This window comes from Cololabis saira, chromosome 6, assembly GCF_033807715.1.
Source record: "Cololabis saira isolate AMF1-May2022 chromosome 6, fColSai1.1, whole genome shotgun sequence".
In the NCBI taxonomy this organism is placed as follows: domain Eukaryota; kingdom Metazoa; phylum Chordata; class Actinopteri; order Beloniformes; family Belonidae; genus Cololabis; species Cololabis saira.
This window is the reverse complement of record NC_084592.1, coordinates 15,994,713-16,097,500: the sequence shown is the minus strand read 5'-3', so window position 1 is coordinate 16,097,500 and position 102,788 is coordinate 15,994,713. Positions and strand designations below refer to the sequence as shown.

General features: G+C 42.3%; 3 protein-coding genes across 3 annotated transcripts; 1 reads left to right on the top strand and 2 right to left on the bottom strand.

Moving 5' to 3' along the window:
- The first annotated feature begins 13,058 nt into the window (after positions 1 to 13,058).
- bcl9 (BCL9 transcription coactivator) lies at positions 13,059 to 58,520 on the top strand. Its single transcript, XM_061723376.1, has 10 exons — positions 13,059 to 13,759; positions 16,231 to 16,399; positions 43,167 to 43,663; positions 47,656 to 47,969; positions 48,277 to 48,384; positions 48,522 to 48,708; positions 50,018 to 50,114; positions 50,204 to 52,376; positions 53,380 to 53,649; positions 56,311 to 58,520. Exons 3-10 carry the CDS (start codon positions 43,377 to 43,379, stop codon positions 57,348 to 57,350), a joined length of 4,476 nt encoding a protein of 1,491 aa, XP_061579360.1. The 5' UTR covers positions 13,059 to 13,759; positions 16,231 to 16,399; positions 43,167 to 43,376; the 3' UTR covers positions 57,351 to 58,520.
- A 1,101-nt stretch (positions 58,521 to 59,621) lies between these two features.
- acp6 (acid phosphatase 6, lysophosphatidic) lies at positions 59,622 to 69,038 on the bottom strand. The gene is made up of 11 exons (XM_061723375.1): positions 68,870 to 69,038; positions 65,336 to 65,528; positions 65,118 to 65,246; positions 62,868 to 62,998; positions 62,163 to 62,242; positions 61,662 to 61,749; positions 61,401 to 61,533; positions 61,190 to 61,290; positions 60,976 to 61,068; positions 60,727 to 60,892; positions 59,622 to 60,645 (listed from the first exon to the last, which is right to left on the bottom strand). Exons 2-11 carry the CDS (start codon positions 65,519 to 65,521, stop codon positions 60,511 to 60,513), a joined length of 1,242 nt encoding a protein of 413 aa, XP_061579359.1. The 5' UTR covers positions 65,522 to 65,528; positions 68,870 to 69,038; the 3' UTR covers positions 59,622 to 60,510.
- A 1,948-nt stretch (positions 69,039 to 70,986) lies between these two features.
- gja5a (gap junction protein, alpha 5a) lies at positions 70,987 to 81,314 on the bottom strand. The gene is made up of 2 exons (XM_061723374.1): positions 81,257 to 81,314; positions 70,987 to 73,097 (listed from the first exon to the last, which is right to left on the bottom strand). Exon 2 carries the CDS (start codon positions 73,087 to 73,089, stop codon positions 71,914 to 71,916), a length of 1,176 nt encoding a protein of 391 aa, XP_061579358.1. The 5' UTR covers positions 73,090 to 73,097; positions 81,257 to 81,314; the 3' UTR covers positions 70,987 to 71,913.
- Positions 81,315 to 102,788: the final 21,474 nt, after the last annotated feature.

Sequence of the window (102,788 nt, the reverse complement as noted above, 5' to 3'; positions counted from 1 at the left end):
TAATGACAATAAAGGCTTTCTATTCTATTCTATTCTACGCTTGAACTATTACTGACCATTAATAATAAGACTTGACCTCAACAAGAACCCTAAAAAGCATTTTAGAGCAGCACCTCTTTGGAAAACAAACAAAACAACTGTCGTCTCCCCTGTCACAACTCCAGACCATTAGCTTTTTATTGCTAAATTGTCTCCCTAATTACATAACTACGTTTTTCCTGACAAACCTAATTGCTGTCAGGATCAAGCGCCACATTTATTTATCTGTAGTTAAAATCTGCGGTCAGGTTGAGGCAACAAAGGTTGGACAGATCTTTTGAAGAGCCACGGCGAGTCTCGTGACTCCAATCAGCCAGGACTTCTGCTGCTGAACCAAAACCTGCAACGTTTAACGCTGGGCCTCAGCTAAAGGGATCATAGTTTCACAAAAGGGAATATTTATTTATGTATTTGACTCCGCATCCATGTCGGCTTCTCTTTCTCTGGTAACAGAAACAACTCCGAGCCTGCTCTGGGAGGTGTCGGGAAGAAGACGGAGAATTCAAGCACCGAATGTGTGTTTAGATTGTCTTGACAATCTTTTATTAGGGATTTAACTTCCAAACTCGGTGTGTGTATTGATGGAGACACGAGTTGTTTGGATGAGTGCTCTTCAGATGTCTCTTTCTTTCTCCTTTTTGCACATCGACTGCATGCGAGCTGTTGGGGGAATGTCAGGAAATTTGAAATACCAGTGGGAAATGCTGCAGTGAAATGAAAGACTGCAACTCTGACTACACATGACTCAGTTAATATGTAAAAAAATAAAAAAAGTGACTAACACAAGGTTTCTATTTGATTATTCAGCAAGCGCTTGGTTTAGCATGGTCTCTGGCTAACGTCAGGCCTCTCGCATCTATTAGCAGTGACACACACGTGGACGTGCGTTCAGTGAGTGCATCCTTCTACCTTTCCTTCCTTCATGACGGGAGGCTTGTTTGCATGCGTGCATTATGTGTTAGCAGCAGCTGAGGTGCCTCGGGAGCGTCTGTACATTGTAGCGTCTGCATCAGGTCTGCAGGGTGTGTATGCATATGTGGCGGGGAGTAATTGTAAATTGCAGGTCCAGAAAATATCCTGAGTCACTTTATTCCCGAAACATTGCTGCAGTAGTTTGCCCGGCCTGCCGTCCACAGGGTCGTGTGTGCATTGGCTGAACTGTTGCATGGATGTGTGGGTACTTGCACCACTGAAGCAGGGGCGTCAATTGGGTATGGCAAGGTATGGCAGCTGCCACACCTTGGCTTCAAGGGAAAATGTAAATTTTTGTTTTTTTAAATACATTTATGGAATTACTCTGTGTCTATTTGTATTGATTATTCTATTACTTAATACATATTAGAATGCAAATCAGAACAACATGATCGATTTCACTAGTTATTATACACTGCAAAAACTCAAAATCTTAACTAGAATATTTGTCTTATTTCTAGTTCAAATGTCTAATTTTTAGTAAAAAAAAATCTCATTACATTTAAGACAAGACTCAAAAACAACCATTTTCACCTGTTTCAAATAAATTTCACTTAAAATAAGTGGAAAAATCTGCCAGTGGAACAAGATTTTTTTGCTTGTAATGAGAAGATAAAGAGATTTTTCTACTTATTTCAAGTGAAAATTTACTTGAAACAGGTGAAAATTGTCAAATAACAAGTTATTTTTCTGGTGATGACTCTTGTTTTAAGTGTAATGAGATATTTTGACTAAAAATGAGACATTTTAACTAGAAATAAGACAAATATTCCTGGTAGGATTTTGAGTTTTTGCAGTGAGCGAGACTGCATTTGAAAAAGTTCCAATTTTCTTGACCACACAGATAAGCTACTGTACATAGCAGACTTCTGTGATGAGTATTTGCTGGACGTGTTGATTGATACTCTAGTTAAGTTCTGTGACTCGTAACCTTGCCATACCTTAGCTTCCACTGAATTGACGCCACTGCACTGAAGCGGAGCTACTATCCGCACCATCTTTTCACACAGCAATGGCTCTGATTATAGCCATAAACATACGTTTTGTGTAATCCATCCTGGATGTGATCTGAAAAGTGAAGACACGGAGCTGCTCTGCTGCTGGTCTGAGATCCAATGACCAAGAAATGTTGTAAATGTTTGTTCTAGTCCTCGTTACCCTGTACAGGATTAAATGGGTGTAGAAAATGGATGGATGGGTGTTTGTCCTCGTTTTGGCGGCCCGTTGCAGCAGCTTTGGTCAAGTTCTTTCTCTTCTCTCGTTGTTTTTTCTAGTGTGGTCTTTGCCATTAAGATGATGGTGTTTGAACTATTTTCTATGATGGTTCAGATGCTGCGGTTGCTTAAAGGAGTTTTGATCATAATCCTGGCACTTTTCCGCATCTTTTATGAGAAGCAACCGAGACAAAGTTGTTTACAGACGGGATAAACAAGAGCTTTCCGAAGTGAAAGTGACGCACTGCTCCGGATAGGCCGAGGAGGGCGATGTCGAGAGGGAACGACGTTGTCATGGAGACGGTGAGAACGCTGTCACACAGAACGGAAGAGTCCGGAGCGCTGATGACGATAGACCAGGACCGTTGGGAATTAAGTGCTGGGCGTCGACCAAGCTGAGGTTGCAGGAACATATTCAGGACTCGGAAGCCCCTTTCACACAGCCAGTTCGAGGCGGGAACGTTGCGCCTTTAAGCCGCCTCGCTGTTCTGTGTGAAAGTCACGGAGGCGGAATGGGGGGGCCAAGTGGCCCCACCAATAAGCCGGCAGCGGAGGTAGTCACAGAGCCGAAACGGGGTCTGTGTGAATGACACAGCCGGCATGCCGGGGCCAGCCGGGGCCAGCGCTGACGCTCGTCACGCCTCTGATTGCGGAACGCCGGCATGCTGTGTGAATTTACAGACGGGAGCGGCGTTATGCCGGCGTTGTATGGTTCTGTGTGAACCAACAAAGGCGGCGTATTGGCAGGACTTCTTTACACCAATATTGCGGAATCTCTGTGTGAAAGGGGCTAGAGACTGCAGAGTAAAGAAGGAGCAGCTGCAGACGTTAACAGACCTGGACGTGTTGCTGTGAAGGAGCGTCTGTGCACCCTAGAGAGTTCACCTGTGTGACAGCGTGGAGGCTCCAACCCGGGATCCAGGATGAAAGGGAAGACGTTCCACATTTACAACCCCAAACCCAGAGGTGTCAAAAGTATTCACATTCATTACTCAGGTAAAAGTATAGATACTAGAGTTTAAAAATACTCCTGTAGAAGTTGAAGTATCAACTCAAGTTTTTTACTCAAGTAAAAGTATAAAAGTACTGGTTTCAAAACTACTTAAAGTATAAAAGTAAAAGTAATGTAAGGGGAGAAAAAAGCCATTAAGGACAAAAGCCATTGAAATAATGCATCTTAGTATAATGCAAATATATTAAAGAACCATATATGTGTACTATTGAGCATTAACATGTGTTTCAGAGAGCAGGAGATATGATGACTAGTTGCCTATAAGTATTGTAATGGTGCAAAAAGTCAAACTTCAGAGGCATGTTATCATTTATCCTAACCTTTATTGGAATGTACATCCAAGTTTAGTTGCAGGAATCTGAGGGAACGGATGTAAGAACAAAACTGGACAAGAACATCTGAAACAACCACAACCAAATTCACTCTATCCGGATGGAGCAATTTAACTGGATAGTTTTTTTTAAAGGCCGAAATGAAATAGAGTAACGAGGCTGTTTTTAAAATGTAAGGAGTAAAAAGTACAGATAATTGCATGAAAATGTAAGGAAAGTCGTCTGAAAAATAATTACTCCAGTGAAGTATGGATAACCAAAATTTCTACTTAAGTGTAAGGTAACAAAGTATTTGTACTTCGTTACTTGACACCTCTGCCCAAACCCCAATGCCGCTGAGCCACCTACAGTACGATCAATGTACTTGTCAAATGTTTAAACTTCAAGTTAGATTTTAGATTTATGTTGTTTGAATCATTTTATGACTTTAATCCAGTGTTTACTTGCAGATTTTCTAAAGAAAAGCATATTTTTATATAATAAAAATACCCTTTTTCTTAAAGTTCTCCAAACAAGCTGCAACTTTTGAGTAATTTTAAGACCAGACTCGCACTTGAAAGTGTATTTATATATTATACCGATGGCACTTTCTTCCACCGCCGGATGTGAGAGCAGCTCCCGTTCAGCCGTTGAACACAATAGAGCACGATCATAAATCCTACTCGTTAGGAGGCGATGTAATCGCTCCCGCCTCTGATTAGTCATTAACAGTCCAGTTAGTGGAATGGTGAGACGCAGGTGGGTGGGCAACTGCTCGCATCTCCTGGGCCTGCCTCCATTTGTTAATGATCGGTTAATTAACATTGTTTCGGTCCTCCGGCTTGTTTACACACACACCTGCCACGGGGAAGAGTCAGAAAACAGCGATGCAAGGGGACAGCAAACACAGCCAGGAGGGGAAATGGAAGAAGGCACACTGACTCTTACAAATGCATTAAAATAACAACATCAGAAGAGTTCAGCCTCGGCGAGAAAAAGTGCAAACAAACAAGTGCAAAGGTGTCTGCAGGAGATGGAGAGAATAGACCAAGCATCTGAGCCGTGATTATGGGTTTGTGTGGCAGCGCTCGTCCCTGTTACTCATAGCAACACTGCATACCATGATAATAGGCTGACTGATGATTGGCCAAACTGCCACACTCCGGTAAGTGACCTCACTGCTGAGTGAGTGAGCTCACTGTCTCAGTATTTTGATAACCCGGCCAGTCCTGCCCTCACCACTGAACCTGTTGATGAATAGACCCTAAAACGACCCATTTCTGCAGCTGTGGTCGAAACACACGAGCGCACGTGACACACAAACCCACTCCCCATCAACAAAGACTTCTCACGTCTTGAGTTTTTTTTCCTTCTTTTCTCTCCCCCCACCACCAGCAGCATAAGATTATTTATCAAGGCTTTAAATAATGCAGATGGTAATACGATAGGCGAACAGTCAATGTTGGTGTCCTGCTTCGGCACGCACACACGGCTCAGTTTTTCTCCTGTTGTTTTAACACAGCGCAGGACGGAATCTGGATTTTATTCTCCTGCTCCCAAACTATCGTGAGTCATGCCAGAGAGCTGCAGCGCCGGAGAGCCAGAACATCGACCTGAGGAGCTTTTGCTAGTGTGCATGTCTAATGCAACCCAGTCTGGGAATACTGCCAGTCTACTGGTTCTCCACCAGTGGGGTTTATCATACACACATGCACACACACACACACACACAAAGAGAGGGTGTGTTGGGGAAAGAGAGAGAGAGAGAGAGAGCTTCGTGGCGTGTCACTGATCTGTACGAGCATGCACAAACATGTCCAGTGCAGCCATGGCCTGCTTGTCAAAAGTCACAAATATGCACCTCTCGCTCAAAGGTTTTCATGTTCTATACGCACCAGACTGTCGCTGCGCAGAGTTCACGGTCGTGAAGAGCTTCAATCTGGTTGGTCTCTGCAGCCGTATCTGCAGGAGACTCCAGAAAGACAAAGTGAAAACAGAGTTGAAACCAAGTAACTACAGTAGTTCACGGTTTAAAAAACAACAACAAAATTACTAAAACCCATAGGTCTGATGTTTCAAAATGTTAGTATTTATTGCTTTTCTTCTGTCTATTGTTACAATAATCCAAATATCTCTCGCCATAGCCTGAGGAGCTGCAGTCCCACCCTCCGACCGTCCCACGTGTATAGATGTCTCTGTTGGATACCTGCTGACACCCTGACCTGCAGTCCCGCCCTCTGACCACCTCAGTGGCTGTTGTCTACATGTTTATATAGTCGTCCCTGCAGTGCACCCGCTAACCACTGTGTCTGTGTCCCTCCTCTCTCTGGTCTCTCTTTTCCTGCTCTGCCCAGCTGACCTCCGGCAGGAGGTTCCCCCCTTATGATCCAGGTCCTGATCAAGGTGTCTTCCCTCCTAAAGGGGAGTTTCTAACCAGGCCAGCTGACAGTCTTGCCGGGGCCCCGGACAAAATAATCTAAGATGGGCCCCCCTGCGCCCGGATCTCTCCTCTTCCTCTCCTCTCCCTCTGCTCTTCAGGTTTTTATACAAGCTAATGGACGTTAACATTAGAGCTAGCCAGTTAGGTTAAGTTACAAGGTTGGTAAACATTGGCTGCGCTGTTTCTTACCTTGCTCTACGCTGACTTTATTAATTCCAGCTTCACCGTCACCACCTTTTTTTTAAATATTTGTTGTAGAGAATCTCTGAGGCCTCTATTTTCTTCTTCTCTTCTTCTCTTTTCTGAGCACCGGACTTGTGCTGACCGGACATTTTGACCATTCTAATGGTTGAATTAAATGATAACATCAAATTTTGATCAGCGGCCAAACCATTTTTGTGTTGGGGTTCTTGACCACAAGGACAATTAGGAAGAAAACAAATAACAAGCTTTTATGTAACTCAAATACTACATATTTTTTCCACAAATAGGCATATTTTGAAACATTTTGAAAAATGATTCCATAATTTACTGAGAATAAAACAAAAAAAATTCAAAAACATTCCATCCATCCATTATCTATACCCGCTTTATTCTTTGCAGGGTCACAGGGTCTGCTGGAGTCTATCCCAGCTCATTTCAGGCGAGAGGCAGGGGTTACATCCTGAGCAGGTCACCAGTCCATCGCAGGGCCACATATATACAAACAACCAGACACACTCACGCTCACACCTACGGGCAATTTAGAATGATCAATTAACCTAGCGTGCATGTTTTTGGACTGTGGGAGGAAACCGGAGTAACCGGAGAAAACCCACGCAAGCACGGGGAGAACATGCAAACTCCACACAGGAAGACCCTGCTGGGCCTGGGAGTCGAACCGGGGACCTTCTTGCTCTGAGGCAACAGTGCTAACTACTAAGCCACCGTGCTGCCCTATAAAAAACTTTTTTTTTTTTTTCAGTTCTGGGCCCCCCCCTACCCTAGGCCCGGGACAACAGACCCGTTTGTCCCCCCCTATCGGCGGGCGTGTTTCTACCTGCCATTGTTCATAATTGCTCGGAGGTCGTGTTCTGGGTGCCTTGAATGCGCTTAGAGACAACTTCTGTTGTAATAGACGCTATATAAATACAATTGAATTGAATTGAAAGGTCATTAGAACAATGGTGAAACGGTACTTGAGCTTTGGGAAACGATAACAGGCATTTTACATAATTTTCTATAAAAAAACGTATGGATGAAGGGACTAAGAGAAATCCCCACAATTATCCATCAGTTTTATATTTACACAGTAGATTGAAACAGCTGGAAATGAACAAACATCTCACACTCAAACATCTGTTATAGAAAAAAAGCTTTCAGTCTGCAAAAATAAAAGAACCATTCATCTTCACTTTTAGAGTCAAAATCAGTTCTTAGAGGAGAAGCAGAATCAGGACACACACACACACACACACACACACATGCGCTCACACACAAAATCAGGCCAGCTAATATTATGTGCACTTAAACACCAATTCATTCAATCCCCAACCGTCTTGATTATACATTTGGGTTGGACTTGAAATGTATCTTGATTAAATATTGAGAAGGACCACTCTCACATTGCATGTCCTTAATGTTTCACTCTTCCTCTGAGGCTTCTGATAGTCACTCTGTAGTGTGTGTGTGTGTGTGTGTGTGTGTGTGTGTGTGTGTGTGTGTGTGTGTGTGTGTGTGTGTGTGTGTGTGTGTGTGTGTGTGTGTGTGTGTGTGTGTGTGTCTGCCCTGTAGCTGAACATGATTTTATTTATCAAGTGTCATGTCATTAGCTACTTGGCTCATCAGGAGCTATTAATTCCTAACAACCTCAGGTTATGACAACAGATTAAGAGAAATCAGAGGAAAACTAATTTTAATCTTTCTTTTAAAACCTTGAATCATTTAATTCTGCGCATCATCAGTGATGACAAACTGATAAATTTGGTAGAACCGCTTTTAGTGTGGCATAATACTTTTGTGCAGTTTTGCAACTAAGTCCAACAAGAAAAATCTCTTTTAATGTGTTTTGTTTTTTAAATTAAAGACAGATTTGTCTTCTTTTATCCACGTTTTGTTTGTTTTTGATATTTTATTTCTCTTTCGTCCACATGAAGGTCGAACATGATGAACGTTCATGCTTTCATCTCGGAGAGATGGGGGGGGGGCACCTGACAAACTCTCCTGACAAAAATGCCGTGTTTTACAAACATGCAGAGAGGAGAAAAGCAACCGTTGAAGGGATATAAAGGTGTTACAGGAGGAAGGGTCATGTCTCTTCCTCTGCCTTGTCAAAACTCACCAGTCAGCATTAAAGCAGTGTTTCCTCTCGGGTGGCAGCTGTTGAAAAAAAACAGAGAGAAGTTATAGAAACGGCTGCAGACCCAAGCACGGCGAGTGTAATTAAAGCAAGACTATATCATGGAAAGTATATCACCATTAAAAGAGCATTTGATCTGTAGTTTAAAAGCAAAGTTCCTTTTGATTTGTGCATGAAGGAAATTTGATAACTTGAGTCGGGGAAAAAAAATGTATTCATTTGGGTGCTACCAATTAAATGAATAGAGCAACACTTTGAGAGCTACCTGTTAATCTACATCAAGCGACAAAATAAACGTCTTAATAACTCCAAAATATTTGATCTACATCCACGATGTGTCGAAACGTCTATTTAAAATATGACACAACGATCTCACCAACAGATACTGTACATATAAGAATATCTTTTGATGAAGCTCTGTTACCTGCGGTGATTACCTGCAGCAGCGCTGTTGCCAGGTAACCTACAATCAGGGAGTTTGATATATAATAGATTCGAAACTATTCTGTGAATGATGTATTCTGATGATTATTACAATAATTTACTCGGTGGACGACTCTTTATCAGGTCCACTAGTCGTGGGGTGTATTAAACCAAAAACTGAGAACTCTTTCGTGGCTGTGACACAGAGACGTCAAACCTTACAGCTCCTGTTAGTTTACTAGCTCCACGTTCACACTGCCACGGTAAAAATGTCCAAAATCTCAACATTTCCCCTTTAAAGCAATCAATTTGACTTGGTTAATTTTAGTTTATTTATTTTTTATTCATTGCATACAAGCGTTGCATGTTTTTTGCACCAGTGTTGTGATTTATAAACATTTGGATATGTGTGGGTGTTTTCCCTCCCTACAGTCCAAAAACATGCATGTTAGTTTAATTGATGTTTCTTATTTGTCCATAGGAGTGAATTCTTAGTGTATGTATCAGCTTGTGATGGACTAGTGACCCGTCCAGGGTGTATCGGAGCCCCTATATCTGAGGAGAGCTGCTATATACTCCAGCAGATCCCTGTGACCCCAAATAGGAATAAATGGATAAAGATGAAGGAGGAATGGATGGATAAATGCTTGTTTTCACAGAAGCTACTAATGACAACAATGGAAAAGACCATCACATTTACAAAAAGGATTCTAATAAAATGATTGTCAGTGAGGATAAAAATAATAAAACTATAGAAACTGTTCAAAAAATGATGTACAGAGGGTGAAACAGGAAGTACAGGTGACAAAAGTAACCCACGTTTTTCATTTTTTTCTATTTAAAAGTAAAACAAATAGTCTAAGACATTAGTTAGTTAAATATGTACTTATTGATTTTATAGTAGATTCTTCAGACATTAGTTTACATCATCCCAGTGGAAATCCCTATAACTGTTATGGCCCTAACTTCTCCTGCCCTCTTCCAAACGAGGAAACTGGAGGTACAAAAATACACGTTCTCCCTCCCTGCGCCAATTTATCTCGTCTAAATGTGCATGTGTGTGTGTGTGTGTGTGTGTGTGTGTGTGTGTGTGTGTGTGTGTGTGTGTGTGTGTGTGTGTGTGTGTGTGTGTGTGTGTGTGTGTGTGTGTGTGTGTGTGTGTGTGTGTGTGTTTTCCATGGGGCACCAGTGTTGTGGATTATAAACATCTGGATATGTGTGGCAGTTTTCTCCCCACAGTCCGAAAACATGCATGTTAGTTTAATTGGTGTTGTCCATAGGAGTGAATGCATTCTTGGTGTATGTATCACCTAGTGGTGGATTAGTGACCCGTCCAGGGTGTATCGGGGTCCTATATCTGAGGAGAGCTGCTATATACTCCAGCAGATCCCTGTGACCCCAAATAAGAATAAATGGATAAAGATAATGGACGGATGGATGGATAAATTCTTGTTTTCACAGCAGCTACTAACGACAACAATGGAAAAGACCATCATATTTACAAAAAGGACTTTTATAAAATGATTGTCAGTGGGAATAAAATCAATAAAACTATAGAAACTGTTCAAAACTGTTCAAAAACTGATGTACAGAGCGTGAAACAGGAAGTACAGTGGACCAAAGTAAATCAAATTAAGGTTTTCTATTACAAAGTAAAACAACAAATCTAAGACAAAAAGTAATTATTATTAGTTAAATATGAACTTATTGATTTCATTGTAGATTCTTCAGACATTAGTTTACATCATCCCTGTGGAAATCCCTACAACTTTTATGTCCCTAACTTCCCCTGCCCTCTTCCAAACGAGGAAGCTGGAGGTACAAAAATACACGTTCTCCCTCCCTGCGCCAATTTATCTCGTCTAAAAGTACATGTGTGTGTGTTTGTGTGTGTGTGTGTGTGTGTGTGTGTGTTTTCCATGGGCCACCAGTGTTGTGGATTATAAACATCTGGATATGTGTGGCAGTTTTCTCCCCACAGTCCAAAAACATGCATGTTAGTTTAATTGGTGTTGTCCATAGGAGTGAATGCATTCTTGGTGTATGTATCAGCTTGTGATGGACTAGTGACCCGTCCAGGGTGTATCGGAGCCCCATGTCTGAGGAGAGCTGCTATATACTCCAGCAGATCCCTGTGACCCCAAATAAGAATACATAGATAAAGATAATGGACGGATGGATGGATAAATTCTTGTTTTCACAGCAGCCACTAACGACAACAATGGAAAAGACCATCATATTTACAAAAAGGACTTTTATAAAATGATTGTCAGTGGGAATAAAATCAATAAAACTATAGAAACTGTTCAAAACTGTTCAAAAACTGATGTACAGAGAGTGAAACAGGAAGTACAGTGGACCAAAGTAAATCAAATATTAAGGTTTTCTATTACAAAGTAAAACAACAAATCTAAGACAAGCCGCTTTCTGCTATTATGCCACATATAGCTGGAATAAGCTCCCGGAAGACCTTAGATCTGCCCCAACTTTGCCTATTTTTAAAACTAAGCTAAAGACCCTTATGTTTACTTCTGCTTTTAACTGCTGCTAAACCGCAGCACTTTTTATCGACTTTTAGCTTTTATTTCTTATTTCTATTTTAATTTTTAACTTGATTTTTTAATCTTACTGTTAATGTTTTTATTGTGTTCTGTATGATGTTGATTGTAATTCATTGTTGATTGTATTGGAACATTTTTATGTAAAGCACTTTGAGTTGCTTTGTGCACGAATTGTGCTATACAAATAAATCTGACTTTGACTTTAAGACAAAAAGTAATTATCATTAGTTAAATATGAACTTATTGATTTCATTGTAGATTCTTCAGACATTAGTTTACGTCATCCCTGTGGAAATCCCTACAACTTTTATGTCCCTAACTTCTCCTGCTCTCTTCCAAACAAGGATTGTGGAGGTACAAAAATAGACGTTCTCCCTCCCTGCTTTAATTTATCTCGTCTAAAAGTACATGTGTGTGTGTTTGTGTGTGCATGTGTGTGTTTTCCACGGGGGCCGGACTGTTGCGTGTCTCCTGTGTCCGACAGTAACTCTCAAGTCCTGACCAGACCTGACCTAGAATTGCTACTTAGAAATGTGGACGCAAAAACATGAATGTTAGTTGAATTGGTGTTTCTTAATTGTCCATAGGTCTGAATGCATACGGCCGTTGGTCCATGTATCACCTTGTGATGGATTTGGTGACCTGTCCAGTGTGTATTATATATTAAATGTGTATTATATTCCAGCAGTGTATTATATTCCAGCAGATCCCTGTGATCCCAAATAAGAATAAATGGATAAAGATGATGGACGGAGGGATGGATAAATGCTTGTTTTCACATCAGCCACTAATGACAACAATGGAAAAGACCATCATATTTACAAAAAGGACTTTTATAAAATTATATTCAGTTGGAATAAAAATAATAAAATTATAGAAACTGTTCAAAAAATGATGTAGCCTACAGAAGATTTAACAGGAAGTAGAGTGGACCAAAGTAACCCAAGTTTTTCATTGGTTTCTATTACAAAGTAAAACAACTACTCTTGGACAAAAAGTAATTATCATTAGTTAAATATATACTTATTGTAGATTCTTCAGACATTAGTTTACATCATCCCTGTGTGGAAATCCCTACAACTTTTATGTCCCTAACTTCTCCTGCCCTCTTCCAAATGAGGAAGCTGGAGGTACAAAAATGTGATGGATGGATGGACAAATGCTTGTTTTCAAGGCAGCTACTAATGACAACAATGGAAAAGACCATCAAATTTACAAAAAGGACTCCAATAAAATGATTGTCAGTGGGGATAAAAATAATAAAACTATAGAAACTGCTCCAAAAATGAAGTACAGAGGGTGAAACAGGAAGTAGAGTGGACCAAAGTCACCCAAGTTTTTCATTTGTTTCTATTACAAAGTAAAACAACTAATCTTGGACAAAAAGTAATTATCATCAGTTAAATATATACTTATTGTAGATTCTTCAGACATCTGTATATCTGTACTTACATCCTCCTGTGGAAAACCCTACAACTTTTATGTCCCTAACTTCTCCTGCCCTCTCCCAAACGAGGAAGCTGGAGGTACAAAAATACACGTTCTCCCTCCCTGCGCCAATTTATCTTGTCTAAAAGTACATGTGTGTGTTTGTGTGTGTTTTCCACGGGGGCCGGACTGTTGCGTGTCTCCCGTGTCCGACAGTAACTCTCACTAACACACAGACCTGACCTAGAATTGCTACTTAGAAATGTGGACGCGACCATCTCTGGGAGCGGCGGGGGGGGAGTGTGCGCTCAGAGAGGCGACAGGAAAAACCTCGACCGGGATGTAATGGAGTCGGACCACTGGAAGGCTCAGGCGGACAGGGGGGTGGGAAGACATATTCCTGCCTTTTTCTAACGCTCCCGGGTTATAATGTGCTGATTCCATCCGTTAATCCCCCAACAACTCGGAGAGGGGAGCCGAACCCGGGTCCGTGCGCTTTTTTTTTATTCCCAAAGCTCCGGGGCTGGAATGTGACGCTGAAACCGAGACTCGCCTCCTGGCAACGGGCACACGCGGGTCCTCCTCCCGGGGACATCTCACCTTCTCCTGCTGCTCCTGCTCCTGCCTAGGAAGAAGAAGGAAGGAAGGAAAGGAAAGGAAAAAAAAAGAAGGAGAGAAGGGGGAAAAAAAGGGAAAAACGGGGAGAGAAGGAGGAGAAAGAAAAGCCCTAGTGCGCGCCGCGTCTGGCCCTTTGGCGGAGACGCAAGCCCGAATGAACGCCGACGCTCCGGCGCAACAAAAGCGGATTATTCATGATGTTTTCGGCACGGACGTAAAACCCGCGGAGATATATTGCCTTTCAGCCCATTCTGCTGCCGGAGGACCGCCCGTGCCCGTGCGTGCTGAAAACCGACCCCAGAAAAAAAAGAGAAAAGGAGAAAGAGAGAGAGGGGGAGAAAGAGGGAGAGAGGATACAATGCAGCATGCATGTTGTGCATTCTCCCGGAGCTCCACGCCGTCGGTATTGTATTTCCTTCATCATGATCATATGTGTTTTGATGTGATTCACGGACGCGCACAGGCCTCGGCGTGTGTCGGCTTCTCCCTCTCATCTGCCGTGTGTGATTGTTACATTGTTGCAACTTGGACATGAAAGGCGCGCCGCCGTCGACTCGTGAACCCGCACGATTCTGCACATTAATCCCCGTTAAGACGGGTTTTTTCTGTTTTTTTCCCCTCCTTCTCCCGTGTATGTGTCTGTCTATGTCTAAATGTGTGTGTGCATGAGTGTGTGTGTGTGTGTGTGTGTGCATGAGTGTGTGTGTGTGTGTGTGTGTGTGTGTGTGTGTGTGTCGGGGCCCGACGTCGTTGTTCTCCGCCGCCCGACCGCTGCCTCCCTCTTCGGGGAAAGACTTTGTTTGCGCTGGACGAGGCTCCATGAATGCTGAAAGTCCTCCCTTCCCTTCCCTTCTCTTCCCTTCCCTTCCCCCCCACACACACACACCAACACCACTAGTTCTTCTCTGGTGAAACAGGAACAACTTCTTTTAGGAAAAAAAAAAAAAAGAAAAAGTTCCTGGAGTTTCAAGCGGCCATGGAATCACTTTGTCCGCCAAGAGTTGTCCAGTGAGGCGCTGAGATTTGTACTACACTGCAAAAACTCCAAATCTTAACAAGAATATTGGTCTTATTTCTAGTTAAAATGTCTCATTTTTAGTAAAAAAACATAAAACAAGACTCATCACTGGAAAAAAAACAACAATTTTCACCTGTTTCAAGTAGATTTTCACTTAAAATAAGTAGAAAAAATCTGCCAGTGGAACAAATTTTTTTTGCTTGTAATGAGAAGATAAATCTTGTCACACTGGCAGATTTTTCTACTTATTTCAAGTGAAAATTTACTTGAAAAAGGTGAAAATTGTCAAATAAAAAGTTATTTTTCTGGTGATGACTCTTGTTTTAAGTGTAATGAGATTTTTTTTAACTTAAAATGAGACATTTTAACTAGAAATAAGATGAATATTCCTGGTAATATTTTGAGTTTTTGCAGTGTTAAGGAAACAGGAACAACTTCTTTTAGGAAAAAAAAAAAAGAAAAAGTTCCTGGAGTTTCAAGCGGCCATGGAATCACTTTGTCCGCCAAGAGTTGTCCAGTGAGGCGCTGAGATTTGTACTACACTGCAAAAACTCCAAATCTTAACAAGAATATTTGTCTTATTTCTAGTTAAAATGTCTCATTTTTAGTAAAAAACTTAAAACAAGACTCATCACTGGAAAAAAAACAATTTTTACCTGTTTCAAGTAGATTTTCACTTAAAATAAGTGGAAAAATCTGCCAGTGGAACAAAATTTGTTTGCTTGTAATGAGAAGATAAATCTTGTCACACTGGCAGATTTTCTACTTATTTCAAGTGAAAATTTACTTGAAAAAGGTGAAAATTGTCAAATAAAAAGTTATTATTCTGGTGATGACTCTTGTTTTAAGTGTAATGAGATTTTTTTTCCTTAGAATGAGACATTTTAACGAGAAATAAGATAAATATTCCTGGTAAGATTTTGAGTTTTTGCAGGTGGCGGGTTGCTGCTTCTGATTTTGGGGGGGTATAAAGAGAGGGAGAAAGCCTGGTCCCTGCAGTTGCTGCATGCTTTTCAGGTTTATTTGTTGTTTAGGGTTTGTAGAACGTGTTGTAGGATGACTTCTTGGAGGGGATGCCCGTTTGGGAGTAACTTGTGGCATTGTGCTGTGTTGCCTTGGGGAGCCCAGGGGGCTAAAAGGACAAAACATATATATTTATACATCCACAGGTCCCTTTTTTCCCTTAAATGTAAGATTTTGAACTACAAACCCCCGCCAGATTCAGTTAAGGTTTACAAAGTGTTATATTTTCCACTTTCGTGCATTTTTTCAAAGTGAAATAAATAAATTCCCATCTAAATTGGACTGATTATTCTCCATTTTCAAGAGAAACCGGAGCATCTTGTGCAGCTCTGGCGATAGCAGCCGCAGCTCCGGCGTCTCGTCCAAAGACAGTTTTTGGAGTACACATACCAGTTGCTGAGACTAAACTGCAGAGCTTCCTGTTACAAGACTCTGGTCTCTTCAATTGCTAGGCAACACTGCTGTCTGCCATTAGCGTGTGTCTGTTGCATTGTCTTTAAGCTGTTTCATATGTATCTTTTTTGCTTTTTTCGTTGCGACGGTCGAGCTCCTGACAAATCAGAAATGTTCTGACACCGTGGATATTTGTAGAAGACCTAACGAAGAGCGTGATTGAGGATCAACATGCTGTCTTGTAATCCCTTATGTGTACACTGGTCGATGGCTGAAGTATAAATGAGTGTCTGAGTTACTGTAGTCCCTAACGACCTGGGCTGTGTGTTTACTACATGTCGGGCTTGTCAACATGAACGACAGAGTGCTTTTCCTTGCTTTATATTTTTGTGGCTGTTTGTGATTCACCCGTTGAGCAAAGTTGTCTCCCTGTTTTCCAGGTGTGAATGACTTGTGGCTGGATAGGTTGTCGAGAGTGGGCCAGGTTCCTGCACGGCCTCCGTGGCTGACTGGGGAGGAGTCGAGCGGAGAGCAGACATCAGTGCCCAGGGGACCTGAGGCCTGGTTCTCCATATGAGGCCCAGCTGAAAGGGCAGGGGGGCTTCTGAGGTAACCCAGCTCCATCTTTTTCTGTTTCTCTCTTCATGCCACGGCTTCCTACACACAAACACACACATCCCCCCCTCAGAACTGAGTCTCCGTGACAGACTGAGTGTAAATGGGTCCTCTCATCTTCTTCACTTTCATTGCTAAGAAGAAAGTACTACAAGATGTGGCACGATCTTGCGAGTTGTGAAGGAAATCCTTCTGTTTATGATGTAAATCAACTGTAGTTACAGTAAAACGCTTGTTTGAAGCCCCTGACGTCGGTTTTAACTTCACTTTTTTTGTATTGTATCCTTAAAAATACGTCAAAATACCAGTTTTCACTTTCTTGTTAAGAATAAAGTACTACAAGATGTGGGACGATTTTGCGAGTTGTGAAGGAAATCCCTCTGTTTATGATGTAAATCAACTGTAGTTACAGTAAAACAGTTAGTTGAAGCTCCTGACGTCGGTTTAAACTTCACTTTTTTTGTATTGTATCCTTAAAAACGTGTCAAAATACTGGTTTTCACTTTCATTGCTAAAAAGAAAGTACTACTAGATGTGGCACGATCTCCTGAGTTGTGAAGAAAATCCTTCTGTTTACAATGTAAATCAACTGTAGTTACAGCAAAATATTTGTTTGAAGCTCCTGACGTCGATTTAAAACTTTACTTTTTAGGGCCCGAGCACTTACAGTACGAAGGCCCTATTTTTGGTATTGTATACTTAAAAACGCGTCAAAATACCAGTTTTCACTCTCTTGTTAAGAAGAAAGTACTACTAGATGTGGCAAGATCTTGCGAGTTGTGAAGGAAATCCTTCTGTTTATGATGTAAATCAACTGTACTTGCAGCAAAACATTTGTTTGAAGCCCCTGACGTTTGTTTAAACTTCACTTTTTTTGTATTGTATCCTTATGCGTCAAAATACCAGTTTTCACTCTCTTGTTAAGAAGAAAGTACTAGTAGATGTGGCACGATGTTGCGAGTTATGAAGAAAATCCTTCTGTCTACGATGTACGAAGGCCCTATTTTTGGTATTGTATCCTTAAAAACGCGTCAAAATACCGGTTTTCACTTTCATTGCTAAGAAGAAAGTACTACAAGATGTGGCACGATCTCCTGAATTGTGAAGGAAATCCTTCTGTTTATGATGTAAATCAACTGTAGTTACAGTTAAACACTTGTTTGAAGCCCCTGACATCGGTTTAAACTTAACTTTTTTTGTATTCTTAAAAACTCGTCAAAATACATCAAAATACCGGTTTTCACTTTCATTGCTAAGAAGAAAGTACTGCAAGATGTGGCACGATCCTGCGAGTTGTGAAGGAAATCCTTTCGTTTTATGATGTAAATCAACTGTAGTTACAGTAAAACGCTTGTTTGAAGCCCCTGACGTCAGTTTAAACTTCACTTTGTTTGTATTGTATCCTTAGAAATTCGTCAAAATACGTCAAAATACCAGTTTTCACTTTCATTGCTACGAAGAATGTACTACTATATGTGGCACGACCTTGTGAGTTGCGAAGGAAATCCTTCTGTTTATGATGTAAATCAACTGTACTTACAGCAAAATATTTGTTTGAATCTCCTGACGTCTGTTTAAACTTCACTTTTTTTGTATTGTATCCTTAAAAACGCGTCAAAATACCAGTTTTCACTTTCTTGCTAAGAAGAAAGTACTACTAGATGTGGCACGATCTCCTGAGTTGTGAAGGAAATCCTTCTGTTTACAATGTAAATCAACTGTAGTTACAGTAAAACAGATTGATGATGTAAATCAACTGTACTTACAGCAAAACATTTGTTTGAAGCCCCTGACGTCTGTTTAAACTTCACTTTTTCTATTGTATCTTTAAAAATACGTCAAAATACCGGTTCTCACTTTCATTGCTAAGAATAAAGTACTGCAAGATGTGGCACGATCTTGCAAGTTGTAAAGGAAATCCTTCTGTTTATGATGTAAATCAATAGTAGTTAGAGTAAAACACTTAGTTGAAGCTCCTGACGTCGGTTTAAACTTCACTGTTTTTGTATGGTATCCTTAAAAACGCGTCTTGGTTTTAATTTAAAAGACAGAACGACATCCACATGTTTTTTTTTCCACATTAGCGCCATCACAACATCAGGCTCGGAAACAAACGGCGCCTTGAAAACACCGAAGCTGATTGATGGCTCCCTGCTGTTGTGATGCGACGGCAGCGAGGCGGGCCGTACTTCTCCTCCGACGCCGGCCGCCATCACTTTGACATTTATCTTGGGCGGTTTCTGCGTGTTTGATGAGAGGAGCCTTGGCGTGGTGTGTAACCACCGGCGATTGGTCGGGACGGCGGTTTGAGGAGGAGGATCCCGGGAGTCGCAGATCCTCGGCTCGGGGTTGGGACCAAACGCGGCCAGGCGGCTCTCCCTGAGAACCCGGGGCCTGCTGTTTGTTTATCTGCTATCTCATCCGGAGTGTGTTAACCAAAAACCACAGCGAGGGAGGTGAAGGACAGAGGGAAATGGATATTGATGTTAAAGCGGCGAAGGATTTATTTTTGCCTCTGTGTATCGGCGTCTCGTGTTTCTGTGCATTTGTTTGCTTCGTGGGTTTTTCTAATTAACCCTCCCGAAGCTTGCGTTGCGCTATGACACGGAGGGGTACGTTGGGGAGGCGGCTCGTCTTCCTGCCTGGGCTGAGAGAGCAGGCCGGGGGGGCGGCCTCCTCCTGAGTCACACAGCACATTAGACACCAGGCTGTCTGGTTCTCTGTTGGTTGAAATGTTAACTTTTGCATTTTTGTCTGATTATTTCTTTTAATTGCTCCATTATAAATTTGGAAGTGCTTCCCAGAATGCAACACAGCAACTTTTACTTAGTCGTTAAACCTCCATGCTGCGATTAACTACGTCCGCTCTCCCTGGGACAAGTAAAACTGCAATTTTGGCATTACATGTATGTTGTCTTTACATTAAAATATACACTAGTAGAACTGCAAGTTTCCTCTTCACCTAATTAGAAGTGGTGGTAAATTGTTGCTGTAGTGTCGTAAAACTTACTCCAAGTACTCAACAGCATCCCGAAGTTCCTGTGAGTGAGTTTACGCCGCCTCACGGGGGACGTGGCAGAAATAATCGTTGACTAGTAAACCAACGCATCAGTCGTTAATTTTGGTCCTGATCGTAACTTTTGTTGTTGTTTTTTATAAAAAAGTGCTGCAGAACTGTTACAGCTGTCGGCTCAGAGCGTCGTCCCCATAAACTCGGAGGTTAAGCCACTTTTAAGACACGTGCAGTCTTTCGGCTGCTCGCTGTCTCGCTCGGGTTTTTTTTATTCCATCATTGCGTCCTCAGGTCTTTTAGTCGCCTCTGCCTCGATGTCCAGCGAGCGCTTGTTCTAGTTTCGTCATCGTTGATGGGGACGGCGGTGCAAAGTTTCCTTCGGTGGGGTTTTTTTCTGACAGTAGTGACGGGAGACCACCGGAGCATCAGCAACACTTCACGAAAGCTTCTTTTAATTAAATTGAAACTGTTATTATGAAAAATAGCCTCCTTTGTGGAGCTTTACAGGTTGATCTCCAAGTGCTACTGATGATTATCGCAGTTAGGACATTTTTGTTATAGCTTGTAAGTTTAGACAGACGTTATGTTTGGTTTAGCGTTGTTTATGCCCTTATGCCGGCTGTTTTGGGTAATCCAACGTCGTAACTAGGGATGTCCCGATCAGGTTTTGCGCGAAACAGACTGTGGCTTTTTTCTGAATGCTCAGCTGACGCTTCGTTCGGGTTTCAGACACCGCTATGCACATGTGCAGATCACCACAAACAAACAACTTTATTATCTCACTTTACCTGACACGGCCCACACACCTCCCACATAGGGACATTCATATTAGCAGCGTTGTCGTGCAACATCATGTGGACCTGTTGCTTGTTGATACCAGTTGTTTAGCATTTTTTCCATGTGTTTGATGCGCTGATCAAAATTATTGTGCAATAATGTGGACATTGGTGCAATAGGTTCCGTCGGGCTCTGCAATAATGTTTAGGTCTCTCTTGTGTAGGTAATTTGTGCAATAATGTGGGCTCTGTGCAATATTTTTTTTCTTCTACTCAGGGGTAGTGTAATAGGTTTTCTGGGAACTGGGAGTGGGAATTGATGTGTGTTAACTATAGTATTGTTTGATGGTATATGTGGGTTATGTTTTTATGTTTATTGGAGTGTGATTGTCGCCTGTGCCTCTTGTGTCCAAGACAAATTTCTCCTAAGGGAGACCATAAAGATTAATCTTATCTTATCTTAATAAAATATGAATCCGATCCCTGATCGGGATGCAACGTCCAATTTCGATCAAGTCTGAAAAAAACGTGATCGGGCCCGATTTCCGATCACGTGATCAGATCAGGACATCCCTATGCGTAACCTTCCAAGAAGTGGAAGTCGGCGTGAACTGCAGCAGCTATGATTGGTCCGGGGGGGGGTATTGCATCTCCTTTGGTCTTTCCTGCCGCTACCACGTCTTTAATGCGTTCAAGCTGGCTAGAAAAGAGAGATTTTCTGCACTTTTACTGCAACTTTTAGCCGCTCCAACTCGCTCACGACGTGCTTTATTTGCTCCGATACTTTGAGCTACATGGAGGAAGTAAGCAGAAGGACGCCCGGCACCGCCAGCTGCCGTCCTGCAGAAGAGGACCCACGCTGGCGCCGAGCCTTTGGTGGCGTAACTGCAGAACGGGGAAAACGGTGACTGGACCAGTGTAAACACCAGCATGCCGTATAGGTCACGTGTCGTCGCTGCGTAGAACCATAAATCGGGCTTTAGAACCCACTTACGGCTGCATCTTAGGGGATGGAATTGTTTTAATTAATTTCACAGTTTGGTTTAAGGTATTTTTTTTAGGTTTAAGAGAATTAAGATAATGTAAGGTAAATAAATCAAGTCAGGCGGAGGGGCAGGTTGTTTCCCCATAAGTTATGATCTGCAGTCATTTTGCATCTTCATCAGTCATTGGGCACCTTTGATTGGTTTGGTTTTTTTCCCGCCCAACAAAGATTTGATGTCCATCTTTTGTCTTCTTTAGTTTTTTTTAAATTATGGTTGGAACAGGAATGTAGACTATATCCACACAACTGTTCATTTTAAAACATAAGACCTACGCGGCTGAAGTCTGGACTACTCTGATGGATTCTTCCCCTCAAAATGAAACGCTGTAAAACTCTACACTTTCTACATGCTTCTGGTTTGCTCCGTGACTCGGTCTTGTGGGTCACACTGTATCGTTCCCTGATGTCACAAAGCTTGTGTCATGTGACCACCACTGGGGGAGGATGCACAGATGCAGCTTAACGGGGGTGTTAAAGACAACGTTGAGACGGACGTTCAGGCCCTCTCTTGTTACTATACATTGATGTGTGTGTGTGTGATGAAAGTCTGGACTTTGAAAGAGGCGACGTATCTGTGGCAGCGGTCGTGTCCAGCACAGGTTTAATCAGAGGGCGCGTTGTGTCGTACATGTTTACGGCAACGCGTCCAACACGGGTGGTTCTGGGTCGGTTTAGTTAAAAAACCTCAACCTGGGCCACTGGACGGCACAGGGATTAAAGCAAGTATATACTATATACTATATACTGAGGCTACAATCCTCCTGCAGCGCCGGCAGGTTCGACATTCCCGGCCTGCAGAATCCAAAGTTTCATCTTTGGATTCAATTCAATTCAATTCAGTTTATTTGGGAAGGGACAGTGTACATTCATATACATTTAGAATTAAAAATGCAAATGCACCCAATTTTAGCTACAGAGCTAGTTTCCATTGGCAGTCCCCCGGCTAAAAATATAAAAGAAATACAAGTTAAACAACAAGTTTGAACAAATACAAATATAGCGTGCAAAAAGTTTCTGTTCTTGTTATTTTGCTTCTATTTAAGATAGAAGGAACAGGAAAACAACCTGACACATAAATCTTACTAACACGGTCTTAGACATTTACATATATTGCAATAGTGAATACATTACACACATTTCACATTTAGCAGTTAAAAGTTAAAATTCTGCCTTTCTTTCTTTTTTTGAATAATAAAGACACCGTTAAAGTTTACATGTATATGTTGTTATAAGTCTTGTTTATTTTCTTTTTACACAAAAAGGTCATAAAAGACACAAACACGCTGTGCAGTTGGGTTGTAGTGAAATAAACACACTTACACATTTTTTGTCAACTATTTAGGAAAATAAAAGCTTTTATCATCAGAATGTTAAAAGCTGTTGAAACATGATGAAACATCGAGCTAGATGTACGTTAATGTCAAAGAACAACCTTAATATAGAATAAAACTATGAATGTCATTGTTTTCGTTTTTTGGTTAGATCCTAGAAAACAATATTTGACCATGAATTGTTAAAAAAAACAAGGTGAGAAGACGAGTAGGAGCTGGTAAAGCGTGGTGGTGTGGTGGTGTAACGCTCGCGTGAACAACAGACTTATGATATTTGAAGGAAGAACGAGTATCAAATGATTTCGGTCGGTGAAGTGACAGAAATGTTTGCTCCATTTAAAGTTGTTCATTTCAGAGTAGATGCAAAATTCATTTAGCATCAGATTGAATTTCATTATGCGTCTCAGTTTTTTATGTGGCGAGTGTTGTGGATTAGTCAGGAAAGGTGCACTTTAGCAGTTACACCGGGTCGTAGTAAGACCTGACAGCATCCCGCTACACCCGTTTATTAATGTGCTCGTTTGTGTGGATGCGTGGGGACATTTCTACCTGTACGAGATCCTCGGAGGTGTCTCCGACTGTATCAGGTGGTGAAAATCCATCAGCTTTCACGGTTCCCCCCTCTGATTGACGGTAATGACGCGGACAGGCGGCGGGTGGAGGGCTTTCCTCACACGGCCAGGTTCAGGTGGGTGTGCTGGGTTCAGTTGCAAAAAGCAGAATGGGGATACTGAGGTCGACTTTATTAGCAGGCCTCTGAAAAAAGACTAGAAGGCAACATTTGATGGCGACATGTCCACGTTAATCATGCTGGTCCAGTAAACTACTGTTCTCATCTTTTATTTATCTTTTTGGTCCAGGTTTTGTTTCATCTTCCAAAAGGAAAATGAGATTCATCGTAACCTCCACGTTCTAATTCTGGCCTAAGACTTGGCTCGCGTGACACAGTTCAGGGAGCTCGGTTTTAATTTAGGAGCCTTTATTTTGGTATTTGGCAGCGATATCCTCGGTGTCCTTTTGAGTCCTCGTTGATCGATTTGAGGGCTTTGAAGAAATCTGTTGATTTTCAAATGAGTTTATGAGAAATAAGAAAAGCTTTCCAGAGGTTCAGGTTCAGGTTTTTTTTCTTATCAAGCTGTTTCCAGAAAAGTGTTTTAATGTTTTAAATTACATTAAAAGTTTTATGTAGCCTCAAATCAGAGAAATGGGAACATTGACGTGAAAAAATCAACCACAGATGAACACGACTCTCCTGGATCTGTGTCTGTATCTCAGTATGTCGTCCCGCGAGACTTCGCTTCAAAACAAAGAAAAAGGTAGAGACTTCGGAGACGGACGAAAACATCTTCAGTGTTCAGCGGTGCAACGATAGAAAGTATGAATCCAAGATATTTCCTATTATCAACGTCATTTAATTTTTGGATCTGCATCCAGTCCCGCTTGTCGGACCTGCAGCACTCTGCAGATGCAGCAGGTAAACCTTTAGTTTAGCTTTAAGTGGGTTTGTATGACGTACCCACAGAAGTCAGTCTCACCTGCGATGCACAGCAGTCTCAGCGATCCCAGTTTGGAGAATCGTACCCCTTTTCCACCAAACCGGTTCCAGGGCTGGTTCTGGGCCAGTGCTGGCGCTGGTTCACAACTTGTTCAACTTGCGAACTGGCTTAGAACCGGTTTGCGTTTCCATAGCTCTGGTGCTAAGGGGAGCCACGTCATCGCATCACTGCAAACGTCAGTTGCGTCGCTGCAAACGTCAGTTGCGTCGCTGCAAACGTCAGTTACGTCGCTGCAAACGTCAGTTGCGTCGCTGCAAACGTCAGTTACGTCGCTGTAAACGTCAGTTACGTCGCTGCGTCTGCATTAGCGCGAAAATTGAAGCAACAACAAGGTATTTGCCCTAATACGGACTTAGAACCCTCGGTGGACCATATCGCTAAAAGACAGGTTGTCTCCTCCTCCTCCTGAGTGATGAAGTGTTGCTGCGTCTCATTATTCTGCAAACATAGGATTTGGTCATTGCCACACTTTTTGTTTCATTCGTCCTCTTTGTAATGTGTGGAGTAAAGGTTTTTGCATGGTCTTATTATTAAAAAAACACTTTGATGCCCCAAGAAAAACAGTTTTTTAAGGGCTCACTTGTTGCTCTAAACTGTATTTTTCTGCGTTAATCTCGGATCCCAGAAGTTTAATTGACCACTGACGCAAACTCAGGTGCTGATTTCTAGACTTAATGCTCATAACAGTCTGGATGCTCGGTTTAGTGTTTGATTTGGAGCAAGCAACGTGCGTTTCTTCACAAACAATTAAAGAAACAATGTTTTTAAGTGAAATTTATGAACGTAATCCCCATATCGTAGTGCTTTGTGCTTAACAAGGGTGTCTCGATATCCAAAGATGATTTATATTGTTGGGAAGTCACATAAATCATCTCCTCGTCTTATGTAAGTAATCGTGTCTACTTTAGTTTAATACTTTATTCTTAAAGGTGTCACCGCCTATAATTCTGTAAGTAATTATACAAGTATAAATATACAAAAGACAAATGTAAGCGATGGAATGCATTTATAATGGTTTGTATATTTATATATTCATATTAATTTATTCTGTAACAGAGGTGTGCATTACAGTTTTGTCATCCATGCTCTAAAGATGCTAAATATCTGCTGCTCTGTGACCGTCTCGGCCGTCTTCTGCGCAAGACTCCTGCCTCCGAGTGCATCGCAGCGGTCTTCTTTAAATGACTATAAAGATCGTTTTTTTTATAGGTTTAACTAGAATCTGATACCCATGCAGGCTCCAAATGAGCACCGAGGATGCTAAACTGTGACACCAAGTAACTTCGGAGTAGTCGGACGGAGGAATGTGGAGAAATAAGTGGCGCCTTGAGAGATGAAGAGCAGCGTTTTTAAAAAGAAAAAGCAGGTCGATCAGTCGTTGCGGCCGTTTCTCGACTCTAATGATGCGAGGATCGACCACATACCAACGATCAATCACAGCATTTCATTCCTGGACTCCAGTTATCCGTGTGTTTGTTGTGTCAAGATGACATTTCAGAAATTTTAGGTGGCGTCTCCATGATGATTGTTCAAACGTGTCACCTAGGTCGATGTGACCGTTGTTGTGATGGAAAATGTAGTATTTGGTGTAAAAATGTGTGTATTCCTATTTAACTTGCTGTTTCGTTGGAGAAGAACATTTAGGTTTTTAAATACCTGACATGTCTCGGCAATTATTTCATCAGAGTCTGACTCCTGACCTAAATATTCTTGTCCCACGAAAAGAATCAGCAAGTTATATTGTAAAGCCATGGACAAAATGAACTTTATTGAATCCTTGTGGGTATTCCTAAATCAGAGAGAATTTAAAAGAAATATATCAGATCAGTAAATTACAGCGAACTATACCATCTTATTCCCTCATTGAAGCAAAAACTGCACAACAACATGATGGACTGGGATGAATTTCAGCTTGTCAGGATTGATGAGCATCAGCCTGTTTGAGAAACATTGACCTGATTTAATCCACTTTGAACGTATTACCGGTTAGGTGGTGACCTACCAGGGTACGTAGGCTCAGGTCTGGCATGGAGCGACCGCAAGGAGCTCCAACAAACAGGAAAACAGCATATCAGCGAGCGCTGACTCGTGAACCTCGGCGCATCGCAGAAACGATCAGGACGGCTAAGCGTGCGGGCGAAACTCTGCGGCCCGGCGTGGCAGCGTCTGCGTGTAAAGTGTTGCACGGCCTTATATTTAACTGGGCAGGTCTTTAGTGTGTTTAAGATTCCTGGAGGATGAGGAACCGGGGTGAACCGGGGTAATTCCTGGAAACAATCTGCCTAATGTTCGCTGCTAGTTTCGTGGCGTGATACAGGAAAGGAAGGACAACACCAACCATTGTACGATATGTTTACGTGCTTCTTTGACTCATTGGTTTTAAAGAGCCATGAAACTGGTTAAAAAACTACATTTCCCTAAGCTGCTGTTTTTATACGTACAAGACAAACGCTTCACATTTGTTAGTTGATTACTTTTCTGTCGGGGGGGGGTCGTTGGTTCAGTGTAACCGGCCAGCGAGGAGCACAAATGTCTTTTTCACTTTTCACCTCGATGGTCGGCGAGGGCTCCGAACGTCTGAGCGGCTGGGATTTCCCACAATGCTTGAAGTCAGAGGGAGACGTCGTCCCAGCATGAGCGAGGGAGGAATGTGGTTTGAGTGTGGGAGCAACCGTCCGTCCGGACGGAGGGAGGGATGGAGGTTGGGGGTGGGGAGAGGAAGGGAGCACAGTCAAGAGAAGGGAGGAAAAAAAAGGGGGGGGGGTTGTCTGCACAGACGTATAACCAAGAGAAAATATCCAAATGTCAGCGTTTCACTCATAACTCCTGATGCTACTGAACGCCGTGGCGTTTTAGCACAACTGTAGAAGAAGAAGAAGTGGAGAGTGTGGTCATTGCAAAGGAATTTATTTTTAAAGGTTAGCTGCAGTTTGCTTGTGTTGTGGTATTTTGTTTTCACTCCTTGGTCGGATGATTCACTAAGAAAAGAGAAACCAAACACCTATCTGACGTGTTAACAAGACTCCTTTCTTCTTCTTCTTCTCGTAATCACTCTCACTAAATCTAAGTTTTATTTCTTATGAATATAAAATCTCAGAAAGTAAATATTCTGAACTTTCTTTTTCGAGTGCAAACATTGTAAAAGCTTCTTGTTTCTCATTTCATCCTGATGGATCTCTTTGATTCGGTCATAGTTGTCAGTTAAACGCCGCCTGTCCCCGTTTGTCCCTCCGTCTTCCGGAGACGGAGGGCAGATGGACAGAGACGGAGGCGCAGGACGAAGGGTGCTGAGGCGGGGGATCGGAGCGGGCCGGTGCCGAGTGGCCGTCCTGCTGCTAGCTGGCCGCCGCCGCACGTGGCAGCGTGCCCAGGCTACGCCAGCAGATGTGTCACAAGTGACTCAGCTGTGTGTCCGTGTCTGGGACACAGACACCCATCAGTGCTCTCGGTGAAGAGAACGATTTGTGTAACGACCCCCCCCCCTCCCCTCTTCAGATCGCAGATCTGTGTCACAACCGTTTCCTGTCCGGCTTTCATTGCCACCTCCATCATCGTGATGGACACGCAAAGGCTTCCTTCAGCGCGCCGTGATGTGACAGAATGTGACATCACACACATGTCGGCTCCCCGTGGACGGAGAGGCATCGACGCCTGCCAGACGGGGGGGAGAGTACAAACCCAGAAGCTAGAGATGCACCGATCAGGATTTTGAGGGCCGATCACCGATCTCCAAAAGCAGTATCTGCAGATCACCGATCACAGCGTGAAATCCATACATTCGTCAATAGTGTTGTCTCATTTACACAACACTGACATTGTATTATTAGGTATAAAAATTAGGAGATGAGAAACTATCATGAATTGTCTGTTTTATTGCAGGCTGAGGCAATATCCAATATTTCACCCCCTAGAGACTCTTAGGCCGCGTTCAGACTGCCAGCCAATATCCGATTTTTAGCCCATCCAGATTGAAACTGGATGACTCTTTTGAAGTCTGAACAGTCCCAAACCGCATGAGATCCGATTTTTGCAAACCAGATCGAAACCACCTCTTAGAGACAACTTAGACTCGGCTTACAAAGAGTAAGTGTAGCTTACTAGCTTAAGCTTTCCTGCGGCGGTTTGTTGTTGTAAACGTCATCTGATCGTAGGGCTGGGCGATATGGACCAAAAGTCATATCTCCATATTTTCTAGCTGAATGGCGATACTCGATATATATCGATATTTTTTTCTGTGCCATAATTGGGGTTTCCCCCAAAGCATTATAGCATAGCATCTCTGTTAGCTTCATTTTTTTCTGAGGCAAACCCTTAAAAAAAGAGTCAGTTTTAATACAAAGCCTCGTGCCAAATGTCACACAGACCTTTATTAACAGAGGTCTGCACAATATCAAAATGTATAAAAGAAATGAAATAAAAAATAAACTGCCTGCATATATAGAATAAAAATGCTTCTTGAATAAAAAAAAACAAATATCCCTTTCCTGCATAACAATTAAATTAAAATACACAGTGCAATTAATACAATGTAGACAGTAACAGGCAGACTTTTACACTGAGGTTGACAGTTGTGCAAATAACAAAACATTTGTGCAAATCTCAAATAAAACATTCAAGTCAATTTGGGCCTATACCGATTGGTTGCCGATCGATTGGTGCATCTCTACCAGAAGCTCGGGAGACAAAACCCAGATGGGTTTCTCCTCCTCCGGGTCTGACCCCCTCTGGGCAAAGATCCTCCCTGCAAACATCCCCGACTGTCACTCCCAGTCCTGAGGAGGCCGGTTTCAGCAGAAACGGGCGGCTCAGTCATAGTTTTGTCCGCTCATGTGAGTGCGAGCTCATTCCTGTCACAGTAGATGTATTATGTCAAATGGTTGCGTGCGTGGCGTCACGGCGCTATCTTTAGTGACGCCCGGCATTCCTGTCGTGCTGCGTGTGCCGCCTGCGAACCATGAGTGCTATGCAGGGTGCGGCGCGCTGCCGGGTCCAGTTCCCCGGGACGTCACCTCCACAGGTGAGTGTGTTTCCTGCACCGGCGTCCAGGTACGAGTGTCTGGCGGAGGCCTCGGCCCGTACGACTGCATTTCTCAGCGCCTCGCTGGAGGCAACGCTGTGTGTTTCTGTCTCTGGCGGGTTAATTATTCACCAGCAGCAAGAAAGACGAGTATGTGAAGGAAGTGAGGACGTGTTTGTTCACATTAACTCTTCAGTGCTTGGCTTTAGTAATGTTACACTGGAGCAGAAGCCTTTTAATTTATTAACTACAACTCAACCACAAACTTTCACGGAGGCCAGGACGATTCGTGGATTTGATTAAAACTGCTGGAATAAAATAGTAATGAACACAAGTTTAATTATTAAACATCTCTGTTTGTTCTTGTGCTTACTAGAAATGGCTTCTTTTTTTTATCAAAAATGAATCCCACTTTTTAGGATTTGATTAGATTTTTCTTCCATTTCTTTGACTGCTGTCTTTTTTGAGTAGTTTGAAGGTTTAAATACAATCTCGGTGGTATATTTTGAGACGTGTAATCTTCCGGACCATTTGAGTTCAGGACTCTTTATGTTGGGTTTCGTCGCAAGGTTTTCGAGCAGTTTTGATTTTTAATGACACGGCGAATATAAATTGTGCTTATGTGTGAATAGTCGGAGAGCGTTTCGCTCCTGCTGCTTTCTCCCCCAAAAAATGCAGGGCTCCGCTGCCGATGGCTGCGCCGTCGTCGTTTTGCCGGTGAATTCCTGCAGAAAAGTGTGGGGAGAGGTGGAAATAACGCCTGTGATTTCCTACTAAACAAATAATGGGGCTAAAGCGGCTTCGAGATGGAGGCCGAGCAGACGGGGAGCTGGTAGGGGAGCGAAAGAGCCAGAAAGAGAGAGCAATACTCCATTGTGACTGAACTGCAAAATGGGATTTGCATAAATAAGGCTGAAACATCAGCAGGCCCTTTTTACAGCCAACAGCGGGGCTGAGATGAGGCTATAGAGATGCTGTGTGTGTGTGTGTGTATGTGTGTGTGTGTGTGTGTGTATGTGTGTGTGTGTGTGTGTTGGTTCTCCTTTTGAAAATGTCTTTGTGTTATTGTTGTGTTTCAGCCACTGGACTGGCTTTGTGGCAAGGTCAAGGTTTCTCCGCTGGTGTACATCAGTAAAAAGCCCTGCACTTTCCAGTCAGACGGGTTTGAGAGGAGTCTAGATAGACGGGTGACGATAACTGTGACTGTGGCGTGAAATAAATCACCTTCTTTTATTGCCACCTGCATCGGAAAACCCAACATGATTGAACTATTTTATGTGGAACTTTAAATATATATCAGGAGATTGACAGTTACAGCTCCCCCCGTCTTTGTGCGTCAGCGCCGAACATGCGGATCGAGGTTGAGAGCGAACCTCGTCGGAGGGTGCGTGCGCTGGTTATGGCCATCAAAGCGCTGAAAGCGACACAAAGGCCGGCGGATGAGAGCATCGTGCAGCAAGTGTCATGATCCCCGGTTGGGAGGACATGTCAGCATCCGAGACCCCTCCCCCACAACGGCCTCTCCGAATACACCAGGGTGTCATTTATCTGGGTTTTACACATTTCCATAAACTAAATCAACGGTTTATGTGTGGCGTATCTCTAAAAAGTCAGATTTAACCAATCGAGACATGAATTTGGAGAAAATGGACAGATTTTAAACGAACGTTTCAAACCAGTTCTCTGACTTGACGTTACAGCTAGTACTGAGGTTTATAAAAAATGCTGAAATGATCCCCAGATGAGTTAAATTAAAGTGAAAATTAAGGGTTGAAAAAGGTGCTTTATTAAAAAAAAAAAGTGGGAACTCTTTTCTGTGAAACCTTGCTGCGTCCACTTCCTCTGTGAGGAGCGAGGCTTGTCGGAGAACGGTGTGTTAGACGCCAGCGAAACGTGATGGCTCGTGATGCGCAGCATTTTTTTTCTACTATCTACTATTTTTATATCATTTCAACCATTTCTCTCACCAGAGATGTAGATGGCTGAAATGTCCACCGTGGGCAGGAATCTCTTTCCTTTTGTCCTTACTCGCTCATTTTGTCTTCCCTGAGATCTGGCTTGCTGCTCAGACAAACACATCTGTGTGGGACTTTAACTTCATATCCAGATGCATTTTTAGCGTTACGTGTTTGAGTACAAGTTCCCAGCGAAACAGAGCGTTTGTTTCACTAGAGTTGCTGGTGAAACGGTCTCTTTGGCAGTCTTACTGGATAGATTTTGCAAGACTTGACCCATTTCAGCCGTTTCTGGTCTTTCTCCCAACTCTTTCATATCATTTCCATGCTCTGTCTTTGACTATTGCACCTAGAAACAACTATGAACAGTAAAGTTGGGAATCTTTGCTGCTGGTGTGATGAGACTTGATGCATCTTCCACGTGAAATATAACCCAGACAGTTAGTGGTGCGCCTGCACTAGTGAGGTCGCCCCGGCAGGATTTCTCAATCCCTTTTCTGCTCGTACATATATGATCACATTTGTGTATGTGACGCATGCAGTGTCTCAGAGAGAGGCGGGATAATTGAGACCAGCACAGAAAACCAGGGCGAAGCTACTGACTGAGTTTCTCTGGTCAGATGCAGTTTTGAACCTCTGGATTGTAGAACGACTGCTGCGTCCACATGTCCTCCTCCGCGCTCAAGCACTAGTCCATCAACTGGTTTCTTCTGCCTTCTGGTTGTTTCATAAAACCCACTTTCACTATTTCAATTAAGCCTGCTTTTAAAAACAGTCGCTGTGTTGCATCCCTTCCTTCATTCCTCCGTTCCATCACTCATCACGTCTCTTCCTCCTCCGGCGTTTACAGCAGTCAAATGTAACCAGAGGTTAAATGCTGACTGTGCAACTTTTTTTTTTGTGCTGCTGAAACAGAAAAATCGCCTTTTTTAAAACCTTTTAGACTATAATTTTGAGTAAAGTGCAAACTGTCACATCCCTTAGTTGACGGAGAACCGTTAACGTCCAGAACATGATGCATTTTGGCATCAATACATTTGTACAAGACTCACTGCTGGGAAGTATATTATTTTTATATATACCGGTATATATTTTCAGGCATTAAATGACCACATTTCCATAACTGGTGCCTCACATGAAGCCCCACTTCTCCTCTTCCTCGGTGTCTGCAAACTCAGATACAATAGTTTACAAAGTTCTGCTGCAACGACACGGCGCCGGGCCGCAGTGTCGAGGTCTGATTTGTTAAGCAGAACCCCTCTTTTAATTAGTAAACCAGGAGGTCCTTAAACACAGTGGCGTTATTATTCCGACAGGTCGGTGGCTGGAGCACGGGGCCTTTTTAAACGACGGGAACAAAAATAGATAATATTTATGTCTAGATTTTTTCACACTAATTGCTCGGCATCAACACAGGAAGCCGATAAAATGCCCGTTTATGACTTTAAGCTTTTTTTTCCCCCTCTTCAGGGAGGGGGTAAAAACAAAAAAAAAACAAAAAACAACCCCAAAGCCATTAGAACAACAAAACATATCTGGAGTCTGTGTGGAGAATTGGGTCCAGACTTTCTGCTATTGTTGCTCAAACATGAATTTCACAGCAGGAGAATCTGTGTTCTCGTAACTGAAAATCGTGCTGGTCGTTTAGGGACCCATAAAGAGCCTTTTTAATGCGTAAATAATGTCAGCGCTCGCTGATTATCATGTTAGTCTTCAGTTTGAGTCAGAGATAAAGTCGTAATTTTCTTCTTTTTTTTACGCTTGTGGATATTGAATCCATTTCTGTGGGTCGGAGTAAAAACTCTCCTACATGACTGTGATGTAAATGTAACACATGATTGTGATGCTCGAGGGTGTTGGTCTCCTCACTGTTAGTCTTTGTTCTCCATGTTGTCCTCTGTTTACGTAATGTCACAAAGACAACTGGAAACTATGCAAAGGGGAGGGAAAAATGCACATTGCTGGTATTGGTGGTGTTGGGGGCGTTATTTCTGGTGTAGACATTTTCAGAATGCTGTTTATTTTCTTCCGAGCCCTGAAACTAATTATTATGGGGATATTATTGGATACTTCTTGTATACTGATTACAAAGGAAATCGGTTAAATGTGTTTTTCGTGAAGTACTCATCATCCTAATTGTGTCACAAATGATCACACTTTTTGTTTATTATATGATTGGAAATATTTAAATGAGAGTGTTATTTAATGACACTATGTGTATGATTGCTATGAAAAGAACCTAATTTATCAAAATAAGATAAAAGAAAAATTATCAGCTGACAGTTTTGTATTTGATGTTTGTATTTATTAGTTTCTCTTGTCAGTAACTGAAATTTAATCTGAGATTCTTTTACTTTTTCATCTGTAGCCTCAATAGTTTAATGTTTAGAGTTTGCTTGAGGTGTTTTATTTTGAAAATCAGCCAGGTTTTTTTGTCCTTCTTGTGTCTTGTCTCGTTCCCGCCTGCTTGATCCGTCATGTGTAAGTTGATGCAGCTCAGCTGCAGCTGAATATATCCAGCATGTATTTTTATCAGAGCAGCGCACGTGGATGTTTCTGGGACCACTTTCATTGAAAAGACCGTGATGACCAACGACCGGAGGACTGTCGTGGTGTCTGTGCATCTGGTAGGACCAGGGGTTTCTGGCACCAGGTTGGGTCGGAGTAGATGTCTCGCTGTTTGTTTTCCCCTTTTCTGACTTAAGCAACTCACTTATTTACTTGTGTTTCGCCATAGATTTTATTTATTTGCTCATCAAATTGCACATTATGCATTATGGTTATGCAAGATGGTCCATTTTGCCAAATTTGCCTGCCATGTTGTTCTCCACTACACATTGTCACGCTTTACTGTAATAGTCGGTCAAGTTTCACGCCACCTCTGCCTTCCGAGAACAAAATAATATATTTTTCATTTGTGGAAACGGCATCTCAAAGGAACTTTGTGTAATTTAGGTTTGGAAGTGCAGTCGGGGTTCTCTGCCAACGTGGCGAAGGAGTGGCAGTTTTCTGCTCCTACCTGATGAATGCGTCATCCTGACGTTGTGGTTGTTGACTTTTGGGCCTTTTTTTGACCAACTGATAATTGGTGCTGGTATTAGAGCCAGTTCCAAACAGGTTCTACAAAGAACCGGAGTGCTTTTCCACCAGCCGGAAAGCACCAGAGACTCTGGGACCAGGGGCCGGGACTCGACGTCATTTATTACGTCACCTAAGCAGAAGCAGATAATCTGTAAAAACGAGCGTGAAATCATTCAGAATAACAGCAATGGAAATCAAATTCCCGTATGTGCATAAGCTGATCGTGGACCTAAAAATATTGTTTGGAGTTTAGAATCAACGTATTTATTCTTTTTTTTTTTTTTGCGTCTGGATATATGTCAATGGTTAGTTCCTTGATTGGCAACACCTTTTGGCTAGTATATATGCATTTTAAGCTTGCAGCAGTTATTAGTGTTTTGTGTGTAGGTTTGTGTGAGTGTGAATGTCCTCCACCAATCCTCGTTGACGGACTGATCAAAGATACTTTATTAAGAGCTGAAACACTGATTCTGCCAGAGGACTAAAAACACTGATGTAAAACATGAAAGGACAAGACACAGAAAAAGAGACTAGACAGTGATGGGTGCAGTGTGTGCAGTGTGATGTGTTGTGATCCAAGTGAATGTCTGATTCATTACAGAAAGGGCAGACGTGCAACATGAGATGGGAATATACGTGTACATGTAACAAAGGAAAGAGAAGGACAAAAGCTCTTTCTTCATAATACTAAAACGAGTGTGTGTCTGCATGCGTGTGTGGTGTAAATACATGAATATCTGTGTCTAGATAAGGGTGAATGGGGAGGGACATTAACATTGGTAGTCAGACTTCATGCATCGTCCATCCAGTTTGTGTTTCAGGACGACAGTAAATCTTTTTAGAGTCACATATTTGTTGTATTTTTGATTGCGTGGTGAAATCAGTAAGAATGCATCCAGAATTTCTCTGATGTATGTTTCTAAACTCTCAAGACGTTGTTTGAATATGGCGGCTGCCACAGGCGTCGCCAGACGAAGTCTGTGCCCTGGTATAACTGCACACACTAGTTAAACAATCCAGCAGTGAGGGATACAGTGATTTAGGCCGAATAGTACCAGACTAATCTGTAAAGTCAAATAAAGCAGATTTGTTAAAATGCTGTGAAGATTCGTGCACTGTGGTGTGCAGCATGCACGAGACGCATGCGATCTGTGCATACAAGTGAGCTGGGGTCTGTTCCAGAAAACAAGTTATGTTGAAACTCGGGCGAGTAACCCAGAGTTGGGGGGAAACTCCGGCTTTTCTGTTCCAGAAAGCAAGGTTGCCATGGTAACCGACTGAAATGATCCTCCTTCGCTGACAGGTTCACTGTAAGGAAACCCTGAGTTTATGCACGACGTGGGTTGTCATAGCAACGTGATCCCAGCGATCTAGAGGCTGAATTTGATAGACATTGATTGACGTAGAGGGAAGATTTTTTAGAACTCGGACAGAATAGCTCATCAAACGGTACCGTTTTTGGAGTCACTCTCGGATGACTGTTCACAGCTGTTTTGTATATTTTAAAGTCCTGATGCTGGTCTTTAAAGCTCTGAATGGTCCAGGACCAAAACACATCAGTGACCTCCTGACCCAGTATGAACCTTCCAGACCCCTCAGGTCATCTGGATCTGGGTTTTTATCAGTTCCCAGAGTCGGAACCAGACATGGAGAAGCTGTGTTCAGCTTCTATGCTCCACATGTCTGCAACAAACTCCCAGAAAACCTCAGATCAGCTGAAACACTCAGTTTATTTAAGTCCAGGTTGAAAACTCACCTATTGCAGCTGCCTTTTGAGCAAAGCTCTAAATCTGCAGTCCAGATACTTAATCACATCTTAACTACTGATTTTATCACATTTGTGTATATTGTTCTTATTCTATTTCTTTTTTGTGTACATTTTAAATCATGCTTTTTATTTTTATCATTAGAGCACTTTGAATCACCTTGTTGTTGAATTGTGCTACAGGTATAAGCTTACCTTGCCTTGCCTCTGCCTTGCCTTGCCTTATATGGGACCTTTCTATATAACGTTGGGAACACAGAACATTTTAGAAAAACAACGGCATGTCTAGTCATGAAGAAAGTCCTCACACATGTCTGAAATCATAACTCCATAAGTGTGTGATTCGTTTTACTGGAGATACTTTACATTATATTATATTCTGTTTGTGTGTTTATCATAGTAAGATCAAATCATCCTTTTTTGGAATGAAGAACATCACATGTGCAGTAATTATAAGATTTGACTTTATTTTGTGTGCAATCTTTGTATAAATAGATTTTTTTTCCCATAGAGCCTGTTTTTTTTAAACCTTTAACAGTTGGTGTTTCATTTTCAGCAGCAGTTGTTTGAACGAAGCAGTAACAACAGACTTAGCAAACGGAAGTAGATGGAACATAACGTTGTCCATTTCACAAACATAGCAGGTCTTTATGATCATTGTGATCTGAATAGGGGGGGGGGTTCTGTGTTCCTGTAGACCTCTATGTCCAGCAATGGCCCTGGCGATTGCATTCTTGCATCAGGTTCATCAAGGTTTTGGTGCCAGCGTAGCGTCTTGGCACCACGTTGGTGGCTTCTAAATGTAAAAGGGGGAAGCGATCTGGTCTTTAAACGTCGTGTATTCGCAGATGTAAAAGGGGCTCCTGGAACCGCTTTGTGTCGAAAAGCCCCATTTAGGAATTTCAGGAACTAAATTCCTGAAATGGAGAACCAAATAAGGAGTACCGGTATGCTGAAATACTTTTTAAACTTTTTTTTTTTTTTGTGTGCATTAAAATGGGTTTAGGCTACATGATTTTAACATTTTATTTATCTTCCCACAAATTCTGAACCAAATTTCCCAAAAGCAGAAACTTCTTCAGAGCCTGTGATTAAAATCTCTTGACTGTGCGTAATTAAGATAACTTTAATTTAAATCACCACAAAAAATGTGTCCCAACGATGTTATATTACGAAGTAGAGGTGGAATTTGGTGAAAATGTCTACTCAAGCACTTCTTTTTATAAATATTGAACAATGAGCCCAGCACTTCTAGGAAAAGTCTTGACTGCTGTGTCACACAGCATGTTTTAAAGGTTAGTCTAATCAGTTTAATTTGGGTACACAAGCCTCCTCTGTTCCCGTGGAGAAGTCTGTGTGCAGTAGCGAGCTCGGCCCTGGCGGTTTTAAATCACTCTCGCTTGTAGAGGAGTGAGAGAGCAGGACTGGGAGCGTTTGTGTGTCTCCTCTCAAACACTTCACCTCCTCTCCTCGGGGGAGCTCGGAAGCCAGTTATGACTTTGAGCGTTTCGGAAAAAGTTCCTAAATATCTTCAGGATGAGAATATAATCCGTCTGCTCGGCCAGTTTTTGTAAACAGGATTCATGATGTGGCCTTAATGCTGCAACGAGGATCGGTTTGGATAATGACGCCGGCTCTTCAACAACACGCTCTCATTCCTGCAGTATTGATTTAACTGGTGTGTGATTTTTGTTTTCGTGGACCATCATTGAGATTAACTCAGACTGGTGTGACATAACTCCAGACTTGGCCACCATTTTGTGACTATTTTCGGATTAAGTGGAAGAAATTTTTCCCTTAATTTTCTTTGGATGATCTCAAGTTTTAAAGAGGCAAACATTTCAGCACAAATCACATGTTGTAAATAAAGGCGAACGGTATTTATTTAATGTATTTTTGTGCATTTCCCAACATTTCTGAGGCAAGCTCGTTTGCTGATTCGATCATAAACTTTTAAATTTGAAATACTGATAAAGTGCAGTCAGCTTTTTGATGCATTAAATCTGCAGAAACAGATGTGCTGATGAATTTTAGCTCGTCTTCAGCAGCATTTCAAAGGCGGGAATCATCCAATCCGAGCAAAGAGACTCAAATGACAATAAAGTGCATGTATGTTAAATCAATTCAATTCAATTTTTATTTATATAGCGTCTAATACACCAGATGTTGTCTCTAGACGCTTTCCAGAGATCCAGAACATGCACATAAACATAAACATAAACCCCCGAGCAATTATTACATAAACAATGGCAGGTTATAAAGGTTATAAAGGAAGGGCTCCAACTCACACAAATCTGTTCACATTGAGGACTGTAACAGTTGGTGAATAGTAGCCTGCATGTTGTGCTTCCCGATCCGCATTGTCACTTGAAGCCATGGATTCATCTTTGTCATTTAAAAAGTTAAAAAAAAAAAAAGTTTGGCACTTCTGCGTGGATCGTGAGTGTTTATGATGAACGTTAGTGGTAAACATGCAGCGCACGAGATTCTCGAAGCCTCTGGCATCGTTTAAGTTGCCACTATGGGATCACTTTGACTTCCCTGTTGACGATCCACATCGAACAAAAAACATTTCTATGGTTTTGGTTCGATGTGGTTAGGTGCTATTTAACATTGCAGCTTGATGTCTTTGCACATGAACTTGCATGTTGGGTGTATAGCCAGAATATTGTATTACAGTATGTCTTTACTTCCTTTTTGGCTTAATAGCCAAAAAGTAGTCCAATGTCCTTTTTTAAAGATGAAGGTGCTGCTCTGAATTTGAGGTGTGAAAAGGCAACCCATGCTGGGTGGGTTGAAGCTACAGCGTCCCCCGCTGCTGGAGGGATTGTCAACAGTAGGGGCAGGAATATCAATATCACGTTAATATTGTTTTTAAAAGAAATATTGTTGCATATCTAATGTGTTTTAGCATTGCTCTTTATCCAAATGAAGAAAATGAAGTGCAGCGTTGAATTGGGTTAATTCTTTGTATTTACTGCTCATGTTCCATCAATTTTAAGTCTGTAGCAACAGTGAAAAAGTTGGCCTGGGACCAATTATCTGTTGGTTTTTTCCTTTTTCTGATGTGGACTTCTCCAAATGTCACTTCTCCCTGGTGGATGCTTCCCTTACTGTACATGTACATATGGCTATATTTCTTGACATTCACATTTTTCCAACTGTTAGAGCAAAATAAACACTCAAAACCTACTTTTCTACCCGGTTGAGGAATTTCTGCATTCTACATACTGTGTGCTACATTTAGATAAATTCTGTATACACTTCTACTCGTGCAGTTTTGAAATTGGCTGAAATCTTTTTTTTAAATTTACTTGTCCAAAGCATTTGGATTTGTTAAAATGACACCAGGAAGGAAAAAATGTCACCAGTGGTGATTTTTTTTATTAAAGAAGCAACTTTTGCTGCCTATCGATCTTTTAAAGGTTACAAGGCCGTGTTTGTGTAGTTTTGAGTCCATCGCTCTACAGTGAGAGATATTATTCACCAGTGGGAAAGTCTCCAGCCAGTTGCCAATCTCCCCAGGACATGCTCCAGCAGCTTCATCTCTGAGTCAAATTGAGCACTTCTCAGAGAAAACAAACTCTTGTGTTCCCCCTGAATCTTAACAGATCTGTCTGTTCTACTTAACGGAGCAAAAATCGAGTGAATTACTGAACCAAAGCCGCCGCTGAGGACCTCCGCGATCTTAACCCAGGACAGTCTCATTAACACAGTTCCAGATGCACTTAAACACCAAGTGAGCAGGATAGTACAGTTTGGTAAAGTAAGGTGTGCACTTGATTGATCATCAAAAGGTGTGAGCATATTGTACTGTACTGGTTTATGGCACCATTGAGTTGGAGTACCAAAAGCAGTGATATAGTACATTTAAGGTGGCACTAGAAACACTGTGGTTAATGATGATTGGGATAAATGTGAGAGGCACCATTTGGAAACATTTTTCTCAAATAAAGCTTAGCTTCCTCTAGCCAAAAGAAAAGAATATGATGTCCTGGATGTCCTCCACCGTTGTCCTTTCTCAGCCAGTAATGTTGTTCTTTCTAGGTTTTTAGTGACTACCTGACAAAGAGACCACAGTTTGTGAGACTGAGTGGTTGTGTGTCTGACCAGTATGGAGAGAAAATCGACTCAAAACATTTGTGTATACGTACTACATGATTTGCGCCTACTACTACTCTTTTACGTGCATGCCTATTTAATAATTTGTGTGTTTAGGAGGCTTTTTGAATTCGTAATTACCATTTTGTCCGTAACTTCGAGCAAGTTATGCACGCAATCTAATAATACGATAGTACTACACACAAATCAAGAGGTCTCCATAGACAAGGAGGTCAGCAGCACAGGAGTACCACAGGGAACTGTACTCATACCCTTCCTCTTCACGCTGTCCACCTCCGACTTCCAGTTCAAGTCAGTCTTGTCATCTGCAGAAATGACTCTGCAGTTGTGGGGTGAATCAGTGATGGACAAGAGACTGAATACAGAGAACTGGTGGACCGTTTTGTTGCATGCTGTGGGAACAATCATTTCATCTTGAATGCAAGCAAGACAAAGGAGATGATTGTGGATTTTAGGAGAGCCTGAATTAAGTCATATAGTTTTTTTCCATCATGGTAGAAGAAGTGGAGGTAGTGGAGGAGGATAAATACCTCGGTGTTCACCTGGACAACAGGCGAGACTCGAGATATGACACTGGTGCTATTTATAAGAAAGAACAGAGCAGACTTTACTTCTTGAGGAAGTTTAGGTCCTTCAGCATTTGCTGCAATATGTTGTATATCTTGTGTAAGTGTTATGGAGAGTTCAGTCACATCTGCAGTCATCTGTTGGGGAGCAGCATCAGAACTGCTGACTTAAAGAAACTGAAGCTGGTTCTGTTCTGGAGCCTCTGAAGCCGATTGTGCGAAGGAGGATACTTCATACAACGAAGAAGATAACGGACAACCCCGAGCATCTTCAGCACCGGCGGCTACAGGAGATCCTTCCTTCCTGCAGCAATAACCCTCTACAATGACTCTGCAGAGACCTAAATGACTACTGCAGCTATTGATTTCCGTTAGAGGATAAATCTTTTTTTTTCAAACTGAATTTGAATTGATTTTTATGGACTAGTGACCCTGTGTAGCAGGAGTTTGATGTTCATGCTGTGACACATCAGAAATGTGGCTAAATTGTCCTTCATTAGTTTGGAGTTCAGCTTTGTCATCTTTGAACACGTCCTCTATTGTGTGTGTGTTATCTGAAAGTCCGGTATGAAGGGGTTTCCCCCAAACAAACGGCAGCAATGTGCTACCGTGAAGCAGCTTATTGTCTGATATGGTTTGTTCCATGTGTCTGTCCAGCAAATGGAGTGTGTGTTCGTTGCTGAGACGAGCTCTTAATCAGATGATCGTTAGATGCCGACCAGTTTCTTAGCGCCATCGTAGACCAGAGGCCAGTCCAGGGGTTTACGGGTGGTTTTTGGCAGTTTTAACTTTTTGTTTAACAAATAATTATGCAAAATCCCTGGTCAAATAGCTTCAGTGGTCACTCGTTACGTTAAACGTGAGCGGTGAGGATGTTGCAGGAACCGTTGGACGTGGAAACATTTGTTGTGCGTCGGGTTTTCATGGAAGTAAATGAGACAGAGCAGGAAGATGGGGATGTTTCGATCAGGTTTTTTTGGCCCTGATCCGATTCCGAGTCATTTGATTATGAGCATCTGCTGATACAGAGTCCTGATCTGATACTTTCGTAAAACATTACAAAAATGAACAAATGAAAAATAAACGGATCCAGGTTGTCTCCTATTTTTATTTTATTCACCTTATTTTTAACATTTAGCCCTTTTAACAGTGCAGTTCTCTTTGAGGTAGCCTGAACAATCAAGTAATAATAGTGCAAATTTAAACATGAATTTGAATTAATTAAAAACAGCAGCTCAACTTAAAATACCCAGCAGGGATGTAAACAAATAAGTAAATAAAAGCGCAACAGTGTCATAAAGTAAGGCTCAGCTGAGGAAAACAACACCGTTTTCAGTCACCGTGGTAACCTAACTTTTATTTATTACCTCCGCTGTAACACTGCTGTACCCGTGCACAGATCACCACAAACAAACTACTTTATTGACCTCACTCTACGTGACACAGGCCGCACTCCTCACCCATAGCTTTGTCCATATTAGCAGCGTTGTCGTGCATCATGTGGACCTGTTGCTTGTTGATACACTGGTTGTTTAGCATTTTTATACGATGGCCGAGACCCGCCATTGCTGAAAATAAAAGTAACGCTGCAAACAGAAACAAACGCCGCTGCAAATAAAAAGAAACGCAGCTGAAAATAAAACGACGCAAATAAAAAAGCCACAACGGAAGTGAATTACCGGGGACTATTTTTGCTGATGCACCGGTGTTTTTTACGTGAGAGGAGAAGTCCCTGACCACCACACACAGCTTCAACTTCACATTCATACAAATAACTATTGTTACCCACGCTTTAGATTATTCTTGGCATTATTATTAATGATAAAAACAACAAAAACAACAACACCTCTCACATAAAAACACCGGTGCATCGGCAAAAACAGCCAAGGGTAATTCACTTCCGTTGTGGCTTTTTTATTTGCGTCGTTTATTATATTATTTGAAGCAGGGTTTCTTTATATTTTCAGCATTTCTTTTATTTGCAGCAGCGTTTCTATTTGTTTGCAGCGTTTCTTTTATTTGCAGCGGCGTTTGTTTCTGTTTGCAGCGTTACTTTTATTTTCAGCAATGGCGGGTCTGGGCCACCGTATTTTTACCATCATCTGTTTGATGCGCTGGTCAAAATAATGAGAATAAAATATATATCCGATCCCTGATCGGGAGACAACCTCCGATTTCGATCAAGCCTGAAACAACGTGATCGGGCCCGATTTCCGATCACGTGATCAGATTGGGACATCTCTACAGGAAAACAAAGGTGCTCAGGTCTGTTCAGATGATCCGTTAATCAGCTTTATTGTTGACACCTGTGTCTTCTGTCAGAATTACTTGAATCCCCAAAAAAACCCTGATGAAACTGATGGAAGCATCCCTGAACAAAATGTTTCTACATTTCCACATTTTTCAGGAATATGTATGAAGAGTGATATCATGACTTCATGTGGAGTGTTACTTTAAGTTTGCTGAGACTGAGGTTCATTTTTGCAGTTTTTAACTCTTCTCTCTCTCTCTCTTTCTTCTTGTTTTTCCAACAGTGTGCCCGAGGGCCATTGAAAGCCCCCTTGGGGAAATTTCATAAATATACAAAGAACAAGAAAAGCCCTCTGGACTATTGTTTTTGTTTTTACACATTTTCTCACACTCACACACACACACACACACACATACACACACACACCTACACTCACTCACACACACACATACACTGACACATCCACACACACACAGACAAGGATATAGAGAGAATGTTGGAGGTCCAAGAGGAGAGGCCAACGGCGGCAGGTACAGCAGCGACACATTTCAGCAAGAAGGAGCGAGCGAAGAAGGAGAGGGAGGAAGCCAAGGACAGTCGGGGGAACCTGTCGAACATCGGGAATCCTGTTCCTACGTCCCGGAACGTGCGTGCGAAAGCGCCGCTCTCACACACAGGCAGCCCTCACCAGCTCATCACTCCACCCTGTTCTGTAGTCTTGGGAGCCCCATCAATGCACTCCAATAGGCTGAAGAACTCCCCGTCCGCTAACACACAGAGGTGAGTGGACCTGCTACGCAGTACCGCCATGCTAAAAGCAAGCATTTGTCTCCCTGTGTGTGTGTGTGTGTGAGTGAGACTGAGATCTGATTATTTTCAACGGCTTCCAGAGCCAAACACTGATCTATGTACTTAAATTAGGTTTTTAATTCAGACCGCTTTTGCACTGCACAACAGCATTTACAATTTCAACGGAACCATGTTGAACATATTGTTTAATTAACAAACATTCTTGTTAAGCTCAGTTTTATTATCCTAGATATCGCTATGAATTATTTAAAGCTCCATAATATGCTTTCCCTGACTTTCAGAGGTTCAGAATTGTCTTAATCTACTAAATACCTTCTTAAGAGGATGTGTAGGTGTCGATTCAGGAGGAGCAGGATTGGATACGCTGAAATAAATTTTACAAGAGAGCGAAAGTTTTCTTTCGTTTCAAAACAACAATCTCCTCATGTAAAAATTAACTGAACGATTGATCGCATTTGCGATAATATCGCAATATCATAAAAAGCGATTTTGAAATCGCAACGTGAGCAACATGTTGTGCTTTTCTCTGTTGCTCAACGGCCTCTGGCCAGACTGCTTTACACAGTCCAGGGCGCGATGGACCAGTCTGAATCTGAATCAGCTGAAACTGTCTAGACGAGGAGCAGCACATCCATACTGCAGGATTATTTGGGTTTCTACAGTGTTCAGAGGAAGCCGTGCTAATGTTGCTACGTCACGGAGTAAAACTACAAACTTGTTTCAGCATGTTAAGAAAAACAAACACCAGAGCTGTTGTGTGGCTAAAATGTTGAGCATTTATGCGCCAGACAAGTCAAAGACGGGGGCCGCTGTCTGAAATGTTTGAAAGTGTCGCTCCTTACGAGCTCAGTTTAAAACAGGAAAATCACTCTGTCAATAACCGATTCCTCAGCTAAAGATGCGTTGCCAGCGCGGTGACCGAGCCTCGAACGTTGATAAACTGTACAGGGGCTGCATTTGTCTGGGCTGAGCCCTGGTACAGAACCACCGCTGCATCAGGAGACACTCATCTAAACAAACGTTTCTCATGGTTTTTGGTTTTAATAATTTTGCCTTGAGAAAGGTCGATGACCGAAACGTTGGCCTAATAAAACAGTAGTCTGGTGAGAAAAACGTGTGCGGGAGTTTTCTTTTTAAAATTGTCTGCAGTTTTCCTCCTCCGACGCACCTTTCTGCATAACCGGTGTGCAAAAAGTTTCTACTTTGGTTTTAATAATTAAAATAATATTTTCATTCATTATGCCTATAAAACTCCTTGATAGTTCTCTTCTTACGGTAGGATTTTGGATACTACAGTTTACTGTCAGAGCTCTGATTAAAACTATTAAGATTCTACAGTGCGATGCTGATTTAAATGTGTAAAAACGCGCAAGTTAGAAACGTCGTCACTCGTCAAGATATTGTTATTTATGAGGAAAGAAAAGAAAAGAGTTGCTTAAAAGAGAAACACCACCAAATCTGTTTTAAACTTCTTTGAGCCTTTTGGTGAGTTTAACTGTCCCACTTTAAAACGGAGCAGCAGCGGTCTCTGCCAACACTGAAGTTGGCTTCTAAATCACAGCAAAGGTAAAAGACAGACGCTAAAGTTAGTTTCTGAATCACAGCAAAGGTAAAAGACAGACGCTGAAGTTAGTTTCTGAATCACAGCAAGACCAAAGAACCGGTCCACTGCATTTTAGAGGAACCAGGCCTTACCATCACCAGAACCAGTTCAGAAGCCACAATACTTAAACTGCTAAAACTAGGATTAAATTAACCCTGGGACATATTAATAGTTCAACTTCACTGTTTTCATTGGTCCCAATATTAAATATTTTGTAAAATCTGACTTAAAAAAAAACATACAAAAAAATGAACTCTTTAAAATTCCTATTACCTTTATTGTTTTATCAGTTTAAACGTTATATCTTTGAGGTAGTAGATCTGTTGGTTTGTGGTGTTGAGGTGTCGACACCCGTAGTTTCGTGCGTGCAACTTCATTTTTTCCCTTGTAATCGGAGGTCGGAGGCTTTTTTTCCCACAAATGAAAACCACAAAGAGAATTAGGTCCGGACCTCCCACTTTGCTCACCGTTGTCATTCACAAACTTCCCTCAGACCCGTCGATGACGCGTTCCCACAGCTGGGAATATTACGCGTCGATGTTGGAGGGGGATGTGGAGCGTGATTGGGCTGCGTTTGGTTCGCAGGAACCTGCAACACGCAGGTCACCGGAGGACTTGTGAGGTGGCAGCTCACGACCACACACACACACTCGTAAATGCTTCTTTTCTTCGACGCTGCCCTCTGGAACGGTTTTTATCTGGGGCTGGAATACGTTAACGGGAGAGGAAATGCAAATTAAGTATGTAAATTAGAGTAAAATTGAGCCGATGTCACACAGAACGGCGGAGACATTCGTGTTGGTTACGGTTTAAACTCGTCCTCGGCGTTTTTCTGCATGAGGCCTGATTACGAGTGCAAGTGTAAAGGTGACATGACCTCAGCATTTTAGCCGTGTCTGGATGATTTATAAATTAGGTGGAAAATTTGAAACCACATAATTTACCTGAACGTTTGTGATCCGGAGCTGCGCCCGGGTCAGGGAGTACACTGGCTTTGGACGTTGTCCCTGCTGACTCATGGCTCTGGAGTCTCTGGAAACGGCTTCGCTCACTGCCAAATTCTGGCTTTACCTCTTTTTTCTTTTCCCTTTTCCTCCACTAGCTCTGCGACTGTGTGTACGTACTGTACTTTTCTTGACATGTTGGCTTTCGCTTCACGCTACTTGCACAAGTGTATGTGTGTGAAAAGAGAGAGAGAAAGGGAGACAGAGGAAGAAATTAGGGCGTGGTGAGAGAGTTCGCCGCCAGTTGGAAGTGTCCTGCTTGCCTGAACCGAACGGTTCTCATAATTACTAAGCAGCAGTCATTGCTAGATGGCCCGGGTCTCTGAAGTCTCTTCCAGGTCCAACTGTGAGCGCCAGTGCTAGTAACCTAATCTCGGGTTCATAGACTTCGGTGCCAGCTGTTATATCTTGTTAAGAAGCGAGGGGAACACTAAAAAGAACAATTACTTTTTTTTGCTTCTGGTCGTCTTTCTGCCATCTCACTTGGAAGCAGGACGATAAATCATAATTGGGTTTTGGAGGTGATATCCATCCGTATGAATAGGGGAAGTCTGATTACTTCTCCTCTGAGGTAGTTCATTCCCAATCCAAGAGTACAATACAGGACTGTCTCAGAAAATTAGAATATTGTGATAAAGTCCTTTATTTTCTGTTATGCAAAAATGTAATACATTCTGGATTCATTACAAATCAACTGAAATATTGCAAGCCTTTTATTATTTTAATATTGTGATCATGGCTTACAGCTTAAGAAAACGCAAATATCCTATCTAAAAAAATGTGATATTCTGGTAATCTTAATCTTTAACTGCAAGACATAATCAGCAATATTAAAATAATAAGGACTGTCTAAAAAAAATTAAAATATTGTGAGTTCTTTATTTTCTGTAATGCAATTACCAAAACAAAAATGTAATACATTCTGGATTCATTACAAATCAACTGAAATATTGCAAGCCTTTTATTATTTTAATATTGCTGATTATATTACAGTTTAAGATTAAGATTCCCAGAATATTCTATTTTTTTGAGATAGGATATTTGAGTTTTCTTAAGCTGTAAGCCATGATCAGCAATATTAAAATAATAAAAGGCTTGCAATATTTCAGTTGATTTGAAATGAATCCAGAATGTATGACATTTTTGTTTTGGTAATTGCATTACAGAAAATAAAGAACTTTATCACAATATTCAAATTTTCTGAGACAGTCCTGTAAGTGTTAATGTTTTACACGCTCCGTTTCCTTCTTGCTCTGTGTTTATTATGTGTGGAAACGGGGTGACTGAAGTGTCAACGGCTAGATAGTCCTGTTCAGCAGGTTTGAATTTGAACTCCATCTCTTATCGTCTTTCAGCCCTAAACCTAAGACGGAGGCCATGGTACGATCACCTCCTGTCATGTCGCCCTCCACTGCCGCCCAGATGGACTCTAAAATACCCAATCAGGGTAAACCGGGCAGCACGGGCAGCCAATCGCAGCCCTCTCCCTGTGACCCCAAGAGCCTGGGGGCCAAGGGGCCTCAAAACGTCGCAGGGGGAATGGGGCTGAAGAACGGCCAGGGCCTGACGTCCGGCTCCAGCTCCAAAGTGAAAGTGAAAAGGGAGAGGAGCACCTCGGTGGAGTCGTTCGAACAGCCGGAGAGCGGCACGCCCACCAGCGAAGAGAAAGGTACGAGCCTCGGCGGGCCTTCAACTGTCTGCCCTGAATGAACCAGAGCACGGGGAATTGGATGTCTTAAATCTCTATTTCCAGTTGAATGTTGTATTTAAAGGATTTGTCTGACATTGTACTGATTGTTATCTACATTTTACACGGCATCTAAGCTTTTTTGAAAACTGAATTTTGCAGGAAAATTCAGCCAGAAAAGGAGACAACTTTTTTTTTTTACCTCAACGTTTCTTATCGTGTCTCACACTGATAAAGCCAAGTCCACTGATGGCTGTGTGTGTGTGGGTGTGTGTGTGTTCGTGCGCAGATAGTAGCAGGGTGAAGAGGATGTGTGTGGCAGAGAGGAGGCAGCAATACACTGGAGTTGACTGGTGCTCTGGCGGAGAAAGCGATGAAGACGACAAAGGATTCTTCAGTAAGTGTCTTCACACATTCGTGCATTCCTCCTTTCGTTGACCAACACAGCTCCGAAGCCCCTTCGCTGTGGAACTACGTTTCCCACAATCCTCTGCTGGTCACCAACCCAAGGTTTCCCGTCTCGTTTCTCCTCAGACTGTAACTCCAGCGATGTGAAGCCCCAGGACTCTGTCACACATTCTACCTCCAACGCTGGACTCAGCCGGTCCTCCACGCCCTCCCACAACACCCTGGGGGGCCAGGGCTCCACGGCAGAACCCGCTAGCGGCCAGAAACCCGGCTCCAAACTTGTCTATGTCTTCACCACAGAGATGGCAAACAAGTAAGGAAGCCAGCGTGCATCTTCCAAATATTAAACCTCAGAAAACAGACATCATCTTTTAGTTATAATGAATTATCTTATCATGGTTTAAATAGAATCAGGTTTTAGGCTAATTAAATCATCATAGCTGCACTTTTTCTATTTTGAGGCATCTCTGAACAATTTCTACAGTTTTCTAAGGTTGTTATGTCTCACAGTGCACAACGTGGATCTGCTTAATCTTGGGTACATAGTAGTGTTGTTTCTGGCAGCCTGTTTCAATTTTAGTTTTAGTCTAGTCTTTGGGTCAAGCTATCATTTTAGTTTTTATTAGTTTTAGTCACGTTCATTCTCCTTTTAGTCGACTAAAGTTTCAGTCGACTAAAAGTCTGAGCATTTTAGTCTTGGTTTAGTCAAAGATTGTATTTACCCTAACCCATTTTACAATTCAAACAAGTTTATCTTATTATCATATTATTGTTACCTTATAGACTCAAGAATACATTCATTCCAGATACAGAAGACTCTAATTTGAGTTTACATTTATTTTTCCACAATTCTCCCCGTCTTTTTCTCTCTTCGACGACACATTGGGTTTTCTTTTCCACGTCTATGTAGGAAAGTGTATCCAAAGATGAAGATCTTCTTCTTCTCCAGCCCCAGAGCAGATCCCTGCGTTTCTCTATGTAACTTTGTTTTTAATTGACGTGAACCTAGAGCTCTGCGTTAACGGCATCAGCCTCTAACTCTGCAGCTGCATCTTCTGGATCTGATTCCCCGCTGCAGCGACTGGGATTGAGGACCAAAAACATGGAGATTAAGGATCTTTGTTAGAACATTTCGTCTTGTTTTGGTCAACGAAAATGAAGACTTTTTTTTAGCAGAGTTTTTATTTTGTAATCTACATTTTAGTCTCGTTTTTATTCGTCTTTTTATCGCTAACATCGTTGCGTCTCATCTCGTTTTCCTCGGGTGATAAAGGTTCGTTGACGACAATATTTAGTCGTCATTATCATTGACAAAGCAACTTTAGTACATAGTTAAGACGGGTATGTGTAATCTTTTAAAATGATAGGAAACGTCTGCTTTACTTCCATCTTCCCTTCCAGATGCTCAGTTAGAGTCACAATCTGTAGTGTAGATCTTATCAAGCATCTCAGTGAAAGTTTACGGTCAAGATCAAAGATGTGGATGTTTGTGCACTAGGTTAGGATATTGACCTTCACATTACCTTCACGGTTCCACCGAGTTTGCATTTATCCAGCTCACCACCTCCACAAACACCCTGTTGGGTCTGATGTCTGATGCTCGGCTTTCTTCTCGTCCTCAGGGCAGCTGATTCAGTTTTAACTGGCCACACAGAAAACATAATTGCCTTCCACATGAAAAACATCTCCAACAGCAAGGATAAAGCTCACCTGATCCTGGTAAAGCTTGTTCACACACACCAGCATCTCTTAACGGCATGAATGTTGACCAGTCGCTTAACTTTATCCCCGATTTTTGTGTTTTCAAGAACAATGCAGCCGGCATCCTGCGAAATGACTCCAAGCCTCCGCAGCAGCCTCCGTCCCACAGCCAGGACCAGAGCCACCAGCCCGGGTCCAAGCCCTCCCTCCCCGGCATGGCGGAGACGTCGACGTCCCAGCCGTCAAACCAAGGGAGCCAATCCAGTCTTCCACAAGAAGGGTCGTCTTCGGCGGGGATCGAATCCAAAAGTATTCCAGGCACCAGCCCCGGCAACCCTCCGGCCGCGGGCGAAAACCAGGCCCCCGCCGCCGTGACGGAGGCGGGCCTCAACACGCCGACGCCCGTGGAGGCCGGGCCGGGCGGGGGCTCCTCCGGGTCGGGCCTGACGCCCCAGCAGCAGCAGCAGCAGCACCAGCTGGCCCAGGAGCTGCTCAACATGGAGGCCAACACCGAGGGGCTCTCCCAGGAGCAGCTGGAGCACCGCCAGCGCTCGCTGCAGACGTTACGGGACATCCAGCGCATGCTCTTCCCCGACGACCGCGACGCCCCGCAGCCCGGGCCCCCGCAGCCGCACGGCGGCCCCCACGACGGAGGCCCCGACGTGGCGCCCCGGAGACCCGAGCAGGGCCCGCTGCAGGCCATGATGGCCCAGTCCCAGAGCCTCGGACCCCCGGGTGGACCCGTAGGGCCTCGTCCACAGGGGCCCCCCTTCGGCCCGCCACACGGCCCCAGGGACATGCCTCCGTTTCCACAGGATGAAATGGGTCCACACATGGGGGGTCCGGGCAGCTGCGGAGAAGGGGATCAGATGACTCCGGAACAGGTGGCTTGGTTTAAGTTGCAACAGGAGTTTTACGAGGAGAAGCGGAAGAAACAAGAAATGCAACACCGGCCACTTCCTCCAGACATGATGATGCACCCCCACGGCCCCCGCGGCATGATGCGAGGGCCCCCGCCTCCCTACCAAATGGGCCCGGAGATGTGGGGGGGACCGGGCGCTCCGCCGGAGCACTACCAGGAGAGGATGGCGATGGGCCCCGGGCCGAGGGGGATGGGGCCGCACATGCAGAGGATGCCCGGCTTCTCCGGGATGATGAACCCCGAGATGGAGGGCCCCCAACGGGCCGGGATGGGCTGGCCCGACGACATGCCGCCCCGGATGGGGGAAGGGCGGGGCTTTCCCGGAGGGCCCGGGGCCATGTTTCCCGGTCCGGGGGCTCGCGGCGAGCGGTTCCCAAACCCCCAGGCGGTTCAGGAAGCCATGTTCCACCAGGGGATGGGCGGAGAGAAGAACCTCCCCCCCGGGATGATGATGGACGTGCAGAGGATGATGGGTCACCAAAGAGGCGGGATCGAGCCCGGTAACGGCATGGGGATGTTTCCCAGAATGCCCGGCGACGGTCCGATGAGTCCGTCCTCGAGGCTCCAGGGGATGGGGGGAAGAGAAATGGGACCCGAGTTCGGCATGGGCCCCGGTCCCGGGCCGGGGCCTCACATGCACCCTTCCAAACTACGAGACACCCCCATGAATATGAGCCCCGAGGAAATCATGAGAATGAGAGGCGGCGGCGGACCTCCGATGGAGAACATGGGTCCGCAAGGTCGGCCGATGCAGGTCCCGCCCTTCCCCGAGCAGTCGCCGTCGGGCGACTTCCCCATGGGGCCGGGGCGTTTCCCGGGGGGTCCCGGAGGAATGAGGGGGCCACACGTGGACCAGGCCTTCGGTCCGGAGCACAGAGCTACGCCGACAGGAGGAAACGGCCGCATTAACCACCTCCCTCCCGGCGGCCCCGCGCAGGGCCAGAGGGGCCGCAAGCCAGCAGACCTGAATGTCCAAGCAGGAGGAGGGAACTCCCCCAGTGTTAACCCGCTCAAATCCCCCCCTCTGAGGCAAGTGCAGTCTCCCATGATGGGATCTCCTTCTGGAAACCTAAAGTCTCCTCAGACGCCGTCCCAGCTGGCTGGCATGCTCACTGGTTCTGCAGGCTCCAACGCTCCTCCAGCTCCACCCAATTCTGCACCAATGAAGTCTCCCCACTCCATGATGGGATCAGCGGGTGCGTCTCCCGTTCACATGAGGTCGCCGTCTCTCCCCAACCCCTCCCCGGGATGGGCATCCTCCCCGAAACCCCCCATGCAAAGCCCCGGAGTGCCGCCTCAGGGAGGCAAGCCTCCTCTGAGCATCACCTCACCAAACATGATGGGGGGCATGGAGCAGGGTAGGAAAACTCTCTTCCACTATTTTTATTATCCCCCCTCTGCTTCTTCTTATTTTTAATTATTCCCATTTTCTTATTCTGAGTTTCTTTACCAAATTGAATCCAGCTCTTATTTTGGATGTTTTATGGTTTTTGGTGTTTTGGCTTTTTTGCAGTTGTAGCTTGTTTGGATTATTTGACGTTTTACTCCCGAAGAAACTCTGAATAAAAGCATAATAAAGGCTAACTCGCCACATCTGTATGCGGGGTGGGGTTTGGTCGGTGGGTCATGGTCAGGTGGCTCCCCCTAGTGGCAGGAGTAGTGGCAGAGCTCAAAAAGTTTGACATAAATCTCCTGTCAAAACTTTTTCAAACCAAATAAATAGGGCTGGGAATCGATTCAAATGTCAAGAATTGATTCGATTCCAATTCTTAATATTCAGAATCGATTATCATGATTCGATCCGATTCAATAATGATTTGGCTTAGTGTTATTTAAAATGTTTTTGGAGCTGTTGCCTGAATTATATGACTGTAAAATAACTAGTGAAATAATAATTTCACAATAATTATTGTGAAATAACTAAGAAATAAATAACTCAAACAGGCCTTTCAATATCCATTTAAAGTGCAAAAAAGAAAGAAATTGCAAGAGTTCATGCCGTAAACAAATCATTTTAGCTTATCTAATTTATTCTGTCATCACGCACACATATTGCCATGAAGCACCTGGCATTTTTCAGAAGTGTCATGACAAACTGTGTGTCTGACTACTGGGATTAAAGTTCACCTGGCGAAAATGATGGAAAAAAAAATCAAAAAAAAATCGATCTTTAGACATAATCGATTTCTAGGAATTAATATGAGAATCGATTTAGAATCGGAAAATCGTTTTTTTTCAACACAGGCCTACAAATAAATTAAATTTGGGAATTTTGTTTTTACTATCGTCACAAATACACTCTGGAGAATGTTATTTTCTTTCTGCTGGGTTTTGTATAACTTTGTTCCACCGTTTGTGCAGGTGGTAATGGTCCCCCCTCGGCCCCCCCATCAGGGGCTCCATCCGGCTCCATGTCCCTGCCAGGCAACGTCCAGTCTGGAAGTCCGTACACCATCCCACCAGAACCCACACTCTCCCAGAATCCCCTCTCCATCATGATGTCACGTATGTCCAAGTTTGCGATGCCCAGTTCCACCCCGCTTTACCACGATGCCATAAAGACTGTCGCCAGCTCTGACGATGACTCGCCTCCGGCTCGCTCCCCCAACTTACCTTCAGTCAACAATAACGGTTAGTCATCTGACATGTCTTCTGTTTGTTGTTTATAATATGCAGTGTTGGGCAAGTTACTTTAAAAAAGTAATTCGTTTTTTTTTGTGATCAATTTTTTATTAAGAATCTCATGGTAACAAGATGATCATCGTACTGTCATAAATGGCATAGAGAGTGGAAGCAGTACGGTCAGAGATTCTCTCCTCTTCCTATGCTAAAAAAAATTAAATAAAAACAAAAAAAATGACGGCAATAATAAAAAAACATGCAAAAAAAAATAAACAGCAAAAACAAAACAAAAGATAAACAAATCATGAAAAAAGTAATTAGTTATAGTTACTTTACCCCAGAAGTAATTGAATTAGTAACTCAATTACTCCTTCATAAAGGTATCTATTGCATCACTTTTTTAAAAAAGGTTCAAATATCTCAAATTTTTCAAATGCCATTAGCATAGACTATAACAGCATAGACGGTAATTCATTTAACTTTTAATATTTAGTTAAACAATAAAGTGCTTTAAAGTTCTTGTACTGTAAAGTCAATAAGTCAAATTATCACAGAGTTATAGACAACTGGCACATACTGTACCCAGTTCCCAGTGTTTCAATTCATTAGAATCGTTTGCAAATTTTGCAAACGATCCCCTTTTCGATTCCAGTGGGAACGAACGATGTCATTACACACGTTGCGTAAAGCTTGAGTTATGGTTCTGCGTCAAAACGACGCCGGGGGACGAAATGGAGTGACGGAGAAGTCCGAAGGGTTCACGGCGGCGTCACGGCGACGGCGTGTGCTCTGCGTTGGTTTGACGCAGAACCATAATTCAGGCTTAAGCCAGCAGTCAATCGTAAACATGGCTAATAATATAGCTGGTAACTAAGGAACACTGCCTATCATATTAACACCATTTGCCTCATTGTTCTCCTTTTTTTTCAAAATGAGAATCGATAAGGGAATCGATAAAGAACCAAATCGTTAAGCAGAATCGAAAATGGAATTGCAATCTTAAAAATTTCATAAATTCCCATCCCTATTCGTGAGGCTGTTTGTGGCGCGTTTCTAACAACACCCACCTACCTGAACTCTGGCAATGATTGGCTTAACATGAAATTGTATCCTACGTTTAGCTAATCATCATCACTTATGCTTCCGTCACCCTTCCCCTTCACCAAAGAACGTCAATCAAAAAAAAAAACATCTTTCATTTGCAGCTCGTGTGGCTGCCGGTCTGAGTGAGTCAGGTCAGATAACAGCAATTAGAAATCATATCAGTGCAGAGTAACGCGTCACATTTCACTGTCAGTAACGGTAATAGCTTTGTAATGTTTGAAATAGTAATTAGTTAGATTACCCTTTACTGTGAAAAAATAATAGCGTTATTTTTAGCGCTGTTATTCCCAACACTGATAATATGTTGCGTCAATTGTATACTTTAAATGTTTAACCCTTTAAGACCGGCTGGAGCGCTGGCGCTCCCGTTTGCATATTGATTTTCAAAATGTACAATTACAACCAAATAAAACATTATGTTAAACAGGAAGAGTTTCACTTACATATCCTGAATTTAGTGTCCCAGAGTTTTAATCCCTTAAATCGGTTGGAAAAATCACATATGTTTATGTTTCAGTAAAACTGCCCACATGGAAATCTTCATAATTGACATTGCGGGTTATTTATAGATCCGGTACGGGTTCACAGTACATCCTACGTTGACACGTACATCATCACGTTGTCAGCGTGTCATCAGGTTGGATTTTTTTCCCGTGAAAAGGGAAGTGATGTCATTCCCCCGGGAAACTAGTCTGTTTGAATTTGCGCTCTTGTTTGTGCTTTTTATCAGAGATTTTCACGAAAGGTAACTCGGCGACAACCCGCACACACACACACCATACACGCACTACATACTCACTATACACCCACACACATATTATGGATCCACCAAAGTCCGTGCACATGAAACGGAGTTCAGCGCCGGTGAAGACGCAATATCTAAAAGGAATATCTCAAAACCTTAATTATGAATTCATTCCAAATACATTTCCTGACGTTTGAAAGGCTTATGTGTTACTTTTTTCCATTGACAATTTTGAGGGATCTAGCTATGGGATTTCTGTATTTAGAAAAATATGTGTAAAATTAAAAAAACAATTTAACATTTTTTTGGTAGTTATTTGCACTTTTTAGCAATTTATTTAGTTAGTATGGACTTGTAACATACAGATTTTTTTTTTTAACCCATTTTATCACCCAGTGCTCCTACCTAAGTGACAGTCCTGGGCATTGCTCCCTCTACCAACCCCGGGAGGGCCCTGCACTGAGCTCAGGTCTCCTCCTTTGAAAGATAATTGAAAGATACTGTAAATCCTCCTTGAGTTTAGTAAAGTGACAACATTTACAATTTTGTTGACCAAACAAAGATGACTAGACGCATGCAGCCAGCTGCAAAAAAGGAAAATCGATTTTCCGATTTTCCTTTTTTTAACATCGTCTTGATTAATAAATCCGATTTAGATTTAAAATCGATTAATCGAACAGCCCTAATAGCAAATAAGAAATACTCCATAAAATGGCAGTATAGCATGCAAAAATGTACAAATATGCATAGGCGGACTTGTTCTATGGTAGGTCATAAAGGGTTAAAATTGGTAGGTGTTAAGATCTTTTTTTTTGTTACAGGTATGGCAATGAATCACCAAGGAAATCCACGCATGATGGGTCCAGGAGGCGGGGGGCCGATGCCCGCCCTCAGCCCCCTGGGTATGAACCCGGTGGGCTCCCAGCCGCTCTCACATGGCATGCCTCCACAGATGCCCTCCCCCAACGCCCCCAACATGGGCCCAGGCATGATATCCCACGGCATGATGATGCCGCCGAATCCCCAAGACCCCGGCATGGCCAACCCTCAGATGATGCCCCAGGGACGCATGGGCTACTCCCACCGGAGCCAGGGATACCCCCTCACGCAGTCCCCCTCCCAGCAAGGTCCTTTCTCCCCGCACAACGGGCCTGGCCCCCAGGCCTTCCCCGGCCACCCCATGGGCTTCCAGGGGGAGGGGGGACCGATGGGAGGCCGGATGGGCAACATGCCCCACGGGGGAGGGGGCGACGGGGTCATGTGTAAACCCAACACTCCCGGCGGGCCCGAGTTCAACAACATGCAGGGCGGCTTCAGCGACGCGGACCTTCACGAGGTGATGCGGCCGGGGGCGTCCGGGATCCCCGAGTTTGACCTTTCCAGGATAATTCCGTCGGAGAAACCCAGCCAGACTCTGTCGTACTTCCCCCGAGGCGGAGGAGACAACCCCGGGGGGAAGCCGCCCCACCCCTCCGGGTTCCCCATGCAGGGGATGATCGGCGACGGCCCGCCGAGGATGGGCATGCCCATGCAAGGGATGGGGGGGATGTCCGGGGGGCCCGGCGGGGGGATGGGCCCCCAAGACATGCCGATGGGGAACCCCGGCCACAACGTGATGCGGCCGCCAGGGTTCATGGGCCAGGGCATGATGGGCCCGCAGCACCGGATGATGTCCCCCGGGGGCCCCGGAGGGATGATGCAGGGCAGACAGATGGCTCATCCGGGCCCCGGCGGCTCCCCCAACATGATGATGTCACTTCAGGGCATGGGCGGCCCCCCGCAGCAGACAATGATGATGGGGGGTCAGATGAGGCCGCGCGACATGGACATGGGCTTCAGTCCGGGCCCGGGAATGTTCTAATCCAACAGAAACCTTGTAACCAGAATGTTTGTTGGACAATAACGCCAGGACAGAATACGGATCACGTGAGGCTTGCAAGTATTCGGAAAAAACTGATGAACTCAAATAAACGAGATATAATATGAGGGTGTGCCCAGAATCATGAACAGAACTGGGCTCACTGTTCCGTCTGGTTTCGTCTGGAGGGAACTTAGTCCAAAGGAAACTCAGACAGGCCCAGATTGGAGTAATTTTGCCACAGGAACATTGAATTTTTACTCACGAACTGCAGAATGTATGGGATTGTTCATCAATTTCGCAGAACTATTCATGTTTTTTTTTGTTTGTTTTTTGATTATCTGACTATAAAGAAAAAACTTGGACATCAAAGAGGAATCAGCCTAACGAAAAGTCAGCATGGAGATGCTACAGTATATGTCTACTTTTTTTTTTTTTGTTTTTGTTTTCCCCAATTAAAAAAAAAAAAACCCAACAAATTTGTCATGAAAGTGGGATGGAACAAGAGAAAGGAGGAAGAAGAATTCGTGCTTTGTGAAGACTTTAGTGGAAATTCATCTTGTCTCTCGCTCCATTGTTTTGACTGTTTCTGTACAGTATATACGTGAGAGTGTTGGTGTGATTGACAGATCGTATGTTTGTGTGCTATGTATGTTTGTGTCTGTATGTATAGGCATTCTATCAGTGACCTCTCAACTCCTCTTCCCCGACTTTCATTGGGGGAGGAACGCCCCCTTAAAAATACTGTACTGTTTACCATTGGTGGGCTATTCAAATTTTAGTCTATTTTAATTTCCTTTGTAACTCCAGTGTATAACAAACCAAACTATGACCTCATTAAGATAATAGTATTATTAAAAAAGCACAAACATGGACCATCTGCAGAAAGCGTCTTCTTTCTCTATTTTTTAACCATTGAGAGCCACATGTTCCGCGTGAAGATCCTGGCGGCTTCGCGGCACCACGATCATCTCCAGTCCATTTCAAGTCGTGGATGACATTCGACTCTGTGCTCCCAAAAAATTCAGGACTCAGCATTCGCAAGCCTGAATATTATTGCTAATACCCAGATGTGCTATGTGTGTTCTTCTTGTTCCTGTTGTGTTCCTGTTTTGTTTTTTGACTCTTGTTGACTCTGGGTAATAATCATTCCCACAGCAATAATCCCCCCCCTACCCCGCCCCACCCACCCCCTCCCCTCCGATGGTCAGCAGAATGGGACAGGAGTGGCTGAATGCAAGAGCGGGTTTGCCAGGTATTATAGACGTAGAGCTAGGTAGATCTTGAAAACATTTAGAAAAGGCGGGTGTGGTGTCCGAAGCGAGACGCGGAGAAATGTAAACCGCGTACTGCTTACCATCCAGTTGACTTCCTCTCTTTTCTCTATTGTATAAGCTTGTCATGTGTTTCTCCATTGGCTTTGGTGCAGAATAGGCTACCAGGGCTGTGGTGATGGACTACAAATAAAAGATATTGTTTTGGTATATTCATGTTGTCTATGGAGTGTGTTTGCACTTGATTCTTTTCACGAGGGCGTCGTGTGGAGGAACAGATGTCACTTTCTAAAATCTTAAGCCGAGGAGAAAGTAGAGGCTTGCTAAGCAAGGATGCAAGAGTATTATTGGTGTTTTTGAACACTTCTGCATCCCATATTAACCCCACATTTTATCTAATTATCTCAAAATGCATCGTCTGCTGGAAGTTAACGGAAAAGCTGCAACAAAAGCCAGGTTATGCGAGTCAGTTGTGTCACGTCAGGTTTAATAGACTTGTGTTAAAGAGTTTAACTCCAAAGCAAAACATCTCAATTTGATAAATGGTTTATTACATAAACTACTGTTTTCCTGTCTTTGCTCAATGACTCTGCTTGCATCGCTGCTGGACGGGAGGAAGAGGGGAACCGAGGACACACCAATTAGAAAATAAGACTGTTTCTTCTCAACAGAAGAAGCTCAAAGGAAAATATCTGCAGCACTGACGAGTTTACACTTCGGCTCAGGTTGTTGGTAAGAATAGTTTCAGATGACGCCACTCTTCCACATTAGAAGGCAGGAAAGGTTGATGCTTTTCCCAGATTAGGTAAAGTGTTAAAACCTGTATTGATGTCTCTTAAATGCAAACTGCACGTGGAGGGAAACTTCCACCGACTATGAAGCGTGTGGTTGCTGTTTTGTCACATCGAGGGCTGTGTTAATGTTTACATTCATACAAGAGGTCATCCAACACTTTAAAAAAAAATCACAGATTCATCCTTTGAGGTCATCCAACACTTTAACTCAAACTACTGTTGGCTAATTTCCTTTCTTGGATCTGGACGGGTTCTAGGTAGCGCCGATGACGTTTACCAGCTCTTGCAAAATCCAAACTAGAATGTCCCGGAGGACTGAAGTGAAGAAAATACAGTTGGAAGCTGCAAAACAATAAAAAAAAATCACAGATTCATCCTTTGAGGTTTCAGTGTGAGAGTTTACTTCAGGTGGAGTTTGAACTTATAGGAGAGCAGATTAAGTTAATTATCTCAAAAAAGTAAAAAAAAAAAAAAAGTTATATATCCTAACAACTCGTACATATAAGCCTGATTCGGTAATTAATTCTCAACATTAATTATAAACACATCTCAGAGCAACAGTTTCACTTGTTGACACCTCTTCACTGTAACATTTTATTTTAACACATTTTTCTGTTACTGTAAATATTTACTCCAATAAATTTGCATTTTAAAGTAATTGCAAACTACTTTTACTTAAAATTCTTGGATAAATCTAGTCCAATTGTCTTATTTACACCCTTTTTGGGTTTGGGGACAAAAAATTTAAGTGGGAAAATAACAATCCTTATTATATATATAAAATGCACGCAAAAGTATGTATGCAAGCACACGTGCACGACGCACCTCACGTAAGGCAAACAAAACTGTAGCAAAACAGAGTTAAACGCTTCTTTATCGTACATTATCTTATATTTATTTCACTGTCATGGTTCAAAAAAGACGAGATCATCTGACAGAAACGGAGAGAGAAACATGATCCTGAGGACTGATATTCATCAACCCTGGTGATACCTGGTTGGAGTGAGAGCAGATACGACTTTAAAAAAGAAAGAGAGAAAGGTGCATGAATGCTGCCAGTATTGTGTAAACGGTGACGCTGCGTTGGTGGATGGTTCAGGGTGCAGCGGCGCCTTCGCCGCTGTTACAGAGGGAATTGTAAAGTTCTGAGCTGAGCGAGTACGCCGACATGACCCGTTTGAACTCCTGCAGAGGGCAGTAGACGCCACTGCAGCCCGGGATCAGCTGATCCTGTAGGAACAAGAGGAACCACAGGTTAACGATTCATTTATTTATTTTTATGCTCAACGTCGACGCTTCCTCAGCTCTTACCTCTCCCACGTACGACACTTTAACGAAGGCCTCCTTGGTCTGCCGCTCTTCGTACAGCTCCACGGTGATGTCGGCGGCGTACGGTGGCCACTTCATGTCATAAATCCCCATCGCCATGAGGCAGGGGATCAGCGTGGTGTCATGGGCGGAGTACAGAAACAACTTCCTGTGGGAGAGAGCCGTGAATGCTTTAATGATGAAACTCAAGTCTGTGTGAGACGTGCGAGTTCTCGTCTTCAGCCGTCTAACCTGTTTGGGTCCGACGAGCAGCCCTGCAGCTTTTCATCGATGTTGTCCAACAGGATGTGCAGGAACGGTCCCACGCACAGCTGCAAGTTCTCCCTGCCGCAGACACAGTTCAGGAATTAAAGCCTGCACGTTGAACTCGATGCAGACGCAATAAAACACTGAATCTAGCGTTTTAAGAGCTCTCCTCGTCGTGGAAGGTTTTGTTTAATCTAACCTCTTGCTGGGTGCGTAAATATGACACATCATGTCCACAGCTCTTTGCTCCACTTTACTCCTCCAGGAGTGCAGCGCCGGTGGGCTGGGGAGACCATGCGTCTGTTGAGATGAGAAACTATATCAGAGCTGCTATTAAACCTGCTGTATTAGAGTCTTTATGACGATCGCGTGCGTGTAGGTCACATGCTTTTACAGAGTCGTAAAGTCACCTCTCTGGCCACCATGTCATCTCTGATGAGGATGAAGTCCACTTGCTTGTGAGCGGCGATCCCCAGGGCACTCTGGACGCTCTGTAGGTCTGCCGCGATGTCCGGCAGAGTGGCCGACTCTGTCCAGCGGTGGCTGACACGAGCACGAGAAAGCAAATGCACCATGACAACACTTCAAAGGCAAGGCTGCTGATGACTTTGCACTGAATTTAGCTGCAGATTTGCAGTCAGGAGCGGTTTTATTGGAGGTCGGAAACATACCTGCCGAGGGTTTTGAGGAGTTTGCAGCCGTGATAGTTGGGGTAAAGGATTTCAGATTCTGCCTGTGTCGTTAAGATCGGCACAATTTCTAAAAGTCAAAAAGAAAAATAGCAATGATCAGAAACGGGGAAATGGAGAATAAATGTGGCTCTGAAACTCTTATCATTCATAACCACTTGCTCATCTTTAACTTCTTTGCACTGTGACGGTAACATCAGACCACTCGGTGTGGCGATGGAGCTCCATCACAATCCTGAAATCAACTAACATTTCACACATCCTCCTCTTTTCTCACAAGCAGAGCAAGTGCACGCTTTTTAGATGCACGTTGGTGGCTGGCAAAAATAAATGCAAAGTTTTGAAAACAGTGCTTCTTCGCTCTGTCATGTTCTGCCGAGTCACTTTGCTGCGATTCGGTAATTTGTGCAGCCCAATTTCTGCTCGTAGCGTGCAAGCGGCGTGAGATGAAAACATGCCGACGGGGATTCTTGTGCTTCCTACCTTTCTGTTTTTGCTGGAAGAGGCCTGCTACCAGGCACCGGGCGGATTCAATGGTCCTCACAATGTTCGTAGAGCGAACGCTGCAAGTGGAAAGAGAAGGAGGCGCTCAGCCAACATTTACTAAATTTACTAAAATCCCAATCTACAGAAAGGTTTAATCACGACTAGGGCTGGGTATCGATTCAAATGTCAAGAATCGATTCCGATTCTTAATATTCAGAATCGATTATCACGATTCGATTCGATCCGAGTCGATATTGATTTGGCTTAGTGTTATTTAAAATGTTTTTTGAGCTGTTGCCTGAACTATATGACTGTAAAATAACTAGTGAAATAATAATTTCACAATAATTATTGTGAAATAACTAAGAAATAAATAACTCAAACAGGCCTTTCAATATCCATTTAAAGTGCAAAAAAGAAAGAAATTGCAACAGTTCATGCAGTAAACAAATCATTTTAGCTTATCTAATTTATTCTGTCACCACGCACACATATTGCCATGAAGCACCTGGCATTTTTCAGAAGTGTCATGACAAACTGTGTGTCCGACTACTGGGATTAAAGTTCACCTGGCGAAAATGATGGAGAAAAAAAAAACAAAAAACGATGTTTAGACAAGAATCGATTTTTAGGAATTAATATGAGAATTGGAAAATCGTTTTTTTCAACACAGGCCTAATCACGACGACGGCCGAGACTTACTAGACCTCATCAGGGTTAAAGGTGGAGCTGAGGAAGGAGCTCTCCTCGATGTACCTCCTTCTGAACCTCTTCCCCAGCTCGTACAGCTGCTCCATGCCCAGCGCGGTCAGCTGACCTGGGAACGTGCCGCCCTGCCAAGCACAACACACCAAACCAAGTCATGTGTCCAGCAGCGCACACACACACACACACACACACACCTGTGACTGTGTGTGCTGTAGAAATCCCAGCTCAGTGTTGAACATGGCCCGGGTCCATGTAGTGGGATTTAGCTTTCTAAGCCAACCCCAGTGCAGTTAAACCTCTTTGGCAAAGCAGCTAACCTCAGCAACAGGAAAGTGACATTTTCACGGACATAGCTGCTGGCGAAGGGGACACAGTATCACCGAGCGTCTCGACAAACATAAGAGGGGAATAAATGATCCCCAGCTCAGTCACGCCTGCAAGGACTCAGTGTCGCCACTAGAAGGCGATACATGTAAAGACCTGATCAATACTAAACCGCAGATGAAGTCCCACCTTCCTGGGATGCTGGCTGCTCCTGATGATGTTAAACACAATAATGAAGCTTTGATAGAAACAGTCTAAAAGATGGGAGTCATTTTTATGAGAGAGGGTCTACATAAAAAAGTAAACATGATTAAGAGTGTTTACCGTCTTATTCTTGATAGAAAATTCAGCCTCGGCTACTTGATTAAACCCAATCTGCTGAGAGCAGCAAAACAACAGCCAGATGTGCAGACTGGGAGTCTGCTCATAAAAGATTAACACTGACCTTAAAGATATTTTTGTCTACTCGAATCCTATGAATGACTCATCATTTATGCCTTAAAATCATTATACTTCCTTTGTTACGTTGTCATTCTGCATCGAGACACCTGATGTATGTTCTGACCCTTTTGCATGCAATTGTTTAATTAAATCTACTGAAATCTGGACCTTATTCTTGGTAACTTAGACACTCGGATTCAGTCCAGCCATTCATCTAGTTGGAAAGAACACATTGAAGAGCCTTTAATGAGTTTTTCCACAACAATTCTAATGATAAAGTCTGCTGATAACGCAAGGTTGGTGGTTTGATCTTCAGCTCTGTCACCTGACAAACCACCACTAAAGGCCGGCGAGCAATAAACCGCTTTGTGGAGCCCAGATGAAATCAAAAGGCACATTTAAACACACCTTTTATAATCCATCCGTGGCATACATGACTGATATCAACAAGATTAAGAGCTTACTGGAACGTTTATGTAAACATCGGTCTCAGTTAACCTTAAATGGAATGAGATTGTTATCCAGGAAGGCTTTAGATGAATTAAGCAGGCTGGAGCACTATTTTACCAGACTGTTTACTGGAGTTCCTGCAGCATTTTGTGTTACACGCATACATACATACGGCTACTTTACCACACTTTCCCTACCGCCGTATTTCAGGAACCAGCAACTTGTAATCCCCAACTTCTGAGAAAAAGCCATCCTCTCTAGAAGATCAGGTTTGTCAACAATGACTTCCCCTTTAATATCACTCCTTATACAGGAAGCTAACCAAGTAATGTGTGTGTCACTGCTTTGTTTGAATATTATTGAATAAAAATAATAATGATAATTAATTAATTAGGATTAATTAAACTTAAAGATATTGAGTTACAGACTTTAGTTATGTTCAAGGCAAAAGGCAGAATATTGCCTGAAAATATACGTTAAACGTTTTTTGTATTTAGCTCAGAAAATAAGGACCACAGGAGGAAATTTGATTTTAAACATCGTTTTTTTTTTTTGTTTTTGGTGTTGTTGGTGAGTTATTGTGTATGTTTTCTTATTTTTTGTTTTGTTTTTTTCATTATTTTTTTTGGTATTATATAAGCAGTGACTGTTGAACAGACGGACAGACCATCTTCATATGTATTGTTTTATTTTTTTTGAGAAAGGGGCTTGTAATATAAGGCTTTCTTCTTCTTGCCCCTTTTCGATCATGGAATGGAACTTGTATGTGAACTATCATTTCCATGATACGGAATAAATAAAATTGAAATGAAATGAAATGAAATAATTATTCTGTGCATCAGTCAAACTTACAAGCAACTTACAGAATGATCCTGCAAGACCAGACCTGCTTTTTTACAAATGTTTAGGACACATGTAAAAAAAGAGGCATGTGGGGGTTTGACTTTGTGAGCCCGACTTGTCATTTCATGTCCCAGGACTGATTCTGCAGCGATGTGACGTGCAGCAGCACAACGTAAACCAACTCACGGGTAACGTGTTCTTCCGGTAGCTCTCCTCCACGGGAGCCGGAGGTCTGGGTCCTCCCTGCAGGTCCGTCACCACGTAGTTTATGTGGGTGTGTGGCGGAGCTTCCAGCAGCGCCGGGACCCACTGGGCCTTCGATGACGGGCAGGTCCGGACAGAAAGATCATCGTTAGATGGACCGTGTTTAAATGAAGCTGAGAATATAACAAACAGGACTTTACCTCGATCACATCAGGTATCGTCTTGAGCGGTGTTCGAGCGCCGTGCCGGAACAAGACCTGGACCAGTTTGAGTTCATATTCGGCAGGGGCGGGATTTGACCCGGTTTTCTGTTGGGACCAGAACATCGAGCCTAAGGCCACCGACACCGAACCCAGCAGACCCGCTTTGCCCAGGAGAGTCCTCATGGCAAAGCTGTAAACAAAAACACAAGGACATTCATGAAATTTAAAAGAAAGAAAGAAAATAGACAGCAATACTTATCTATAAAAAAAATCACATAAATAGCAGTTTAAATCATCTTATTCTTTTCTACTAAGGTCAGTAGTTTTTCTGTATTAAGATGACCCTTTGTCAATATTAAAACTGAAATATTTGGGACTATAAAATCTCTACAAAACAAAACTTTCTTCACACGTTTGTTAAATCCCACATAAAAAACACGTCTGTTTGAGAGAAAAAAATGTAGCGGTACAATAAAAGATGGTAAAACTTATTCATGCATTCATTTTCAGGAGGTTGTTTTATTGCAATGGCATCTTTACAGGCCTTAACAAGAAATCAACCAGGAAGCTGAAGCTGATCCAGAACGCTGCTGATAGAGTCCAGTGTTTCCCCTAGAATTTTTTTCAGGCCCGGTGGTACCCACCGAAAAAATCCTAAACAGACGAGGCGCGTGAGACGGCATATTGGACATGTGATATGCAGCAATATAACAAAGTTTTACATTAAAAATCATTGTAGGCCTATATTGCTGAATGATATCACTTCAATGAAATAATAAGATTTAATCTAACCTTTAACCAAAGTGTCATGGGCCAGAAAGGTCTGACCCCATATGAGCATTGAGCACATCTTTTCTATATATTGCAGAGGGATCTCTATGAAAACCCTCTGGGATGGTCCTCTTTTAACGGCTGCTTGTGCTGACGGCATATGCCACAAAACATCCATATTCACAATTGAGATTATATCAGTTATAAATAATTTAAACATTGTAGAAGATTTTTTTTCCCGTTTTGTTATAACAGAGTTACATGCATTTGACTGGGGAAAAAATGAACCTTTAGTGGTTCTACTGGAAAGACAATCTATTGTCTGTGTTATTTTCATCATTATTGCTTACCAAAAAAAGAAGCTCAATCAGAACAAAAATGTAAGCTAAACAACAAATTGGAAATTTACCATGGGGAGTGTGGTACAACTAAGGGCTGTATTTATGGTTATTAAGCAATTTGGGATCCCAGCCAGATGTTTAAATGCGTTGTTTTTTACTGGGTCACCAGTCGGACCGGTTCAGGCTCATACTGGCTGGCGCTAGGACCCCGCGGAAGCCTGGTGTGTCCTCGGGCTGTTTTTTCCTTCATGCTTCTTCCCTGCAGCGTCTCATGCAAACACAAACACACGGACCTGGCAGAAACATTTCTTTATATCATGTTGTCTGTCACCCGCGATATTTTTTCTTTTTTTTTTTGGCTAGCTACAAACTCTATACATCCCATAATATATAATAATATGCCTGCGCTCTCAGCAGCGTTACTAGGCAACGAAGCAGGTTGACTCCCGTTGCAGAACAGCGCTGCAGAGGCTCCTAAACGTAAATTATCATTGATTTTTTTTTTAGGCCTGGCGGGGGGTCTCGTTGGCCTGGCGGCCCCGCCAGGCCTATATAATGGTAGGGGAAACACTGGAGTCCTTACAAACACCAGGAAACTGGACCATATATAAACTTTATTACGGGCTCTAGACCCAATATCAAGACATACAACATAAAAAAATAAACAACAACGACATAAACACATAAAAACATACTCTTATTCATGAGAGTCTTAAAAGGCACCCATACCAATGTTTCCATAGATATGATTGATATCTGACCGAACTGCACCTGGGGCTTGTGAGCTTCATTATAATACAGTTTTGTGACTCATCAAGTCGAGACATAAACTTAAACATCAGATTCCTCAAGAGAGCCTGTAAAGTGCTTAGCCCTGAGTCACAAAAGAGTTTACTAGCACTGCTACTCTTGGGCTTTTTCAGCAGGATCCTCAGACAGTCGTTATATGCTACCTGAAGTATGGGTCTCCTTTTTGTAGCTGACCCATAATGGGGCTGCATACATACATAGGGGTGCAGTAAGCACGAAACAAGCTCACTTTCACATCATCGGAACAGTAATGGAATTTCCTGACTAGCATGTTTGCTTGGACATACAACATACATATAACACCGGTCTTGAAATCACTACACTGGCTTCCAGTGAGTCAAAGGATAGAGTTTAAAATCTTCCTGCTGGTCTACAACAGTGGTCCTCAACCTTTTTTCAGTGATGTACCCCCTGTGAAATATTTTTTCAGCCAAGTACCCCCTAACCAGCACAAAGCACTTTTGGTTGTAAATAAAAAACATAAAACAGAGCACTGTGCCATCAGTAACTGATTTATTAAACATAAAAATATTGCTGCTACGCTTCAACCACGACTCCATCGTTGGTCCAAGTGATTGACAAGTGAAGGACAGGTGGCATTTGACAGGTTAGGTGGAACCATCCTGGTGTGGGGGATTCTCTGCGGTTTTAGGATAATAAGTTGAATAGCCTACTCCTGAAGATAAAATTCATTTTATGAATTTAGACTTATATTTTCCTCAGTTATTTATGAAATATTTATTTTTAAAGGATTTTTGAATGGATGCTACTTTTTTAAATATATGTATATTTTAAAATCTCACGTACCCCCTGTAGTGCCTTCACGTACCCCCATTTGAGAACCATTGGTCTACAAAGACCTGAATGGTCTAATAAAAAAAAAGTTATATAAAATTGCATAATAATACAATAAATATGTACAATAAATATAAATACAAAAACATTGAAAAACATTAAGACATTGGAATGATGCAAGTCGGCCTGATCAACACCTTCAAGAGGTGCAAATACTTGCTGCTTACTGCTTTTTATTATTCTACCTATTTTCTTATCATTGTATTTGTTATTTACTGTTTAATTGTGTCTTGCTGCGTTTAATGTTGATGTAAAGCACTATGAATTACCATGTGTTGAATTGTGCTCTACAAATAAACTTGCCTTGCCTAAAAGAGTAGGATAAATAAGATAAAATTATATAGATAAATGATAGATAATAGATAAAAACAATATATATATAATAAATATAATATAATAAAAAATAAATTAATACAAAAATAGATAAAATGAGTATGCATCTTCTGTTTAAGTAATATTTAAGAACACATGCTGTTTAATTATTCAAATATATTTGGAAATAAAACAAAGTTTCCTGCAGCTTAGGTCAAGCAAAGACGAGAAAATCCTCGTATATATAATGTTGTTATAAAACTTTAATACCTAAAAGATAGACACTGTCAACAAGGCATCATCTCCCTGGAAGCCCTTATTAAAGTTAAATAAACCTGGTTTTGCAGTAAACTCCTGAATATTGTGAGATTTTCCGCATTTAAACTGCAGTTTCCTTAAATTATGAAAGTTTCCACACAGACATGACGACACAAAGTCCTACCTCCGTTTCTGCGGTCAAACTGCGCGACTGGAAATAAAGTCTCCCTCAGCTCAGAGGCTCATTACTCACTTTTATCTCTTAAAAACAGGATAAAACGACGAGCTAGCGTCGACTAAAACTGTTTCATTTGACATTTGGCAAGTCTTGATACCGGCACGAGAACTCGTGCTGTCGGGAATTGTAGGCGAGGAAATGTTATTTTGTACCGACAGAAATGGTGACGTAAATAAAATAGGACTACATTTCCCGAAGTGCTCATGTCGTCTCACTTCCTTGTTGTTTTCGGGGTTGGGGTGAAAGGCAGTGCATCATAGCCTGCTGCTGCCCTCTACAGGAGATACGTGTACCTGCATGATCGCCCGATTCTCAGGGGAAGGTGTTTTTTTTATTTTATTTTTTATTCTAAATCATGTAGTACTGACAAGAGTAGGTTTTATCTAATCAAATATTTGAATTGAATACTTTTATTAGATTTAATAGTTAAAAGTTAAGTCTTTAATCAGAATCAGAAAGGGGTTTATTGCCAAGTTTGTTAACACACACAAGGAATTTGCTGTGGTGATTGGTGCAATACAATAAAAATAAAAATATAAAAACAAACAAATATATAGAGATAAAATAAGAGATAGAATAAAATACAATGTATAAACAGAAATAAACAGAAATGTACAATATGAAGTTTTTTAAAGTGGCGGATATGAGTCTTTACAAAAAGTGACGTAGGATGACAGATGACAGATAAAATGTATAAACAGAAATGTACAATATAAACAGAAATGTACAATATGGGGTTTTTAAAGTGCCGGATGTGAGTCTGTACAAATGTTACGGGGTTGGAATATTTACGTTAATGTAACGTAGAGTGGGATGGGGGGGCAGTCCTTGGTAGACGGGGGAGAGGGGGGTCCGGGGCCTTGTTTATGAAGCCTGACATATGACATCTTTCCACTTAAAGTACAACTGATCATAATAATAACAAATGATTATAAATATCAATCACCAAGGACCTGTCCTGGATAGACAGACGCAATTAAAATCACCCTGGTTTCCTTTTTAACATCTATTTGACTTTATGCGTCACATTAACGCACATCCTAGGTCACCTTTGTACAGACTCATTACTCCGGCACTTTAATACCAACATGTTGTACATTTTCTCGTTTAATATTATTGGTTCTTTTGTATTGCGCCAATCAACACAAGAAATTCCTTGTGTGTTAAACTACTTGGCAATAAACTTCTTTCTGATTCCGATTCTGATATTTTATTCTCCGGTGTACACTATTTATATAAACATTGCAGTGCCTGGTATTAAGACATTTGTCAATTATTTCTTTGCTTGTGTTTTCCTTTATTTGAGTCTAAACTTTAGTTAATCAAAATCAATATACTGCATCAAAAAAAAAAAAAAAAAATCGAACCTAAACCTATTTTGAATACCTTCTGATCACTTCAAGATCAAACACTTAAATGTTGCAGCTTATGGAGATGGTGCCACAAATATAACTCACAGTCCGGTAGAATAAACACCTCAATAGATTTTCAGTGAAAATAGAACACATTTATTTAATAGGAAATTACATATGGTCAAATCAAATTATCTGTACAAAATAACACAAGCAGAAATTCAGTGAATTGTGTTCGACATCCTGCCCGCTGCTTTCCCATTTCCCTACATGCTGCAAAAACATGATTATTTTATTATCTTAAGTAAGAAGACGTCAGAACTTTCTGCAGCTCCCATGAAACTGGACATCACTGGTGGCTCTGCTTGCTGGCAGAGACATGAGACCATTTTTATTTGTAAAAGTATCTCAAATCCTCCACAACTGGGCTCCTTCAGGTGCAGAAGGCATTAGTTAGACTACTAGATGCATCTCTTTGTCTTGTATAGTGTACAACATTTGTGATGTAGGTGAAACATTGGTGTCTCTGTTGATGTGGCAAAGAAATCTCAGACTGGAGAATTATTTAAAGCTCTGGATTATTGTAAAATGAAGAAAAGTTTGTTATAGGTACAGTAAGTGAAAACATTTATTGCAAGAAGTCCTGTTTGCTTTCAATCAGTAGTGTAAATCTTCAAACCTCCACCAACAATTGTGTCAGTATTCTTATGAGGACTAAACAGTGTACATAAAATACAATACATTCAAAAACATTAACGGAGACATGAATCCCATCAGAAAGACCATTTAAACAATGACTCCAAGCGAGAAACTGGAAACAAAAAGCAAGTGCATTGTCGCCACCTAGTGGCTAAAGTTGTTAATTACCAGAATCCAAACAGGACCGTTTATTTTCCTTTTCCTTTGAAGGTCCTTCAAAAAAAGGAAACACAGCACAGTTTTCCCCGTCAAAACACACAGACTGATGGATAAACTTTTACACAGACTCTAAATTATTATTTCATTTTACAACCCTTAATATATAGTGCAATCAGGTTGAAAGATTGAGAAGTAAGAGGAAGACATTTTCAAGAGCACAAAATAAGGAAATGGATATTGTTTCCACATTTTATCAGGCACTTTTCACTGCATATGTACGGAAATCCTCACTGTTAATCTCATCTCACATTATTGCTTTGTTTTTATTCATTGTACTACTCTTTTTTTGTAGTTGAGAAAACACTGATTCAGTCAAAAGATTATCCTGAATAAACTAAATAACTGAGTAAATATGGGATTAATTTACTGTATGATAAAATCATTTCCAAAGGTATACATGAACCTTAAGAAAAGTCATTTTCACCTCTTTCTTTTTATTCTTAAAGTATAAAATGTGCAACTGTCAGGCACTACGCCTGTAACCCTGTTCTAAATATGTTAAAAGTTAAAATAGCTCTCATACAGACCTCTGTACTTTAAAAATACTTTTTTTTTTTCAAAAAAGATTGGCTATTAATCCCATTTTTCTTTGTCAAGTGTCAGGATTCAGTGTTAGAAGTTTGCATAGTTGGCTCGTCCTCATGACCAGGCTGCATCTTCCAGAAACAGCTCACGTATTTCCGCCCCTTGGAAACAGATTTTTTTCTGTCCTCAGTGACTCTAGACTGCCAGGTCGTCCTGGCGCGCCCGGCTGCTGGTCCCGCTGGTCCTGCTCAGGCGCCGTTTGTCCTTCCCGTAGCCGGAGTGCAGCAGCGGCGGCGGCGAGCAGCCGTTGGGCAGCAGCGGCGGTGGCGAGCAGCCGTTGGGCAGCTCCACGGGCGCCTGCTCGTATCTCATCCTCAGGAAGTCCTCGTCGTCCTCCAGGTTGTCGCAGCTGTGGTGCCGGTGCTCGGTGGCCAGGTTGGCCGAGTTCTGCTGCAGAGCCATGCGGGTGTTGAAGGGGTGAGAGGGCACCGAGGTCATGGCGTTCATGGAGTTCGGCGCCGTCAGGCACTGGTTGAAGTCGGGGGGCGGGGTGCAGGAGGCGGAGGGCCGCGACGGGCTGCGGGACTCCGGCGGCGCCGACACGGCCACCGCCACGACCCTCCGCTCCTTCCTGTCGCGTCGGCACCTCTTGACGCTCTTCCAGCCGAGGTGGTAGAGCTCCACCAACGACAGCAGGAGGGACACGCCGGCCACCACCAGCATGAAGACGATGAACACGTTCTTCTCCGTGGGCCGAGACATGTAGCAGTTGACGGGATTGGGGCAGGGCCAGGCGTTGCACAGGTACAGCGCGTTGAGGAACACGCCGTAGATCAGATACTGCACCACCACGAAGGTCACCTCCATCACCGTCCGGAGGACGATGCTCAGGACGTACGTCTGCAGCAGAGCTCCTTTTAGACGAAACCTGCCGCTCTTTTCAGCCGTAGCCTCCTTCCCACTGTCCTTCTGCTGCAGGTACTCCTTCTCAGAGCCCTGGAGGTTTTCCCCCTCCTCCCCTCGCGCCTCCCTCTCCTCCTGCTCCTTCCTCTTCTGCTTCTCCTCCCTGCGCACTATGTGCATGGCGTGACCCATGTAGATGAGGGACGGCGTGGACACGAACACGATCTGCAGCACCCAGTAGCGGATGTGGGCGATGGGGAAGGCGCTGTCGTAGCACACGTTGGTGCAACCGGGCTGCTGGGTGTCGCACAGGAAGTCGCTCTGCTCGTCGCCCCAGGACGACTCCGCCGCCGTCCCCAGCACCAGGATGCGGAAGATGAAGAGGATGGTGAGCCAGACCTTCCCCACCGAGGTGGAGTGCTCCTGGACCTCCTCCAGGAAATTCCCCAGGAGACTCCAGTCGCCCATCGCTGCACCTGAGAGACGGAGGATGGGAAAGTTCAAAAGAGGGGATGGCAGAGAAGAAGAGTTGAGGGGGGAGACAAATACAAATAATCAGTCATAGACAGCTGAAGGATCTCTGCATTCCTGCCAAATGAAATGCCCTCTGAGTGTGAGTGTGTGTGGCATCATGTATGTAAAAATAACTCCTCTGCCTGTGAATTGCTAGAAGAGCGTTCGCCGTGGCATGAGAACAACCCCTTTCCCATGAGAGAGAGAGAAAGAAAGCGGAGGAAACGAAGCTTCTGAGTCACGCAAAAGTAAATAATAATATTGTTAAAAGAAGGAAAAAAATGATTTAAATATTATGATATGTGTGTTTAAGTTCCGCCGAAACTATGCGTGACCGGAGGGGAGCTGAAAGACTTTGTCCTCTCCGTGCCGTGACCCGGTCTGAGCTGAGGACATCAGCTCAGGGGGTTTCTCCATCTCCACCATCACAAACCCGTCTGGGTGAGGTCCAAACATGGCAGCGGCCGGCTGGCGACTCTCAGCTGACGATGACCCAATAAGGCAGCCGCCCCCCCCCTTCGCCAGACACCTTTATGGGCACCATAAATTACCCCTATCTTCAAGAGGTTGACTAACTTCTTTATGATGCTTTATGATTCTTTATAATACCAGCGGCTACTTTCAATGTACACGTTTACCGCCCGGCTTGGAGGGGTGAACATTTGCGCTTTCCAATCAAAACAATTAACCAAGACAGGTCTCATCTCTCCGAGAATGTAATCCACAATGACTGTTCCCATATTAAGTAGCAGCTCGGTTCACAGTTCAGGGTTTTGGATTACTTAGCAGACGCTAGTCATGTGCTGAATGACCACAGCCATCCAACTCTTCGCCCGCCTCGCCCCCCCCCCCGCCGTCACGGCATCATTTACTGTATAAGGCAATAAAATGGAAAATCGGCAGGAAGAAATGACAGCGACCAGGAGAGGAGGTCCACATCCACACCCGGGCCGCGACAGACTCCTGCCACGCACAGGGGAAAACTTGTTTGGCCTGCTGTTTATTTTCCAGATCCCAATTAATATCTGCCATTGTTGAGACCAGTCGGTGAACTGGATCCAAGACCCGCCGAGGAACGCGGCCCAGAGCCTGATGATCTTTGCTGAAGGAAATTCACAAGCAGGCAGAGGACCAGAGGAAGGGGGTTAGCACATAGCTAGCACAGTAACAGCTCTGCTGATCCTGACAACACCTGCACAGTCCTCGTACAAAGCCCCTAGTTCAGTTTCAGCGTTGTGACAGACCCTTACTGGTTTGAATCAGAAAGATAGAATGGCTCATAAGGGTTTTAAATTAAGTAGAAAGTGTAGTGGAGAACTGAGGTGGGCAGGAAAAGAGATCCTGAGCCTTAACACAGCTCTGAGGGATTTATTCAGAAACACAGTCAGAACCCCAGAAATCCCACCGTGTGATGTTGCTCACATATTTTATGCCATGCTTGAATATCTCAAGATCAAACTCTCTATCTCGTTTCCTCTGAAACTGGCCTTCAGTTCTTGTTGTCTACCTGTGTGTTTCATACATCTCAGACCGCCACAGGGAACGGGTCACATGACTGTGCGGGTCCAACACTTTTGTCCACACATCTGAAATCACTGAAATGTGGTTCAACCATGTGGCTTAGTATTCCTAAATATTATCAATTAAAGGTTAAATTAAACATTTCCATCACTTTTGTGCACGGTTTAAATCCTATAAATGCAAAAAAACCTGTCTGGACTTGACGGGGAAAAGTTCCACAACCAAGACTAGAAAATGTTATTAGACTAAAGTGGTAGCATAGATGGGGTCCCTACTGACAAAAAAGGTCATTTTAACTTTGCATTCGTATAAAAGTGTTAAAAAAACCCAACTATTCGTACAGTTATCTTCTCGTGGATTGTATCCAAGAAAAGCTTTGATGCAGTCTGTTGGTTTTTCTTAGCAAAGCAACAATTATTATTGTTATTTTATTGACTTTGTATTAGTTATTTTCAAGGAGTTGAACTGTATTGTTGAAACTTCTTGAGGTGACATTTCATCAAAATATATTTGATTTTATTAATTTGTATAGCCATCCGTCCTCTACCTATATCTGCTGAAACATGTTTCCAGTCTCTCTGGGTAAAAGGCATCAATCTCCAGACCCTGGATAGTTCACTAGACCATCATAACGCCACATGTAAACAAACAACTGCACACGATCCCGACTACGAGCAGTTTAGAATCAGCTACTATCAAGTTATTGGAGTATGGAAGGAAACCGGAGTGCCTGGAGAAAACCCACGCAAGCACAACGAAAACACTTGGTTCTGTTCTGCCAAAACCAGAACAATGAAACTTCCTGCTAACAGCCACCGGGGTGTCCTGATTGTTTAATGTAACTATATGTTTACAATTTAAAGCAGCACAAATTTATTTTCACAATCTTTGTTTTAGCTCAGAGGGTCAATGTCTTTCGCGACATTGTCCGACATTTGTTGTTGTTCGCTCCTTCTCTTTGTGTTTTCTCTTCGGTCATTAATTTTTTCAGCCTTACATGAAGTTGACAGTAGTTTTGTGAGCGGGGATCATTTTTATTGATCAGCGATGCGATGTTACGTGTTATGCAGTTCAAAATGACTATGGACAGTTTTTGGTGAATAGTAGTGACCAGAGGTGTCAAAAGTATTCACATTCATTACTCAGGTAGAAGTATAGATACTAGAGTTTAAAAATACTCCTGTAGAAGTTGAAGTATCAACTCAAGTTTTTTTACTCGAGTAAAAGTATAAAAGTACTGGTTTCAAAACTACTTAAAGTATAAAAGTAAAAGTAATGTAAGGGGGAAAAAAGCCATTAAGGACAAAAGCCATTGAAAATGAATTAATCTTAGTATAATGTAAATATATTAAAGAACCATATATGTTTACTATTGAGCATTAACATGTGTTTCAGAGAGCAGGAGATGTGATGACTAGTTGCCTATAAGTATTGTAATGGTGCAAAAAGTCAAACTTCAGAGGCATGTTATTATTTATCCTAACCTTTATTGGAATGTACATCCAAGTTTAGTTGCAGGAATCTGAGGGAACGGATGTAAGAACAAAACTGGACAAGAACATCTGAATCAACCACAACCAAATTCACTCTATCTGGATGGAGCAATTTAACTGGATAGTTTTTTTTAGAGGCCGAAATGAAATAGAGTAACAAGGCTGTTTTTAAAATGTAAGGAGTAAAAAGTACAGACAATTGTGTGAAAATGTAAGGAGTAAAAGTAAAAAGTAATCTGAAAAATAATTACTCCAGTGAAGTATAGATAACCAAAATTTCTACTTAAGTAAGGTTACGAAGTATTTGTACTTCGTTACTTGACACCTCTGGTAGTGACTGGGGGACTGTAGAAGCAAGACAATATTTATATAGGGTATTATATCTTCAGAGGCCTTATTTGTGCCTTATTTTAAAATCATTGCTACAGCTTTGTGCTTCCTATTGAATGCAGCGTAACGTGAAGCTCGGTGGAGACAAAAATGATGAAACAATACATGAGAGTCTCAGAGTCGTATGAGGAAAAGTCACAACAAACAGATTTCATCCACCGAAGTCGTGGACAATCATTTTATCCTCATATTTTAGATGATTTGTATGGGTCATTTAAATTAAAGAAACTGATGCAAGGATCCAGTGTTCATAGACAATGGTGAGAAATAAATTCTTTCCAGGGAGAAACAGATGAAGTGGAATTCTCATTGACTTGAAAGATTAGTGGTCTCTGTCTCCTTCCTTGGCTACCTGTGTCTGTGCTCAGAGGAAGCAATCGCAAACAATATGATTTCCGGAGGACAAAAGGAGCAAAACATTAAAAGGACTAGAGGTTAGCGAGGCAGGAATTTAAGCCCCGGCTGTTCCTGTGAACCCCTTTGCCATTTAAAAAGCACCTTTTGCTGCTGCTGATCGTCTCTCATACTTGGCAGCGACCAGGGATCTGCTGTAATATATCGAGCCCTTCGCTGAGCAGACTGGTTTGCCTGCGTACCATCACGGCTGTCAAAAGTGTTTATAATCTCAGTGGCAGAGTAATGGACAAATAATGGGCAATAAGGTATTCAGAAAATGAAAACCTCACAAACTGGACATTATGCACCTCTGACTTATATCTATTCGACATTGAAGACGTAAAGGGGGAACCCTGTGCATTCGGTGGTCGCCCACGGTGAGGAAATTGGTGTGTAAATAGATAATCACCAGTAATTGCTGGCACAGACACAACAGGAAAAATGTTGCGTCTGCAGCCAGTCCTCCAGTCTGGTAGTCACTCCTTAAAAATGATAATGGACTAGTTTGAGCGTGGGGGCAGCGACTGAGTCAGGAATCTGTGAGGGTTATAGCAACAAAGTCTGCAGGAACTCTGGACAAACTTTGTAGAACCACCATATTAGGTGTGTATTAGTGTGCAATTGTTTTATCTGTCAGAGAACGTAACAAGAAAACAGACATTTCCTCTGCAGAACGTTCAGCTTTTTGAACAAACATAAAACAGAGCTGATAACGTTTGAATCTGCACGGTTGAAGAGCTTCGCCAATATCAGGTGGTTCTCCTCAAACAACAAATGGAGCAGATTTGGTTGAATAGTCCTGCAGTTTAACTGCACCTTTCACAAACTCTGGATCTTCTTTGCAGACAGGAATGAACGTCTTGCTTTGTCACAAACCCACAGGAAGTGGGATGGCTGAGCTGAGTTTCCTGGCCTTGCTTCCCATCATTAGCGCATGTTTAGACTATCAGCGGGAGGGAATAGCATTTACTCTGTGTAATCCATGCGGCACAGTTGTCTTGTAATGTTTGTCTGGCAGAATTTATTTAAGTTTAAAGCTTCAGCAACAAAATCTTAAAATACTGTATCAAAAACATTTTATTGGACAATACAATGTATAATCGTCATTAAAGCTGGAAGTGTGACTCAGTAGGTAACAATTTCAGCTGTTTCTCACTATTGTTAGTGAGTTATTTACACTCTTATTAAATAATTTTAGTGACATTTGGCCATTGCATTGAATAAAAATTTGATTCTGCTCTTAGCTGACAGTTTAATCAAGTAAAGGAATAATTTAAAATCAAGCCTTGGTCTATTATTAGAGGAAAAAGGACCAAAATAGTACACACACACACATATATATATATATAGTAAACGTTGGCAGTGAGGTAATGGAGCTATATCAAAATTAATTGATATTTTAAGTCTGATAAGACTAGAAGATGTTATTAGACAGTATAGATGGGGTCCCTAATGACAATAAAGGTCATTTTAACTTTGCAATTCATATAAAAAGTGTTAAAAAAGAAAACCCAACTATTCGTACAGTTATTTTCTCGAGGATTGTATCCAAGAAAAGCTTTGATGCTGTCTGTTGGTTTTTCTAAGCAAAGCTATAATTATTATTGTTATTTTATTGACTTTGTATTAGTTATTTGGAATGAGTTGAACTGTCTTGTTGAAACGTCTTGAGGTTACATTTGAGATGATTTTACTGCTATATAAATAAAGCTGAACTATATAACAATAGATGCTAAAGAAGGGGAGAGATCATGCTCTGTACTTCTATAGAGCTGAACCGGTACTTAAGACTTAAAAAAAAGAAGTACAAGATATGAACTCGCCTTCTTTCTTTGTCAGTAATTTTTGTGACACTTTGTACAACTTTATGGCAGTGACCACACAGACAGTCATTTTTATATACTTTTTCTGCACAAATAAAGTTAAAATGAAGTGGATTGACATTTTTAAGTATTGTCAGACCCTTAAAACATTAATCATTACGATGTGGCTCCATGCTCCCTATGCTACCATTAACTGAAATTTGCCATGAACACATATTCTGTTTTCCCTAAAAACTGTTTTGATTCATGTTGTTTTTGTCCCCATCAAAAGTTTACACTCTATCATTTAATAATAAACATAGGGTGGCTTTAATTCAAGAATGATTTTAAAGGTTGAGCTTGTATATTCATCTTTCTACCCACTTAATTCCTATATTAAAAGGTGATGGAGGACTGGAGACCTGTCCCGGACAAGAGGTCGGTGCTTCTCGTTGGAAATTATTTTCCTTGCATATTCTCTAACTTTCATAGTACATTTAAAATGTAAATACTATATACTAGAACTGTTCACAATCTTTCTTGGCTCTGAAATTATTTGGGTTTTGCAAGCTGGTTATCTTTTTCATTTATTGGTTCCCCTTTCAAGCAACTCCAATCATCTTCTAGGAGAAATACGATCAAGATATATTAGCAAGGTCTTGTGTGTCTTGAAGGTGTGTAACAACCAAAGCGATCTGAACCAACCTGAAAAATTGTTTTTAACACTTTCAGCTGAAACGGACGTGAACCAGCTTCCAGTGGATTCCGACCAAGCCCCGGCTAAAGCTGATCATATCAGCTACGGTTATTTTTATTCTTCGGATGATTGATACTATTTGATCAGTTAACTGAGATGCAACGTAGTGATTAGCAGCGAGAAACTAGGCTCTTTGTGTTCATTAAATCATCTTGAACAAATGTCAAAGTTCAAGAGTCGTCCTGCAGCAGCTGCCTGGACGCGCGGCTGCAGGGCCGGCGTGCACGACGTCCCCCCTTTGAGGATTATAATAAGAATGAGCATGTTTATGTTTAGCTATAGTGGCTGACGCAGGGGAAAGAAAGGGACGTGCAAAGGGGATCTAGAGTGGGATAAACGGGGAGAACACCTCTTACATGTGAGTCACCTGTTGCCACCCTGCACAGACCAGCGTGGATTTGCGCCGCCATACATCAGTCACAGCCGAAGACGCCAGCGGGCCACACGCTTCCTTACATGGCTGTCTGGCTGTTCATCTGCCCACTATTGTACACAGACCCACAGCCTTGCTATGATCTATTGTTTTGCTGCATATGGCAATACGCTGGGCCGCTCAGGTCGGACAGCTGCGAGGTGTTTCAGCTGGGGAAAATAAAACGGACTCGCTCCGGACTGAAACTTTCATACATATCTGCTGTTTGTGGAGGGTTGGCACAGACTTTTAGTTCGCTTTCTGTCTCTTTATTCTTCAAATTATTCATGCTTGAATCTGAGACACATTTTCATAAATCCCTCTTATTGATTAGCTTGTTATTAACTTTTCAAATTGTTCCTTTTTCTGTGATTGTACATACAATCTACCATTGCTGTCTATATTTTAGTACCTAGTGTTTTATTCTCAGCACTGAATAAAAAAGCACTGTGATAAACTCAAATATTGGATATTATCTCGTCTACAGGTTTATTGTTGATGCTCGTTAAGTCGTTTTATCCCTTTAATAACATTTTTTGATCTCATTCAGAATCAGATGTGGTTATAAATCTGTTCAACTCAACAAACATTTATTCCAAAACTTTAGTGTACTTTTTTCCTCACATCAAATTGCTTTTAATGTTATTATTCGCTACTTTTATCCGACTGCTTTAGTTAAGACTTACTCTCGTTACTACTGTTTTGAAATGTAATTTGTAAAAGGATAAACTCTTTGTAAAAGGATTAACTCTTAATAAACTATGGAGATCCTATTGGAATCAGGAGTCTGTTTTACAAGCGTTTCCTGGACGAAACACCAGAGTTGATTTATCGCTTCGTAGATTTTTATTGGCTGAAAAGAAACAAAACTCTCAGGGCTTTTCTGACAAGCAGCTCAGAAAAAGTTGTGGAGATACTACAAACTTTAAATATTATAGGATCAACTATATTACAGTTTTTTTTACACTGTTAACAGTTAGTGAGCAACTCCTTATGACATAAAATGAGTCATTCTCTATCAGCACTGAGGCAAAATATTGACTTTGAGCTAATAAGGTGGCGGTAAAACAAAAATTATTCAACGTTGTCTTCAGTATGTAAACACTGCCGGTGGCTCCATGTTTCAGGGTCTGCTGCTCGTTGTTTGACTCGCTGCGTCTCCTGTGAGAGTTACGAGGACAGAAGACAGAGCGAGTTGTACCTAACTCACACCGGGGCCTCCCTCTCCATCGTCTCTGCACTTCAACGTGTCATCCCTCTCAACACGGCAGCTGCTTTTGCAAGTCTCTAACTCTAACTTACACAAACATCTGCATCCTTAAGCTCAGTCAGGATTGTCTACCTGGCTTACCTGCTGTTCCTGCTTGTGTTCTGGCTCAGGTGAGGGATCCCCAGCTGTGATGAAGGGCAGTCCTCCTCAACAAGGGGCAGGTGAAGATACGACAGCGGAGGAGCTACTTCCTTCTCGGGACCATCAGCTGGAGCCGTGCAGGGTGGCATCTGAAGACTGAGCCTCCCAACACCAAGTAATTAGTCCACACAGGGGGTGGGAGGGGGGCACGAGAAGAATAGCGGGGGCATCACCACAAAGTGTTTCCCCCCATGGACCTCCCTTCTTTCTCTCTCTCTCTCTTCCTCCTCCTCCTCCATCTCCTCCTCTTCCTCTCCCCACTCCCCCCTCCTTTATTCTTACATCCCTGGTGCTCTATTTTTTGCTGGGAAGCATTCTCCGGCTGCAGGAAGGGAAGTGGGATTGTTTTCTGAGATCAATGGTGATTCCGCTTGGAGTAAACTTCCAGAGTAGCTCTTTAGCTCTCTAGGTTATCTGTGAGCTTATCCCAAGGTTGTTTGGAGACCAGCGATGTTGGTGACCCACTTATTTTGACAAAAGCTTAGATTAAGCCAGCGAGCACAGAAGAAGCAGGCATCAAGTTTACCTGATCTGTTCATCTGTTTGTCCTTTGGTGTCTCTCCGTCCCCCCAAAACCCTGATGTGAAGCAAGTAGCATGGACTTCCAACAATGTGTCACAGACAAAATTTAAATAGTTCGTCCTCTTCCTCCTCCGTCCCGCCTTTCACCTCGTTTCCCCGTCTGTGGTTTGTGAGCCTCAGTCTGGGTCTCCCGGTTCCACCGACCGCCCGCAGAGATGTCACGTTATATAATAGCAGTCTTTTAGGTTCAATTCCTCCTTGCTCCTGGCCAGTGTGCAGTCACATGGATGTAATTTTGTAGTAAGGTCACACGCACATGCAGTCCAGGTCAAAGTTCAGGCTTTCGCATCGGGAGTCAGACCGGGCTGCTTTCTAACTGGATGGTTGGGGGTTCGGTCCACAGCTTCTCCTCAAGAAAGGACCTCACGATTTCCTGCGATTCTTCAAAGGTGCGTAAGATGTAACAAAAACATGAGCTGTATGCATGGATTTAAAAAAAAGTTAAAAAAAAGTGCCGAAGTGAGTCTAAAATGACAAGGAAAAGCAGTTATATCACGAAAATAAGTTGACGCAACAACATCACACAACAAATTTGTGTTTTTGTCTCTGCTGTAAACTTTTAAAGCTTCAAAGTCTGAGATGCTTCATGAAACTGAGAAAAACAAGTCTGTTTGTTTGCGTGTCGTATTTCATCTCCTGAAAAATATAATTAAAAAGTTTTGTGTTATTGCAAAAATATATTTCTGCTGTATGTCTCTCAATGAACCACATATTTGTCTTTTTGTTAAAGGTATCGTGACATGAAAAACAAATTTTTCTTGATTTTTTGTGTTTTGTTGGGTGTCTTGACATCAATTACACCCAAAAAACAACGAACTTTTAACATTCAGTGTATTGTGTGCTTTCTGGGATTTTCCGCATAACTGTGCAAAAACGGCGCATCTGGTTTGGTGGCGGATCGTTACGTAACGATCCGCTAAATCACCGCCCCCTCCACCCAGCTCCTGCCTCCTCTCCTCTCCAGCAACCCATAAAGGCTGATTTATGGTTCCGCGTTACACCGTACGCTGAACCCTACGGCGTAGGCTCTGCGTCGATTTAACGCGGAACCATAAATCAGGCTTAACACGGAGCTGTTTAGAGCGTCTTTTGTTCTTATCACCGGAGGAAAACTGCTAAGAAGACCCGCGGCCACTGACTGGACTTAAGATAAGGGGGCACTGCTGCTTGCATGCCTTTATTTTTATGATTGTTTGCTGTGGTTCTCCCTGCTGCTTTTCCGTGCATGCTTCGCCTGTCGCTTCCGGCTTAACTCTCCGACGCCGCTGTGAGCGTATGGCTGGAGGAGGAGGAGGTTTGGAGGCGGAGCGGCGCAATGATTGACAGGAAAGGGGGAAAAGGAAGCATTTTTCACGGCGCAAAAAAACACTGTAATAAAAAAGCCAGGAATGGAGTACTAGAGTGAAGTTTTTCTTGTTACACTCTTTTAGACACATTTGAGGGATGTTGGCCAAGACTTTTAATAGTATTAAAAGCATGTTAAAAATGATGTCACAATACCTTTAAAGCTCTTGTTTGGATGAAGTTTTATTGTCATTCCCATGAACCTAAACAAGCATTTCCAGAATAATAAACAAAAGGTAACTGTATCTATAAAACTTAAAGACAAGAGTATTTTCTAAATAATAGCAATAATAAAAAAATACTCAGTGGATTTTATAATTATAGGATAGATGTGTCTTAAAAAACAAACAAAAGTGAATCTTGCATCTGATGAACCCTTGAACAAAGAAAATTATATAGTCAGTTCAGAAAAAACAAAAAGAAAATGTCATAAATTCAGATAAAAATCAGTCAAATGTAATATGCTTCCATATCGCAAAAACAGAAATGTCCAAACAAAGTTAGCGTAAGTTAGTATGTATTACTGCAGATCTGTGGACGTAGTATTGTCCAAAAGTTGAGACCAAAACAGTTTTCTGAACCAGGCTATAAATACATTTACATTCTGCTCTTAAGTTGAACATTTCTGGTTCAAACCGAGTGACTTCTTCGTGTCATCATGTTGTGTTGAGGCCGCCATGCTGCTCGCTGCCGCCACACATGGCAGAAACTGGTACTGTGAGACTGGATGGACTGAAAACCAGTTATTTAGCATGCTAACTCGGTTGATGTCTCAGTAGTTAAACACATAGTCATCATTTTTGTGACATGACTGTACTTATTTCTTCTCACTCTTACTGTTTCTAGGTTATTTTGGGACATTGTAACTTACAGTCTTACACACTGCTCCTTTAAAGGATGCTTTACTCATCAGGATGGATTTCAAGGTATTCAGCGACCCTTAAAAAGGAAGTGACGTTCCTTGATTTGATTTAATCTCATCACTTACAGTCTCTCAGCTGCATTTTCATTGTTTGTCTGTGTCCGTGGGCCTGACACGGAGATCCAAAGCAGCAGAGGGAGACAACAACTGTGTGTGCGTTTATGGGCATTTCCGTGAACTTGGTGATCTCGAGGGTCCGATGGAAAAAGCCCAGACTGCCAGAATAAATTAATTTAACTCTCAGCAAACAGCCTGCAAGCCTGACCCCTGCCTGCCATCATGCTTGTGTCACAAACCTTCCCTCAGCCCAAGTGCGAGGGAAGCCAGGCTTGATGGACGTGTAACCAAAAGGACCATCGCAGCTCAATGTGTGCCTGTACTCCAGCCAGAGAAAACAATATTAAAGGGAAATATTAAAGGGAAATTCAGAAATTCAGATAGGACTCGTGGCATTTCATGAACTTTATCGTAATCCAACCATTATAAAAAAAAAAAACCTTTTTGTTGTCTTTTTATGTAAATCTACAGAGCTGAACTCAAATTTCATTCAGATGTTTATTCAGTTGTGATGCAATAATGTTTCTGTATGTAAATGATTAATTACAGCAGGAAGGGCATCCATCCATGGCAAAAACTGGAAGCAGAAATCAGTCTCATGCACTTGTTCAGCAATGACTGATATAAGAAAGGAGGCTCTCTAAACGGCTTTGTATTAATTGCACTGATTTGGAACGAGTGAACAGTATAATTGAAGTGCCTTGAGATGACATTTGCTGCAATTTGGCGCTACGTAATTATAGCTGAATTGATTTGAAGTGGTTGATATTCATCCCATTCACAGCCGCTGGTTTCCATTGGTACAAAACATGCCGAACCAATCATAACAGAGGCCGGGTTTTATGCAATGACTTATACAAGAGAGTATAAGTATTCAAAACAACCATAGTGATGCCAGAACTGCCAATCAAGAAGTTTTTAATTGCAAAGCCAACAACCAGCACTCCCACTCCCACTCCGCTGTTTGTTGATGCTAATCTAGTTGCTGCTCCTCATGCTTCACTTCTCTGGTTGATTGTATGTCTAACAGTGTCCAGAGACATTTTCGTCTGCGTCCGTTGGAACTGCCGCCTGGAAATCAGAGATGAACCTGGACAAATATCACCCCACAAGTTTATTTCTCACTTCTTGAGTAACAACAGGCTTGAGTGTGCTGTTCACCCCCAATAAACATATCTGAACAATCTCTCGCCTCCTGTTCGCGCTTATGTGGTGGGATAGGTAGTCTTACAAGCTAATTTCTGCAACATTTTGTATTACCGTACTTGGAAGATTTTGCCTCCATGTTCGTTGCCAAACTAAAGACAACATTCTCTTCAAGTGCAGTGCAATTGTTTGTATACTCTCACACTATTATGTGACAACCGATCTGTCAGTCATAAGCCTCCAGCAGATTTTTAAACTTCATGTTCTCCCTCAGATTTTTTGTGCAACATTGTCATCATCAATCAACATGTGAACAGGTTATTCAGCTGTAAATTTCTTCCAGGAGCCCTGCAGATATTTCAATAGGGATCAGCTGGAGGAGCTGGCAGTGGTAGCCACAGGTAACTTTGACATACCATGGATGTTTTCCCGTCGGCTTCCCGGGCTACATGGCTGCCTGCTGTAGGAAGAAAAAGCAGCTCTGCACAAACAAATTAATCATGTGACTAAAGCCTAATTTATGCTTCTCTGTTAAATCAACGCAGTTGAGAAGCAGAGCCTCTCCGTCAACCCAAACCACCCTCCACATCCGACATGCACCTCCTGTGTCAACTACACGTTGTGTCGACAGAGACTATAAGAAATGTGATTAGTTGACTTGTTCTTCCTTCTCAAATTTCCCACCGCCATTTACTCTTCGTCGTTGCTCTATGTCAGTGAATGTATATATTTGATGTATCCACAAGGTGGCGGTGTCACATATTTTGGCTTGACAGCCCAACCCGGGGTACTTACCTGCACGTTATGGATGTTCGTTGACGGAAGGTGAGCACACAGTTTTTGACCATTTATATGTCAGTTTGTTACCCATACAGGTGTGCGATGCTTTGTGTACTTAAGAAATGTTTGTGAACTTCTTGCTTTATTGAACAATTTGGTGAGTGTTAAATGATGCAAACGGCATGATAATTTTTTGTCATTCTTTATAGACACAAGTGGCGACGGCACGTCAATCAAGTGTTCGTTCAAGCAATACTCATGGGTCTTTAAATTTAGCCTTAACCCTTTATAGTTAGTTTGCTGCATATCTGTAAAAATGACTAATGCTTAATATTTATCAGCTTCAACTCGCGTAAAATATCCTTCATGGTCACATACAGGGAGTAAACAAAAGGAAACCATTATCATTGCTTTAGATCAGTGTCTCCCAACCTGGGGTCAAATTATATTTGCGAATGAGTCATTCAAAAGACATTGTTAGGAATAATTTATGAATGTCTTGAATATTTTTTGTGTTTTTTATACACTGGTGACAAACACAGGAAATTATTTCATTCCTTATTATTATATCATTACTCAACATTTAATCTACTCCGACAGGTTGTTAAAGGAAAAATGTAAAAAAATGTTGGTCTCATATTAAAAGAGACATTTTTCAGCAATATTTTTATGTCCTTTTATGTCCTTTTGTGCGTATTTTATACATTGGTGACATTGGAGAAAAAAAAGTCATATGTATACATAGTAAACCAAAGAGAAATTTATCAAAAAAACATAATTAATGTTTATTTTTTTCAATTAAAGACTATTTTGGTGCTAGTACGTACGGGTCGGGGGGCCTGGCTGGTCTTAGACACAAGTAGGGGGGGCTGCAAGAAAAAAAGGTTGGGAACCACTGCTTTAGATAATGGCACCATTGGCCGCAAATTGATATTAAAATATCCTCCATGAATTTTACTCCTGTAGATATCACAGAGTTGGGACCTTTCCCCTGCTAATTCACCACTATAACTGTATATCACATAAACAGATCTTTGCTTGTAACATTTTGTATCACAGTTTGTGCCACTCTGACGAAGTGTGAAAGTCTCAGCAGTCTGCTGTCACCAAGAGAACTGACTGAGGGTAGAGGACTGTTCCAGTTGTCTCGGTGGTTGGTAAAGCATGAGAACGTGTGGCGGAAGTCCAAGGATAGGGAGGTGGTTAACGAGGGGCTGAAGGCTGGCTGGTGTTGGGAAACCTTGGCACAAAGCGAGGACAAGATAACTGCGGGGTTAGTCACTAGTAAGAAGATGCGGTTGCCCATAAGCACTCTACTGGAGGACACCGACATGGTCACTGACGGCCAAACGGCAAGAAAGAAGAGTAGCGGGAGGGGCAAGGAAGCCCAATTAGACAATTTCATCTTTGAATTGGGATAAATTTGTGTTGATGATATGGATGACTCTATTCCTCCTATGCAGCATCCAGTAATCATCATCAGGTTAATCAATGTATTTAATACCTCAAACAAAAAGACTATAATAATCCTTATTTTTAATATTTGACATAGTGAGCTGTTGCTACTTTCCTAAGAGGCGGTTTCTACTTATATCATTTGATAAGGTGAGGTGTTTCCAGTAAAGTGACCATCAGTCCTTAATCTCTTCCCAGTAGCATTTGAAAAAAAATACCTCGTGTTATTATTAACTTGTTACTGATCTGTTCACAACCCCAGAGTGGATACATCACATGGTTGTGAGCAGTAGATAATAAACCGGCCAGCCGCGCTGGTTGCTCGTAATAGTGTTACAGAGCTTGCAACCAACAGGTGAGGGGATTACAAGAAGCTGACAGGAAATATGCCACAGTCTGGTTTAGACTCACAGTTATTTTTGATCCACACTGTGTCTCTATAGTTGTGTTTCTAATGATTTCATCAAGGTACTTCACAGAAACACACAAGTTCGTTTAGACACAGTCCAATTCAATCCAGATATAGTACATGACATTGACTAACTTCTAGAGTAGTAGAATTACAGTAGTTTTATTTTCATACGACTGCATGTTCGCAGTATCTCAACTGGTACGTGGAGTCACAATGACGCCTTCTGGTGTCCAGAATCAGCGAGTGTCCAAGTGTCCAGAATCAGCCAAGTGTCCAGAATCAGCGAGGCTTGAAATGCTTTATCTCAGTTTTTATTCCAGGAGTTTTCATTAGATTATTGAATGTTGAATGAAAGAAAACAAAACTTGTGTTGTGGACCTGGTCAGTTCCTCCCGCGCCCTACCAAGGACAAGGTTATCAAGATATGGAGAGAGCCGAAGGAAACGTGGACTCTTAATGCCACATTTTCCACCCACCACCACCTTTGTGGAGCAACAGCATCCGACTGTTCAGCCGTGGAGGTCGTACGGCCTAACAAACGCAGGAAGGGGGATATCTGCAAGACCCCTCACCCAGGACAACCTCGTAACTAAGAATTGAGGACAGATGGGTGTTGTGTTTGTGTGTGCATGAACTGATTTAACTTTGTCTGGACTATATGGTTTATGTTTCCATGATAAGCGAAGACAGACAAGGGGTGTATGTTCGTTTACACCGTATATATCTCTAAAGAAAACAGTGTCGGAAAAGACATCATTGTTCATCGAGGCCTGCTGGAGTGATACGAAAAAGCACAAGCCAAGGGCGAACGAAAATGTCATTCACAGTAGATTTCTAGGGCTTGTGAGGCGTCTTTTACACTTTACTATATTAGTGTAATATGACTTCCTGCCAGAACTTATCATTGTTTAAGTTACTCATTTGAGGAAACATTAAATAACCCTCTGGATATATGTGAGAAACGAGTTTTTGACCGGTGGACGGCTGACCATGCGTCCCAGGATTCCTTTGTGTCGATAACATTGTTTTGGACGGCAGGTTGACTGAGGAGACGTACTGGCATGAAGTCATTCTGCGTCTGGCCATGTGTTCCCCTGGTAGAGACACAGGGTGTTACTGTGCTCCGAAAACGACCTCCTGCCTTTGAGCCGCCACTTCCTGTCCTGAACGGTGTACAACCTTTAGTCAGCCCTCAGGCACTTTCATTTACAACACCCACTTGCTTTCATCTTCCTATTTCACTTCCTTGCAGATTTTAAAATCCAACACAATAAGTGGCTGAAGAAAAGAAGAGCTCAGGTGGACGAAGACACTGTCCACCAACGTCTTTGATCCAACGATGGGTTTGGTTGACTCTCACTACTCACACGTAAGGCTGATATGAGCATTCAATGTAGAATCAAACAGTAGATAGACAGTGAAACATTTACCTAGCTTAAAACATCTTGGGCATGTAAAGTAGGTGTTATATTTAGCATAATTTTACTCCATTCTCAGTGAGCAGGTGGTGCTACCTCGGGCTGCTCCCCTGTACCAAAACACTCTCAGAGCTTCAATGAGAGCTGGAGATGTTTATTAATTTAAACTTCAGGAGACATGGCATCTCATTTTCAAGACAGACCTGTTTCATATAACAAAAACATTACAATCAATGAATCATTTAAAAAAAAAGTATAAAATATGCAATTAAGTCCTTAAAAACAAGAGTTATACATAGACATAAACCCACTAAGTGGTTCACTACAGCCACACAACGAAATATATGACAAAAACCAAAGTGAACAAAAGTATTGGCAATTTTTAATCCAACTTTTAAGACCCGCTTCTTCTGCTTGGGGTTGGAACCAGCGTGAGATATTAATTTCAATTTCATTTATTCTATTCTTAATTTTAATTTTAATGCCTTTTATTTATGTTTTATTTATCTTTTACCTTCACGTTATTCTAAATGTATGTCATTCATACGTTCGGCTTTTTGGGCAGTGGTAGCAGTTTTTTATGAATGATTATTTTGAAGTCGAATAAATGTATGTGGTTGTGTGGAATGTAGTTGGCTTATTAGCAGAATCTGAACGTTCATACTACACATTCATGCAGTATTTCAGACCTTTTTACAATATTTAAATCACTGCTGCACTCAGAAATGAATATTTCTCAGACACACCAACAAAGCATAAGGCTAAGAAAACCATAAAGTTTGAAATCCAATGATAAAAAGAAAGTCAGTTTGTCCTTCGAAGTCTTGTGTGTATGTTTAAATATATATATTTTTAAAACGTTCTCTATATTATTGTTGGTTTGGACAGTTTTGACTATGTGGATGGTGGAAAGGCCTTTGTGCTTAATCATCCATTGACAGTTATTGCTAGGATCTCTTTATGTACTTTTCAGGTTTTAAGGCGTCAAAGATAAAATGTAATAACAAACGTTTACTTATTTACAGCCGTGCTCATTTTCTTGAGACCAAAACAAAAGGAATCTCTTATCTCAAGTCATTATGACAAGACCTCGGTTGATTTATTTATTTATTTTTTCCTTGCAAGCTCACATGAATACAAGGGATTGTGGGAATGTGGTGAACTGAAACCCCCCCATAAAAAAACACATTTTCTGTCTCCAGTGTCGTGTGAACTCCAGAACACTCATCCAGAACCACAATATCGCTCTTCCAGGTCCTCACATCCAGTTGCACATGGTACTTACATCCTTCCTCAATTAATGCCTCCTTTCTACCCTCCTCCCACCCCTTCTCCATTGTGTCCACGTCGATTCTCCTCTTCTTCCCATGGTGCCTGGCTTTGCACAGAAAGGAAGCTGCCTTTCCACTTCCTTCTTTACTAGTGAGAACAATTCATTCCTCGTCTCTCACCCTGCTTCTCCTGTTCTGGTAAGGAAAGACTTGACAAACTTCTCAGGGCTTCTAGTTTCCGGGTGCAGGGGCTGCTGCTCCACATCCATCTGAAATATCTAGATTCAATTCTTAGACTGACTTATGATGACTCAACACATGAGAAAGTGGTTCTGGGAACATCTCTGAGGTCAGAGGACATCGATTACACTTGTTTCAGGTACAAGCTGACATTCCTCCAATGAGTTAGTCATCATGTTTGATTTGAACTTAAAAAAAACAGTCACAATTACAACCCCACATAAGTTAGGATATTTTACAGAAGGCAAATGAAAAACATTACTGAATGGTTCTTAATTGATTTTTATTTATTTGCAGACTGAATGAACCCCAGATATTTCATATAATTCTTGAACAACTTTATTTCATATCGATTTTTTGAGTTTCAGACCTGCATCACAACTCATAAACAGTCAGCACGGGAACATTAAGTGCTATTAAGGAGGTGAAAGAAAACAATAATGACATTAACTGTTCTGGACTTGGAAGCATGTGAGGTGAGGAAAAGTGTACGGTGGTCAGATGAATCCGTATTGAAGATCTTTAGCGCCGTGTGCTCAGGATCGAAGACAAAAAGGACTATTTCGACTGTCGTCAGCAACGAAACCAAAAGTCCAGCTCTGTGATGGTCGAGGTTTGTATTAGTACCTGTACTAAGTAAGTACTACTGAAATGGCAGCATTAAAGCAGAAAAGTACTGTCTGAGATTAACCCTTTAAAGTCTGAAAAATGAGATAACATCTTTTCTTCAGCAAAGAACAAGTGGAGAACTTTGAGTGTTGCACGCCTCAAGTGGATGTAAGAAGACTAAATAATACCTGAAATGTTTCACATCTTTGTATCCTCAAAGCCAGAAAACCTTTTATGTGTCGTGAGAAAGAATAGCAGCGTTAAAAAGTGGTAAAAGCTGAACTGTCCAAACAAGACAAACATGAAATATTGTGTCTTCATGTGTCTGCAAGGAATCCCTGAATTATTCTCCAAACTTTAGTTCTTTAACTAAAAGTAGAGAACATACGAGAAGGGGATATGTGGTGTGCTAAAACGTTTTGGTTTGACTAAACATTTGAAACCGCACGAATGGGGGAATACTTTGGATTTAGATTATCTTGGATTATCTTGGATATAACTTGGATTATCAATAAGGGTTTTAACATTTCCAACGTTTTTGTGACTGATGTCTGACCACTCCTCTATTTTCTTTGAAAGCACAATTTACATCCACTCAAGCAGCGAAAAATAAGTAATAAAAAAATGCTTTTTTAAGGACATGTCAAGTGAAACCTTTTACAAAGTCTACTCTTCCAGATCCACTCTAAAATGTAATATCATTGTTTCCAGTACTCCCACTAAGGTGAAAGTTGTCTCTGGTAAGAAGAAAATCTCTGTGTAGAAATGCCCCTCTAGTAAGACGTGAAAAAAGGGAGTGTCGACAAGCTGAACGAAAGTAGCGAAAGACTGGACTCCATAACAATGCAAGGGAACCCCTCCTTTCTGAATCTAGAAGATTAGAAAAGCAGTCAGTGCATCAATATCCAGTCTAGGAACGTCTTCACTTAAAACCAAGTTGGACAAAATTACATAATTTTACCCAATCAACTACAAAAACCTGGAGGATATTATAGATCAGGTAAACTCATCCTGTTGTCTTGATATTTTAAGTTTTTAGCATTTGATGGAGTGATTGGAGAATTGGGTGGGACTTTCTTGCACAGTACTTGGCTGGTTTGAGTCTTACTTACAGGGACTACTTAAGGCTGGATTATGGTTCTACGTTAAATCGAAGCCGAGCGTGCGCCGCAGGTTGCGCCGCAGGTTGCGCCGCAATGAGCACCCCACGGCGCATGCCACGCCGTGCCTGACGCGCACCTCCCAAAAAATTTACCTACGCGTCGAGAGGTTGCAGACCCAATGCAGACCGAGAGGGCTGTGATTGGTTCACTTGGTAGCAACGCATTTCCGGTTCCGGTTCGCGAAGCAGTCGTGAAGTTTCAGCGCTCTTTTCTTCGTGTGTGTGTGATTTTTTTTGTTTTGTTTTTTTGCACAACAGTTGTCCTTATCTCTTTGATTCACTGTGACCGGAAAAGTTGGATAAACCATTCAGGAAAAGAACGCACCCCCTCTAGCGGTCGTGGGGGTATTGCGGCGACATGGAGTGACAGAGAAGTCCAAAGGATTCACAACGGCGGAACGGCAACATTGCAGGCTCTGCGTTGGTGTAGCGCAGAACCATAATCCAGGCTTTAGTGTCAATAGGTAACTTTACATCTAAATCAACAAAAATTATACGTGGAGTTCCCCCAAGGTTCCATCCTAGGACCCCTCCTATTAACATCTACATGCTTCCGCTAGCTCCAATAACAATAAACAACAAGATAAGTTACCATAACTATGCAGATGACACACAACTTTACATTACAATGTCAACAGGAGACCCATAAAAATGTTGAGTTGATGCGTGGAACTAATCAGTGAGGGGATGTGCCATTATTTTCTTCAGCTGAACACAAACAAAACTAACGTAGTTGTTTTTGGATCAAAAGAAGAGCATTTAAGGGTCAAACCACAGCTTCAGCTATTACAGCTACAACCCACTGATGAGGCCCAAAATCTGGGTGTAGTCATGGACTCAGAGCTGAAGTTTCAGAAACACATTAAAACAATTACAAAGTTGGCCTTGTATCACCTGAAGAACATCTCCAGGATCAAAGGACTGATGTCTCAGCAGGACTTGAAAAACTCATCCATTCATTTACCGTCAGTCGAATTTATTACTGCAACAGTGTCTTCACATGTCTGCCTAAAAAGTTAATCAGACAGCTACAGCTGATCCAGAATGCTGCTGCCCAGGTTTTCACCAAAACTAAGAAAGTGGACCACAGCAATCCAGTTCTGAGGTCCTTATACCCTTTATACATAAACCAATCAGTGATTTATAAATCACTGAATGGTTTACGACCGTAGACTTGTTGCAGGTCTGCTCTTGGTCCTGAGAACCATAACCAAAGATGGAGAAGCAGCATTCAGCTTCTATGCTCCACAGATCTGGAATGAACTTCCAGAAAACTGCAGGGAACTGAAACCCTCCGTTCCTTTAAATCCAGGTTAAAAACGAATTTGTTTACAGCTGCTTTTGACTGAATTATTTAAACTATTCTGAATTTAGATTTAAACAAAAGTTAATTTTGTTACTAAACTGTAACTCTAGCCACTGCACGGTAACTCATAATTGTTTTTCTCCTCTTCACTTTTCATATATTTATTATGTAAAACACCTCGAGTTGCCTTGTTGCTGAAATGTGCTGCACAAATAAACGAGCCTTCCTTCAGACTTTCCTCCGAGTCCACACCTCCAAAACACACGGATCAAACACGGGTTTGGCAGTACAACCAGCAGTCTGATGACTTTGCTCGGGTCACACACAATAACAGGATGGTGTTTTTACATGAGAGCTTTTAATTAATTGTTTGTTATTAGCGAATAAAGAACATTTCAGGCGATAAAACAATAAAAAAGAGATAAAGATCTCGCCCCTAAACTTTGAAGTACTCCGTCAACTGGAGCACGATGCTCATTTTGTATTTTTATGTTCCACCACATTCAGTGCAATCCCATAATGCTTGAAAGCAACCCTGAAAGGAAATAAGATAAACTGGACTATTTATTCACCTAAGAGGTTGAGCTGATGGGCAGCTGGTTGAGGCCTGCAGAGTCTGCAGACCTCCGACACTGTTTTTATAATGTTTGTTACAGGAAACAGTTCTGCATTAGCCGTTTTGTGTAATACGTCTTCTATTTTACATGCTTTTCTTTAACAATGTCAGCAATGAAAAACATTATTAATGCAGAGAAGCACAAATAAATAAAATAAAAACAAGCAAAGCACGAAAAATATTAGAAAACTATCTAAACTTTGAATTAAAAGCAGATTTCTTTTAAAATACTTAATATCTGACTCCTGTTTTTATTAATTTACATAATAAATCTGCAAATCCATCTAATTTATTTGTGAAAAAAAGAAAAACAAATCTTTTGAGTAAAAGGCTAAAAAGCTTTCCTTATAATTCGTACAGTTGTTCCTTTTTTTTTTGTTTTAATGATTATGTGCTTCGATCTATAATGTTGGTGTCATGGTATCATAAAAAATAGACATTTTCTTCCACACTCAAAAGTACAATTAGTACTTGTAAAATTTGACTTTTGACTGATCAAAACAAACAAAAATTTCGTAATATGCAGGAAAAGTAACAGACGTCAATGTTCCTGTTCCTTCAGAAGGTTTATACGGCAATAGACTGTTGTTTTTGGATCATTTCTTTAGTCTAATGGGGACAGAACCTGCATACCAACCTGTGTAAGCCAGACAGTGTTTATAAAATGACAATTGCTTTTGAACGACACACTAACACATGGAGGATGGCAGCGTGCCTTCAACAGGCGAGTCCTCGTCAGAAACGCAGAGTTTGTCCTGGTGTCGCAACAGGACGTGGAAAGGGAAACCTTAAGCACAAATGCAGGTAGCGAGTCTAAACAGTCCGGTCTTCTCACCATTTAAACACATCGCTCTGTGATGTAATCTCACCAACAATCACGCCATATTTAACTCTCCAGCAAACTGTCACACAATAACCGGTGGAAAATATTTACAGATGTACAAACTGGAATTTTTATGCGCTGCTTTTCCTTTCTTAGCCTTTTTAAATTTTATGTGAGAGTTTTATTTTGTTTTCTATTTTATTAAATTTTCTTCAGTTTTAAAAACACAAATCCTTTAAGAACGCAACCAGGTTTGTGCACGTGACTGCCTTTGATCTTCGCCGGACGTCAACACCTGCGTCAACAGCTACAGTATGACGTCAGAGTCGGGTTGCGTTCTTAAAGGATCTGTGCCCTTTTTTTTTTTTTAAAGTCTGTTTATTAAATTTTTCAGAGATTTTTACAATTGAAAAAGTGAAAAATACAAGTCATATGTCAACAATAAAAGAGAAACGTTCAGGAGTGGTTACAGTAGTGGTATTCAAACAGATTCAAATAAAGAAAAGCAAAAGAAAGAAACACACCTAACATACATACACGTTAGACCACAATCAGACCAGGACAGAGACAAAGACAAAGACACGCTCACTAAGACAAAGACAAAGACAAAGACAAAGACAGAGACAAAGACGAAGACAAGGACAAAACTGAAGACAGAGACAAAAACATAGACAACTGGCTGGAGGGAGCATGTACCCGCCTAGGTCAGACGGACGGCACTAGGAGCGGACGCAGCCCACAATTGTACAAGTCAAATCATATAACAGCCGAGCCAGCGGAGAAGAGTAGAGAGATACACTATTTCAACCCTGCGATCATAGAAAGTAAAGGGGCCCATATTTTCTCAAACTGTGGCACCCTGTCGGAGAGAACAAATCTGATACTTTCTAGATGAATAACATTCCCTAGCTCCTTTATCCACATTTCAACAGTGGGAGGGCTCTCCGATTTCCAGAACTGGAGTATTAACTTCCTGGCCACTAGAGTAGCAAGCTTAACTGCCTGGCGTTCAAACTTGTTCCGTGCCCAGCCCCGTTCCACAACGCCAAACAGCGCCGTCAGCGGTTCAGGGGGAAAATCTCTCCGAAATGCTCTAGACATGAAATCAAAAATGCCACTCCAGAAGGCTTGTAATTTACGACAGTGAATAAATAAGTGAGCCAAAGTGCCTTCCTCAGTGATACACTTGCAGCACATAGGAGAACCATTGTGAATTTTATGCAATTTAACCGGAGAGAAATGTAGCCTGTGGATTATTTTAAATTGGATTAAAGAATGCCTGATGTTAATGGAACTCCTATGAACATTGTCAATGCATTCTTCCCACATATCTTCCGGAATGTCTACACCTAAGTCTGCTTGCCACAGCTGCTGGAGGTGAGATGATGATGGGCTAGAGACATTCTGCAGGGTATCATAAACTCGGGAGACCGCACCCTCACTAAAGGGTAGGATATCCATAAGGCAGTCTAAAACAGGATGAAGTGTTTTCTGTTCAAAATTATCAAGATGGGATCTAAAAAAGTCTCTGATCTGAAAGAACCTGAAATGATGCGTGATCGGCAGCTGGTACATTTCACTAAGCTGTTGAAAGGAAACAAACTGATCTTTGATATAAAAATTATCTAACGAGTCGATGCCCTTGTCTCTCCATGTTCTGAACACAGAGTCAGTCAAACCCGGTTTAAAGGCGTGGTTGCCGCATATGGGCGTGTGTAAATACATTTTAGGGGCTTTCACAAATGAAAGTAATTGAGACCAAACCTTCAAGGAGTTTTGGATGATCGGGTTACAATTAAATACTGTTTTGTTAAATTTGACGGGGGCGTTTAACAATGCAGGAAGACTAGTGTTTACGCATGATAGGTGTTCCAACCGCAGCCAAGAAGGCATATTCTCTATGCTATTGCCGACATAACAGTCATACCAGTGAGCCAGAAAGTTCCAGTGAGCCGCAAAGTAATATTGTCTAAAATGAGGGAGGCCAAAGCCCCCTTCATCCTTACGCTTGATAAGATGCGACATCTTTATTCTTGGAGCTTTATCGAACCAGATGAAGGCAGAGATCACAGAGTCCAAATTCTTAAAGTAGTATTGCGGAATACTCACTGGGAGTGACTGAAAAATATACAGGAATCTTGGTAATGTAACCATTTTGATTGCGTTTATGCGCCCTGCCATGGAAATGGGCAAAGTTTTCCAAAATTCAATATTGCTTTTCAGTTGCTTCATCTTGTCCGCCCAGTTTAACTTCAGCAGCTGATCTAGTTTAGACGTCACTATAATACCCAAACTTTTAAATTTGTGCAACACTATTTTGAAGGGAGTGGACTCCAAGTGAGACATGTCTACGACCTCAGATAAAGGCATCAATTCGCTCTTGGACCAGTTGATACGGTAACCGGAGAAGGCACCAAACTCATTAATGAGGTTCAGTAAGGGTGGAATGGAGGTTTTTGGGTCGGAAATATATAGAACCACGTCGTCAGCGTACGCTGATATTTTGTGTACAGTGCCATTTTGCACTATTGGACGTATAGCCTCGCTAGAACGTATGCGGGAGGCCAGGGGTTCCAGCGCAAGAGCGAAAATGTATGGAGATATCGGGTCCCCCTGCCTAGTCCCCCGAAATAGTCTGAAGGGGGCCGATTCGGTTCGATTGGTGACTACTGTAGCCGCTGGTTCCCGATATATAATACGCATCCAGTTAATGAACGCTTCGCCGAAACCAAACCTGGACAAAACAGACAACATATACGGGTGCTCAATTTGATCAAACGCTTTCTCCGCGTCTAACGAAATAACGATTGCATCTTCCGAAGCCCGCATGGGGCTATACATTAAGTTAAAGAGCCTTCTCATATTGAACTGAATATGTCTGTCCGGCATGAAACCAGTCTGGTCCGGATGAATGATTTTGGTAATATGTTCTTTTAGGCGCGACGCCAGTATTTTACTCAAGATCTTAGATTCAACTGGCAGAAGGGAGATAGGTCTGTAAGAGGAGGCTAGCGAAGGATCTCGATCCTTCTTAAGTATAAGTGAAATCCTCCCGAGGTACGCCCCTCTAGGCATAGATCCCTGCTCTCTGGAGTGATTGAACATACGAAGCATTAACGGCGCTAAGGAGCTCTTAAAAGCCTTATAGTATTCGGCTCCAAAGCCGTCCGGGCCAGGAGCCTTATTGTTGGGCGATTGTGCAATAGCCGTTTCGACTTCCCCTATTGTGATATCCGCATCCAAGGCAGCTACAGCTTCCTCATCTAAGGAGGGAAGATCACAGTCATCCAGGAAGTCGTCGATCGTTCCCTGACTGCTCGAAGTCTTTGAGCTATATAGATCTCGATAAAATTCCTCAAAGCATTTATTAATATCCTTCGGTGTGGTTACCAGTCTTCCGCTTTTATTTTTGACTGAACGAATGGACTGAGAGGCTTGTGAATGTTTCAGCAGTCTGGCTAGTAATTTATGTGGTTTGTCACCGATCTCGAAGATTTGCTGCCTATAATTTAACAGTTGAGAACAGACTTTTTTTGTTAAAATTGTATTAAAGTCATACCGTAGTTTTGTGATTTTACCCAATAATTCGGACGACGGGTTATCTACATATTCTTTATTTAACCGTATTAAGGTGGCTTCAATATCCCTCAGAGAAGCTTCTTGCAATTTTCGTTTGGCGGCCGCATGAGCAATAATATGTCCTCTCAGGACAGCTTTACATGACTCCCACAGAACCGAGTCACCAACCTCGCCATTATCATTTGCGTCCAAGAAATGGGAAATGTTACTCGCCATTTCTTTCTGGAAGACTTCGTCTTTAAGGAGAAGAGGATCAAACCGCCAAGACCTATTAGTTCTGTTATCGAGTTCCGCAAAATGTAGATCCAGAGTCACTGGACTGTGATCCGATACTAAAATTGGACGATAAGTGCTGTCCGTAACCGCCGGCAAAAATTTCGAATCAATAAAAAAGTAGTCAATACGGCTTGATGATTTATGTACAGGACTATAAAACGAGTATTCTCTGCCCGTGGGGTTAAGTAAACGCCAGATGTCTACAATATTTGAGCTTTCCAACAAGACTTTTAGTCGGCCACTAGCTTTTGATTGAGGATACGGGAGAGCTGAGCTCCTGTCCAATATTGGGTCCATCAGACAGTTAGCGTCGCCTGCTATCAGGATATGAGTGGAGTGAGCATCTGGAATACGATTAAACAGTTTTTGAAAGAACTCAGGGCTGTCAAAATTAGGACCATAAATATTCACTAGTGTAACATGCGTAGAAGCCAATTGACCTTGAAGTATTAGATACCTACCTTCATTATCGGATATAGTTACAGAGTGAGTGAATGGTACATTTTTCCGAAACAGTATAGCTACACCCCTGGCTTTCGCTCCAAAATTAGCATGATATGCCTGGCCTAACCAATTGGCTCTAAGAACTGATGGAGTGTTACGTTTAGCATGCGTCTCCTGCAAAAATATGACATCTGGTTGTATTGATTTTAAATGCGCCAGAACCTTCGCTCTCTTAACTGGATTTCCCAACCCTCTAACGTTCCAACTTATGAACCTTAAGGCTCCGCTGGTCGGACTGTTTACATTTTTATGTGTCGTTGACACAGTTAACGGCCACGCCGCTCCCCGGCACCGCACTCACCCTCCCCCGGAAGGCACACAAACCCCCCCAGCCAGCAACACAGAACAAGAAACACAAAACACACCACCACCCCGTCCACCACCCCCCACCCCTAACAGAGGGACTAACCCTTACGGAGCCCAACTCTAACCTCCCTAGTACTATACAGGGCATAGTATCCTCCCCCTACTACCCCGCTCTATAATAAAAGCAGTGTGAGGAATATTAACCGTAAGTATATGTGGTGTTGCCTCAAAATAGCCACAAGTAACCAAAGTCCACAGTAACGGATATACGGAGCGAACGGCTCGCTCGATCGAACAAAAGACAGGCCTATAGAGAGCCCTTTAAGTGGGGCACCCCATCCCACAATTGCCTCAGAAACAAAGACAAATGCGGTTTAAATAAAAAGTGATAATAGAAACAGTTGTAATAGCGGTAAAACGGCGAGAGAACCTATAACAGCACGATAGGTGCAGGTTCTGGCTTTCTGGACAGTAAGCACATGTTGGCCTCCAGGAACATAAAGTGAAGTGCAAGCCACCGACTCCTAACGCAAGATGACATCAGCCTTGGGCTAATGGAACCTATAGCATAAACTGCACTAAGCTAGACCGAACGTAGGTCCCTCTGAGTTCCCCGGCCAAATCCCAACATCCACACATATACAAGACAAAGACAACAACCAGCACAATGGCAGACAGCCCTTTGTAACCACGTTAACTAGGAGCCTAAATTTAAGAATAGAAGGTAGCAGCGCCACAAACAAGCATATTAGAAGGATAATCAAACATTACTGAACGAAATAGCATAGATAAATAACTAATATAATGTAAAGAGAAGAGGAAGAAAGAAGAGAAAAAAAAGAAAAAAAAAAAAAAAAAAAAAAAAAAAAAAAAAAAAAAAAAAAAAAGGGGGGGAGAATAAAAAATATTAATATTAAAAATCACAGTAGCAGTAGTGACAGAAATCACAAGTCGAATTATTACAAAACGAGCGATAGGAAGGAACAGGTTTAGAGTTATAAATACCGTTAAAATATGCTATATATGTTAATAAAGTTAAAGTTAAATAAAGACTGGTTGTGCTTAAGGAACGAAGGTGTAGGGGAAGATAAATAAATTAAAACAAATAAATAAACAATAAAAATAAATAAAATAGTTAATAAAAAATTAATGGTAATAATAATAATAATAATAATAAAATATATAAAAATAAAAAGAATAAAAAATAGCAAAAGAAGTAGATTGAACTAAACCATTTGCAGAGTTTGAACGTAAAGAAAACGTATGGCAAAAAATAAATAGCAATAATCAAAGTAAATAGCAGGAGTGCACGCTTAACCTTACATTCACATTCTCCCACAGGCTGGCATACACCATTGACAATAACAGTCCAGTGTTCAGGCGCAAACAGGTTCACCCACACACACAGTCACGCCCACTCACGCCCCCACTCTCAGCAACCAATTAAATCAGACAGTGCACCGGTAACTTAGCACGAAAACCCAGGCTCTGCTGTGATCAGAAAGAAGACAGCCACACGCGCAACTACGCAGGCATTCCAAAGTAAACCATATAGTTATAACAACATTGCTGCACACGCATTCAGCCGCACAGACATCCGCTCACGCGCACAAGCAAGCACACGCGCGCACACGCACGCGCGCACACACACATACACACACACTTGGAAATGGCGGAGAAACGTGAGAAACCACATAACAGTCCAGCTTACTCAAAGATGAATAAAATAACATGGCAACGATGCTACGAGCTAAACCAATGTCCAATATAGTCCAAGAAAAAACGTAAAGGCATCCCGCAGCCCGGCTATGTTTTGAAACTAGGAACCGCAGCGGCAGTAAGATCAGCCGGGCTACCGTGCCTGTAAAGTCAATAAGCGCGTAGGATAAAAGTCAGTGCAGGAAAAAAAAAGTAAAAACAGAGTCTTGAAGAGGCACTTCACTCACATTTGGTCGGAGCACCAATGGTTCTGTAAACTAATATCACATACCTTTAGTCTTCCGCCACCGCCAGAAAGCCCCAAAAAAAAAAAAAAAAAAAAACAAGAATAAAACCCGTAATCACTGGCCCTCTTCGTTGTCCGCGTCTTCAACGATAACGTTACCGTCTCCAGCTGCAGAAACCGCCATAGATCCAATATCACCTACATCCAGGTCGCCGCCCGCGGGCGCGCCGCCAACGGCCCCGTCACCCCCCCGGACTCCCACGCCGTCCTCAATGACCCGCGCCGCGTCCAGGAAGGCGTCCGCCGCCTCGGGGGTGTCGAAGTACCGCGTGGTTCCATCCCGAGTGATGCGAAGCCGGGTCTCGCGCGTCCCCACGAAGCCAGACTGCAGCCCTGCAGCCTTGCACCTTCCCCGGACCTCGTAGAACTTCTTGCGTTGTTGGAACGTTGACGTCGGTAGATCCGGGAATATAGACACCCTTGTGCCGTTGTAGCTGAGGGGGGCCTGCTTGGCAGCCAGCTTGATTATCAGCTGTTTCACATCAAGATAATGTATCCTAGCGATGATGGCCCTGATGCGACCTCCTCTCTCAGGTTTTGGGCCAACCCTGTGTGCTACGTCGACGCGCACTCCATCAGGAAAATGCTCGGGCCCAAGTAGACTAGGAATTAGCCTGGAGACGAAGCCCGTGGCATCTAATTTTTCTTTTCCCTCGGCG

Excerpts from the sequence above, each read along its gene's own strand:
- bcl9 (XM_061723376.1), top strand. The coding sequence starts at position 43,377 with ATGTTGGAGGTCCAAGAGGAGAGGCCAACGGCGGCAGGTACAGCAGCG. Across the intron at positions 43,664-47,655 it reads CCGTCCGCTAACACACAGAG|CCCTAAACCTAAGACGGAGG; the intron begins GTGAGTGGACCT and ends ATCGTCTTTCAG. Across the intron at positions 53,650-56,310 it reads ACCTTCAGTCAACAATAACG|GTATGGCAATGAATCACCAA; the intron begins GTTAGTCATCTG and ends TTTTTGTTACAG.
- acp6 (XM_061723375.1), bottom strand. The coding sequence starts at position 65,521 with ATGAGGACTCTCCTGGGCAAAGCGGGTCTGCTGGGTTCGGTGTCGGTG. Across the intron at positions 60,893-60,975 it reads TGCTCGTCGGACCCAAACAG|GAAGTTGTTTCTGTACTCCG; the intron begins GTTAGACGGCTG and ends TCTCTCCCACAG. Across the intron at positions 60,646-60,726 it reads AAGTGTCGTACGTGGGAGAG|GATCAGCTGATCCCGGGCTG; the intron begins GTAAGAGCTGAG and ends TTGTTCCTACAG.
- gja5a (XM_061723374.1), bottom strand. The coding sequence starts at position 73,089 with ATGGGCGACTGGAGTCTCCTGGGGAATTTCCTGGAGGAGGTCCAGGAG.